The 144,179-nt window shown below is 38.8% G+C and overlaps 1 protein-coding gene across 8 annotated transcripts; it reads right to left on the bottom strand.

Annotated features, from left to right (window-relative positions):
* Nucleotides 1–52,074: 52,074 nt before the first annotated feature.
* On the bottom strand, nucleotides 52,075–112,278 carry EMB (embigin). 8 transcript variants are annotated; one of them, XM_069556393.1, is made up of 12 exons: nucleotides 111,752–112,083; nucleotides 100,641–100,878; nucleotides 98,406–98,495; nucleotides 95,973–96,158; nucleotides 75,495–75,575; nucleotides 75,197–75,383; nucleotides 74,870–74,958; nucleotides 63,090–63,217; nucleotides 57,685–57,964; nucleotides 56,624–56,657; nucleotides 53,999–54,053; nucleotides 52,075–53,434 (listed from the first exon to the last, which is right to left on the bottom strand). In XM_069556393.1, the coding sequence occupies exons 3-12, from the start codon at nucleotides 98,458–98,460 to the stop codon at nucleotides 53,417–53,419; spliced, it is 1,113 nt and encodes a 370-aa protein (XP_069412494.1). In that variant the 5' UTR covers nucleotides 98,461–98,495; nucleotides 100,641–100,878; nucleotides 111,752–112,083; the 3' UTR covers nucleotides 52,075–53,416. The 8 variants fall into 8 exon arrangements, with proteins under 8 accessions (XP_069412494.1, XP_069412493.1, XP_069412496.1 ...); XM_069556392.1 differs by having other exon boundaries at nucleotides 75,197–75,386; nucleotides 111,752–112,075; XM_069556395.1 differs by lacking the exon at nucleotides 75,495–75,575 and having other exon boundaries at nucleotides 111,752–112,227.
* Nucleotides 112,279–144,179: the final 31,901 nt, after the last annotated feature.

Below are 144,179 nucleotides of genomic sequence, written 5' to 3'. Positions count from 1 at the left end.
CACTAAAGGGTAGACAGAAGAAGCAAAAAGAACCACAATCCCTCAACAGCTAGAACCAAAACCACATCAAAGAAAGTTAACCAGGACGAAAAAACAGAAGATTTTGTCCCAAATGAAGAGACAAGATAAAACCCCAGAAAGATAACCAAATGATGTGGAGATAGGACAACTTTCCAGAAAAAAAAAATTCAGAATAATGATAGTGAAGATGATTCAAAATCTTGAAAAAGAATAGAGGCAAAGATTGAGAAGATGCAAGAAATGTTTGCCAAAGGCCTATAAGAACTAAAGAACAAAGAAACAGACTCTGCTGTGCTTAATCACTCAGTCATTTCCAATTCTTTGTAACCCCATGGGCTATAGCCCACTGGGTTCCTCTGTTCATGGAATTCTCCAGGCAAGAATACTGAAGTGGGTTCCCATGTCCTTCTCCAGGGGATCTTCCCAACCCAGGGATTGAACCCAGATCTCCCACATTGCAGCCAGATTCTTTACTGTCTAAGCTACCAGGACAGCCCAAGAATATTGGAGTGGGTAGCCTATCCCTTTTCTAGGGGATCTTCCTGAGCCAGGAATTGAACCAGGGTCTCTTGCACTGCAGGCAGGTTCTTTACCAGCTGAGCTATCAGGAAGTCCAAAATCAATAGCAGAATAACTGATGCAAATGAACAGATAAGTGACCTGGAGGACAGAATGGTGAAAATCACTGCTGCAGAACAGAATATAGAAAAAAGAAAGAAAAATGAAAATAGCATAAGAGACCTCTGGGACAACATTAAATGCATCAACAACAAAAACAACAACAACAACAAAAAGAAACCAAAAAAAATGCATCAACATTCATATTACAGTTGTCCTGGAAGGAAAAGAGAGAGGGAAAGGATGTGAAGAAATATTTGAAGAAATAGTAGCTGAAAACTTTCCTAAAGTGGGAAAGGAAATAGTCAAACAAGACCAGGAAGCACAGAGAAGCCCAGGCAGGATAAACCCAAGGAGGAACACACTGAGACACATAGTAATCATAATGATGAAAATTAAAGACAAATAAAATATTAAAAGCTACAAGGAAAAAAAATGTAAATAACATACAAGGGAACTCCCATGAGGTTATCAGGTGATTTCTCAACAGAAACTCTACAAGCCAGGAAACAATGGCATGATATATTTAAAATGATAAAAGGGAAGAACCTGCAACCAAGAATACTCTACCCAGCAAGACTTTCTCACAGGTTTGATGGAGAAATCAAAAGTTTCCAGACAAGCAAAAGTTAAGAGAATTCAGCACCACCAAACCAGCTTTACAACAAATACTAAGGAAGTTCCCTAGGCAGGGAAGCACAAGAGAAGGAAAAGACCTACACAAAATAAACCCAAAACAATTAAGAAAATGGTAATAGGATCATACATATTGATAATTACCTTAACTGTTAATGGATTAAATGCACTAAATAAAAGACAGATTGGCTGGGCAGGTGAGAACATGTGCATGTATGCACTTCCACTTATCGCATCACTCTACTTAACCCCCCAAATTGTATGTAATTATTTTATATTGTTAGGCTAATCCTGTTTCCTTTATGGCTTGCAATTGTAATTATCTTTCATTTTTCATCTTTTACTATTGTGTTATGTAACTATTATTCACTTAATACCACTGTATGATGATTTGTCAACATAAAATAATAAAATTCTATATCACTAAAACTACCATTTAATACAAAAACTTGTAATCATTTTTTCATCAGATGCATAACTGAATTATCTAGAATTTTTTGAAAAAATGCAAATGCCCAGGTCGTGCTATTTTTCTCCAAAGTTCCAGATGTATTTCTTGAGCATCCATGAGCAAACATGTTAAACAATGAGCTACTGCTACTGCTAAGTCGCTTCAGTCGTGTCCAACTCTGTGCGACCCCATAAAAGGCAGCCCGCCAGGCTCTCCTGTCCCTGGGATTCTCTAGGCAAGAACACTTGAGTGGGTTGCCATTTCCTTCTCCAATGCATGAAAGTGAAAAGTGAAAGTGAAGTCACTCAGTCATATCCAACTCTTAGCGACCCCATGGACTGCAGCCCACCAGGCTCCTCCACCCATGGGATTTTCCAGGCAAGAGTACTGGAGTGGGGTGCCATCGCCTTCTCCAAAACAATGAGCAGCCATGTTTAAAACAATTGAACTATATGATGATCTTTTACTTTTTATTTAGTTTGTTTCACTTTTTCTGTTTCATATTCAGTACTCGCATTTCATCTGGTTTATATTTTCCAGTTTCTCTGTCTCTTTTTGTTGCTGTTGTTCTTTCTTAAGCCTTTATCAACTGTAGTAAAAAAGCTTCTGTATGCACACACACACATATATAGTATGTATAATATAGTATATATATATATTTTAATATATTAATTTTTGCTTAGCTAAAAAAAAGGCATGACATTTTGGTTCCACTTGTTTGATTTTGTATGAGTAGAATGCTAGATTTCTAATTTATAGTCACTCAAAACTTTTAGTTCCATGTATTTTAGCAACTAGTATTACTGCTAAAAGTCTAGGAAATTGATTATCTTAGTGATTTAAAGGCTTCCCTAGTAGCTCAGTTGGTAAAAGAATCTGCTTGCAGTGCAGGAGACCTGGGTTCGATCCCTGGGTCAGGAAGACTCCTTGAAGAAGGAAATGGCAACCCACTCCAGTACTCTTGCCTGAAGAATTCCACGGATAGAGGAGCCTGGCGGACTGTAGCCCATAGATAGCAAAGAGTCGGACACGACTGTGTGACTAACTTTAACTGTCTTTCAGTGATTAAAAAAAAACTTCTGATTCTGTCCTGAGAATATAAAGAAATGCTACTTTGTAAAAAAAGAAAAAAAAATAGAAAATTAACAAGTGATATAGTGTTATTAACTCATTACAGATTTTTTTTCAAATTTCACAAAATTTTATACTAGTGTCCATTATTTGTTTTCTTACTTTATTCAAGACTCCACATTGTATTTAATTGCATTGAGCAGCTTCAGCTGCATGCAATAAATTCTGGTAAATTCTCTTTTCATTTTTATTCTATTACAAATATTTTCTAATTTTCCTTGTTATGGCTTCGTAGATACACCCATTATTAAAAGTGGACATTTAATTGCGAGATACATGGGATTTTGTTCGAAGTATCTTTAATATTAATATCTCACTTTGATACTAATTCCTCATTTAAATGCTTTCTTCTTTGCAATCACCCTCTGTGTTTTTTTCAGTCTGACTTTAGTGAGGCTTTTGATGGCTAAGTTGAAGATCTTGCTTTATTTTCAAATATCTTTTGATATTGATTTCTAACATAATTCCACAGTAATAAGAGAACAGACTCTGTACAATTTCAATACATTTTTAGACCATGACATTTTTTCACCTGGTTTTATGTCCTTGATACGTTCCACCATCTCCTACTTTACAGTCGATGAGAAGTTGAATAGAATTGTTTTCTACTGTTATGTAAAAATTATATAAATCTTAATCATGTTGAATTGGTTCACAGAGTTTTCAGGTCTACTATATCCTTCTACTTCTCTGTATATTCATTGTGTTAATTTTTGAGAGTTTGATATTTAAACTCCAACTAAAACTTAATTTATCTACTTAGAAAGAGTACAATATATAATGGAACTATATATAAACTTGTTCTGTATTTTCCAAATCTCCTGTAAATGTGTTGTCTTACTTTCATAATTTAAAAAAATAGGTGACATCAAAAATGAAGAAACTGAACCAGTTTGCTCAAGGGTAGTACAAATGCTAAATAAAGCACTGTGGAGAGCAGGGTAAGGGAATTCACAAATCAAATTCCAAAACCATGCCAGTCACAACTACATTTCTTCATTAAAGGTCCCCATCATGTATTGAGAAAAAGGTGCCGAGAAGTGAGACATTTAAATACAACATCGCCATTCATAAACCATCACTGTTAACAATGTGATGCCCTTTATGATATATACTTTTAAAAATTATCATTCTTTAACATATATCATAATGCCCATTTTATAACAGTACATGTGTACTTTATATTGTTTACACTATTTTTCACTTAACACCACTATAAAATCATTTTAATATTTATACATAAATGTTTACCTCACTTTTAATTCAAAAACTATGAATTTTTTATCTTGATTATGAATAAATAATACCAAATTACTTTCTAAATCTTGTCATTTTATAAGAAGTAGATATTTTTTAATCTAGAAACATGTCTTAAATGCTCTTTTCCACCAGTACAGTATTGTACATTTTCCTCCCTACATTCTAATTTCTTTTTTGAATATCTCAAAGAGTCTCAAAACTAGCTGCTTGTCTGACAGGAATTTGTTATATTTCATAAGGCAGTGTGAGTCTGACACCTGCTGGTTACCTGTGAAGTTGCACAATTACCTGTTTAAATTTAAATTGTAATTTCACTTTACAGAACAAGGAGAATCTGGTCTCAGTATTTCTTTGTGAAGTAAAGGTCATTTGTCATTTTTGGCACGTATTTTGGATTCTAATTTTCTTGATAAACTTATTACTTCATATTTTTGATTCTTGAAATAGATCGATATTTTAAGTTGAAGCTTTGAAAGACTTAAAACTTAATATTACTTAAATTTTATTTAAAAACCGTCATTTGATAATATTTTACCTTACTACCAAGTATAATATATTAGCAACTTTTTAAAATTAATATTACCAAATCAATTATGCTTTAAAACATTTTTTAAAACAAAGAAATATTACTCCACCATTCAAATAGAAAATAAAACTCCCATTCATGAATTTTTATTATTAGTTTCTAAAGCTGAAACCTATCAGCTTACCAGTATTGTAATTATAATGACAGTATATCAGTATTTTGATCTTTGCACTACTTAGAATTTTTTTCTCCCACATCATCATTAGCACCTTTACTTTTCATGGCTGCTTTGAGTACATCCTGATTAATTTAATCATCCACCTTTTTATTTAAGTGCTCACTGTTTCCAATTTTGTTTCACTCAAAATTAAACAAATTAATCATTTATCATAGATACTTCATTTTAAAAAATTAGACACTCTTACACTTCAGAGATTTAAAGTAGTGTCCAAGATGAATGTTATTTGGGCATTTAAAACTAGTATTAAATATATGTAAATTCTAAAGCCAACTAGGTATGATAGAGATTTATGTTGTGATCCAAAATATTTCTAATAGAAAACTATTCATTTGATCTGCATTTGTGTGAAAAACTGACCTAAGCATAAGAAGGAATGAGACACAGTTGTCTCATTTCTTGCACTGAAAAATACTATTTTTTGTGGAGATGAGATGCAATGACCATTTCTAATGCAAAGCATAACTGAATCACTGAATGGAAAAGGTCAAAGAAAGATGTGACTTCCAGAAAGAATATTCAAGGGAGGCTTCATCTATAGCAAAGTATGAATTCCTTATTTCTTCTTTCACCCATTCCATTTCTACATGTTGGCAAAATTATGATTTTTATGGTCTGAATCATATGAGAAACCTATGAGGTACTATTACTAGACATTGAACTGGGATTAGGTAGAATTTGCTGCATAATTTCCTATGGTTAATTATTTTTAAAAAATTGTGGCACATTGTGGTCAAAGGAATACTAGTAGGGCTGACTTTCTGCAGATACGGCTATTTTTCGCAGACTTATCTATTCCTTGCAAGATCAGATTCAATCCACACATTACACAATCACTGCCTCTGTTATGACATATTAATAAAGACGCATGACATATTAATAAAGATACAGTGTGGCTTTCAAGTAATAGAAGGAATTTTATGAAGATGCTCAACATACAAAGTAGCTTAAACTGCAGCTCCTGTGTTAAACCAAGTGGGAAGAAGCCTGTGAAAGAGCTGGTCAAACTTCTCCAGCTCTTAACTCCACTCTTGCTTCCTCTCACTGAAACTTGTCCTTCTTCGAGGAGCTATAGCAGAAAGAAAAAGCAGCCCCTGACATTAGAGAACCAACCTGACACCACAGCCACAGTGTTTTTAGAAGCTATCTGGGTGTTCATGTTCTTGTCTTGCTGGACATGAAGAATCTCACAGAACAAGAAGTCACTCTTCAACCATGAAGCTGTGTGACAAAACAAGACTGCTTAATAGTTTAGTCTAAGCAGAGAAAAAACAAGGTATCTAAGCCAACACCAAAATATCTAATAGCTTCCTCTCCAAGCTAATATGACTACATTGAGTATATTTCTTCTCTAGAATGATATAATATATAGTAATATACTTTATGCTCACTTGGACCCTTCCTCCAATCACCTAACTGAAACTCAAGTCTTGTAATAAGTTCTTTTCAACACACTCTTTTTGAGACCTCCAAGGTTTCCTATGGTGTATGTACTTCCAATGTATGTTACTGGTGGTCTTTGATGGAGAAGTACAATTAACTTTTATGTTAATCTTGTATCCTGCAAACTTAACTCATGAATTAATTTTTCTAGGTGTTATATTTGGTTGTTTTGCCAGTTCAACAATTTTCTGTTGACTCTCATTGCCCACAAACAAGGAGTTTTGCTTTTTCCTTTCCAGTCTGAGCACCTTTTATTTTTTGTATCTCACTGGCTAGCTGTTGAATAGAAGGGCTCAGAGTATGAATCTTTGTTCCTGATCTTAGAGGGAAAGTAGTTTCTCACTATTAAATACAGTGTTAATTGTAGTTTTAATCAATGTCATTTATTAAGTTAAGAAAGTTCCTTTCTAGGTTTACTTTCAAAAGAGTTTAAATTAGAAGCAACTGTTGGAATTTTTTGAAATGCTTTTTCCTGCATGTATTAAGATGCTCATATACTTTTCTCTTTTAGTTTGTTACTAAGGTAAATTGATTAATTTTTTAATATTAAACAAACTTTGCATTTTGGGGGTAATCCAGTTTGGTCTTCCCAGGTGGCGCAAATGGTAAAGAATTTGCCTGCTAATGCCGGAGACATAAGAGAAGCAGGTTCGAGCCCTGGGTTGGGAAGATCCACTGGAGTAGGGCATAACAACCCATTCCAGTATTCTTGCCTGGAAAATCCTGGTGGAGCCTGGTGGACAGAGGACAAAGGAGCCCAGTGGGTGACAGTCTATAGGGTTGCAAAGGGTCAGACATGACTGAAGCAATTTAGCACACGCATTTGATCATGATGTGTTATTCTTTTAATATATTGTTGGATTTGATTTTGGTGAAATTTTGTTAAGAATTGTTCATGCATATCATGAGAGATGTTGGTCTATAGTTTGTTCAGCTTTTTATTGTAACCTCCCTGTCTAGTTTGGATATTAGGGTGATATTTGCCTCATAAAATAGTTTAGAAGCAACCCCTCCACTCCTGTTTTCTGAAAGCATTTTTTCTTCCTTAAATATTTGATATTTTCACTCCTTTTGTTTCCTAAGACAAATATGCTGTCATCTCTATTTTTATTTCTTCAAATGTAACTTGGTCCCTAATCTGCCTGGAAGAAGGGGAGGACTTTTAATACTTATCTCTATATCATTGATTTTTCACAATTTTATTTTGTGACCTCTTCACTCTCATCTCTGTCTGCTTTTTCTGCTCACTGTTATATAGCCACACTGATTTGTTGACTGTTTTTCTGAGTATTCCAGGTATACTCCAACCTCAGAACATTATGCTGACTGTTTTCTATGCTGGGAAAGATCTTTATACGGATCTTCACCTCCTTCAAGTTTTTACTCAAATAGCACTTTTTCATTGATGCCTATATAATCATACCATTTAAATGACAAATCTCCTAGCACTTCCGTACCACCTTTCTTATCAGCAGTATAATTTTCCATGACACTCATCACTTTCTAACTTTCCATACAATTAATACATTTTTTTATTTCTCTTCTGCTTCCCCAATTGGAATGTAAGCCATAAGAGAGCAAGAAACGTTGTCTATTTTGTTTACTGTCATATACCTAGAATCTAGAACAATGACTAGAATAGTCTATTGTCAGAAAATATTGTTGAAAGAATTAATTAATTATTAAACAAATGAAGACAATTAAGTTTATGCTTCGAAAATAATATTTGAAATAATAATTATTTTGGGTTATGATCCATCTGTACTATAATATACGTGATTTTATCTTTGTCTAAAGTGAAAAAAATGGAGAAGAAATTGGAGAAGGAAATGGCAACCTACTCTAGTGTTCTTGCCTGGAGAATCCCAGAGATGAGGGAGACTGGTGGGCTGCCGTCTACGGGGTTGCAGAGTCGGACACAACTGAAGCGACTTAGCTGCAGCAGAAAAACATCTATTTCTGCTTTACCAACTATGTCAAAGCCCTTGACTGTGTGGATCACCACAAACTGTGGAAAATTTTGAAAGAGATGGAAATACCAGACCACCTGACCTGCCTCTTGAGAAATCTGTATGCAGGTCAGGAAGCAACAGTTAGAACTGGATATGGAACGACAGACTGCTTCCAAATCGGGAAAGAAGTACATCAAGGTTGTATATTGTCACCCTGCTTATTTAACTTATATGCAGAGTACATCATGAGAAATGCTGGGCTGGATGAAGCACAGGCTGGAATCAAGATTGCCAGGAGAAATATCAATAACCTCAGATATGCAGATGACACTACCCTTATGGCAGAAAGCAAAGAAGAACTTAAAGACCCTCTTGATGAAAGTGAAAGTGGAGACTGAAAAAGTTGGCTTAAAGCTTAATATTCAGAAAACTAAGATCATGGCATCCAGTTCCATCACTTCATGGCAAATAGATGGGGAAACAATGGAAAGAGTGGCTGACTTTATTTTCAGGGGCTCCAAAATCACTGCCAGTGGTGACTGCAGCCATGAATTTAAGAGACGCTTACTCCTTGGAAGAAAAGGTATGACCAACCTAAACAGCATATTAAAAAGCAGAGACATTACTTTGCCAACAAAGGTCCATCTAGTCAAGGGTATAGTTTTTCCAGTAGTCATGTACGGATATGAGAGTTGGACCATAAAGAAAGTTGAGTGCCGAAGAATTGATGTTTTGAACTGTTGTGTTGGAGAAGACTCTTGAGAGTCCCTTGGATGCAAGGAAATCCAACCAGTCCATACTAGAGGAAATCAGTCCTGAATATTCATTGAAAGTACTGATGCTGAAGCTGGAATTCCAATCCTTTGGCCACCTGATGTGAAGAACTAACTCACTTGAAATGACCCTAATTCTGGGAAAGATTGAAAGCGGGAGGAGAAGGGGACGACAGAGGATGAGATGGTTGGATGGCTTCACCGACTGAATGGATATGAGTTGGAGTAAACTCCAGCAGTTGGTGATGGACAGGGAAGCCTGGAGTGCTGCAGTCCATTGGGTTGCAGAGTTGGACACGACTGAGCGACTGAACTGAATTGATACCTCTTAGGGGCTTTCCTGGTAGCTCAGTTGTTAAAGAATCCACCTGAAATGCAAGAGACCCTGGTTAGACCCTGGCTAACCACTCCAGTATTCTTGGACTTCCCTGATGTCTGAGTTAGTAAAGAATCCACCTGCAATGCCAGAGACCTGAGTTTGATCCCTGGGTTGGGAAGATCTCCTAGAGAAGGGCATGACAACCCACTATAGTATCCTTGCCTGGAGAATCCCCATGGACAGAGGAGCCTGAGGGAGCTACTGTCCAGGGGGTTGCAAAGAGTTGCACATGACTGAGCAAATTTCAGTTATACCTCTTGCCTTCAAACAATGGATATTCTACAAAGCTCAGTTTTGGTGTTGATGAACAGATCCAATTTATGACTTTCATTAAACCTGCCACACATTTGATTTTCAAACTTATATATCCAATTCATTTTCTCTCTCTCCTTCGCCCTTCCCTCCCTCCCTCATGATTTAAACCAAAAGTGAGATCTGTTATCTAGAAAAAAGTAAGGACATCTTCAGGCAAGACTTGGTCCTGCTCAAACTTTTATCACCAATAACTTTTTTTTTTTTTTACCTTTTTCTTCTTCTTGTCTTCTGAGGTCCTCTGTTGATCCTTAGACTTAACTTACTTGTCTTTGGAATATCTGAGCCCTTCCTTTATGGGGGGAAAGTGGTTATCAAAGATGTAGACCTCACTTCCTAGAAAAGAAAGAGATATTTTCCATTTCCCATAGTCCCATAAACATCTCTCATATCTCACTGACTTTACTTTTTGTGTGTAACTGAGTATTTTTATTATACTTTTTATAAGTATATAGTCGAGTTATATACTTTATATAACTTATATATACTTTATATACATAAACATATCAGTTCAGTTCAGTCATATAAAAGGTATAATTGATGTATCATATTATATATTACAAGTAAACTATATAATGATTCAAAAATTTTAAAGGTTATTCTCCGTTTGTGGGGCAGGGGTTGGGGGGGGGGGTGCTTCCCAGGTGGTGCCAATGAAGAGAATCAGCCTGCCAATGAAGAGACACAAGTTCGATCCCTGGGTGGGGAAGATCCCCTGAAAGAGGAAATGGCAACCCACTCCAGTATTCTTGCCTGGAAAATTCCATGGACAGAGGAGCCTGGTGGGCTACAGTCCATAGGGTTGCAAAGAGTCAGACATGACTGAGCGCACATACATATACTCCATTTATACTTAGTGCAAAATATTGGCTATATTCTCTGTGTACAATATGTCTTTGTAGCTTATTTTATATGTAATAGTTTGTACCTCTTAATCCCCTGCCCCAGTATTGCCCCTCCCCTGTCTTCTCTACCTGCTGGTAACTGCTAGCTTGTTCTCTATATCTGTAAGTCTGTTTCCTGTTTGCTTTATTTTTTTAGATACCACATATAAATGACTTTAATTTACCCAATCCTGTACTAATCACTGAGGATAGAAGAGGTACAAATTTATTAGCTTAAACAATTTAATCCCGATAGCTGAACACAGGAAAGACTACTTTGAACATATCTAGGTGGGATAAATGTCAGGGAAGAAATGAACAAATGTCCACTGCATTCAGTTCCAGTTTTCTAATTTTTATTGCCCTCAACTCCAAGTAGGATATTTCTCAAAATGGCATCTCAAGTACCTTCCCTTTGTCTTTCACCCTAGTAACTCATTCTTTACTTGTTTTGGGTCTTACTCACAATTGACCTTTAACCTTTCTGAATCACATTTTCTTCCCCCTCTCAATATTCCTTTAATTTACTTTATTCTTCAATTATCTATGTTTCTTTCAATCCAACTAGATTATACATACGTTAGAAGCTCAGGATATGTTTAACATCTTTCATATCTGCCTTCAGTATCAAATAGATTATCAAGCACATAATTTGCAGTCAATAAACAATTGCAGGATAATCCTATTATCATCAAAGAGGCAACATTTTGAGGCAAAGAGCAATGAAGTTGAAAATAGACTTGTGCCTTTAGTATCAGCCCTATCTCTTACTCACTGGCCAATTTTGCACAAGTTATTTAACCTACAAGCCTCATTATTACTATTGTTACTGAGTCCAAGCTCATACTGCTCATCACATGACAGGCCAGTCAATCAAGAGATGAGGTGTTGGGGCAAGAAATAGCAACTTTATCTGGAAGGTCAGCAGACTGAGAAGATGGTGAACTAGTGTAGTGTCCTAAAGAACCATCTTACCCGAGTTAGAATTCAAACTGCTTTTATGCTAAAAGAGGAGAGGATGTGGCTGGTTATTGACAACTTTTCGGTTCTGGAATCCTTTGTTCTTGCAGCTGTCCTAGGTCTGGTTATAGTGTTCCTATAAAACTCCAGCAAGACAATTGTTATTTTGTTTTCTGAGACTGTTCATTATACCTTTAAAAGTTAAGCCTGAGAGGCAGTCCCTTGAAAATGGGCTGTCATTTATAATTCAGTCTATAGGCAACATTCTTTACAGAGGGACTAAGCCAACAGGAGTAAGCCCAGGCAATACAGCACAAAGGTTAGAGTTAGAGGAATAGATTCAATCCTCAGGTTTGTTCTTCTCTGTTACACACTCTATAAAATAAGCAAATTTCTATATGCTGTGCCTATCTCACATTCAATTGTGGAATCAATTAGAACGAAGTGTTTTCAAAAGTAAAGACATTCATATAGAAATTCAGAGAAGAATCTGGCAACAGATTCTGAAGTTTTTAGGGAACACTTGCAAGAGTAGAGAATAGCTGAGATTTTAAGTGTGACTACCCTTAGAATGAGGAGCTGGAAAAAAAAAAAGTGTTCCAGCTGGGGGAAGGGAGGAGGGCCAAAAGTTCAAGAAGTAATATAACATTTTCCTTGAACCAGAAGAAAAACAGCCTAACCTACACTCATTCCTGTCAAGTGTGATTGGAAAAAAGAAGACTTTTATCGTGACTCTTGACAGTTGGAAGTGTGGGATTTTCCAGTGCTTTAAGTGATTCTCAACTCTGACTCCATGAGATGTCAGGAGTTAAAATCACAGAAAGGGAAGGAACAGTAAGAAACTATCTGGTTCTTACCACTTTAGTTAAGAGAACATCTTAACTTTCTAAATCAGACAAGAGACCAACTTACATACGACAAGCTTTCACAATCTCCTTTAAATGTAAATTCTTACTGTATCATTACATTCATCGTAATACACATATAAATGCATTTAGTGCCAAATGCCAAAATGGCACCAATGTCTAAAAGCCTTCATTGTGAAGAGTCAGACTGTCTGCCAAACAGAAAGCTGCAGAAAGGCTGCCAGAAAGAAGTTCTTTGTGAAAACAGCTATAGTCCTGTGAGATAACAGAAAATGCTACTGAGCCAAACTTGAATCTACTAGCCCACAAGCAGTAAAGTCAATCTACCGACACTGGGTTGTGGTGAAGGAAAAGACAGAGTTTATTGCAATGTGCTAGACAGGGAGCCTGGGGCAACTAATGTTCAAAAAGCCCAAGTTCCCCAGTGGGTTTTCAGGGAGGCATTTTTAAAGGCAAGGGGATCACAGGGTTTGTGATCAAATCAGCTCAGGGATGATCCTCTGATTGGTTGATGGTGAAGTAACAGGGCAGTATGACAGAAGTTAATGTTATTAATCCTAAAGCTCCTGTAGGTCTTGGGGCTACGTACTCATGATCATCAAGTGCTTAACTTCTGTTTGATGGGCATTTTAGCATCTGTAAAGCAACTCAGGAAATGTACATGAAATACTGTTATCTAAGTAGTCAGAAAGGAACTAGATCAGAGGACATGGGGGCAGGGTCTGTTTCAGGAAGGCCGCATAGGGTCCTGCTCAGTTACAAAAGATACCCGTGCTGGTCTCTGCCACTAGTTCCTTGCATAGTGCTCCTAAAACCCTTGTAATTCCCTAAGTAATGAAAACACTGCTGCTGCTGCTGCTGCTGCTGCTGCTAAGTCACTTCAGTTATGTCCGACTGTGTGAACCCATAGACGGCAGCCCACCAGCCTCCTCTGTCCCTGGGATTCTCCAAGCAAGAATACTGGAGTAGGTTGCCATTTCCTTCTCCAAAATGAAAACACTAGGAACATCTTTTCTTCTAATGAGGTGACCTTGGGGGCACTCTTTGAATAGGGCATTGTCACCACAAAGAACAAGCCATGATGAGAAGCTTGGAATTTTCAACCTCCCCCAACCCCTACTTCTCCACAGCATGGAAAAACGCTGAAAATGTAGTTAATAACTGATCATGCCCATTCCCTGGTGGCTCAGGCAGGAAAGAATCTGCCTGAAATGCTGGAGACTTGGGTTTGATCCCTTGGGTCAGGAAGATCTCCTGGAGAAGGAATGGTTGGCAACTCACTCTAGTATCCTTGCCTGGAAAATCCCATGGCCAGAGGAGCCTGGCGGGCTACAGTCCAGGAGGTCACAAAAGAATCATGAAGTCAAGACTTAACAGCCAAACAACAATAATATATATAAGCCACTATAAAAATCCCAATAGTATGGGAGCTTCCAAGTGAGACAACATCTCCACTCGCCAGGAGGGTAACATCCCCTTCCCCAAATCCATGGGACAGAAGCTCCCACACAGCCCTCCCAGACTTCACCCTATATATCTTTTCATCTGTATCCTTTATCATTTTCTTTAATAAACTGGTAAATGTAAGTATTCCCTTGTGTTCTGTAAGCTACTCTAGCAAATTAATCAAACCTCAGGAGAGTGTCATGGAGAATCTTTGATTTGTAGAAGTTAAGGTGATGGCACCCCACTCCAGTGCTCTCACCTGGAAAATCCCATGGACAGAGGAGCCTGGAAGGCTGCAGTCCATGGGGTCCCTGAGGGTTGGACATGACTGAGCGACTTCACTTTCACTTTCATGCACTGGAGAAGGAAATGGCAACCCACTCCAGTGTTCTTGCCTGGAGAATCCCAGGGATGGGGAGCCTAGCAGGCTGCCGTCTCTGGGGTCGCACAGAGTCAGACACGACTGAAGTGACTTAGCAGCAGCATGGACACCCTAGGGACCTTCTAGTTGCTGTTAGCGTCTGAAGTGGGGTGGGCACTATCTTGTGGCACTGAGCCCTTACTCTGTGGCATCTGACACTCTCTCTAGTCTCAGAGTATTAGAAGTTAGTTAAGTTGTAGGATACCCAACTGGTGTTATAGAAAATTGCTTCGTGTAGGGGGGAAAATGTCACACATTTGGTGACCTGAAGTGTCAGAAATGAGGTGTTCTATGTGAGTAAAGGAGACACGCTGGGGAAAAACACAGGAGGAAACCTGAGTCTAACGCAAGCCTTAGCTCTACACCTGATTCTTTCCATGGCTATAGCCTCTCATTGTTGGGGTGCGGTTAATGTAAACGTGATATTCCTGAGAGAAATATAAAATACCCAACAGGATTATTACCTAACAATAAGGACAAACAGGAAAACAGATGGAGGTCATGAGTTATGTTTCAAATCCCTGGCCACTTGACTCTAGCAAACAAACATAAACAATGTAAAAATAACATCTATAGCACACCAACACACTTTCTCTAGTATTTGAGCCATCTAATTTTAGGAAGGAATTCTTAGGAATTATACTGATAAGTTTAAAACTTAATAATCACATGATATTAATTTTCCTAAATAGTCAGCTGAAATCTTTCTTAAATAATGCTACCTAAGTTTCTTGAACTCAATGATACATCTTTATGTATTTAAAATTTCTAAATATAATATAAGGAATAGATAATATCCTTATAAATAATAAATGTGTGCTTACTTAATTCATATTTATTGACTTATTCATGTCACTATCCATGTGCATTAATTCAGAAAAAATTAATTATAATAAAGCGTTATATTTCTTCAGTATTTACCTTTAAATATAAGACACTTAAAGGTGTTTCTCAAATGAAAAGATTTTTATTGCTGGTAGGAGTACAGAGAAAGAAAACCACATTCACTGTTGAGTATATAACAGCCCAATGCTTACCCCTCTATATTTATTAATGATGATTTAATTATATTTAAAATTTCAGCTAGAAATCCCAGTGTTAGGATTTTGTTTTTATAGATAGATCCACAAATTGTATCAAAGTATATGGTCAAGGATGTAATTTCAGCATCTTTGTATTTGCAAATAAACAGCAACAACAAAACACCAAGTACAAAAGAGCAAAATCTGTTTTGTCTACAGGAGATTAATGCGTTTGGGGATACTTACTTACCAAAATGGAAAACAAAAATGACTGCTAATAGTTAAAGCTCTTCAAAGTGCCTAGTCAAATGTAAAATTCAAGGTGCAAAATGTGGTGTATTATATGATCTCCTTTTTGTATGAAACAACAACAAAAAGAATATATGAGAAGACACACCTCAATTTTCTTTTTCCTTCTTTTTGAAAAAACTGGAAGAACTCAGAAAAAAAAATAAAAAGTTTAATGATAACTGCCTTTGGGAGGTGGAATGAGAGAAAACAGGGGAAGAAATTTTTATTTTCTAATCCTGTAACTTTCCATCCTGCTTAGTTATCTATCTTTGTGTGTGTACAGTTTTTACTGTTGTTTCTAATTGCTTTTAATACCGCTAATGTTATGTGTAAAGTGAGATTAGAGGCTAATTTTTTCCTTTCTAGGCTATTATGTGCTTTTTTAAAAAGAATCGTAAATCATAGGTACATGTTCTAACAAAGAAAACTGGAAATCTGGCTGCTTAGGGCCTTAATCATGGCTATGAGTGTGGGTACTTTGCAGGAGAGGAAGATGTATGCAATGTTTCAAAATTATTTAACTGCAGAACTTTTTTGAAAAAAAGAATATCCTCAGAGACCAATATTTCCCACAAGAAATGTTAGAAAATTTTGACTTCACCTATCAATAAAATATTCATTGAGTGTGTTCCTTCTTGTTGTTAATTATAGAGATGATAAAATGTAATTAACTTAAGTCTTATAAGTCCTTTTACCTTGATTCATATTTTATAGCAACTAAATTTATAATATTGTAATTTAGACCAGAAGTCAGCTTTTTTGGAAGAAACCAGATAGCAAATATTTCAGGCTTTGTGAGCCATATGTCTCTGTTGCAGCTACTCAGCTCTGAAGATACAGAAGGAAGCAACCATGGAAAATGTATAAACAATTGGACATGCCTATAGCTCAGTAACATTTTAACTATAAGACATATAATAGTCTGGATTTGGCTTATGGGTCATAGATTGCCAATTCCTGATTAACATTATTTTTCATGTACATTATTTAAAATAAGAATCGAAGAGTTCTGTAAGTAGTAAGTTGTATTTTTGGATCCGACAGTCCATAATTGGCTAGGCAGTTTCATTTAGCCAAGGGTAATTCTCCTGGATTGCTGACAGCTGAGGGCTGTCTGCCTGCAGCATTCCCAGCAATTTTTGAGAAAAATTCCTTTAGTCCAAAAAGGGGATTTGGGGACACACAGTTTTCACTATGATTCTCATTTTAACATATCCAAATCTGAATGCTATCAATATATATTTACTTACTTGTTCAATGCTAGAATATACCAAAAATATTTTCAAAACTGCCAACCTATCTCATTGAGGGTTTGAAGGAGGAAAACTAGTAACTAGAGTTCAACATTGGTTTAGCTGTTTTTCTCATCTTAAGGTATGTAATTCAATCACTGTGTTCAGAGGTTACTAGTGTTCTTTTTTTCTTCCCTTCAGTGTGCTTTCCGTATTTATTTGAAATACACTTAGATTGGATTGTTTCTGTTTGTATTTCATTTTAGGACTTTTTTTTCTTCAGTCTCTGTTAATTTTATTCATTCCTTCACTCCTTCACTCTGGTTTGAGAAACATAACACGGTTCCACAAGTCAAACCTGTACAAAACATACACTCAGATCTATCAATGCTCTCCACATCCCTTTCCCTCATTTATAACCCTTCATTCTCCCGCTGTGATCCCACCCTTTCATTGTAAGTAACCAGTCTCACAGTAACAAATAATGTTGCAATTCAGTTTAAGCAAACAAGTTTTTCTCTTTTTGGAGCTGTATCTTCAGAGTTAATTCATAAAGGTAGGATTGCTAAGTATTTTATATTATTGCATTTTAAAATATTGAACCCTTGAATTCCTGAAGTAAATTCCATTTATGTATAATGCATTATTTCATTACTGTGGTAATACATCCTGTTCACCAATATTTTATTTCATATTTTTGCAATAACATTTGTAGGTGTAATTAGACAGTAATTTTATATTGTTGTACTGACCTCATCCAGTGTTCTTGCCTGGAGAATCCCAGGAATGGGGGAGCCTGGTGGGCTGCCGTCTATGGGGTCGCACAGAGTCGGACACGATTGAAGCGACTTAGCAACAGCAGCAGCAGACCTCATCAGGTATAGGCATCATTGTTACACTTTCATCTAAAAAAGAATTAAGAAATTTCACAAAGCATTGGGAAGATTTTATTTTTAAAGGTTTTGTAGAATTTTCCTGTAAAGATATCTGACATTGGTGCTTTTCTGTAGAGTAGAGTATTTCCTAGAAATTTTTCTCTATTTCTTCTACAGAACTTGTTATGTCTTCCAGAAACAGTATCTTTCTAATCTAGGCTTTCATGTTATTTATAGGAAATGTCAGCAGTTTCATATGCTTAAAATTTATTATCAATATCTTATTTTACTCATTGTCATGTATTAAATTTTCTGTTTTCTTCCATTTTTCTTCCATTTTTGGTGTTTCTTTCCATTTTTCTTTTTTTCTTTCTTTTAAAAAAAAGCTTTATTGAAGTATAGTTGATTCACAATGTTGTGTTAATTTCTGTTGTACAGAAACATGATTCAATTATACATATATACATATTATTTTCATATTCTTTTCCATTATGGTTTACCACAGGGTATTGAATGTAGTTCCCTGTGCTATATAGTAGGTCCTTTGTTGTTTATCCATTCTAAATATACTCGTTTGCCTCTGCTCATCCCAGACTCCCAATCCTTCCCTCTCCCTTGGCAGCTACAAGTCTTTTCTCTATGTCTGTGAGTCTATTTCTGTTTCTCAAATATGTTCACTTGCGTGATATCTTAGATTCCACGTATAGGTGATATTATATGATATTTGTCTTTCTGTCTTACTTTGTTTAGTGTGATAATCTTTATATCCATACATGTTGCTGCAAATGGCACTGTTCACTTCTTTTTATGGCTGTGTAATATTCCATTCTGGAGAAGGCAATGGCAACCCACTCCAGTACTGTTGCCTGGAAAATCCCATGGATGGAGGAGCATGGTAGGCTGCAGTCCATGGGGTCACCAAGAGTCGGACATGACTGAGTGACTTCACTTTCACTTTTCACTTTCCTGCATTGGAGAAGGAAATGGCAACCCACTCCAGTATTCTTGCCTGGAGAATCCCAGGGACAGGGGAGACTAGTGGGCTGCTGTCTCTGGGGTCACACAGAGTTGGACATGACTGAAGTGATTTAGCATCAATATTCCATTCAGTTCAGTTCAGTCGTGTCCGACTCTTCGTGACCCCATGAATCGCAGCACACCAGGCCTCCCTCTCCATCACCAACTCCTGGAGTTCACTCAAGCTCATGTCCATCGAGTCGGTGATACCATCCAGCCATCTCATCCTCTGTCGTCCCCTTCTCCTGCCCCCAATCCCTCCCAGCATCAGGGTCTTTTCCAATAAGTCAACTCTTCGCATGAGGTGGCCAAAGTATTGGAGTTTCAGCTTTAGCATCATTCCTTCTTTCCATTTTTCTAATTAAATCTGTTAGTGGTTTGTTCTTTTCAAAAAAACAAGAATTTGAGTTATAAATTAGATACAATATTTTTACATTCCTACCTCGTTTAATTTCCATTTTTATATTTATTAGTTCCTTGTGTGTGTTTGATATGTATTTTTGCTTTATTTGGTGTTCTTTTATCAGATTTTTGAGTTGGGGATTATACTAATTTTCATTTTTTATTTTTATTAATACAAATGTTTAGGGTTATATATACATTTTTCATTGATTCTTCATAAATTCTGAGCTATAGTAATTATTTAACAATTTATTTTAAGATAATTGTACATTTACATGCACTTTATAAAAGTGATACAGAGATCTGGTGTATCCTTCATTCACCTTCCCCCAGTGATGACAATTTGCATATCTATCAACCTTATTCACATTTCACCAGTTTTTCATGTGTTTGTGTGTATTTAATTCTGTGCAGTTTTATCACTTGCATAGATTTGTGTAACTACCCATCACAATCAAGATACTGAGCAGTTTTATTACAAAGACCCCTTGTATTGCCAGTCTGACTCTTAGTAACAAATAAATCTGGTCCTCATTTCTATAATTTTGTAATTTCAAGAATCCTATATAAATGGAAGGAAACAGTATATAGTCTTTTCAGAGGTTTCACTGTAAGATACATCCAAGTGGTATGCATCTATAGCTCATTCCTTTTTATTATTGCAGAGTAGTATTCCATGACATGTATGTAGGACACTTTGTTTAACCATTTGCCTATGGTTCAGTTCAGTTCAGTCACTCAGTCGTGTCTGAATATTGGCAACCCCATGGACTGCAGCACACCAGGATTCCCTGTCCATCACCAACTCCCTGAGTTTACTCAAACTCATGTCCATTGAGTCGTTGATGCCATCCCACCATCTCATCCTCTGTCATCCCCTTCTCTTCCTGCCCTCAATCTTTCCCGGCATCAGGGTCTTTTTCAAAGAGTCAGCTGTTCGCATCAGGTGGCCAAAGTATTAGAGTTTCAGCTTCAGCATCAGTCCTTCCAATGAATATTCAGGACTGATTTCCTTTAGGACTGACTGGTTGGATTTCATTGCAGTCCAAGGGACTCTCAAGAGTCTTCTCCAACACCACAGTTCAAAAGCATCTATTATTTAGCACTCAGCTTTCTTTATAGTCCAACTCCTCCCACATGCATACATGACTTCTGGAAGAACCATAGCTTTGACTAGACAGACTTTTGTTGGCAAAGTAATGTCTCTGCTTTTTAATATGCTGTCTAGGTTGGTCATAGCTTTCCTTCCAAGGAGCAAGCATCTTTTAATTTCATGGCTGCAGTCACCATCTGCAGTGATTTTGGAGCCCCCAAAAATAAAGTCTCTCACTATTACCATTATTTGCCCATCTATTTGCCATAAAGGGATGGGACCAGATGCCATGCTCTTAGGATCATGATTGTAGGATGCCACCTATGGTAGGACATCTGAATTGTTGAAGGTTTAGCTGTTATGAATAAAACTTCTCACAAACATTCATGTACAGGATTTTGCATGGACATACATTTTTGTTTCCCTTGAAATCATGTCCAAGAGTTTAATTATTAGGTTGTACAGTAAACAAGTTTAGTTTTATGAAAAACCTGCCATATTTTTGTCCAGAGTGATTGTATCATTTTACATTCCCATTAGCAATATATGAGTGGTCTGGTTTCTCGACATCATCATTAGCATTTGGTGTTATAATTACTTTTTTATTTTAGCCATTCTGATGCATGTATAGGACTATCTCAATTTGGCTTGAATTTGCATTTTCCTACTGGTAAATAATGTTGTACCTCTTTTCACATGCTTATATGCCACCTCTGTATTCTCTTCAGTGAAATGTCTTCTCATGTCTTTCACCAATTTTCTAATTCGATATTTTTATTATTTTAGAGTTGAATTTGAGAGTTTTGTTTTACATATTCTGGCTACAAGTTCTTTTTCACATATTCAGTTTGCAAATATTTTCTCCCAACTGCTAGCTTGTCATTTCATCCTCTTTACAGGATAAAGCAAAGGTATTGTACAGCAAAGATTTATAACATTGATAAGGTCCATTTTATTGGTTTTTACTCCTATGGGTTATGCTTCCTGTATCAAATCTAAGAATTTTTCACCTAGTCCTTTCTCTTGAAGATTTTTCTCTATATTTTTTCTAAAATCCGACAGAGTTGCACTTTACACTTAAGTTCATAATCCATTTTGGTTAATTTTGTGAAAGGTATGAGATTTAGATTAAGGTCTATTTTTTCTGCTATGCCCAGTAGCTCCAGTATCGTTTGTTGAAAAGTCTATCCTTGCACCATTGCATTGCTATTACATCTTTGCCCAAACTATGTTTGCAAAAATGTAGCTGTTCTACCAATACCACATAGTCCTGATTCCTATAGCTATATAAAAAGTTTTAATATCAGGTAAATTCATTCCTCCCACTTTATTTTTTTTTTAAGTATTTTCACTATTCTAGGCCCAGTGCTTTTTCCATGTAAATTTTAGGATATGTTTATTTATGTCTACAAAAGAAACTTGCTGGAATTTTTTTTTAATAAACATTACATTATAACTATAGGTCAATTTGGGGAGAACTGACTTTTTTGTTATACTGAAAGTGAGAAGTGAAAGTGTTAAGTTGTTCAGTCATGTCCAACTCTTTATGGTTCCATGGACTGTAGCTCACCAGGCTCCTCTGTCCATGGAGTTCTCCAAGCAAGAATGTTGGAGTGGGTAGCCATTCCCTTCTCCAGGAGATCTTCCGAACTCAGAGAAGCAACCCAGGTCTCTTGCATTGCAGGCAGATTCTTTACCATCTGAGGCTTCAGTAAATAAACATAGTTTGCCCCTTCCTTTATTTAGATCTTTTTATATTTCTTCATCAATATTTTGTAATTTTAACCATACATGTATTTTATATTTTTGCACATTTATTACTTAAAGAATTCCATTTTCTCTGGATCAACTGTGATATTATGTTTTTTGGTTTGATTTCATTCTTAGTACATGAATTAATTTTTGTCTGTTAACCTTGTATCCTGTAACTCGAGTTCACTTTTTTAGTTTGAGAAATTTCTTTTTCTGTATGCTTTTTTTGTCATGTCTGATTCTTTGGAACCCTATGGACTGTAGCCTGCCAGGCTGCTCTGTCCATGGGTTTCTCTAATTAAGAATAATAGAGTGGGTTTTCATTTCCTTCTCCAGGGGATCTTCCCCACCCAGGGATCAAACTCACATCTCTTATATCTCCTTCATTGGCAGGCGTGTTCTTTACTACTAGCACCACCCGGGAAGCCTCCTGTAATATTTTACATAAACAATAATTGCAACAGTAAATATAAACCATTTATTTCTTTCTTTCCACCTGTAAGCATTTTTATTATTTGTCTTACTTTATTGCACTGGCTATAGTTTTTATCATTATTTTTTGAAGTTCTTAAATTGTGTTTTCTCTTTCACCAATATGTAAATTGTCTTTTATGTATTTATCATCCTTTGACATCTGGAGACTTACTGACTCAGGAAAGACTGACCTCTCAAGGCAACCTAATTCCTATAGACGGTAAACAACTTACCTGGAGCACGTCTTTCATACGAAAATCAAACAATTCAAAGCCCATACTCCCAACCACTTCCTTTATCAGGTTTTTGCAATCTGGGCCACTGTCTTCCAGTCCTAAATGCCCCAAAGCCTGGTATCAGACAACTAGGGACAGCCCCTTTACTCTAGAGTCTGCCAAAATTCTTTGCACTAGTCAATGCATAAACAACATATTAAAAAGCAGAGACATTACTTTGCCAACCAAGGTCTATTGTATCATCAAAGTTATGGTTTTTCCAGTAGTCATGTATGGATGTGAGAGTTGAAACATAAAGAAGAATGAATGCCGAAGGATCAATGCTTTTGAACTGTGGTGTTGGAGAAGATTCTTGAGAGTCCCTTGGACTGCAAGGAGATCAAACCAGTCCATCCTAAAGGAAATCACTCCTGAATATTCACTGAAAGGACTGATGCTGAAGCTGAAACTCTAATACTTTGGCCACCTGAGGCACAGAGCCAACTCATTGGAAAAGAACCTGATGCTTGGAAAGATTGAGGGCAGAAGGAGAAGGGGATGACAGAGGATGAGCTGGTTTGATAGCATCACTGACTCGATGGACATGACTTTGAGCAAGCTCCAGGAGATAGTCAAGGACAGGGAAGCCTGATGCTGCAGTCCATGGGGTCACAAAAAATTGGACATGACTGAGCAACTGAACAACAATAACAAGCCAATCCAAAACCTGTTTATCCTGGAACAGCCTTGCCTGTTCCTTCCAGCAGAAACCACAATAAAAGTTCTTGCCTACATATATATATATAATATATGTAATATATTATATATATATATTTTTTTCTTACTCTGTCTGCTTTCTGAACAACCTTGGTGCTTCTCTGTGGACCCACAAAGCAAGTTGTGCCCCTTTTTCTTGGGATCTGTGAGTATAACAAACTATGTTTTCAATGGCAATTGTCTCCCAATCTGTTGGTGTTGTTATACCTAAATAATAATAAAACCCATATTTTAAAATAATCAAAGAGTTGTTTAATAGAAGTCTTTTATTTCTGGTGGAAAGACCCTTTTGATTTTTGTGCCTTGTAACTGATTTCTAGATTTATTGCATTGCTAAAAAATCAGCCTATTCTGTTTTATCAGTGTATAGAAAACAGAATCTAACTATAAGGTCTACCCAGTTAATTTAATTATACAGATCTTTTATATACTTACTGTTTGTTCTCTTTGTGGCCCCATGGACTGTATGTAGCCCACCAGGCACCTCTGTCCATGGGAATTCTCCAGGCAAAAATAATGGAGTGGGTTGCCATGCCCTCCTCTAGGGGATCTTCCCAACCCAGGTTTCCTGCATTGCAAGCGGATTCTTTACCATCTGAGTCACCAGAGAAGATTTTAATCTTAGAAAAGTATGTAAAAAGTCTCTTATTTTTAAGAGTGTGTTTCTATCAGTGTCTTCCTGACATTGTGTGTAATGTCCACTTTATATAGTTATTTGGTACATAGATATTCATAATGATTACATTTTCAATTTAAATTTTGGCTTTGAAATAAGATGTAACTTTTTTTTCCATGTTTAATACATGTTGACTAAAGTTCTTCTTGTCTAATATCAGAATTGCAACCCATGCTTTCTAACTGTTTCCATTTGCCTGGTATACCTTTATCCATCCTTTTGTTTTTAATCTTCATAAATCTTTTGTCTGGGTGTGCTCTTGAATGCATTACAGAGTTGAATCCCACTTAGTCAGTTAAACTGAAAATCTTTTTCTTTCAATAGATGAGTTATGCCCATGTATATATTTTTTTAAGTCTAATATGTTTAGTCTCTTATCTGTCCAAGTATTTATGTTACAATTACTATGTCTATTATATTTACTTTCTCTAAGAGATATGCTTTCTTAACACGTTTATTTTTTTAAATAAATAATTGTATTCTTGTCCTAATGGTTACCCTTATACCTTTTCAAGAGTCCCTTTATTCTAGTTTTCTTATTTAATTTACCTATCTCATTAGTTTGTAATGGTACCATTTAACTACACGTATCATCTGTACAACAGTTAATGGATTTATTGTTACTCTTTTTCCCACCCCCTTCTCCCACTCTAACTATATTATTTCTATCATCATAAGATATGCTATTAAGTTATTCTTTAATGCTCCATTCCACAGTTTTTTCAGTCTTAGATCATCAGTTTAAAATATTAAATGCTCACTATTTGTTCTTTTGCTGCAGTTTCCTCTTGGTTGAATAAAGTTCCTGCTCTCTTAGATTGCTTAAAAAGTAATCCCTAATATCTTGAACGCTTCACATTTTTCATCTGTAGCCTTAACACTTGAAGGACGGTTAAATAGGTTTAAAAATGTCCTTATTCATATGTTCTTTTCTTGAGTAGTCTGAAAATATTGCTAATTGTTTTCTTTCTTTATGATTGCTTTTGAGGAAACTAATGAGAGTCTAATTTTGATTTGTTTGTCTGGTTAGGCCTGGAGGCCGTGATAATTTCTTTCTTTACTTTTAAAGTTCAGTAGTTTACTGAAATATGGCTATTCTAGATCAGTTTTCACAGATAACTGGGAAGCTCTGCAGATTTATATATATTTTATTTCTGGAAAGTGTTCTTATCTAGTAAATATAGGATATTAATATTTCCAGTGTTTTTCCTTCTTTAGTAATTTGTTATATTTATGTAGATTTTCTTTGCTTGTCTATTTCAACCACTGCCTCTCTGATGAATTTTACTCCTTACTTTATTTTAATTTTTATTCTCTTTGATGTTTTCCTAGTTTTATTTCTGAGGTATCTTGTAATTTAGTCTTATATTATTTTCCTCTCTTTTCTATTTCCTTTTTTCAGATCAATCATCATTTTATTTCTTTATAGTTTTGGTACAGTTCTGTTCTTTTTAAAATTTCTAATTCACTATTATTGGGATTTTGCTATATTAACAAATGTTTGGGAATACTTTATTTCAGAATATTGGCTAGTTTCCTTCTCTGATGTGTGTGTGTTGTGTGTATGTGTGTACATACATGTGTGTGTATTGGAAACTTTCACTAGCTATAACAGTTTAATTCTCATTTTTGGTCTTATCACTTCATGCCAAATAGATGGGGAAACACTGGACACACTGTCAGACTTTATTTTGGGGGCCTCCACAATCACTGCAGATGGTGATTACAGCAATGAAATTAAAAGACGCTTACTGCTTGGAAGGAAAGTTATGACCAACCTAGACAGCATATTGGAAAGCAAAGACATTACTTTATCAACAAAAGTCTGTCTAGTCAAGGCTATGGTTTTTCCAGTAGTCATGTATGGATGTGTGAGTTGGACTATAAAAAAAGCTGAGCATCGAAGAATTGATGCTTTTGAACTGTGGTGTTGGAGAAGACTCTTGAGAGTCCCTTGGACTGTGAGGAGATCCAACCAGCCCATCCTAAAGGAGATCAGTCCTGGGTGTTCATTAGAAGGACTAATGTTGAAGCTGAAACTCCAATACTTTGGCCACCTGATGCGAAGATCTGACTCATTTGAAAAGATCCTGATGCTGGGAAAGATTGAGGGCAGGAGAAGGGGACAGCAGAGGATGAGATGGTTGAATGGCATCACTGACTCAATGGACATGGGTTTGGATAGACTCCAGTAGTTGGTCATGGACAGGGAGGCCTGGCATGCTGCAGTTCATGGGGTCACAAGGAGTCAGACACGACTGAGCGACTGAACTGAACTGAACTGTCATCTTATAATAGCTTTGTAGAGATCAAAAAATTCATTTGCATTGCATTTTATGAACAAAGCTACTGGTTTATGGTGGTCTAGAATATTCTTAGTCAAAAAAATGACTCTACTTTGCCCATTTGTCAGCATAGGATAATGCAATATTTTTAATAGTATGGCACTTTGGGGGCAATATTTGTTGTTTGAGTTTATTGTTTTTGTTGTGTCTTTCAAAATTTCTCCATACTTGCTCCTTTTTCTCTTTCTGTGTACAATTTCCAGAGTCTGGTCCTCTCTTCCTTTCTATCCTATTTTTCACAGAAGAAATAACTTTCTAAACTGCATACTTTTGAGTCCTCTATCTATAGCCAGTGCTCTGATATACAAGGGTTTCTTGGCAGTATTTTAGCACTTAGGATAGACTTCCTTTTTTATGGTGGTGATTTTAGTTCAACATTAGGTCCTCTATTTCCTTCTCCTATCTTCCAGACAGTTTTTTCAAGATGTCTACCCTTTACTGCATGCAAACATTTGGTAGGAACTCAAGAAACAGCTCATCTTAAAGTGGTGCTTATTTTTCTTACAGGCAAGTTGAAGTTGTAATGTCCTCTGTTTTCCACATACACTGAAGGCTTGGGATTTGTGTGGTTTTCTATGTTATCCTTGTTGATTTGTACGGTTTTGAAAGATACATTGGGATATATTAATTCAGGTGGCTCCCATTACTTTGACTATCCCATATTAAGGTACATAATTTAAGGAATAGTAATTGTGTTTTGTCACTAAGCTCTTAATTAACTCCTTAAGATTTTAACATTTTCATATTATGGATCTAATTTACTTTTGTAGGTTCATTTACCAACACTTAACTCCCAGTCTCCTCTTTCTGTCCTTCCTTTTAGTAATTGGTATTACAATTTTTAGCATTCCTTGATTTTGCCTTGTATTTCTTATCTCTGTACATTTGTTTATGCTTCTTCTCCTTGACAAATGTCTCCATTAATTATTCAGTATTTAAAAATACTATTTGTGCATTGAGTTTCTACCTTTTCCTTCCTTTAGTTGTAATCAAATGCTTACTCTATGATCATATAAAAAGAACTCAAATTAGGAGTGGTTTTCCACTCTTCATATTGGTACCTCAGCATGGGATGACTAGAAGTAACATACAAGAGAGTATTTTCCTCTTTCTCTACAAAATGAGTAAATTCAAGTAAATCAATCATCTATGACTCATTAAAGTTGAATTCCCACTTAGCATTTTGATAACATATGTTGAACTTTTCCTTGATAAACATTATAATTATCAAGTTTCAGTTCCTGCAATATTTCATATTCTTCCAAAAAGATATTTTAAAGACACAGAAAAATTATATTATTAAATACCTGATTTTTATTCCTAGCATGAATATTTTTTACTGTTGTCTAACTGCTACATGAAACATAATCAGGAGCTTGAATGCCCATTTCAGTTTTTTTTTAGAAAGCCAGGCTTTTGTAAAAATAGGCCACTTTAATATTGTCTAATTTATAACTGTGAGGTAATTGACCTATACTGTCCCTGGATTCATGAACTTGAGTGTTCTTTGCATTATCTACAAACATTTACAGAAGAATAAGAAGGAAGTAAAACTTTGGGGAAGTCTAATTCTCTGACAATTCATTATGACTCTGTCAAGATTCTAAAGCAACTACTGCATTTCAGTTCCTAACCATTCTTAGACTGTGGGGGTTGTTCTTATCTACTTAAATTTACCTGGTCCTTATTGTTCCAACTTTATGGCATAAGCTTGATACTGATTTTTTGTATTTTGTTTATTGAAGAGCTTCTTGATATAATTCTGATAAACCCCAAAGTATACTAAAATGAAGTATAAAAATATTGAAACATTATTCTTCCTAGCCTATATATAGGCACACACCACATCATCTACCAAACTGCCCCTTAGAAAATTGATTTTTGGTGTCTTCTTTATATGCCTCTAACTTTCTAAATGGTGCTTTGCCAAATCAATCATTTCACTGAAGGAGTGTAGGAAATTTTTATAATTAGTGGAATTTTCCTAATACTCCTCAAATCAGACCACTGCACAGACAGCTGGCCTTGATATCAAGACCAAACACAAGCCTTTTCAGAAATCAAGTTTAATGCTCTTTAGCTGATGAAAAAATAATGACTTGTTTCCTGGCTACTTTTCTTACTTTCTATTTTTCTTTCCTTCTACCTTGCCCTCAAGAATGCACACGAACTGCATTTTTTCCAGCCAAGTTGGAAGATGTGTCTGCTCAGAAGCAGAGCATAATTTTTCTCTCCTCAGTCAAACAAAAAAAGACATATGTTATTTTAAAGATTTGGTAAGAATTTTTAATATGAAAAATAGTAGGAAAACAGTCAAAACTGTTAGTAACCTTGCCAGATTATCTTCTTTGCTGCCTTTTAGCCATGACCTTCCTTCCAGAAGGATGACTGTCATCTTTTCTTTCTTTTTCTCTCTTCCTTCCTTCCTTCTCTCTGTCTTTATCTCACTCTCAACCATTGCCTACATTCTCATGTAGCAGAATAGATTAGAATAGGAGAACAGGAAAGAGATTTGTACTAAGTAGAAATAATATTTCAAATTCTAATCCATGTAGACTGGCAGGAGAATGATGGCAAAATGCTTTGTACCAAGATTATACTCTGCAGTGTTTCAGACTGATTTCAGTGATTTCTCTAAAGACTGCTAATATCACCAAACATATATTAATTTGTTTTATCATAATTTTTGCACTAGTTTATATATTTAATATACAGGTAGAATTTCCTGTCAATGAGATTTGATGTGTACCTCATTGGAATAGGGTTTAGAAAAAGACTTCTGTATTGTCAATTGACTTTGTTTTCAAAGCAAGTATTAAGTGAATAATTAAGGAAAGATAAACTTGGGAAATTAACACCAACAACTGGTATTTGGCTTGCTCCAAAGTAAACTCTGCTACTGCTGCGTTGCTTCAGTCGTGTTCGACTCTGTGCAACCCCATAGACTGCAGCCCACCAGGCTCCCCGTCCCTGGGATTCTCCAGGCAAGAACACTGGAGTGGGTTGCCATTTCCTTCTCCAATGCATGAAAGAGAAAAGTGAAAGTGAAGTTGTTCAGTCGTGTCTGACTCTTCACCACCCCATGGACTGCAGCACACTGGGCTCCTCTGCCCATTGGATTTTCCAGGCAAGAGTACTGGGGTGGGGTGCCATCACCTTCTCCACAAAAATTGAATATATGTATCTATTAAACCATAACTAGTGAAAGTGTTAGTCTCTCAGTCGTGTCTCTTTGTGACCCCATGGACTGTATCCTGCCAGGCTCCTCAGTCCATGGAATTCTAATTCTCCAGGCAAGAGTACTGGAGTGGATTGCCATTCCCTTCTCCAGAGGATCTTCCTGACCCAGGAATCGAACCCAGGTCTCCTGCATTGCAGGCAGATTCTTTACCATCTGAGCCACCAGGGAAGTCAAACCGTAACTAAGGTGACCTTAAAGAATTTAGATAACTACTGTACACTTTCAGCTGTCTCCCTGCTTCAACATTTGCTATCCTCCATTCTCCACAGAGCAGTCAAAGCAATCCTTTAATAATGTAAATTAGGTCATGCCATGCTTCTGCTCCAGAGTCATCATCCTGTGACTCTTACATCGGAGCCTGCATGTTTCTGACATAAGAAAATACCTATTTACCAGTACCTATTTGCTATTCCTCTTTGTGGGTTTAACCCTTGGTATATTCACAAATGTCTAGAATGAATACTACATGTTCTACTTTCTCTCAGAGATAAGTGTGGCCATAAAACAAAGTTTTATTCAATGGAATGTAGTTATGCCTTGATGCCATAACACTCCTAGATGAGAACATAGGCAAAACATTCTCTGACATAAATCATAGAAATGTTTTTTACATCAGTCTCCAAGACTAAAAATAAAGGCAAACATAAACAGTTGAAACTTATCAACTGCTTTTGCACAACAAAGGAAACCATAAGCAAAGCAAAAAGACAACCTACAGACTAGGAGAAAACATTTGCAAACCATGCAGCCTACAAAGGTTTAATTTCCAAAATATACAAATAGCTCATAAAGCTCAATAGCAGAAAATACACAAACAATTGAATCAAAAATGGGCAGAAGACCTAAAGAAACGTTTCTCTTAAGAAGACATACAGATGGCCGTCACTAATTATTAGGGAAATGCAGATCAAACTACAATGAGGTACCACCACATACTAATCAGAATGGCCATCATTAAAAAATATACAAATAACAAATTCTGGAGAGAATGTGGAGAAAGCACCTTCCTACAGTGTTGATAGGAACATAAATTGTTGCAGTCACTGTGGAAAACAGTACGGAAGTTCCTTAAAACAACTAAAAATAAAGTTACCATATGATCCACCAATCCTACTCCTGGGCATATATCTGGAAAAAAAGATATATGTACCCTAGTGTTCATAGCACTATTTATAATAGCTGAGACATGGTAGCAACCTAAATGTCCTCCTACAGATGAATGGATAAAGAGGATGTGGTATAATATACAAAAAGAATACTACTACTTGGCCTTAGAAAATAATGAAATAATGCCATTTGCAGCAACACAAATGGACCTAGAGATTAGCATACTGAGTCAGAAAGAGAAAGGCAAATGCTATATGATAGCACTTGTGTGCGGAATCGGAAACATACACAGATGAACTTATTTATGACATAGAGACAGACTCACAGACGTAGAAAACAAACTTATGGTTACCAAGGGGAAAAGTGCGTGGGGCAGGGATAAATTATGAGTTTGGAATGAGCAGATACAAGGTATTATATATGAAATAGATAAACCATAGGACCTACTACGGTATAGCCCAAGAAACTGTATTCAATAGCCTGAAATAAACCATCATGGAAAAAAAAATATGTGTATGTATTTATAACTGAATGACTTTACTGTACACCAGAAACTAAAACAGCATTTAAGTCAAGTGTATTATTAATTTAAAAATATCTCGAACACTTTTTGGGATATAACTTTATAAATAGAGTAAGTCCCTTTCATAGGAATGAGTTCCATTCCAAGAGCACTTTCGTTAAGTCCAATTTGTTCATCCAACAGTTAGCCTAGGTACCCACCTAGCACAATTGGCTATTTAGTACTGTACTGTAATAGGCTTACAATATTTTTACACAAATAATACATTAAAAAGCAAACAAAAATAAAACATTTTTAATCTTACAGTACATTTCCTTGAAGAATGCAGTAGTACAGAGCAACTGCTGATGGTTCTTAGCAGTACCAGCTGCATCACTGCTGCTTTTACACTTGCTTCTGGACATCCTGGGCTTGAAATAAAGATATGGTACTACTGTACTCTATACAATAGTGTGTGTGTGTTGCTCAGTCATGTCTGACTCTTTGAAACACCATTGACCATTTCCTGCCAGGCTCCTCTGTCCATGGAATTCTCTAGGCAGGAATACTGGAGTAGGTAGCTATTCCCTTCTCCAGGGGATCTTCCCAGCCAGAGATTGAACCTAGATCTCCCACACTGCAGGCAGCTTCTTTACCATCTGTGCCACGAGGGAAGCCCCACTCTAATAAAATACTGTACAATGAAATACACAAAAGCGCAACTACTTGTAGAGGATGAATGCACGTGACAGTGTACACTAGATGTGTGAACTAACTTATTGGACATTTGAACAAATGGTCACGTCTGAATTCTGCAACATTTGTATGTAGAGGACTTAACTGTAGAAGCATTTTCTTTGTTCCCTTGTACTTTCTGATTATTGAAATGCAGGGTTGATAGCTGGAGCTCCTTCAGTCATCTCAGCACCTGAGGCTAAAAGCCATTCTGAGCATAACTGAAAAGAAAGATAGAAGGAGCTATGACCCTGCCAATGTTTTGAAATTTTTGATGTCTGTATATTGATGTCTTTATATGAAAGACAAGCAATCTTCTGTCTTTCAGAAGCTAGTCTAAATATAAATTTTTCATCATTTGCAGCTGTACCTAATTCTAACTTTCACGTGACTGAGAATAAAATTAAAATTCTCTCTGTGCCCTATGTGTTCCTTGGCTAATTTTATCCCTTATTTCCTACCCTTCATCCACATTCAGTCTGTTGAAGCTACACTGAACTTCTTGTACTGGACACATCAAGCACATTATTGTCTTTGGGTCTAGGTGCTTTTTATCCTTCAGTCTGTCATTCTGTCCTGGAGCACAGGACACCTGTGCATGTCTGGTCTCTGTTTGGACTTCCTCTAGAAAAGACTTCTAACCAGTATATCTTAAATAAAAGCACAAGTTAATCTTTCATCATCTACTTTATTTTTATAGCATGTATTAATCCCAGTTAATGTATTTTTTATTTGCCTCTTAGTTTATCTATCTTCCCCCTAGAAGCTAATTCCATGAGGTACACATTTAATTGCCCCTCTGTTGTAGGAAGGCAGACCCCTTCCAGGGCCCAAAACTGGGCTCTTGTCTAACACTCGGAAATGAATTGTCCGAGGAGATACATCTGCTGACAAAGCAAGAGATTTTATTGGGAAAGGGCACCCGGGTGGAGAGCAGTAAAGTAAGGAAACCCAGGAGAACTGCTCTGCCGCGTGGCTCGCAGTCTCGGGTTTTATGGTGACGGGATTAGTTTCTGGGTGGTCTTTGGCCAATCATTCTAATTCAGAGTTTTTCCTGGTCGCGCACACATCGCTCAGCCAAGATGGATGCTAGCGAGAGGGATTCTGGGAAGTGGACGGACCTGTGGTGTCTCCTTTAGACCTTTCCCGAACTCTTCCGGTTGGTGGTGGCTTATTAGTTCCGTATTCCTTATCAGAATCTCCTGTCATAAAACAACTCATGCAAATGGTTACTATGGTGCCTGGCCAGGGCGGGCGGTTTCAGTCGGTGTGCTTCCCCTAATACCTCTGTCTCCCAGACCAAGAACCATTCCAGGCATTTGGTCATCCCAAGACCAAGAATGCACATTCCAGTGTGAATTCTTGAATGTATGAGCATATGAATAGTTGATTATTCATGTACATACCCATTTATTCTTCTTATATTATTATCCTACCTGTTATACCCAGGATAGTTTAGGCTGGTAAACTAATATGATGCTCGTCATTTTTTGATGATGAGTTTGTTCAATTTCCCTTAGATCCTTCAAAGCTCCATTTTGTTCATTTTTGTGTTGTTGGTTTCATTTTTACACACACAGGAAACAGGAAGAATCTTGGTAAAATAAGACCCTAAATTTAGTTTTCTTTGTTTTTGATGGGAAGAGACCAAAATGGAAATGCAGTGAATTCCATGTATCCCATCCTGAATTTGACTGTTTTTGACAAGGTATTATCTCACATTATTACAATTCAGAATTCAGGAAATATACTGATCTCACACTACTATGGGATTGTTTGGCTGTATTGTTTTATGAGCAAGAGTGGAATTTTCCCTCAATGAATTATTGTACAGTCAGTCATACTGGTAAGATGTTAATTCTGGGGAAGAAAATCAACCTGCAGTGGTGTGCCACAGGCAGAAAAGTTTGAAAAGCTTTCATCTTCTCTAAACATTTTGGACATGCAGCCTGGGCTCTAAGAGAGACACTGGGAGTGCTATTGGTAGAGGCAGGCTGGATTTAAACAGGAATGAAGTTAGGAAAGAGCTCTGTAGTATAGGGCTTATCATTGAGTAACTATAAATTATTTTCTATGCGACATTTCCCTTCCACTGTGCTTAAGCCTTCAATAACATCTGGATAAATATTTTCTATGTCATGATGAATAAAGAGAAAGGAAACTATTCCACATCTTAGAATGAATCAGAAAGAAAGCAGAAGCCTCTTCCAAGATTCACGGTGCCGGGTCTGTCCCCAGAATAGTGGCAATTAACCCAGGCAGTACAGCTGAGACAGCATCATCATAGCCTAAAAAGGAAGTTGGAGGGACAAACCAGAGCCTGAACTCTGAAAAACTGTCACAAATTGTTAAAGTTGAGCATTTTTGAGAAAGTATTCATTTTTGCACTGAAGCCTTTGGGAGGGTAATTCCATTTTAATGAAGGCTACCTAGATAAGATCTCTTCTTTTCTTGTCCAGAAAGTTTTCAGCAAAGAAGAAAGCATTTTTCACATTGTACTGAAAATTGCTGCTTAATTCCTCCCCCTCCCCAAGCTCTAGCCTGTAAATTCTTTAGGACCTGCTTCTTTCATCTATGTATTCCCAGTGGCTAGCACCCTACTGAGCAAAGTAAATCCTCAATAATTGCTTGTGGAAGGCATAAACAAGGCTTTCGCAGAGCATTTACAGTCATTCCCATGATTTGAATGAAATAATGTACATAAAATATTTGTCATAACAATGTTAATTGAATCTTAAGTGGTGCTGAGGGCCTTTTATAAACACACACTGAAAAATGAGCAAAGAAAATTTCAGTAACACTTACTGCAAAAATGCTCTTGATATTGTCACAGAAGAGGATATGAAATGAAGTGAAAAGAATGCTCTGTATCACTTAAATTCAAGAATTTAATTCCCACATTCTCTCTATTCTATTCTGTTTTTCAAGACACACAAAACTAGAATTTGGAATGGGAGAGAGCCTGGGACTTCCCCAGTGGCTCAGCAGTAAAGAATTCGCCTGCAAAGCAGGAGACGATGCTGGGTTTGTTCCGTGGGTTGAGAAGATCCCCTGGAGTAGGATGTCAACCCACTCCACTACTCTTGCCAGAATAAGTCCCATGGACAGAGGACCCTGGTGGGATACAGTCCTTGGGGTCGCAGAGTCAGACAGGACTTAGAAACTAAGCACATAAGCATGGAGCCTGGGAAGAAACATGGGAATACATGGATGCCTTTCTCTCAGCCCAGCTGTGACCTAATTCTAAGAAAACAACCCAGCTTCAAATTATGATCTCTCTTAAATACCTTAATTTCCTTCCCCAAAGGTAAATCCTTGAGGTTTCTGAGGCTAACGGACTGGCTGATGCCTAGCTTTCTCCCTCACTAGATAAATAGTTTGCAACAATTTTGCTAGGTATAAATTAGTAAACTCTACCGAATTCTATGTGGTGTAAAAGGAAAGTCAGGTAGAAAATGAACGTGTTAAGTTTCTGTTTGATTCTCAGTGGTTAAAAACATATAAGTCAACTGTTTGCCAAAGATCACAGGATTTTGCAATTCAGCTGTGTCATAGACCATTCATTTGGCAACATTCTTTCTCAAGTCTCTCCAGTATAAGGGCACCTGTCTTTCAATGTCTCATTTGGGTTGAGAAGTTTCCAGCCTAAACTCAATCCTATGGATACTGATTTCTTTCCTGAAATGTATTATGTAGTTGGGGCCCATTTAGTTTAGTGCACAATGGCAGGGGCACAGATATAAAATAATTAGTACTTTGGCAAATTTCTATGATTAAAACAAAAGTAAGAATGGTAGACACATTTCACATGGTTTAAAGTCAGGTTAAGTGCCCCAAATAATACAATGTCTGCTGCCATTTAACAAAGGAGTATCATTTCTTTCTACAACTGACTTTAATGTACACATTTTGCATCATGAACTCAGACTGTCCTTTCACCATGAATGAAATCCAAACAATACCACAGAAAATAGCAAGGCACCACTTAATAGGTGTGAAACCAGAAATCTAATAGTCATAAATAAGAACCAATTTTGTAAATTGTGGTTTTCCCCATATAAATTTGTATTATTTCTGTCATTTCTTCGTATACTTTCGTAACATTTTAAAAGAGCACAAAACTTTAATTTCTCTTTAGATAAGATATACATATTTTATAGAGCTTTAACTCTTTTTTTTTTTTAATTTAACTAAAGATTTTTCTTTGTACCGGCTAAGGAACCTTTGCATCACTGAAGGCAAAATTAGACTATAATTTGATCGTTGTTTTCAGAATTTCAGGAGACGTTTTTAAAACAGAATATTTCTTAACTCAGAATTTTAATGCTTTCTGAGCTACCTGACCTAGAAGAGTGTCATCAAGAGACTGGTGTCTGTCTCACTTGCAGACTTATAGTGCTGAATACTGTCTTAGCCACAAACTATCTCCTGCCACTATAATCACTGTGAACACTGGTTGATCACCCTTATCTCATGCTCCACATGATAGCTACTAGAATGGCCCCAGAACCCTGACTCAAAGAAACAAATATATGAGTGAATGTAACTAGGATAGGTAGGTGACATGAATGGCTGTATATATATATATATATATATATATATATATATATATATATATATATACTCTGGTATTTTGTGTGTGCAGATATATTTTTATAAATGGGCAATGTTTTGATTGAACCTTGATGATGGATTTATTTCCAAATAAAACAACTTTTTTTTCTTGTCAGCAGAAAGCTAAAGTGGCTCTTGTAGCTCTGATGGGGAACAATGAGAGATTTAATAGAAATTATTTATATATAATTTATATATGCAAATTATATTATATATATTATTTATAAATAATTTCCACCTTTTGTATAACTGCTGTCAACTGAAAAAAAAAAGCACACTTAAAAGTTGTGAGTTAGAGGAAAACATAGGCAAAACACTCTCTGACATAAATCACAGCAGGATCCTCTATGACCCACACCAGAGTAATGGAAATAAACGCACAAATAAACAAATGGGACCTAATTAAACTAAAAAGCTTTTGCACAACAAAGGAGACTATAAGCAAGGTAAAAAGACAGCCTTCAGATTGGGAGAAAATAATAGCAAATGAAGCAACTGACAAAGAATTAATCTCAAAAATATACACAGAGCTCATGCAGCTCAATTCCAGGAAAATAAATGACCCAATCAAAAAATGGGCCAAAGAACTAAATAGATATTTCTCCAAAAAAGACATACAGATGGCTAACAAACACATGAAAAGATGCTCAACATCACTCATTATCAGAGAAATGCAAATCAAAACCACAATGAGGTACCATCTCACACCAGTCAGAATGGCTGCGATCCAAAAGTCTACACGCAATAAATTCTGGAGAGGATCTGGAGAAAAGGGAACCCTCTTACACTGTTGGGAATGCAAACTAGTACAGCCACTATGGAGAACAGTGTGGAGATTCCTTAAAAGACTGGAAATGGAACTGCCATATGACCCAGCAATCCCACTTCTGGGCATAAACACCTGCTGCTGCTGCTGCTGCTAAGTCGCTTCAGTCGTGTCCGACTCTGTGCGACCCCATAGATGGCAGCCCATCAGGCTCCGCCGTCCCTGGGATTCTCCAGGCAAGAACACTGGAGTGGGTTGCCATTTCCTTCTCCAGACATAAACACCTAGGAAACCAGAAATGAAAGAGACAGATGTACCCCTCAGTGTTCATTGCAGCACTGTTTACAATAGCCAGGACATGGAAGCAACCTAGATGTCCATCAGCAGACGAATGGATAAGAAAGCTGTGGTACATATACACAATTTTACTCAACCATTAAAATGCATTTGAATCAGTTCTAATGAGGTGGATGAAACTGGAGCCTATTATACAGAGTGAAGTAAGTCAGAAAGAAAAACACCAGAACAGTATATTAACGCGTATATATGGAATTTAGAAAGATGGTAACAATGACCCTATATGCGAGACAGCAAAAGAGACACAGATGTAAGAAGACTTTTGGACTCTATGGGAGAAGGCAAGGGTGAGACGATTTGAGAGAATAGCATTGAAACACGTGTATTACCACATGTGAAATAGATCGCCAGTCCAGGTTTGGTGCATGAGATAGGGTGCTCAGGGCTGGTGCATTGGGATGACCCTGAGGGAGGGATCAGTAGGGAGGTGGGAGAGGGGCTCAGGATGGAGAACACAAGTACACCCATGGCTGATTCATGTCAATGTATGCCAAAACCACTACAATATATTAAAGTAATTTTAGTTTAGTCACTCAGTCATGTCCGACTCTTCGCGGCCTCATGAACCACAGCACACCAGGCCGCCCTGTCCATCACCAACTCCCGGAGTCCACCCAAAGCCATGTATTAAGTCGGTGATACCACGCAACCATCTCATCGTCTGTTGTCCCTTTCTCCTCCTGCCCTCAATCTTTCCCAGCATCAGGGTTTTTTCAAATAAGTCAGCTCTTCGCATCAGGTGGCCAAAGTATTGGAGTTTCAGCCTCAACATCAGTCCTTCCAGTGAACACCCAGGCCTGATCTCCTTTAGGATGGACTGGTTGGATCTCCTTGCAGTCCAAGGGACTCTCAAGAGTCTTCTCCAACACCACAGTTCATCACGACAGTATGATTACTCACCTAGAGCCAGACATCCTCGAATGTGAAGTCAAGTGGACCTTAGGAAGCATCACTACGAACAAAGCTAGTGGAGGTGATGGAATTCCAGTTGAGCTATTATTTTAAATCATTGAAAAAACAAGAGAGTTCCAGAAAAACATCTATTTCTGCTTTATTGATTATGCCAAAATCTTTGACTGTGTGGATCACAATCAACTGTGGAAAATTCTTCAAGAGATGGGCATACCAGACCACCTGACCTGCTTCTTGAGAAATCTGTTCTAACTGTTGCTTCCTGACCTGCATACAGATTTCTCAAGAAGCAGGTCAGATGGTCTGGTATTCCCAATTCTTGAAGAATTTTCCAGTTTAATGTGATCCACAGAGTCAAAGGCTTTGACATAGTCAATAAAGCAGAAATAGATGTTTTTCTGGAACTCTCTTGCTTTTTTGATGATCCAGTGGATGTTGGCAATTTGATCTCTGGTTCCTCTGCCTTTTCTAAAACCAGCTTGAACATCTGGAAGTTCACCGTTCACTTACTGTTGAAGCCTGGCTTAGAGAATTTTGAGCATTACTTTACTAGCGTGTGAGATGAATGTAATTGTGCGGTCTCCCAGAGTTTGCTGTCTCCCTGAGTTTGCTACAGTCCATGGGGTAGCAGATTTGGAAAAGACTTAGGGACTGAACAACAAGGTTCATGTAAACACCGAGGTACAAAAGTAAGACATCATTACAAGTATCTTAATTCTACCTCTTTACTGTCATTGCAAATGTTAGTTTGTTTTCCATCTTTATCATCTTCTCATTTCAAGAATTTCATAGAAATGGAATCATACCTTTTGAGATGGGCTTCTTTAGTTACATAATTAACTGCAAACCTTGAAATCCATCTAAGTTGTTGCATATTTGTTCCTTTTTATCTCTAAGTGATATTCCATGGTGTGGATGTAATGCAGATTGCTTAAATATCAATAGTTACCCTAGCAAAACAATTTAGTTGTTTCCAGTTTCAGGCTACAATAATTAAAGCTGCTGTGTATAGTCATGCACTGGTTTTTAGTGTGAACCTATATTTTCATTCCTCTGAGATAAATGCCTAGGAATGTGGTTGCTATGTCATGTTTATTATTTTAAAGAGACTGCTGCACCCTCTTTCAGTGTCTGTACATTCCTACAAACAATATATTAGATCTCATTCTGTGCATCTGTGTCAGCATCTGTATTGTCAGTATTATTTTAGCTATTCTCATATGTATGTAGTGATAGCTCTCTGTGATCTTTATTTCCATAATAACTAGTGATGTTGAACACCTTTGTATGTACTTATTTACCATTTATATATACTCTTTTGTGAAATGCTTCTTCATGCCTTTTGCTCATTTTCTACTTGGATTGTTTGCTTTGTTGTTAGTATTGAGTTTTGAGAGTTCTTTATATTTTCTAAATATGAGTTCTTTGCCAGATATGTATGTGACTTGCAAATATTTTCACCCAGTGAGTAGTTTGTCTTTTCATCTTCTTAAAAACATCTTTTGCAGAGTAAAGGTTTATAATTTTGATGGATCATAATTAACCATTTTTTACAGATTGTTCTTTTGATATCATTTCTGTGTACTCTCTACCAAGCCCTAGGTTCCAAAGATTTTCTCCTAATTTTCTACTAAAGGATTCATAGGTTATTTTTTCACCTATAAGTTCTTTCACTGTGGATTTTTTAAAAAGTACATAAAATTTGCCACCTTATCCATTTTTAAGAGTACAGTTTAGTAGTATTAGGTATATTCAGATTGTTGTTAAAAAGGTCTGAACTTTTTCATCTTGCAAGGCTAAAACTCTGTACTCTCAAATAAACCTTCTTTCCCCCCTCCTCCCCAGCCCTTGGAAACCATGATTCTCCCTTATTTTTCTATGGATTTGACAATTTTAGATACCTCACAGAAGTGAAATCATACAGTGTTTGTGACTGGCTTATTTCACTCAGCATAATGTCCTCAAGGCTCATCCATGTTGTAGCAGGAAACAGGATTTCCTTCTCTTTTAAAGTTGAATAAATCGCATTGTATGGCTATGCTTTTTATACAATTCGTGTGGTTCTCACAGCTAGTATACTGGTCAAGAAGCAACAATTAGAACCCTGTATGAAACAACTGGTTCAGGATTGAGAAAGGAGTACAGCAATGCTTTTTATCATCACCCTGTTTATTTAACTTATACATAGAGCACATCATGTGAAATGAGAAACTGGATGAATTCCAAGCTGGAATCAAGATTGCCAGGAGAAATAACAATCACCTCAGATATGTAGATGATACCATTCTAATGGCAGAAAGTGAAGAAGAACTAAAGAGCCTCTTGATGAGGGTAAAGGAGGAGAGGTGAATAAGCCAGCTTAAAGCTCAATATTTAAAAAACTAAGATCATGGCATCCAGTCCCATCACTTCATGGCAAATAGAAGAGGAAAAGGTGGAAGCAGTGAGAGATTTCCTCTTCTTAGGCTCTAAAATCACTGTGGATGGTGATTGCAGCAAAACATGCATGATTTAAGATGAGGTTCATCATTTGTATAATCAATTCCTGCAGCAACATTTGTTGACTCTTTGGCAGTACTTGTATGGGGCTATTTCTGATTTCTTTATTCTGTTCCATTTTCCTGTGTATCTGTCCTCTGTCAGTACCACACAGTCTTGTGTTAACAGTTGTGTAATAAATCTTAAAATTGAATGAAGCAATTCCTCCAACTTTATCCTGATTTTTAAATATTATTTCAGCTTTTCTTTTTCCCTTTCCAAATTTTAGAATAATTTTGCTTTATTTACTTATTGTTTAGTAAATATCTTCAGGACAAAATCTCATTGGATTATAATGAGTAAATTTGTATGTCACTCTAGGGAGGAACTGGCACGCCTACTTTCGATTTACATGGCATATATTTCCATTCTTTTACTTTACTGTTTCATCATTCCGTTTTCTTTTTCTCGCATTCCTGTGGGTTACTAGAATATTGCTTTACACTCCATTTTATCTATAATGGCTTTTTATATCTTTTTTAGTTGTTGCTCTAGGTATCATATTATAATATATAATTTCCTCAGTTTTTTGATATAGACATTTCACCAGTTTGAGTGAAGTGTAGAAACTTTATCTTCTCTTATGTCCCTTTATACTCCTGTTTATAATGTAAGGATATTAAATATTTTCTTTATATTTACATTACACTGACAACCAGATCAGGAAATGTTGTGATTTTTGCTTTAATAATCAAAAACAATAGAGAAAAGTCAAAAGGAGAAGAAAGTCTACTGTATTCACTGACATTTTAACTCTTCCTATTATTCTCTGTTTATAATATTCCAGAATTTCTTCTTTTACAATTCCTGTCTCTTCAGATAATTTCTTCTTTAATCATTCTTTTAGGGTCGGTCTTCTGGTGTCAAAGTTTTGTAGTTATGCCTCATTGAGAACATGCCTCTTGATTTCTACTTCCTTATTGAAGGATCATTTCACCAGACATAGAACACGAGATTTACAGAATTTTGAGCATTTGAAAAATGCTGTGACACTTCTGTCTCTCCTTCGTGGTTTTCGATAAAAAATCTGCTGTCATTCGTTTTCTTCCTCGGCAGATCAAAGTGTTTCCATATTGCTGCTTTCAATAGTATTTTTTTATTCTTAATTTTCACAGCATTGATTACAGTGTGTCTTGGCATAGATTTCTTCAGGTTTTTGGTTTGTTATTTGCACAGCTTCTTAAATCTGTTGGTTTATGTCACTTGCCAAATTTGGGGAAAGTTTCAGCCATTATTTATTTATTGGAGTACTTTTTCAGTGCTACTAGTTCCCTTTTCCTTCTAGCACTCACATGACACGAATGTTTCTCTTTTGTTGTCATCCCGCAGGTCCCTAGGGCTCTGTCCATGTTTTTTAGTCTACATTATCTATGTGGTAGATTGGGCAATTTCTGTTGCTGTCTTCAGTATCACTGCTTTGTTCTTCGGTCACCTCCATCCTGCTGTTGAGCTTATCCACTAAGTTTCTTTATTTTTTTTACCACCATTACTTTTTTCTTATTAAAAAATTTTACTGAGGGAGAGTCGATGTACAATATTATATTAGTGTCAGGTATACAACAGTGATCCAAAATGTTTAGAAATTTTTTTATAGATTATATTCCACTTAAAGTTATAATAAAATATTAACTATATTCCCTTATTGTATCACATATCCTTGTAGCTTGTTTTATATTTAACAGTTGTTCCTGTCAATCCCCTACCCCTGTCCTGCCCCTCCTCACTTCCCTCTCCCCACTGGTAACCACTAATTTGTTCTCTATATTGTGAATTGGCTTCTTTTTTGTTATATTTATTAGTTTGCTATTTTTTTTTAGATTTCACATGTAAGTGAAATCATACCACATTTGTCTTTCTCTGAGTCATTTCACTAAGCATAATACTCTCTGAGTCCATTCATGTTGCTACAAATGGCAAATTTTCTTTTCTATGGCTGTAGAATTTTCACGTACCTGTTAGCTATCCCGTATGTCTTTTTTTTTCTATTGGAGGCTAATTTCTTTACAATATTTTATCGGTTTTGCCATACATCAATATGAATCCGCCATGGGTGTATACGTGTTCCCAATCCTGAACCCCCCTCCACCTCCCTCCCCATCCACCAAGTTTCTTTTAAAATTTCAGTTATTGCATTTTTCAGTTGTGAAATTCCTATCTGGGTTTTCTTTATATCTTCTATTTATTTTCTGTTCATTATTTTTACATTTGTTCATAAATGTTCACTGAAGTGTTTTGATGATGGCTGCTTTAAAATTATCATTATGTAATTCTATTATCATCTCAATATTAGCATCTGTTGATTGTTTTTTCTTATTCAAAGAGAGATGTTCATGATTTATATAATAAAAAGTGATGTTTTTATTGAAATTTGGATTCTTTAGGTATTGTGAGACACTTTAGTGGGGAACCACTAGACCATTCAGGTATGACCTAAATCAAACCCCTTATGATTATACAGTGGAAGTGAGAAATAGATTTAAGGGTCTAGATCTGGTAGACAGAGTGCCTGATGAACTATGGAATGAGGTCCGTGACATTGTACAGGAGATAATGATCAAGACCATCCCCATGGAAAAGAAATGCAAAAAAGCATTTTGTCTGGGGAGGCCTTACAAATAGCTGTGAAAAGAAGAGAAGTGAAAAGCCAAGGAGAAAAGGAAAGATATAAGCATTTGAATGCAGAATTCCAAAGAACAGCAAGAAGAGATAAGAAAGCCTTCTTCAGCGATCCATGCAAAGAAACAGAGGAAAACAACAGAATGGGAAAGACTAGAGATCTCTTCAAGAAAATTAGAGATACCAAGGGAACATTTGATGCAAAGATGGGCTCGATAAAGGACAGAAATGGTATGGACCTAATAGAAGCACAAGATATTAAGAGGTGGCAAGAATACACAGAAGAATTGTACAAAAAAGATCTTCACAACCCAGATAATCACGATAGTGTGATCACTCACCTAGAGCCAGACATTCTGGAATGTGAAGTCAAGTGGGCCTTAGGAAGCATTACTACGAACAAAGCTAGTGGAGGTGATGGAATTCCAGTTGAGCTGTTTCAAATCCTGAAAGATGATGCTTTGAAAGTGCTGCACTCAGTATGCCAGCAAATTTGGAAAACTCAGCAGTGGCCACAGGACTGGAAAAGGTCAGTTTTCATTCCAATCCCAAAGAAAGGCAATGCCAAAGAATGCTCAAACTACCACACATTTGCACTCATCTCATACGCTAGTAAAGTAATGCTCAAAATTATCCAAGCCAGGCTTCAGCAATACATGAACCGTGAACTTCCTGATGTTCAAGCTGGTTTTAGAAAAGGCGGAGGAACCAGAGATCAAATTGCCAACATTTGCTGGATCATCAAAAAAGCAACAGAGTTCCAGAAAAACATCTATTTCTGCTTTATTGACTATGCCAAAGCTTTTGGCTGTGTGGATCACAATCAACTGTGGAAAATTCTTAAAGAGATGGGAATACCAAACCACCTGACCTGCCTCTTGAGAAATCTGTATGCAGGTCAGGAAGCAACAGTTAGAGCTGGACATGGAACAACAGACTGGTTTCAAATAGGAAAACGAGTACGTCAAGGCTGTGTATTGTCACCCTGCTTATTTAACTTATATGCAGAGTACATCATGAGAAACGCTGGACTGGAAGAAACACAAGCTGGAATCAAGATTGCTGGGAGAAATATCAATCACCTCAGATATGCAGATGACACCACCAATAGGGCAGAAAGTGAAGAGGAACTAAAAAGCCTCTTGATGAAAGTGAAAGAGGAGAGTGAAAAAGTTGGCTTAAAGCTCAACATTCAGAAAACGAAGATCATGGCATCCAGTCCCATCACTTCATGGGAAATAGATCGGGAAACAGTGGAAACAGTGTCAGACTTTATTTTGGGGGGCTCCAAAATCACTGAAGATGGTGATTGCAGCCATAAAATTAAAAGACGCTTATTCCTTGGAAGAAAAGTTATGACCAACCTAGATAGCATATTCAAAAGCAGAGACATTACTTTGCCGACTAAGGTCCGTCTAGTCAAGGCTATGGTTTTTCCTGTGGTCATGTATGGATGTGAGAGTTGGACTGTGAAGAAGGCTGAGCACTGAAGAATTGATGCTTTTGAACTGTGGTGTTGGAGAAGACTCTTGAGAGTCCCTTGGACTGCAAGGAGATCCAACCAGTCCATTCTGAAGGAGATCAGCCCTGGGATTTCTTTGGAAGGAATGATGCTAAAGCTGAAACTCCAGTACTTTGGCCACCTCATGCGAAGAGTTGACTCATTGGAAAAGACTGTGATGCTGGGAGGGATTGGGGGCAGGAGGAGAATGGGACGACAGAGGATGAGATGGCTGGATGGCATCACTGACTCGATGGACATGAGTCTGAGTGAACTCCAGGAGTTGGTGATGGACAGGGAGGCCTGGCGTGCTGCGATTCATGGGGTCGCAAAGAGTCGGACATGACTGAGCGACTGAACTGAACTTAGTGGGGAAAGATTACTGATTAAAGATTACTCATTACTGTCAGGAAGTCGGAACTGTGATTTCTTTTGCCTTCACTGACATCTAAGGAAGGAGGGGTACCTTGTTCCTCTAGGATGGAAGTTAGACTTCAGCCTTCCACCAGGAGTGAGAAGGGGACCTTGTTACCCTTCCAGCTGTTACCCCCCAGGTGGGGTAAACATCTCCCCACTCAGCTTTTTGTGCTGGTTGTGGGGTGTGGGGCCACAGTGGCAGTATTTGGGTGGAGTAGAACAGTTACTATCTAAATGTTTTTCTGCCTTACTAATTTCTTTCATGGTTCTTTGGCTAAAGAGAGAGTTTCCTGGATCTGAACTCATTGTTATTTCCAGGCTGTTGGCTTCTATAGCACCTAGTCTGGGATATATGAGGCAACAAGAAAAATCAGGAATCTCATTGGTGTGTCATACCTTGTGTCCCAAAGTTACTAGTTGGTCTGCATTCTTCTCTTCACATTTCAGAATAGTTTACTGGTTTTTTAACAAGGCAAAATGTTATTAGCTATATTTAGGGAGCAGAATAGGGGAAAATATGTCAACTACATCTTTCCAGAAGTGGATCTTCAATCACTGTTTGTTTGTTTAATCTAGTCATTACCCAAATACAGTTACTCACCCCCTTTAACTTGACCTAAAATGCTTTACAACACAAATATTTATTAGCCATTAGTCATTTTAATATGTATATATAATTCAGTTGAGTCAAATATAAATATATAGTGAAATATGCTATTATCCTCCCTAATGAGTTTTTCTTTTTGCTTTGACTGTTAGGATCATCAAAATGCTCCATTTGGAATATTGATTTTCTTTTGCAAAAGTAGACATTTGTGTAGATTACAAATTTTGAAATATTTTGTAACCAGCTTTACTAAAATCAATTGAAAATGACACTGCAATGTTGAAAAATAAATTTTTGCAGGACAAACAAATATGTCCTATACATTAATTTCATTTAAATGTCCATTTATGTCAAGGCCACTGTTGTCTTTTTTATTTCTAATATATCTTGCTATGCTTTGAAAATTCCTTTCTAACTTCCTATTTGATGTGTCAAAATACAGATTCCCAGCTGTAGGTACACTTTTGTTGGGCTTGGGAAGGATGAATTGTTTTATGAGATTTGAATCTCCTGTGTGTATAATTTTAAAAAGTCAGTGTTTTCTATTCTAGTGCCTTTAAATTCACATTTAAATAATTAAAAATTTAAAACACATTCTATAATGCTTAAAATTTTAACTCAGAGTACATTTTATTGAATTTAATTACATATTAGGCATATCCTTTGAGTTAACACAACAAAAAAACCTTTAAACATTCTAATACAAACATTTTCTGTACTGTTTACATAATGCAGAATGGCATTAGTGAGAATTTGACATACATGTTAAAAAAAGAAAACTACAATTATTTGGAAATATGTCGTAATAAATCCACAGTGCTTTTTTTTTAAGTAAAATTTATGGGCAAATTTCTATCTTAAAAGACACAAAAGCAGTTCATGTAATCATACTGTGTGATATTTTTGTAGCATTATGTAACATTACAGTTAATTACAAACACTAAGTCTAATATTTTCATTTGTTTATCAAATAATCTTTAAAAAATAATTTGTGCTAATTATATTCTGAAGTAAATTATAAATTAAATAGAATCAATTTTTATGAATGAAAGTGCTTAAACATAATAGATAACACACCAAATAATACAAGGACTTTAACCAATACCATAAACAAATTTCACTAGCTTTCTCCCATTTGGGACATGAGAAATGAAGAAATAGATGTTATAGGTTAATCACATGATTAAAAGTAATTTTGACAATATTAGTCATGAGTGAGCTGCACTGATTTTACAAATAAATTTTATTATAAAGGCAGAATCAGGCATTCCTGACTTATTGAGAATCATACAGATATTACCATTATGACACATTAATCATGAGGATAAGCAAATGCAAAGAATTGTCCAGTTCATTTCACAGGCCATCAAATATACAACTTTGCTTCCTAGCCTCTCTTACAACTTGTGAATCACGTTTTTGAATGCTGATATATTTATAGTACTGCTGAAAAGTAATAAATCTTTAAGCTTACTAAATTGTCTCATAGGCATCTCACATGGCATTTACCAAGGATAGTTCTTTCCCTGAAGGTGAATTTCAAAGTGTTTATCATTCAGACTTAAGATGTTGCTGCTGTGCCTAGGGCTTCCCTCATACTAGATTATCCAATTCTTTGCTCCTACCTACAGGTAAAAATGCGACTTACCATCTGTTTTCCATTTGTCCTGATAAAATTATATATAGCACCTTCTTTCATTCTCATTGTTTGGATAATAAATTTTATGGTGACACTAGTTATTGAGAAGTAAAATTAGGGAAAAAAATAAAGACTCTCCAAACAAGCAAAAATATATTGATTCCTTAGTACCACTGTAGGGATAGCATAAATATGCCACAGCATAGGTTCTATAAGCCTTAAGAATAAAATTATGGAACTTATTATTTAACTAACCATCTAAAAGAGTCAAAAAAAATTTTTAAAGACAGTTTATAGATAATAGCCTGATTTTTCTAAGACTTTCCTTAGTAGAAGGCCAAAGCTGTTCACCATAGTTGTTTAACCTAGACTCTTAAGGAGAACTCCTTGGATTTCAATTCCCAGCTCTAAATACTTAATCTCTCAAGCTTGTTTCTTCATGTATAACACAGTATGTAATAGTTTCTATAGCATAAGATAATGCAGAAATTAAATGAGATAAAACATTTCAAAGTATTTAGTGCTGTACCTATCACATGCTAAGCACTCAACAAATGTGAGTCATCACTATTTAACAATATGATATACCATCAATAAAAAAATCAGTTGATAAGCTGCACATGTAACTGACCTTCCAGATATACTGCAAATACATTCCTAAATATCATGTGAAAGAAATACAAATACAGTTCCAGTTTTCTTCATTATCTCTCCTAGAGAATATAAATTCAGTTAATTAATCAAAATCAAAGTAGATAACATACATATATATAATTTGATTCCAAAATAATTCAGTCATTCATCTATTTTTCATTCATTCAATAAATATTAATTCAGAGAAAGCTCTAACAGGTCAGTGTGCCTTTTAATTAATACTAGAACACATACTTTTGAACTTGCTCCCACCTAAAAATGTTAATCGGAAGTACCTAATTCATTGCAAAACTTGTTCCATTAGAGAAGATTCATTTTCTATAAAGAAGTAGATTCAGTAAATAATTTTGCATAAATCTACCTAGATGCCTCAAAGGTGAAAATCCAGGGAGTATGTGAGCAGAACTGACATTTCTTTTTTTATGTATTTGATTATCAGATACAAACTTACAGAGACCAAAGTAAAGACAAACTTACAGGGACCAAAACTAAACAATGAAAGCTTTCTAAAAAATATATTTAAGATAATTTTTTTAAGATAAATTTTTGAATTGGATTCTGAGATATTCTAAGGTACTATGAGGTATTGGCAGGGAGGAGGAATGAGAAAGTTAGTGGAGTGGACACTAATATCTACAGTGCCATGCAGAGAACTACAATTGCTAAAATGCTTTACATATATATAAAGTCAACACGTTACCTTACTGAAATAAAGGAGAAAAATAAGGTTAACATTTGTACTGCCAATAAAAAATAAAGGACAATGGGAATTTAGATAAGTTCTAAGCAACATACCCTGTATAATAGTTTAGGAATCAGAACTCTCTTTGCTCATTAGATTATCGCACATTATTAAAATTCAACAGAAGTTTAATTATATTGCTACTGTTTTTCAAAGAAGTGGAAGCAATCACTGAAGTTATAAAGGATTGGTTTATTTCTGTTAAAATATTTTGTTTCACTTCTGATGTCACAATTTAGATTGTTCTTCTAAAAATAAGTATAAATTTATAAAATTTTATTTTCACCTATACATTTATCCATTCAGAGGTTAAAGCGTCTGCCCGCAATGCGGGAGACCTGGGTCAGGAAGATCCCCTGGAGAAGGAAATGGCAACCCACTCCAGTATTCTTGCCTGGAGAATCCCGTGGACGGAGGAGCCTGGTGGGCTACAGTTCACGGGGTCGCAAAGAGTCAGACACGACTGAGCGACTTCACTTTCACTTACTTCATGACATCTACAATGTACCTTCTCTGTGGTAGGTATGGGACAAGCAAATAAAATCAGAATCCAGGAAGGAGACATATAAAAGCATATGTATAATACAGGTAAATAAGCACAAAAAATGTGGAGTTATTTGAGCACATATGATGGTACACAGTCAACTGGGAATGAGGGATATGCCAGGAAGTAACGTGAGATTCAAGTCTTGATGGCTAAACTTGAGTTCATCAAAGGGGAGGCGTGCAGCGGGCAGCACTCTGGATAGATTCTCTCTTTGTCAAGGCTAAATCAAAGACAGCGGAGAAAGATTGCTGCTGCTGCTGCTGCTGCTAAGTCGCTTCAGTCGTGTCTGACTCTGTTCGACCCCATAGACGGCAGCCCGCCAGGCTCCCCCGTCCCTGGGATTCTCCAGGCAAGAATACTGGAGTGGGTTGCCATTTCTTTCTCCAATGCATGAGAGTGAAAAGTGAAAGTGAAGTTGCTCAGTCGTGTCAGACTCTTAGCAATTCCATGGACTGTAGCCTAGCAGGCTCCTCAGTTCATGGGACTTTCCAGACAAGAGTACTAGAGTGGGGTGCCATTGCCTTCTCCGGGAGAAAGATTAGCGATTGGAAAACTGCAACATTAAGATATGGCAAAGGGGAGCCTATACAGGTGTGTCATGGGAATTGGTACATTATGCTCCATAATGAGATTTGTGGTTTAGAAATATGGCCCAGCAGCAATGTTAAAGGGGCATCTCAGGAGGTTCAGTGGTAAAAAACCTGCCTGCCAATGCAGGAGATGTGGGTTTGATCCCTGAGGTGGAAAGATCCTCTGGAGAAGGAAATGGCAACCCACTCCAGTATTCTTGCCTGGAAAATCCCATGGACATAGGAGGAGCCTGGTGGGCTATAGTCCATGGCGTTGCAAAGAGTTGGACATGACCGAGCAACTAAGTGCACACACACACACACACACACACACAGCAAAAAATGGATTAACAGTAGATGAGGCTGATGTAGGAAAATCAGGACCTTAGCTGTTGCAGCTGGTGAGCATGGGGTAGGGGAGGCAATGAGTGGATTGATGAGCTATTAAAGAGGACAAAGGAATAGAGATTCATGACTAATAAATATTAGTTAATAGAGGAAAAGAAAATGGCACAGTGAACTTTAGGTCTTGCCCTGGGTAACTAGATGCTAAGAAAAAAAAAGAGAGAAAAAGACTACAAAGTGAAGATTTACATTAGAGCATAAACTGAATATGAAAATATCCGGGAATTTTAAGACATCATTAAATCTACTTAATATGCAGCAAAACTCTGTTAGCTGGAAAGATGAACAGAATTTCCCAAGGTGTCTAATATATTAACGTGGCATAATTTTCCTACTTCAGCTTTTCTGCTTGCTTTGTATTTTTAGTCAATTTACAATTGGTCATTTTTAGTTAATCCATTCATTTCCATGAGGTTACTTAATGGAAGCATTCCATTTTTTAACCTAACAGTGGTGAAATAATTTTCTGGAGGTTCCCCAGAGAGACTCTGAAAAGTCAAAACTCACCTTTAATTTCCTGAGTACCTTTTCTGCTTAAAGTTACTGAACTTAATTTTCTTTGCTAGGAAAAATAGCAAACACTGACACTTAAAATTTCAATTTACTACATAAATATTTCAGATTATTTTACGTTGGACAGCAATTTTTCTGCCTGAGAACCATTTTAGTCTAAATAATGGTGGCAAAATAGAAGAATACACACTGCATATGAGCTACGAATTGTATGGGGATTTGTATATATCTAGTCACAAATGCATTTGAATTGGATTTAGTCAAAAAGCGGGTCTGACTAATTTTTCATTGAATTCAAATCGTTCAGATTAACTAAGTGAACTGCTTGGTTGCAATCATATAGATACCACCCAAGATCATTTTGTCAAATTAATAATTAACTAAACCAAAACAAATGCCTGGCTCATGGCTCTGAGACAAGAATATGATGAAACCTGCCATTACTTAAATGATGTAGTCTATTCAGTAAAACTTTTGTGGATACTTCACACGTTTTATGCAAAACAGTGCTGCAACAAACAGAGAAGCTTCCAAGTCACACTTCATGTGTATTATTCATACTAGGAATATTTTAACGTTAGTTAAGATGCCATATAAAGCATAATTTTTCACCATCTCAATTTTATTATAATTTTTTCACCCAGAATATCATACAAATTTCTATAAAGTATTTTTTCAAATAACTGAACTTCTCTTTTTCAAGCATTAATCCCCTAGGTCACCAAGACTGTGGGATCTTCACCACCATCCCAAACCCTCCCTCTTTGCCTGTAATTGTTCTGATCCCTGCTGCACTGTGAGCTGGGGGACAGTGGACTCATAAGCACGAAGGATCCCCAGCAGGTTTCACATATTGTCTTCAACCTAACCTGGTATCCTGCTGTATGATACCAATATTCCATTGAAAGCCACTGACAACTTTTCATGTCTATTCAGATTTCGTTTGACTTGGTTAAAGTGAGTTTTATAAAATAATTTAGTTATACACGCAATAGAAAGCCTAAGGCACTGGCGACAACATAGAACAACTTTAATATTTCTTGATTTCAGACAAAGGCATTAGTATTATGAACCACTAATGATGCTTTTTGAGATATTTAGCCAGCCATGGATACCACCATGAAACACAGAAGCATGCCTACAGCAGTGAGACATCATGTCTATGTGAACCTTAATCCTACAACATCAACAACAGCTGTAACTTAAGAAATCCAAAACCCACAGCTTAAAATAAAAAATGCTCTCTAGGAAGTCTAAGAATCACTTTAGCTTAATGTGGGAGAACAGTGGAGATGAGTGGAACGAGACTGAGAAATTTGCTTCCGTGGAGATGGAGATGGGCAAGTGTATGGTTTTACTTCTTTGCCTTCAACCAATGTTTTCATAGGAAAAGTATGTTTTCCTTGTGGTGACTGCATAGTAACCATCATTAACAAAGGTAGAAAGTGCTAATTTCCCCTTGATGACACTTCTTTTCAATATGACTGAAGAATGAACTTTACAGGGAATTATTACAAACACTTCACCTAGTAAACATGATTGGGGAAAAAACCTTTTTAAGACAAATGGCAAAGCTTTGTATTTAATGAATTCTTTGGTAATAAACAGGACTTGAGTGACATTCACTCTGTGTACTATTTGGTTTTGCTGGTGTCTGTTCTGCGTGTCCCTTAAGGACTGGAATGAAATTAATTATCCTGGGTTATAGCTCATAGCACAAACTTAATATAATTTACCTTGCTTTAGATTAAAATATAGAATGAAAATATATCTGTAGATCTGAAATTGCATATATTATTTACAAAGCTACTACTGAGCATTTTACATAAACTTTTCATCCTTTTAAAAGTAAAAAAAGTCACACGTTCTTAACAAGCAGCAGAAATAAAGCTGAAATGCAAACTCTCTGTACGTCTTCCTGTGACTCCTGACACGATGTTTGCCACTCACTGGCCCACGGATTCCTGAGTTACATAAAGCATAATGAAACATAATTAGTACATCCTGGTTATTCTGGAACAACTTATTATCATTTTAGCAAAGCAAAAATTTCTGGAAGGAGGTGATCCAAAATTGCTAAACCAAACAGTTGCTAAATACTCAAGAGAAAAATGATGAAATATGGAAATTTTGATCCTCATCAGTAAAGAAAATAAACTAATATTGATTCATTCACAGACTAGATGTATAGGAATATATGAGAATAAAATAGGAGAATCCAGAAAAACAGAGAAAAAAATAAGACTCCATAAAAAGTTATAAAATAACTTGGCCTGTGGTGACAGAAGAAAAAATATACATCTACAGTGCAACCAAGTCACTTTTAGATTGGTTGTTACATGTTCTCTGGTGGAAAAAGGATGCCATTTAATTATTGTGTAACGAGTATATTCTCCTATAATATCCAAGCACATAGTGAATGACTAGGTCTTTCATGAAACTAAAATAAAGGAGATGGATTAACAGGCTGTGTGTGCATATTGAATTTTACGTTTTTTTTAGAAGGTAAGCATTTGGAAGCAACTTACATTTTTTCTGTGCCTAGGGCCACTGTTTTCTATACCATTGCTATCATCCAATTTCCTGTATAGAGAACAAATAAGAAAATTACTATACATTTACACTGCATCAGACTAAGTCAGTACACGATCTATATCATGGCCATCAAGTTAAAATATGAGGTCAATAGAGATAGGATTTATTCTTGCTAAAAATGGTGTTTTACTCATAATGTTGATTTTATTTGCATGCCATTGCTTGGAGAGGAACCATTGCCACAGATGAGTGACAAAGTCCTGTTTATTTTATGCAGAGAGAATTGCTTTTCCCCAAGAGTGAGTGAAGGCTTCAGTATATGGCCTAACATATGTTGCTTTGACCCATCAAGATAATAGCCAATCTGGAGGTCAGCCAGTATGTAGATAAAGGTGCTATAATCCGACATGTTTATACACTGAATTAGAGGTTAAGCATGGCTCTTTGTCTCCTCAAAGTGCATCAGAATAAGACCACAACATGGGCTCCAGATTCTTAAGACAAGAAAGACTAAACTAGGTTACAAGGGTACATAATTAATACCCTTCTAGATCTTATGGGCAAGCTTGAGCTTATTAAACTAGTCTCACCAGATAATAAATTGAACCATATAATCAGTTACATCAAAATTGGGAGAAGGAGTTATAGGTAAAATTGTGTGGATTAAATATCTTGGTGGATTAGATAAATGAATGAGCTCTTCATTGAACTGACTAGGTTGTTATACTCTTGAAATGACTAGCTTGTTATACTCTTAGTACTATTTTTTTAAGTCATTTAAAAAATCATTCATTCTGTGAATGGCTGGTATCTAAAAACATATATAAGCATCAAATATAAAATATATTGATAAACAATATTCTCTTTAAAGACAAATTTATCTCCTAAACTAAAAATTCTAAAAAAAGCATTAGTGAGAGGCTTCTCTAAATGAGTCCAAGTGCCCTTCATACTTGTATTAAATCTAAAGATACTAACAAAACCTAAAGATGAGAAATGTGACTGCAGGGGAATGGAGGGGAACACTTTGGAGGCTAAGTTGGGAGAACAAAAGAATCCAGGCAAGGGTATAACTGTTTCAAATATCTGAATAATTGTCATGTTTTTCATGATTCCAAGTGTAAGAAAGATAATCAGTACATGCAAACCAGAAACATAAAATGTTCAAATTAATGTGAACAAGTTCTCCAGAAAGAGGTTCACATCCTTTTCAATCATAAGAGTCTGATTCTAAGATTAACATTTTTTTTTCCTTATCTGGGGTTATAGAACTCCTGATATAATTATTTTATGCCCTTACTTTAGATGCTTTGTCCTGTTGATTTGAGTGAACTGAGTAAAAATAACTATTTGAATAATATCTATGAATATACGCATGACAACTATCCACTCTAGTCTTGCTATTTAACTGTGGTTATAGCGCTCACACCTCAGAGCTCGTCTTGACTGACAAAGATAAATTATAAGTGTCCATTTGGTAGTTGCTCAGGCTTCCCTTTTCCTAGGTTTCCTTTGGCTGCTTTACTCTGATCTCATTTTCCAGACCCTGACTCTATTACTTGAACTTCAAACCCAGTTTTGGGCAACTCCCTCAGCCCAGTGGAGCTGGGCACCACTCTCAGTTCCCTGGCATGGTGGAACCAACAGCTCCCACTGTCACCAAACCAAATGACATCACTGGTCATTTTCTTTCCAATTCTCCTCCAGCTCAGCTCAACTCTAAACAAAGGGGACTGTAAAAGAAATAGTGACACAATTTGTGTTCTCAGAAAAATAATAACAAATAGAATCCTAGGTCAGTGATTTTCAACATGACAGAGAATCAGAATCAGTGATGGAGACTTTAAAGAAATGCAGATACCGTAAAAAAGAATTCATTTGAATCAGTTCTGATGAGATGGATGAAACTGGAGCTGATTATACAGAGTGAAGTAAGCCAGAAAGTAAAACACCAAGACAGTATACTAACACATATATATGGAATTTAGGAAGATGGCAATGACGACCCTGTATGCAAGACAGGAAAAAAGACACAGATGTGTATAACGGACTTTTAGACTCAGAGGGAGAGGGAGAGGGTGGGATGATTTGGGAGAATGGCATTCTAACATGTATACTATCATGTAAGAATTGAATCGCCAGTCTATGTCTGACGCAGGATACAGCATGCTTGGGGCTGGTGCATGGGGATGACCCAGAGAGATGTTATGGGGAGGGAGGTGGAAGGGGGGGTTCATGTTTGGGAACGCATGTAAGAACTAAAGATTTTAAAATTCAAAAAATAAAAAAAATAAAAATAAAGAAATGCAGACACTCAGGCATAGAAGGCATTCAGTAACCGAAGCTTATGCTAAGCACTTTTACACAGAGTAAGTCTTTTAATCCCAAAACCTATGTGGTGATGTCATTAAACCCATTTTGTTGAAGAGAAAACAAAAGTACAGCGAGGTGTTGCAGACAGGTAAATGCCACTTTTCACCACAAATGGACATGTGCAGAAAAATCACACACAATATACTCTTGTACCTTTTTCTCTCTAACTGCAAACATTTTATTTAATTTCATATTTATCTGTATTTTATTCAAGGGAAAATTATTCTATAAAAAATAATACTTACAGCTGTTCACCTTGTTCAATTTCTTTCCCATCATCTGTGTAACAAAAGAAGAACTTAACTGTAAGGCTGGTTTATTATTCTTGTGGAACATGTATGCTCAATTCTACTTTCCCCTGAATTCTAATCCCTGACTGCCCACGCTGTTTTCCTGCTCTGCAATGAGAGGTGACAGCTGCACGTCTGTCATGTCCACTCCTTCCCTGCTCTCCTGACTTGCAGCTTTTATCAAGCAAAACACTGGCTTTCCAGATGGCTCGGCGCATAAGGAATCCACCTGCAGTGCAGGAGACACGGAAGACACGGGTTCAATCCCTGGGTGGGGAAGAGCCCCTGGAGAAGGAAATGGCAGTCTGCTCCAGTATTCTTGCCTGGAAAATTCCAACGACAGAGGAACCTGGCTGGTTACAGGCCATGGGGTCGCAAAGCATCAGACATAACTAAACACAAGGTACATGCTGAGGTATAACCGACAAAAATTGATCAAGCCTTGTCTAGTGCCTGGGATCGTCAAAAGCAGGACTGACTGACTTGTAATTAATAAAGTTACTAAACAGCACCAAATAGGAAAAAATACAGAATGCAAGAACAATTCTCCTAGCGGGCCAGTGGTTTCTCAGTCTGTAAACCATCAGGAACAGGCCATGAAAACAGATCCGGCAGGCAATGTCTCTTTCATGACAATTCAAAAATGTTTGATAAAACATTTTAAAAATGAGTTATCTAAGTGAAAGGATAACTGCTTATCTTTGAGATCTTTTCTATTAAGTTACCACAGAATTTTCTAATATTCTAGTACCAAAGCATGTTATCACTTCATTGGTGTGTTGGTACCAGTAACACCAAAGAAGGGGGGATAAAAGGCATATTTTAGCACTAAAGCTTCTTAGGAAGTTGAAAAAAGAAGTCCATCAATATAATCTCCTAGCTCACAGTCATCACTGATATTAACGTAAATACCACTACAAATAACAAAAGTTATGGTTTTTTTCCCCAAAACTCTAAAGCCACTGTAATGTAGTAAGTCGTAACATGAGAATGTTATCTAAAAAAAGAAATCTTACCTGAGGGCTTCTTTTTCTTTTGAGTATACATTTCAAAAAGCAGAATAATAGCCACTAAGAGAACAACCTCGGCAGCTATTGCACAAAATGCTTTAAGGGGTACCAAATAGCTGAGCACGACGAGTTCAACGTGTCCTTCACTCTCCCCTAACTCGAATATTGCATGGCACCAGTAGGTTCCCTGATCGTCCTCTGAAAGTTGCGTTATCTTCAGCTTTGTTTCATTAGCATGTTTTCCACTGATCACATACTTATCATTCACTGGAATACCAATAGGAACCTAATATAAGGAGACATTAAAATCCATTGCTGTCATAGTCCATAAAAAAAAAAAAAGTCCTGAGTGATCTAGTTTTGAGTGAAAGCTACAAGTCAGTACCAAGAAAACAGCTTAGTAGCAAAAGGGCATATTGAAATTTGTGAGAAGTTATACATAACAGCCTTGTCTAACTCAATGAAACTATGAGCCATGCTGTGTAGGACTACCCAAGATGGACGGGTCATGGTGTAGAGTTCTGACAAAACATGGTCCACTGGAGAAGGGAACGGCAAAACACTTCTGTATTCTTGCCTTGAGAACCCCATGAACAGTATGAAAAGGCAAGAAGATAGGACACTGAAAGATAAACTCCCCAGGTCGGTAGGTGCCAAATATGCTACTGGAGATCAGTGGAGAAATAACTCCAAAAAGAATGAAGGGACGGAGCCAAAGCAAAAACAACACCCAGTTGTGGATATGACTGGTAATGGAAGTAAAATCCGATGCTGTAAAGAGCAATATTACACAGGAAATTGGATGTTATCAATCAAGGCAACTGGAAGTGGCCAAACAGGAGATGGCAAGAGTGAACATCGACATTCTAGGAAATCAGTGAACTAAAATGGACTAGAATGGATGAATTTGACTCAGATGATCATTATATCTACTACTGTGGGCAAGAATCCGTTCGAAGAAATGGAGTAGCCATTATAGTATACAAAACAGTCTGGAATGCAGTACTTGGATTCAGTCAGAAAAATGACAGAATGATCTCTGCTCATTTCCAAGGCAAACCATTCAATATCACAGTAATCCAAGTCTATGCCCCAACCAGTAATGCTGACGAAACTGAAGTTGAATGGCTCTGTGAAGACCTACAAGACCTTTCAGAACTAACACCAAAAAAAGAGGTCCATTTCATTATAGGTGACTGGAATGCAATAGTAGGAAGTCAAGAAATACCTGAAGTAACAGGCAAATTTGGCCTTGGAGTACAAAATAAAGCAGGTCAAAGGTTAACAGAGTTTTGCCAAAGAACACACTGTCATAGCAAACACCCTCTTCCAACAACACAAGGGAAGACTCTACACATGGACATCGCCAGATGGTCAATACTGAAATCAGATTGACTATATTATCTGCAGCCAAAGATGGAGAAGCTCTACACAGTCAGCAAAAACAAGACCGGGAGCTGACTGTGACTCAGATCATGAACTCCTTATTGCCAAATTCAGACTTAAATGAAGAAAGCAGGGAAAACCACTAGACCATTCAGGTGTGACCTGAATCAAATCCCTTACAATTATACAGTGGAAGTTACAAATAGATTTAAGGGATTAGATCTGATAGAGAGCCTGAAGAACTACGGACGGAGGTTCATGACACTGTACAGGAGGCAGTGGTCAAGACCATCTCCAAGAATAAGAAATGCAAAAATGCAAAATGGTTGCCTAAGGAGGTATTAAAAATCGCTGTAAAAGAAGAGAAGCTAAAAGCAAAGGAGAAAAGGAAATATATACCCATTGGAATGCAGAGTTCCAAATAACAAGGGAGGATAAGAAAGCCTTTCTCAACGATCAGTGCAAAGAAACAGAGGGAAACAACAGAATGGGAAAGACAAGAGATCTCTTCAAGAAAATTAGAGATGCCAAGAGAACGTTTCTTGCAAAGATGGGCACAATAAAGGACAGAAATGGTATGGACCTAACAGAAGCAGAAGATATTAAGAAGAGGTGGAAAGAATATGCAGAAGAACTATGCAAAAAAGTTATTCATGACCCAGATAACCACGATAGTGTGATCACTCACCTAGAGCCAGAAATCCTGGAATGCAAAGTCAGGGGGCATTAGGAAGCATCACTAGAACAAAGCTAGTGGAGGTGATGGAATTCCAGTTGAGCTATTTCAAATCTTAAAAAATGATGCTGTGAAAGTGCTGCACTCAATATGCCAGCAAATTTGGAAAACTCAGCAGTGGCCACAGGACTGGAAAAGGTCAGTTTTCATGCCAATCCCAAAGAAAGGCAATGCCAAAGAATGCTCAAACTACTACACAACTGCACTCATCTCACACACAGGCAAAGTAATGCTCAAAATTCTCCAAGTCAGGCTTCAACAGTACATTAACTGTGAACTTATCGATGTTCAAGCTGGATTTAGAAAAGGCAGAGGAACCAGAGATCAAATTGCCAATATCCACTGGATCATAAAAAAAAAGCAAGGGAGTTCCAGAAAAACATCTACTTCTGCTTTATTGACTATGCCAAAGCCTTTGACTGTGTGGATCACAACCACCTGTGAAAAATTCTGAAAGAGACGAGAATACCAGACCAGCTTACCTACTCTTGAGAAACATGTATGCAGGTTAAGAAGAAAGTGTTAGAACCAGACATGGAACAACAGACTGGTTCCAAATCGGGAAAGGAGTATGTCAAGGCTGTATATTGTCACCCTGCTTATTTAACTTATATGCAGAGTACATCATGAGAAATGCTGGACTGGATGAAGCACAAGCTTGAATTAAGATTGCCAGAAGGAATATATACAACCTGAGATATGCAGGTAACACCACCCTTATGGCAGAAAGTAAAGAAGAAATAAAGAGCCTCTTGATAAAGTAAAAGAGGAGCCAAAAAGTTGGCTTAAAGCTCAACATTCAGAAAACTAAGATCACGGCATCCAGTCCCATCACTCATGGCAAATAGATGGGGAAACAATGCAAACAGTGACAGACTTTATTTTGGGGGGCTCCAAAATCACTGCCAATGTTGACTGCAGCCATGAAATTAAAAGATGCTTGCTCCTTGGAAGAAAAGCTATGACCAACCTAGACAGCATATCAAAAGCAGAGACATTACTTTGCCAACAATGGTCCATTTAGTCAAAGCTAAGGTTTTTCCAGTAGTCATGTATGGATATTAGAGTTGGACTATAAAGAAAGCTGAGCACCAAAGAATTGATGCTTTTGAACTGTGGTGTTGGAGAAGACTCTTGAGAGTCCCTTTTGGACTGCAAGGAGATTCAACCTGTCCATCCTAAAGGAGATCAGTCCTGAATATTCATTGAAAGGACTGATGCTGAAGCTGAAATTCCAGTATTTTGGCCACTTGATGCGAAGAACTGACTCAACTGAAAGACCCTGACTCTGGGAAAGATCGAAGGCAGGAGGATGGATTGAAACCATCCATCCAGGCTTCATGTTAGAATACCTGGCTAGTTGTTCAAAGTACTTCCTCCTTCACAAGTGCAGGCATACACGCATTAAATCAACTATTAAGTTGATTAAGCTATTAAACTGATCATTCCTATTAAGGAAGCTCCCTGGTTCTTGACACTGGGAGTTCCTCAGACTGAACAGACATCTTCAGGCCTTTAAAGCTGATGTAGAAGGACTAGCAGATCTTCCTGAGAGCCTGGTAAGCAAGGTGGTCTGTATACTTTCTGTCTTTTCAAAGCTGTATTTCTCTTTCAATCAAGTCAGTTTCTGAAATTCACTGGGTTTTCTTCAGTCTTTTAAGATCCATACCAAGCTATTTGGGGGTTGATTTATTTAATCTATTTAAATTAAATTTTACTCATAGGCCATTTGCTGCCTTCATTGCTCTATTATTCAACTGCAGTGATCAATAAATGCTAATCCGAATACAAGTACTCCTGGAGATTATCTGATGAAGAACTGTGAGTTTATTATTTGCCAAAAAATTATACCAACCAGGCTCTCTGCGCACAGCTTTGCCTGTGATCTTGTTACAAAGGTACTCTCTAACTCAGGGCTGATAAATCAAAGCACCTCATGTTTAGTAGGCACCCCAGGTTGAGTCTGATGCAGATGGTTCATGTACATTTTGAAAAAACACTTGACCTAAAGTTTTGACTTGTACTCTCTTCGCTGCACTTTTCTTATATCCTAATATGATCCATGCTTGGGGCTAAATTGAGAGACACTTAGTAAAATGGAAAGAAGCACAGACTGTACTCTCGAAGTTCAATATAATTAGATTTGGCTATTTTTTGTCTAGTATGACATATGTGGGCTTTCCAGGTAGCTTAGCTGGTAAAGAATCCACCTGCAATGCAGGAGACCCTGGTTCAATTCCTAGGTCCAGAAGTTCCCCTGGAGAAGGGATAGGCTACTCCAGTATTCTTGGGCTTCCCTGGTGGTTCAGATGGTAAAGAATATGCCTGGAATGCAGGAGACCTGGATTCAATTCCTGGATGGGAAGATCCCCTGGAGAGGTCATGGCAACCCACTCTAGTATTCTTGCCTGGAGAATCCCATGGACAGAGGAGTCTGGCGGGCTACAGTCTATGAGGTTGCAAAGAGTCAGACAGGACTGAGCACTTGTCAGCAGCAGCGTGTTTTTCTTAATATCAGGTCTTTGAAAAGCCATTCATTTTTTAGTAGGAATTTAAAGTATCTGGCTTCCCCTAGGTCCCTGGAGGCATAAAAGAGGTCAATGACACTAAAAGAACCCAAAACCTAAGTTTAAGTTACCTAATTTTCATTCTTTCCTTAAATGTTGCCAATATATTGCATTCTATCACAAATGTTTCTAGAGACAGAAGCAGGAAAAGATAACTTCCTTTTTTTCAAGTTACTTTCATGAAACGATAAGGAAAAAAAAGAATAATTTTTGTTGGGATTATACGTAAGCTTATCAACTAAAAATGAATTTTAACTTTCAGTGAATTTAAATAAGTTGCTAAATATAAAACAAAGTACCAGCTAATGAAACATTGGGAGTATCCATTGGAAAAGACTCTGATGCTGGGAGGGATTGGGGGCAGGAGGAGAAGGGGACGACCGAGGATGAGATGGCTGGATGGCATCACAGACTTGATGGATATGAGTCTGAGTGAACTCCGGGAGATGGTGATGGACAGAGAGGCCTGGCGTGCTGCGATTCATGGGGTCGCAAAGAGTCGGACACGACTGAGCAACTAAACTGAACTGAACTGAACTGAGATGTATAATGTAAAGTGCTAAAAACATCAAACAACTCCATTCATCACTGTTCTTTCTCCATGATCATGTATTTAAGAATAAGAGAAGAAGCAATAGTCCTAAGAACTTTGAGTATAATACAATCTTATTACTTATCAAATAAATGTGTTTATTTTATAAGTAAAAGAAACATTATCTTACCTGTACACTCCCATTGCCACTGTACCAGGTCCAATTTAAAGGAAGACAATCTTGACATTTACATATCAAAACAACTGTATCCCCCACGTAAGTGATCAGTGGTTTGTTTTTTCCATTAATTTCAGGAACTAAGGAAAATGTATAAATATACATATTACTAAAAAAGTCTGAATGGCAGGATGTATTCAAGTTTAATATAATTTATCCTTTCATTTTTTCATTTATATATGATTTTCTTTCTGTAGTTTTAGTTCTATATAAAATGAATCAATGTCCAGTAGTTACCATGGACCATTGTAGTAGGTAGGTAGTGCAATGTAATTGTCCAGTAGTACAGAAAGAGAAGAAAGGTCTTCTATTATGAGCCTAATAACAGTTATAAATATTGTAATAAACTGTTACATACTTTGGATACGAAAGAAACTTCATGTTTTTCAAGTCTATTTTTTCGTCCCACCTACTAAATTACTTTAGAACAAATATTTCTCTTAAAGTTTATCCTTAGATGGCACTTAAGTAAGGAGATAAAATTTTTAGGATTTAAAATTCTTAGTTCATACAAATTTATGAAAAGGGTTGGAGAAGTTGAGAAGATGAGAAATGAACAAAGGAAATTTAAGAGAGAAAAGGAAAATGAGATGAAAAATTCTTTCATGTGGTTTTGTTTTAAAAAAAAAAAACCCAAAAAACGAATAGTCACTGTGATAATCTATTTCATAAAGTTAGAAGCAGACGCCATTAGTAACAGACTAAAATTGAGTACTGAATTTAGAAAAATTAAGTTTTAAGGCTATGAATAACTTGGTATGTGTGTGCTAAGTCACTTCAGTCATGTCCGACTCTTTGCAACCCTATCAACTCTAGCCCTCCAGGCTCCTCTGTCCGTGGGATTCTCCAGGCAATACTGGGGTTGGTTGTCATTTCCTTCTCCAGAATAATTTGGTAAGAAAATTAAAACAGAACAATATAAGCAAAGCAATAACGATCAACCAGGAGCCTCCATGATGAAATCAATTCCTTCTGACGGACTTCAAGGGATATATTAGAGAATATACACTTATACTGGAGATAGAAACTTATCAACAAAGATGACTTTTGTTGATATCTTTTCTTTTACTAATTTTAGCAGGTTTTGTGTTTTGGTTTTCCTTTTAGTTGGTTTGCTAGCAGAGAGTGTTTGACATTATGTGTACATTTTAATAATGTTATAGATATTATTTGCTATTCATTTGTTATCCTATTTTTATATTTTATTTTGGGAGGGTCAGGGTGGAAAATGGAAAGATCAATTTTAGTTGCTAAAATTAAGTTTCCAGATTAGATACATTTTCTAAATGCTCTTGGCTTTCTACTACCCAAGGATAACTGAGCATTTTATGAATATGTGAATTATAAAGATGAGGAAGGGCAAAATAACCATAACTAGAAAAGAAATTCTGACTTCTATATCCACTTGTATGGGCCTCCCTGGTGGCTCAGATGGTAAAGAATCTGTCTGCAGTGCAGGAGACCAGGGTTCAATCCCTGAATCGGGACGATCCCCGGGAGAAAGGAATACCAAACCACTCCAGTATTCTTGCCTAGAGAACTCCATGGACAGAGAAGCCTGGAGGGCTACAGTCTATGGGGTTGCAAAGAGTCAGACACAACTGAATGACTAACACACACACACACACACACACACACACACACACTCCTCAACATAACCACTTGTATAGGGGATAAAAATAGGGTTGGATTTCTTCACAGTCTGTCTTTAGGTGATTAACATTATTGTGATGAATGTGGGAAGTCTTCCATTTTCCTTATGGTTTCACATGGGGCTAAATGCAACTGCACACATCATCCTCTCCTTCATCAGTAAACCTGCCCAGCATAGTACTGAATGACGTACTGCTAAAAATAAAGAGATGCAAATGAGAAAGACATATCACCAGTGCAAATGTTCCAGAAATCTTAAGATGGCAGAGCAATCTGTAAGTCAATGATTACTATACCTATTATTACCAAGGAAACCTGTTTTGACAAGATGGAATGATGTACAATTTTACATTAACCACGTGTGAACTGCCAATCATAATTTGTAATCACCCCCACTAACAGTTTATGAGCACCTAGTAAGGTACCACTAGGGCGCTCCTGAGGAAGGAGAGACGTGGAACCCATGTAACTGTTGTGACTGAGGTCATCCCAGTCACAAGAAACTGGTGAGCTGACCTTGCCAGAGAATATTCTGAGCACTCCTTCTGAGAGCCTCCTCGTGTCCCATATTCCCTTTTGGTAGCCATGAAGCTGAGGGACTTTAAGGGAAATGTAGTCATTACTTGTCCATTTCAAAGATCAGATCATGAGTGTTTGAATTAGTCAGCACAATGTGACGGTCACACGAGTTAGAATTACAGTTTCAATGTCACTAGTGCTGAGGACACAGGTAGATTATGCCCTCCCCTACAGTGTCACTGTAAAGAACCAAGTACAGGAGCACAATATATAACACTGCTCGGTGTAGAGCAGTTGTTTTGCTTTAGTTGCTAAGTCGTGTCCACCTCTTTCGCAACTCCATGGAATGTAGCCACCCAGGCTCCTCTGTCTATGGGATTTCTCAGGCAACAATAATTGGAATGGGTTTCCATTTCCTTCTCCAAGGCATCTTGCTGACCCAGGGATCAAATCCACGTCTCCTGCACTGGCCAGCAGATTCTTTACCGCTGAGCCACCAGGAAAGCCCTCGGTGTAGAGTGAACACCACGGAATTCAAACTTTTGCTGTGTCCAGGTGCTGGTACTGCTCTTCTTAACAGAGCTTCTTATAATTTATAACACCCATGGCCTTCCTGCATTCGCCAGCTTAGTGGCGTGGATTATTAGTGTGTGCAGGAATGATTTCTAGGCTGTGTGGAAGACAGAAGAAATAAAACACAGAATGAAAAGAGAACTGGAGATTCATCTGAATTCATTTCAGAACTTTAAGAGTGTATAAGAACACCCCTGAATGAGGAAAAGCATCCAAACTGAGTCTTTTACAGAACAACCAACTCATCTGAGAAAGGTGATTAAAAGGGATTAAAATGATGGAAAATAAAAAATGAATTCACAGGGGACAAGGCCCAGAAGAATGAAGAAACAGTAGCTTTGAGATGCTGGTGGTGGTACCAATTCATCCTTTAATATATAGATTTTAAAAGTTTGCTGTGAAGCTGTAAAACAAATTCTGCCACTTAAAAAACTCATTCAAGTCCTTGGCTAACACAGATGAATAAGAGTTTGTTTGTTTAAGAATTACAATTTAAGTATAAATTAGAACAATTTAAATCAGGGGACCTAATTACCTCTCCTTACCATGAAAAGAAATGAAATTGGTTAAAAGTTAAAAAGAAATTATTGTTTCCAGAGCTATGTTGTATATGGAGCAGAAAGAATAAATGGAATAATAACTTTACATATTATTATAAAACCTAAGAATATAAAGGAAATGGCCCATTCAACACATACTGAATTTAACAAGGCAGAATAAAGCAAGTAATACTTTGATACCATGAGCGAAATTTTTAAATACTATACACGTGTCTTTTTATAATAAAAGTAAAGAGGGTATCTCTCACGTAAGTGTTCTTACTAGATCAAGTTATTTTTTTTTATCCAGTTCAATTTCCTCAGTCTTGGGCTACCCCTTCAGGGCCATTTGTAGATCCAGACAGCACTCTAATAGAAGAACCCATACAAGAAAACCAGGAGCAACCCATACAAGAAAACCAGGAGCAAAGCTAGCACCCAAGAGAAGACTGACTATACATATTGACATGAACATGAGAATGGTATTTCAAGTTCCTGAAAAATAAGACAATAACTTTAAACGTCACAATGTTAAAAGGTTTAATTTAGCTTGAACCACAGAACATATTTTGTTTCATTTTTCTTATGGTAGAGCCCGTTTCCTCAGGAGGCACTGGAGAAGAAAACAGAAGTCTGGGGAGGGGCTGGACTGAATTCCCTGGTGACCTCAGTATTAAATTCCCTACTCTCATTCAACCCTCCAGTTTTTCAGTCCTAGAAGTGGGGTGAGTCCTGGATGGGTCATATTCCAGGGCACAGATTGGGCCTTGTTTTCTAGGGCTAGGAATCTGGAGGTATAAATAACTTAGCCTCATACTCAGCATGTTTTTTTCTGGTTTGGGAGGGTCTCTCCTCCTGTCTGAGGAAATAAGTATCAAACTGAGCTTGGACTGTGAAAGCATAGGTGACTCTGCTTTGGTTTAAGGTTAGTAAGACCTAAGTGAGAAAAAAGAAGCCACCTAAGGATTTCAGCAAGGTCTGTAGCCACGTCTGGCCGATAATGAGATGTTATTTTTCTTTGGTGTCTCTTTTCTTTTTTTTTTTTTTAAATTAATTAATTTATTTATTTGGTGTCTCTTTTCTGTGTGTATTTCCATGTTTGAGATTTTGTTGTGAAGAGGAATGACTGCACCAGGTAAGAAAGGAGTTATTCTTGGACATCCTGACAAAACACTATCAACTCAGTAGCACCTTTTAATCGGACTCCATTCCAATATTCCCAAGAGCTGACGTGGCTTTACTACTAAATGGAGTATGAGAACACAGAAGCACTTTGAGGGATAAAGCCCTACCTGGAAAGATCAACTCTACTTTTGGAGAGGCCTCAGTTAAAAGACTGGCTTCCCTGGTGGCTGAGGGTTAAAGAATCTGCCTGCCAATGCAGGAGACATAGGTTCAATCCCTGGGTCGAAAAGATTCCTTGGAGAAGAAAATGGCAACCCACTCCAGTACTGTTGCCTGGAAAATCCCATGGAGAGGAACCTGGCAGGCTACAGTCCATGGAATTGCAAAGAATCAGACACGACTGAGTGACTAAGAAACCAAATACCGGCAGATTAAGTAGTTTTGAGCTTGGCTAACATATGGATTCTTTTCTGAAGCCACAAGGTTCCTTCCAAACCTCAGATGGAACAGAGCCACCCTTCTTGAGCTCCACATGCAGAGGTACAATGTGTACATATCTGGCACCGCTTTTTCATAGTGTAGCTCTGATACAGTTGTTTCTAGAGCCAGGCTAGGCTCACCTTAAAACAAGCACTGCTTTGAAGACAGACTGTGAAACTGGTTTGGTTGAGCACCAGGTAAGGACACAGTTTCTGCTTTCCCAGCTTGTGGATCTCCCAGACACCTATCCTGCTTCTCAATTTCAGCATGCTTCTTTTTGGAAATTAATCAGGCCATGCTTCAGCATGGGAATGTGTGTTGAACTATGAGCAAAATCTTGAAATTCACTCACAAGCTAAGAATCAAAAGTGGAAGACAGGTAACATTTGAGATGGCAAAAGATACATTGGTCTGCAGTGAGCCTCTAAGAGGCACAGGCTTGGGAGGCATAACTGGTAGCTGACGGGTGCTTTTCAAGAAAATCCTGGGTATTTTATGAGGTTTGGGTGAGGAACACATGGGTATGCTATGAAAGCATCCCAGGTTAAATGTTGCTGCTGCTGCTGCTAAGTAGCTTCAGTCGTGTCCGACTGTGCGACCCCATAGACAGCAGCCCACCAGGCTCTCCCGTCCCTGGGATTCTCCAGTCAAGAGTACTGGAGTGGGTTGCCATTTCCTTCTCCAATGCATGAAAGTGAAGTCACTCAGTTGTATCTGACTCTTCGCGACCCCATGGACTGCAGCCTACCAGGCTCCTCCCTCCATGGGATTTTCCAGGCAAGAGTACTGGAGTGGGGTGCCATTGCCTTCTCCGAGGTTACATGTTAACTGCAGATAACTGACAGTGACTGAGGGATACCACAGGGAAACAAAACTCACATTCTGTATTCTTTGCATCTCTTCTGTTTCCTTGATGATACCCTAAACTAAAAGCCAAATGACATTAATCACTGCTCTGATATGCTTTCTTTGGCTGATAAGAGTGATGTGCATTGAAATTAGAAAAGGCACTATACTCAGGGAACACTGATTTGTTCAAACTTCTCCAGAGGTAACAGATGATTCTGGGTTTCTGCTTATGTTTAGAAATATTTACAAATAGAAGGGCAGTGTTAGAGCATTCTAATGTGTCCTGTTGGCTTTATGGAACTCTGGATAAAGTAGGACACACACTCTTTGGGTTGAAAGAATTCAAATTTTAAGACAGTAAATTTGCTGATTGAGACGTGTCAAGGAAGGTAAGGTCTAGGAACTACTTAGTGGAAGTGAAAGCCCCATGGAGTTGTAAGCTTAGAGATTTCTATTTGCATATTTGTGAACTATAAAACATCAGCCTGTGTCACTTTTGGCTCAAGGATGTTTAGGTGTTATTGAATTAGAAAAAGATTCTCCCATGTAGTCAAAGCCAGCTAACTAGCATTCTATTAATACACTATACACTTCTATCAATACACTTTTTGAAGCTGAAGTTCCAACTGTTTCTATTATTCTGTTCTTCCCTACTTTGACTGGTTGGATGCTCCCAGGTGAGGACAGATGGCTGGGAGAAGAGAGGTTTCTTGGTACTATCAAAATGTCACTGTGTCTTCTAAGTTCTTTGTCCCATTACTTATTCTTTACCAACAAAATTTCTGCATCTTGGTACTAAGAGATTTTAACAGATTGTTATTATAGAAACTTTCCGTATCCACTTTAGAATATTTTACCTTCTACTGAAAAACATGGTAGGCCATCATGGACATATTAGCAGTTGCAAGGTAATCACTGACATATTAGCAGTTGCAAGCTTCAGGTGTGACCTTTGCTTTCTCCCTGTACTGTCACCAACAGACAAACACACAAACTCAGCAGGTTTTTTCACAACATACTCATCAGGGATGTTCAGGTTTTTGAAAATCTTGTAGTATAGTCAAAGATGGAGAAGATCTATAGAGTTAGTAAAAACAAGACTTGGAGCTGACTGTGGCTCAGATCATGAGCTCCTTATTGAAAAATTCAGGCTTAAATTGAAGAAAGTAGGGAAAAACACTAGGGCCATTCAGGGATGAGCTAAATCAAATCCCTTTGATGCTGGGAGGGATTGGGGGCAGGAGAAGAAGGGGACGACAGAGGATGCGATGGCTGGATGGCATCACTGACTCGATGGACATGAGTCTGAGTGAACTCCGGGAGTTGGTGATGGACAGGGAGGCCTGGCGTGCTGTGATTCATGGGGTCGCAAAGAGTCGGACACGACTGAGCGACTGAACTGAACTGATGACTATACAGTGGAGGTGACAAATAGGTTCAAGGGATTAGATCTGGTAGACAGAGAGCCTGAAGAACTATGGATGGAGGTTTTAACACTCTACAGGAGGCAGTGACCAAAACCATCCCAAAGAAAAAGAAATGCAAAAAGGCAAAATGGCTGTCTGAGGAGGCCTGACAAATAACTGAGGAAAGAAGAGAAGTGAAAGGCAAAGGAATAAGGTCAAAGATATATCCATCTGAATGCAGAGTTCCAAAGAACAGCAAGGAAAAATAAGAAGGGCTTCTTAAACGAACAACGCAAAGAAACAGAGGAAAACAGTAGAATGGGAAAGATGGGAGATCTCTCTTCAAGAGCACAGAGATCTCAAGGGAATATTTCATCCAAGGATGGGCATGATAAAGGACAGAAACAGTAAGAACCTAACAAAGCAAAAAAGATTAAGAACAGGTGGCAAGAATACACAAAAGAACTATACAGATAAGGTCTTAATGACCCAGATAACCAGGAAGGTATAGTCACTCACCTACAGCCTGACATCCTGGAGTCTGAAGTCAAGTGGGACTTAGCAGAAATTACTAATTTTAATTGGAAAATACCTTGATGCTTAGAAAGACTGAAGGCAAAAGGAGAAGGAAGCAGCGGAAGGTGAGATGGTGAGATGGCATCACCAACTCAATGTACATGAATTTGACCAAACTCCAGGAGACAGTGGAGGACAAAGGAGCCTGATATCCTGCAGTCTGTGGGGTCACAAAGAGTTGGACACGATTTACTGACTGAAAAACAACAGTAATAAATCAACCAATTCCCATAAAAGGAGAAAGAGGGACTTTGCTGATAAACTGTTTGGAGGTCTCAGGCACACGCACTCCAGTTGACTCATGTAGTCAACAGCAGAATTTGGGGAGGGGTGCTCAATTAGAGGATAAAATAGGCTCAAATAGAGGATAAAATGGCCTTTTCATCTACACTCAATTGAAAAGATAATCTTTCTTAGGAAAAGTCATAAGCAATCCACATGGAAAAAAAGAAATACAGGATATTTATAAAAACATACACTAGTCTAGAAGCCTCACAAGATCTAAACAACTATAATATGAATTATTCTGCAAATGCTATTAAATTATGCTCAAATAATTCCTCCAAGTAATAGTCACCTTAAATAAACAGAATTATTTTATCAGCAAGAATCTGGAAGGGCCCAAATTATTAATTATATAAAATCTTTAAGATATAGGACACACTTAAAAGTTACACTGTTAAGTGGGCATTTAAAACTAATAAACTGAAAATAAATTGTTTCAAGAAAACTATCAAAAGCAAAAAAAGTAAGTATTCAGTGGCTCCTTGTATTCCTCAAGCACTTGATTTCAAACCGAGACCTTGTGTAGGTGCTTCTAACAAAAGCCAGCATCAACCTAATTACTCAAAATAGATATAAATTAAGAGGCCTTCTTTAAGACTGGCATTAACTTTATTAAAATGTTAGTCACTCAGTCGTGTCTAACTCTTTGCTACCCCATGGACTGTAGCCTACCAGGCTCGTCTGCGTGTGGAATTCTCCACGCAAGAATACTGGAGTGGGTAGCCATTCTCTTCTCCAGGGGATCTTCCTAACCCTGGGATCAAACCAGGGTCTTCTGTATTGCAGGCATATTCTTTACTGTCTGAGCCACCAGGGAAGTCCCCAAAACATGGTACATTGAAAATGAAAATGCTTCTTTTCACATTAGAGGCCAGAATGATCAGTTCCAAGCAGTAATGTAATTTATTATGAGTACTAATAAGAAAAAATGAATTTAATATTTAAACTTTGAACAGGTATGACAATACATACTTCTAGAAATCGGTACTATTTAGAGGAAGAGAAAAAGCAATTTTTTAAATTGAATCTCCTGGAGGCACTTTGAGCCTCAAGATTTGATAGGCATTTCCTCAAGACCTCTAGCCTTTCTTTATGCATTTAAAGGAGACACAATAAATTGTTTACTAGGGTTGTGTGTGTGTCCACATGTTAAGTATCTGTTAGCTCATTAGAATGGTTGCAGAGGGCAGAGAAAAAGACTGGGGAAAGAAAGGAAAAGAGAAGGGAAGAGAAGAAATAAGGGAAGGAAATTTATACGATGTTTCTAACATTCACTAGGTTAAATTAGGCAAATGGAGGAAAGATGGTTAAAAGAGAACATCCATGATCAAAATAATCAAAAGATGATAACAGATTCTGCCTTTGCAAAGACCAAAGTGCATAAATACAGGATTTATTCTATTTATTCAGTAGGAACATATACAAAACCACCTGAAGGAAATGAGTCTGCGTGCAGAGGGACTACAGGGAGGCATGAATGAGGGAATGATCTGAAATCATGGCAATGATGGAGCAGGCCATCCTGCTATTGATGGGACTCTGGGGACAGTACATTTTGTCAGAGCAGCTAGCCAGATTTCACAATCTTTAGGAAACGCAAGAAAAAAAAAAACAATTTCTCGTGTGCCCTGGGAAATTAACATGAAACAAAGCCCAAAACATGGCAACAGACTGCATTCCCCAATTACCATCAGGGACAGTGACATTCACTAAGCTGTTAATATCATAAAATATGATTTTTTTGTGAAGATAATTACCCAATTTGAACAACTAGTCTATATTATGAGATTAAGACCTTTAAAGTTTGGTTTCATGGTGGTAAGAGTAAAATACTTTGACTTTTTTTTTTCCCATGGAGGAGAGCTATGGATTACACTCTAGGCTTTGGCCTTATTTGATTAAAACAAAACCAGGCAACCTTTATGCATCCCCATATTATTTTTAAGTGCTGCATTCAATATGCCAACAAATTTGGAAAACTCAGCAGTGGCCACAGGACTGGAAAAGGTCAGTTTTCATTCCAATCCCAAAGAAAGGCAATGCCAAAGAATGCTCAAACTACCACACAACTGCACTACCACCCATGCTAGTAAAGTAATGCTCAAAATTCCCCAAGCCAGGCTTCAACAATATGTGAACCGTGAACTTCCTACTGTTCAAACTGGTTTTAGAAAAGGCAGAGGAACCAGAGATCAAATTGCCAACATCCGCTGGATCATGGAAAAAGCAAGAGAGTTCCAGAAAAACATCTATTTCTGCTTTATTGACTATGCCAAAGCTTTCGGTTGTGTGGATCACAATAAACTGTGGACAATTCTTCAAGAGATTGGAATATCAGACCACCAGACTTGCCTCTTGAGAAATCCGTATGCAGGTCAGGAAGCAACAGTTAGAACTGGACATGGAACAACAGACTGGTTCCAAATAGGAAAAGGAGTACGTCAAGGCTGTATATTGTCACCCTACTTATTTAACTTATATGCAGAGTACATCATGAGAAACGCTGGACTGGATGAAACACAAGCTGGAATCAAGATTGCTGGGAGAAATATCAATCACCTCAGATATGCAGATGACACCACCGTTATGGTAGAAAGTGAAGAGGAACTAAAAAGCCTCTTGATGAAAGTGAAAGAGGAGAGTGAAAAAGTTGGCTTAAAGCTCAACATTCAGAAAACGAAGATCATGGCATCCAGTCCCATCACTTCATGGGAAATAGATGGGGAAACAGTGGAAACAGTGTCAGACTTTATCTTTTTGGGCTCCAAAATCACTGCAGATGGTGACTGCAGCCATGAAATTAAAAGATGCTTACTCCTTGGAAGAAAAGTTATGACCAAGCTAGATAGCATATTCAAAAGCAGAGACATTACTTTGCCAACTAAGGATCGTCTAGTCAAGGCTATGGTTTTTCCAGTAGTCATGTATGGATGTGAGAGTTGGACTGTGAAGGCTGATCGCTGAAGAATTGATGCTTTTGAACTGTGGTGTTGGAGAAGACTCTTGAGAGTCCCTTGGACTGCAAGGAGATCCAACCAGTCCATTCTGAAGGAGATCAACCCTGGGATTTCTTTGGAAGGAATGATGCTAAAGCTGAAGCTCCAGTACTTTGGCCACCTCATGCGAAGAGTTGACTCATTGGAAAAGACTGATGCTGGGAGGGATTAGGGGCAGGAGGAGAAGGGGACGACAGAGGATGAGATGGCTGGATGGCATCACGGACTCGATGGACGTGAGTCTGAGTGAACTCCAGGAGATGGTGATGGACAGGGAGGCCTGGCGTGCTATGATTCATGGGGTCGCAAAGAGTTGGACACGACTGAGCGACTGAACTGAACTGAACTGAAAATCTCAAGTCCTAGAGCCACTGATACAGAACAACAAAAGCGTAATCTCACAGGTTAGGAATGCAGTAACTCAGACACCCAGAAGAATATTATGAAAGCTCTGAGTTTAGAGAGCTAAATAAATAAATAAATTCAAAAGAGTGCTACAAGAAATGTAGAAATAACCTGGCAGCCTAGTCTTTCAAACTAAAACCTGTTATTTTCAACTGGGAAGGCACTGGGAAACTCCATTTTCAACATCACCACTTATAACCCCACGGAAAGTATATGATGACTTTCTTAGTATTGTAATAATCATTTTAAAATGTGAGGATTCAGAATTCTCCGAGTATAATGCTAGATTACTTAAAGTTATTACTCTATAAATGATTAGTACTGACCTTTCAAATTAAATGTGCCCCTTTGTTGCTTTTTCTCTCCAAAGAAACAAGAATAGCTTCCCATCTGTTTGCTGTTAATGATGGCGACCCTAAAGATAATTTATGTTATTAATACAGGCTTAGTTCTCAAAAATGCTTCTTAATGAAAACGAAAAGACTCAGCCATTAATCAAGATTTTAAAAAAGAAACAATTCTGTAAATGTGCAAATTAGAGTATTAGCATTAACATTCACGTGACAGCAAAGGAAAGAATGCTCAGTCAGCAAAAGTATCTAGAATTTAACTGATTTCATCTAGCCACACGGGTTAAAATTTTATATACTCACCTATATTGGGTATACAGGATACTTCCCGTTGTATTGACGAGATAATTATCCTCAAGTAGTTTATCACCTTTTTTCCAAGTCACATTTACTGAATTCAAATTTCCAGATGGTGTGAATTGGCATGTGAGTTCTACATTAGAAGGTCTCTCTAAAGTGATATTTTTTTCTACTGGCATATTGGGGCGTTCTACTAGCCACAAAATAAAACAAACAAAAAAGGATGTAAAAGTTACATTTAGGGAAAATTCAACATATAAAAAATTTTAATAATCAACAATAGTGCTACAGCTACAGTTACCTAATGTAACATTCCTTTGAAGCATTATTCCTCTGTCAACACAGATTTGGTTCCCTTTATTATTTTCTTTCATAGGCATAGCTGGAAAGAAAAAGGTTTGTTGCAACAGTAATAGAATCACAAAAGCCTAATTCTAAGATCTTAATCTACTCAAACTCTTGCTAGCTGACAAGGATATAGGGGGAAAGAGTTCTATTTAAAGAAGTGCCATATGCTCTTGATGGGGTAGAAACAGTACAACTGTAAAAGCAAAAACTAGTGGGAACAGAAAGGAGTGACTGTTTCAATTCCTTTTACTGATCATGTTACTGGTAGTTACTACAAGAATGTTTTGTGAATATACTTTGTATAATATACTAATTCTCTCACTCCCAGCTTTCTTAAATCCTTAAGAACTTGTAAGAATGGGATAAAGATGCAGTTGCGAGACAGAAGAATTTAAATAAACATCCTGCAATTCTGAGTTTTCACTGCATCTGAAATACCAGTACAAAGCCATTAGGTGATATATCTATATATAAATAGGAAGATGTAAACATTTATATATATATATAAATATATATGTAACTTTTATATATATGTAAATATATATATGTTATATGTAAGTGTGCCAACTTATTTTAAATTTTGAACAGTGGTAAATTAAAAAAAATTCAAGTAGGCACACTGCTCTTTCTATACTAATTGTACCACTGGTAACCAAATAATAAAGAAGGATAACTTTCTTTTTATAGAATTCCAATGAATAAATGCAGAAATCATAGGAACAGGCATTTTGCATCAACTGCTACAATCATCTCAAAAACAGAATTGTGTGTCTGCTGAGGAAGAACATCGTACTACCTATGAATTAAGTTTGTCCAAAAAAAAAAAAGTAAAGTGGAAGGAAGCCCTAAAACTAAGTCTCTCAATCCAATTGCTAGTTTTTGGGAAATACAGAGAATAGGAAAACATTTTAAAACATGCATTTTTTAAAAAAGCAAAATAAATTATAGTATTTAGGGATGTACACCTAAGTGATAAAACAATTTTAAAAAGCAAGGAAAAGACTATACAAAAATCAGAACAGTGATGCTTACTTCTACTGGGAAGGAAAGGGCTGGGTTTGGGAGAGGACATTGCTTTATAGAAACACATTTTTCCATCTCATGTTCAATAGTATAGTATCATTAAAAGCATAATGCAGAGCCATAATGTAGAAAGAAAAAAACTGAATTTAAAACAGCAAAACACCACTCTTAATTACATTTAAAACTTTACAAAAATGCTTCCTTAAGCAAGGGCTAGGTGCAAAGTTTTTCAAACAGTGAAGTACAGCTAGTGTGAAGTGCTTTGCGAGCGAGCACATGCTTGAAATGACTACCCATGTAATTCTGAAACTGCTGAATTGAATTTTATGCCCAAAAAGCAAAACAAAACAAAACTCCTAGGTATAGAAAGATCTTAACAAAATTCAATTATACAGGAGAAAAAAATATGAGTCAGGTAAAACTGAAGGGATTTATACATTTCAGCAGATGTACATGCACAAATTATACTAGGTACTAGTAACAGGAGAAAATGTTTCTAGATCTGATGTATTTGGTCCTGAGCTTCTGTTTTCTGTAAATTTTCCTCGCTCTAGGACAGCTATAAATCTTAGTCCTGTCTGTCAAAGAAATCTACTTCTTCCTAAGAGTCTCTGTCTTCACCCACACCCTCATTTCAATACAGAATATTCTATCTTACCACATTACAGAAAGTGCTTTCTCTTGGGTTAAAAATGGCCTATTTAACCTGATGACTTCTTTTCCAAGCTCATGTTTTGTCTGATGTCTTTGAAATATTAGATGTTGCCAGAGACTACCTCTGTGTGCTTACTCTCTCAGTCATATCCAGCTCTTTGTGACCCTATGGACTGTAGCCCACCAGGCTCCTCTGTCCATGGGGATTCTTCAAGCAAGAATACTGGAGTGGACTGCCATGCCCTCCTCCAGGGGATCTTCCCAACTCAGGGATCGAAACCAAGTCTCCCACATTGCAGGTGGATTCTTTACCATCTGAATCACCAGGGAAGCCCACTTCTCAAAATTCCCTCTGTGTGCTCAGTAGCTAAGTCATGTCCAACTCTTTGGGACCTCATGGTCTGTAGCCCACCAGGCTCCTCTGTCCATGGGATTCTCCAGGCAAGAATACTGGAATGAGTTGCTATTTCCTTCTCCATGGGATCTTTCTGACCCAAGGATTGAACCAGTGTCTCCTGTATTGGCAGGAGGATACTTTACCACTGAGCCACCTGGGAAACCTGAAATTCCCTTAACTTTGCTCCTGTTTCACAATCCTAACGTTGTAAAAATGTGTACGTTAATTCTTCCAACCACCCCTAAATATTGATCTCTAGTCTTTTTACTTTTCAATTTGACCTTCCCACGTTGGACTCAACTATTATTTCTAACATCCTTTATTTGTAAAACTGTTGGCTCCATTCAAGACTTTCTTCCTGACCTCCAGGCCCACAGCTCCAGCTGTCTACTGAGCATCTAAATCTAGATATCCCGAATGTTCTTCAAACTCAAAAGGGCCAAGGGAGATGCATTAGCCTTCTCTTCTCCTGACCTCTAAGAAAATCACATCCAGCAGAATTCAGTTGATTTTTATCTCTGAAATGTCAGATTTGCCCAGTTGTCTCTAACCCCCCCTTACTTAGAGGCTTTGATGAGATTGAGAACACGCTACCCCAAAATATGGCACCTTGGTATACTAACTATCTTAAGCTGAAGGAGTTTGTGAAAACAGCAGAAGCAGGAAGGTCACTGGCATTCCCCTTGCCCACCTCTCCTGAAACAGCTCATAAAACCCCAATGCAGAGGTGCCCTCTCTGTACCTGGGGGAAAGGAGCATCTTTATCTCCAAAGACAAAGGGACACATAGAAGAATTCTAGCAACAGGATTTTCTAAATTTCTCCCAGTTTACTACATGTATCTCATACTCTCTATCATATTCTCCTACAACTATTCACTTTTCATCAAGCCTAGCATAAAAATTTGCAGATTTAACTGTTTCCTTGGGTCTTCATTTCCTTATGAAGGATGTGTGTCACATAAAACTTACATTAAATCAATTTCATGCTTTTCTACTATTAATCTATTTTTTCAGTTTAATTTTCAGACCCAGTCAGGGACCCCCTAAGAGGGTCCAGGAACACCTTCTCCTCCCCTACAGTTTCATTATCTTTCACCAGGACCAGAAAAATGACTTCCTAACTTCTCTTGACTAGAGTTCCTCTTCTTCTACTTCTTCTCTATAACAACAAAGTTGTCCTTCTAAAGCAAAACTTGGATTATTTATCTGCTCTGATTAGATACCTTTCATCTGCCAAAAAAAAAAGGGGGGGGTATTCTTTTTCTTTTAATCATAGAAGGGACACTTACCATGAGACCTACCATCTCATCTGTAGGCGCACTATTGTATAGTAGAACTGACTCATCTTGCATAACTGAAACTCAGTACATTTGACTAATACCTCCCCATTTCCCCCTCCCACGAGCCCCTGGCGACTACCACTATATTCTTTGCTTCCATGAAAGTGTCAGTCACTCACTTGTGTCTGACTCTTTGTGATCCCATGGATTGAAGCCCACCTTGTTGCTATGTCCATGGAATTCTCCAGGCAAGAATCTAGAGGTGGGTAGCCATTCTCTTCTCCAGGGGATCTTCTCAACTTAGGGCTCAAACCTGGGGCTCCTGCATTATAGGTGGATTCTTTACCATCTGAGCCACCAGGGAAGCCCTTGCTTCTTTGAATTTGACTATTTTGGATACTTCATATCACAAGAGCCAAGATATAGAAACACCCTATCCATCCACCAATGATGAACAGACAAAAACAATGGGGTATATACAAACAGTGAAACATCACTCAGCCTTAAAAAAGAAGGTAATTCATTCAGCAATATACAACAACATTGATGAACTCCAGGGATACCATGCCCACCATGTGAAATAAGGCAGCCACAGGACAAACACTACACAATTCCACACAGATGGAGAGGTCTGCATCTCTGCAGTCTCTGCTCATAGCAGTCACAGCCTTTGCTGGTACTGTATGGCTCCTCAGAAGACCAAACTGGTTTGGTCTATTCCCCTCCATTTTTGAAAGGAAAGCTTAGTTTGTAAAGAAATTCTCAGGAAGTCAAAATGTCTAGGACATGTGGCAGAGAGATGCACCATCACTCAAATCTCCAAAACACCCTTTCATATCTGACAAAACTCTGCTTTAGGGATAGTCTTTGTAGACATCTGTGAATCTCTTTCCCATGTCTGAGTTGAGTTTATTCCTGGTGAATGCTGAATGCTGCTCAGCCCAAGTGTTAACTCCTGCAGGTTCCCCTGTTCAGAGTGAGGAGAGCCAGGCCTCGCTGCAGGGCAAGAGATGCTCAAGGTCAGAGAACCCAGAAAAGGCTATTTGACTCTTGCATTATATCTGTGGCCCCTCAATAAGGGTGATGACAAACTTCCCTGGGGAGAATTGGCAGGGAGATGTAGTGCCATTATCACTCCTGGCAGGAAGCAGTGTAGAGATTTATGTTCCAGAAGGTAGTTCCAGGGCACCATGCTCTTCTTGGTGATGTGCTTAACTGGAGCCTCCCAACATAGCAGGAAGTTAGAATATGAATCATTCCCCCATTTCACAAGAGAGCGGCCTGATGTCAGGGGCTCTTGTAAGGAGTTACTTACAGGGCAAAACAAAGTATATTGGACACTTCAATTTCCACATTTATAAAATGGGACAATATATATTTTATGAGACAGGAGAAAGGATTAAATGAGCTATCATGAGAAAAGTAGTAGTCATATAATATAGTAATTACTGAATAATTACCCACTTCTTTCCTCTCACCATTTATCCCACTGGGGGATATAGCAAAGTTATCATGTATGTTGCTAAAAGTTATATATTAATTATATCATTTAATCTTCACAGCAGTTCTACAATGTTAGGTACCATTATTCTCTCACTATTTCATGGATGAGGAAGCTAAAGCAAGCAGAGTTTGACTATCTTGCCCAAAATAGCATAAATATAATATAAATATATTAAGTATAAATATAAGCATAAATATAATAATAGCAGAGAATGTCAAACTTAGGTGTGGCTGAGTCCAGATTCTCATAACCAATAAATAGTATATCCCAGCTCTCGGAGATGTGAAATGCTCACAACAATGGAAATAACTTCATCACTTTCAAACTACTTAACCAAGATTTTAAATGAAAGAAAACATTAATAGAAGATGAAACAAATTTATAACATAGCAATATATTTCTTCTGCTTGCTCCTCAGAAGAAAAGCTATGACAAACCTAGACAGTGTATTAAAAAGCAGAGACATCACTTTGCCAACAAAGGTCCATATAGTCAAAACTATGGTTTTTTCTAGTAGTCATGTACAGATACGAGAATAGGACCATAAAGAAGGCTGAGCACCGAAGAACTGATGCCTTTGAATTGTGCTGGAGAAGGCTCTTGAGAGTCCCTTGGACAGTAAGGATCAAACCAGTCAATCCTAAAAGAAATCAACCTTCAATATTCATTGAAAGGACTGATGCTGAAGCTGAAGCTCCAATACTTTGACCACCTGATGGGAAGAGCCAAGTCATTGGGAAATACACTGCTGATGAGAAAGACTTAGGGCAGGAGGAGAAGAGGGAAACAGAGGACAAGATGGTTGGATGGCATCATTGACTCAATGGACAAGAGTTTGAGCAAACTCCAGGAGATAGTGAAGGACAGGGAAGCCTGGCATGCTGCAGTCCATGGGGTAGCAAAGAGTTGGACACAACTGAGAAACAACAACAAAGCAATACAGCAGTGTGTTACTAAATGAATGATGTGATTAACATTTTTAATTAAAAATTCTTTTCTTCTCCAGTTTGAGACATAATTGCCATATAACACTATAATAAGTTTACAGCACAATGTTTCTGATTTATGTACATTATGAAATGATTACCATAGAAGTTTAAGGCATATACATCACCTCATACAGATAGAAAGTAAATTAAAAAGAAAATATATTTTACCTTGATCAACATATTTTCAACATTTATACTTTCAACTAAATGCCTCCATTAAAACTGCAGTGTAGTCTTTCTTCTTGCCAACTCACTCTCCAAGCCCTAACTGTTATCTCACTGCTTTCTATATATGCTAGTGTTTCTACAGCCTGATCTCCTTCCCATGAGGAAACACAAGCACTGAAAACATGGAAAAAGTTTTATCTCTAACATGAAAATATTTTTGGTTAGCAAAAAACTAGTCTGTCTATTTAACTCAATGGACCATGTTTCAACTTCCCCAAAACTCCACAAGTGCAATGCATTTCTGCTTTTTTACTGTTTTATAAAAGAATCCATGACATCTACATTTCTCAGACCATACTCATTTGCTCAGTTTCTGAATTATATTTTTAAAAGAATGTTCTTTAATTCATAGAGTAATTTACCTCTGTCCCAATACAGTCCTAAAATTTTAAACGTATATGAACCTTTCTCAACCTTTTCCAAAGAAGGCACACGGATGGTCAACATGCACATGAAGAGATGCTCAGCATCACTAATCATAAAGGGAGGTGCACATCAACAGCACAGCGAGATATCACACCTATCAAAACGGCTATCACCCAAAAAACAACAAACAGCAATACTGATAAGAACGTGGGGAAAAGGGAACCCTTGTGCACTACTGGCAGAAATGTGAATTGGTGCACCCATCATGGAAAACACTATGGAGGTTTCTCAAAAAGTTAAATATAGAAACACCATACCATCCAGAAACTCCATTCCTGGTTACTGATTTTTTAAAAAAAGAAGCATTAATTCTAAACGATATATGCACCCCTATAGCCACTGCAGCATTATTTACAATAGCCAAGATATGAAAGCAACCTAAGTGCTCAATAAGAGATGACTGATAAAGAAGATGTAATGTACACACACACACACACACACACACACACACACACACACAGGAGTACTGCTCAGCCATAAAAAATGAAATCTTGCCATTTTGCAACAACATGAATGACTTAGAGGGTATTATGCAAACCAAAGTAAGTTAGAACAAGATAGTTCCATTTGCAACATGAATGACCTAAAGGGTATTATGCAAACCAAAATATGTCAGAGAAAGAAAATTACTAAATGATTTCACTTCTATATGCGATATAAAAAGCAGAACAACTGAACAAACACAACCAACCAGAAACATAGTCACAGAGACAGAGAACAAACATATGGTTGCCAGAGGGGAGGTGGGTAGAGGGTTGAGAGAAATAGAGAGAGATTAGGAGGTATAAACTTTGTTACAAAATACAGAAGTCACAGACGAGAAATATACAGTGTGGGGAATATAGCCAATAATAATGTAAGATCTTTTTACAGTTACAGATGGTGTAGACTTAACGAGACTTGTAGTGTTGATCATTTTGAAATATAGAGAAATATATAATCACTGTAATATGCACTGGGAACTAAAATAGTGTTGTAGTGTTATACTTTAAAAACAAAGAAACTCTTAGAAAAAGGTATCAGACCTGTGATTACCAGAAGCGGAGGTCTGGGGAAGGGAAACAGGATGGTGGCCAAGAGGTACAAACTTCCAGTTATAAGATAGATAAGTTCAGTTCAGTTCAGTCGCTCAGTCATGTCCGACTCTTTGCGACCCCATGAATCGCAGCACGCCAGGCCTCCCTGTCCATCACCAACTCCTGGAGTTCACTCAGACTCACATCCATCGAGTCCGTGATGCCATCCAGCCATCTCATCCTCGGTCGTCCCCTTCTCCTCCTGCCCCTAATCCCTCCCAGCATCAGAGTCTTTTCCAATGAGTCAACTCTTCGCATGAGGTGGCCAAAGTACTGGAGCTTCAGCTTCAGCATCATTCCTTCCAAAGAAATCCCAGGGCTGATCTCCTTCAGAATGGACTGGTTGGATCTCCTTGCAGTTCAAGGGACTCTCAAGAGTCTTCTCCAACACCACAGTTCAAAAGTATCAATTCTTTGGCACTCAGCTTTGTTCACAGTACAACTCTCACATCTGTACATGACCACAGGAAAAACCATAGCCTTGACTAGACGGACCTTAGTCAGCAAAGTAATGTAGGGAGGTAATGTACTTCTTGCTTCTTCTGCCTGCCCTCTGTTGGATGCAGATAAGAGGCTTGTGCAAGCTTCATGATGGTAGGGACTGCCTGTGGGGAAAACTGGGTCTTGCTCAGATGGGCAGGGCCATGCTAAGTAAATCTTTAATCCAATTGTATGCCGATAGGTAGAGCAGTGCTCCCTCGCTGTTAGTTGTTAGGCCTGAGACGACCCAGTCCTGGAGTCTACAGGCTCTCCAGTAGAGCTAATGCTGACCACCAAGAGGACGTATGCCAACATGTGCCTTCTAGGATTGGTGCTACCAGTGTCCCGGCCCCCACAGCAGGCCACTGCTAACCCATGACTCCACAAGAGACCCTAAAACACACACAGGCAGGTCTAGTTCAGTCTCCCGTGGGGTCACTGCTCCTTTCCCCTGGGCCCCCTGCACAAGGTTTTGTTTGTGCCCTCAAAGAGTTTCTGCTTCCCTGAATCCCATGGAAGTTCTATAATCAAATCTAGCTGGGCTTCAGAGTCAGATTCCTTGGGGATTCCCAGTCTCTTTGCTGTATCCCCAGGTTGGGAAGTCTGATATGGACCCTAGAACCTTCATAACATTGTGAGAGATTCTTTGGCATTACTGTTCTCCCGTTTGTGGTTCGCCTACCCAGTGGGTATGGGATTTGATTTTAATGTGATTGTGCCCCCTTACTGTCCTGCAGATCAAAAAGCAACAGGTAGATATGGAACAATGAACTGGGTTCAAAATTGGGAAAGGAGCATGTCAAGGCTATATATCATCACCCAGCTTATTTAACTTAAATGCAGAGTACATCATGAGAAATGCTGGGTTGGATGAATCACAAGCTGGAATCAAGATTTCCAAGAATATTATCAACAACCTCACATAGGCAGATGATACCATTCAAATAGCAGGAAGTGAAGAAGAACTAAAGAGCCTCCTGATGAGGGTGAAAGAGGAGACTGAAAAGTCAGGTTTGAAGCTCAACATTCAAAAAACTAAGATCACAGAAACTGGTACCATCATATCACAGCAAATAGATGGAGGAAAAGTGGAAATAGTGACAGATTTCATTTTCTTGGCTCCAAAATCACTGCAAACAGTGACTGAAGCCATAAAATTAAAGACACTTGTCCTTGGAAAAAAAGCTATGGCAAACATAGACAGCATATTAAAAAGCAGAGACATTACTTTGCCAACAAAGTCCATATAGTCAAAACTATGACTTCTCCAATTCATGTACAGATGTGAGAGTTGGACCATAAAAAATACTGAGCACCAAACAATTGATGCTTTTGAATTGTGGTGCTGGAGAAGACTCTTGAAAGTCCTTGGGACAGCAAGGAGATCAAACCATTCAATCCTAAACAAAATCAACCCTGAATATTCAATGGAAGGACTGATGCTAGAGCTGAAGCTCCAATACTCTGGCCATTTGATGCGAAGAGCAGACTCTTGGAAAAGACTCTCATGCAAGGAAAGATTGAGGGCAAGAGGAGAAGGGGATGACAGAAGATGAGATGGTTGGATGGCATCACCGACTCAATGGACATGAGTTTGGGCAAACTCTGGGAGATAGTGAACAACAGGGAAGCCTGGTGTGCTGCAGTCCACAGGTGGCAAAGAGTTGGACACAACTTAGCGACTCAACAACAACAAAAAGGGATGTTATCTTGTACAATAAGATAAATATGATTAACACCTGCTATATGTTATATATGAAAGTTGTTAAGAGAGTAAAGCCTAACAGTTCTCATCATAATGAAACTTTTACTTTTTTTGCTCATACCACATGGCTTGTAGGATCTCAGTTCTCTAACCTGCAATTGAATCTGGGTCACAGAAGTGAAAGCCTGAAATTCTAACCACTAGGCTACTAGGGAACTCTCTTTTTTTATCTACATAGGATGGTGGATATTCAATAAACTTATATGGTAATAATTTCATGATGTATATAAATCATATTATGATGTACACCTTAAACTTAAACAGTGCTATATGTCAATGATATCTCAATAAAATTGGAAGGGGAAAAAAAGTATGTGGACCTTTAAGCCATTTGTAACCTTCAGAGAAATGACAACAGTTAGACCTTAATGGGTTCATTTAGGAATCATATAATGTGAAATAAAAATCTACTTTGTTCTTGCATTAAAAAAAAGAAACAAATGGAAAAAGCAAATTAAAATTTTGCACATAGGACAGTGTTTCCAAACATGCTTTAAAAATAGAAACTCTTATTAAAAAGAGGTAAGTACATTAAGAACATTATGCTAAGTGAAATAACCCAGAGAGAGAAAGAAAAATACTGTATGATTTCACTAATAGGAAAATGAAAGTAGCTCAGTCATCTCCAACTCTTTGCAACCCCATGGACTGTATAGTCCATGGAATTCTCCAGGCCAGAATATTGGAGTGGGTAGCCTTTTCCTTCTCCAAGGAATCTTCCCAACCCAAGGATCAAACCCAGGTCTCCTGCATTGCAAGCAGATTCTTTACCTGCTGAGCCACAAGGGAAGCCTAAGAATATTGGAGTGGGTAGCCTTTCCCTTCTGCAGCAGATCTTCCCAACTCAGGAATCAAACCAGGGTCTCCTGCATTGCAAGCAAATTCTTTACCAATTGAGCTATGAGGGAAGCCCCTTCACTAATACATGGAATCTAAAAAGAAAGTTAAATTCAAATAAGCAGAGAGCAGAATGTTGATGTTATTAGGGACAGAAGAGGGGTGGGGAAGGGGCGATCAAAGGGGTATGTATGAGGTTGCAGTTACATAGAATGAGTAAGACTAGAGAGTCTAAGACTTTATGCCTAATATATAGGCATAAAGACTATAATTAATAATTCTGTATAGAACACTGGAAATATGCTAAGACAGTAGATTTCAAGTGCATTCTTCACACACACAAAATGATAACTATGTGAGATGACATGTTAATTAGCTTCACTGTAGCAACATATATGTGTGTGTGTGTATGTGTGTGTGTGTATGTGTGTGTGTGTATGTGTGTGTGTATACTCACGGTGTATATCTCTGTACAAATTTTATATATATATATATATATATATATATATATATATATATAGATATATATATGGAAAATTTTAACTAAATAGATACTCCAAGTCAAATGAGATCTAAATCACAGGTGACAACAGACTATTCAGTTCAGTTCAGTTCAGTCGCTTAGTCATGTCCAACTCTTTGTGACCCCATGAATCACAGCACACCAGGCCTCCCTGTCCATCACCAACTCCCGGAGTTCACCCAACTCACATTCATCGAGTCAGTGATGCCATCCAGCCATCTCATCCTCTGTTGTCCCCTTCTCCTCCTGCCCCCAATCCCTTCCAGCATCAGAATATTTTCCAATGAGTCAACTCTTCGCATGAGGTGGCCAAATTACTGGAGTTTCAGCTTTAGCAGCATTCCTTCCAAAGAACACCCAGAACAGATCTCCTTTAGAATGGACTGGTTGGATCTCCTTGCTACAAGGGGCTCTCAAGGGTCTTCTCCAACACCACAGTTCAAAAGCATCAATTCTTTGGCGCTCAGCTTTTTTCACAGTCCAACTCTCACAGCCATACATGACTACTGGAAAAACCATAGCGGGATTATAAAAATACTAATTCTCCCCCCCAAAAAATAATCCATAATAATCCAAAATAATCGGAGAAGGCAATGGCACCCCATTCCAGTACTCTTGCCTGGAGAATCCCATGAACAGAGGAGCCTGGTGGGCTGCAGTCCATGGGGTTGCTAAGAGTCGGACATGACTGAGCGACTTCACATTCACTTTTCACTTTCATGGATTGGAGAAGGAAATGGCAACCCACTCCAGTGTTCTTCCCACTCCAGTGTTCTTGCCTGGAGAATCCCAGGAACGGGGGAGCCTGATGGGTTGTCATCTATGGGGTCATACAGAGTCAGACACGACTGAAGTGACTTAGCAAAATAATCCATAGATTCAGTTAAAAGTCAGTCAGATCCAAAAAGTATTTTTTATGAAACTTGGTTCCAAACGAAAAATCCACTTGAAAGAGTAAGAGTAAAAGGAATTAGAAAAAGCTGTATTTTTGAAACAAAGTAACAAAAGTATGTTTCAAGAAGTAATATTAATTTGTTAGTGATGCTGGAAAACACCAAGAAAATTAATGATATAAAATAAGCAGAATTTTTCAGATTGCAAGTTGGAAACAGTAGACCAGAAAATCAACTTAGTTACCATCAGATTTGTTTTTTAATGCGTTGTAAGATAGAAATCCAGAGGAGGCAATGGCACCCCACTCCGGATGGAGGAGCCTGGTAGGCTGCAGTCCATGGGGTCGCTAAGAGTCGGACACGACTGAGCAACTTCACTTTCACTTTTTAGTTTCATGCACTGGAGAAGGAAATGGCAACCCACTCCAGTGTTCTTGCCTAGAGAATCCCAGGGACGGGAAAGCCTGGTGGGCTGCCATCTATGGGGTCACACAGAGTCGGACACGACTGAAGTGACTTAGCAGCAGTAGCAGCAAGATAGAAATCATCAAAGTGTAACACATCTGTTACATGTGGGTGTTGCTTGACGTGTGCATGCATGCATGGTAGTACATCAGTTCAAAAGGTAAATCATTCCTCACTTTGTAGAGCACTATTAAAAGTGTGAAAAACATTGAAACAGTAGAGAAACAAAATAGCATAGGGGAATTTGTAATATGATCAGGGTGGTATTTCAAAATAGTAGGGGAAAAAAGAACTATTCAGGCAAGGATTTGGGGACATTTGGGGACCTACATAAAATAATATGTCTATATAAAATAATATATCTATATAGTAACATTAGTGTTCTATCACACACAATACAAAAAAAAGTTTTAAATGGTTTAAAAATGGAAGGTTAAAAAACTCCTATGAAAATATTAACAGAAATGTGTAAATAAAAATTAATACACAGTAAAAAACCACATAAAAAATTAAAGAAAGAATATTTGGAATTTTATAAAAAGTAAAAATTACTACTCAAAATTTATAGCTGTCTCATTTGTATAAATAGAAAACTATATAAGCCCAATGGCTTCCCTGGTGACTCAGACAGTAAAGAATCTTCCCACAATGCGGGAGACCTGGGTTCCATCCCTGAGTCTGGAAGATCCCCTGGAGAAGGGAATAGCTATCCACTTTAGTATTCTTGCCTGGAGAACTCCATAGACAGAGGAGCCTGGCAGGCTACCATCTCTTGGGTCGCAAAGAGTCAGACACGACTGAGCAACTAACACTTTCACTTTTTTCACAAGCCCAATAGACAAGTGAATAAATGATATTAACATATAAACGCACACATAAATATGTCTGTCTAACTCCAGAATGCAAATTAAAACAACAGGTAGACCTTTTCATGCTCATAATATAAAGAGTTTAATAGTATCAAGGCTGGTCAGGATCTAGAGAAAATTATACTCAAATATGCACACGGGGGGAAGGAGTAAATTATCATGATACTTTGGAGGGTAGTTTGCAAGCATGCGTTAAAATGTGCATAGTAAATTCAGCAATTCTATTTTGTGGTATTTATCCTAGAAGCACACAAACAACCATGCCCAGAAAGAGATATGTAGAAGTGTCTGTTGCTCTGTGGTTTACATTAGAAAAAAATTTAAGCAAACTAAGCTCTCTTAAGAGAAAAATACCCAAGCCTGTGTACCTACACAGTCCACACATGTAAAAGAACATGGTGCATGCGTAGATGACTGGCTAGAACCCCCAGAATTAATGTCGAATGATGACCCCAAGAAAAGCAATTTTCAGATGGATACATATGGGTTTATACTCTTAATATTAAAGAATAGACAAAAATACTATATAGTTTCTATAGTTACTGGAGAAGACAATGGCACCCCACTCCAGTACTCTTGCCTGGAAAATCCCATGGATGGAGGAGCCTGGTAGGCTGCAGTCCATGGGGTCGCTAAGAGTCGGGCACGACTGAGCGACTTCACTTTCGCTTTTCACTTTCATGCATTGGAGAAGGAAATGACAACCCCCTCCAGTATTCTTGCCTGGAGAATCCCAGAGACAGAGGAGCCTGATGGGCTGCTGTCTATGGGGTCGCACAGAGTCGGACACGACTGAAGCGACTTAGCAGCATGGTTACTACATACGTCGCACAGAGTCGGACACGACTGAAGCGACTTAGCAGCATGGTTACTACATACGTAAACACATACATTGAACAGAGGTTGCCGCTGGCAAAAAGAGAGAGATCTGAGAATGGAAGCAGTGAACAGTCAAGTCTGACAAGTTTTGTTTTTATCCCCAGAAGTTCTATTCAGCTATTTTTCAAAAGTGATTTTTTTTTCCCTTTCAGTTTTACTGAGATATGCTTGACATACAGCCCTGTGTAAGTTCAGTGTGTACATCATAACGACTAGACCTACGTATATTGGAAAATGATTATCCATCACCTTATAAAGATACCCCCCAACAGATTTTTTTTAATAGCATAATGTTCTTTTCTCATGTTTCAAGTATTTCTTCTTTCATGTCCTTCCCTAGTATTCTAGAGTCTGAAGTTGTGGAAGGTGTAATCCTACTGCTCCTTAGCAGATGCTCAGTGTTAGAACTGCTTCATTGCACTTCACATTTCTGTCTTGCAAGCAGGTCCAAATATGAACTGTACAGCCAAGGAGAAGGGTTCCTCCTTCCACAGATGTTTTTCATTTGCTTTCCTGCAGAAGTATCACCTGTCACCTGTCAGGGTCATTTTTTGTGTTATTTCTCAGTTTGGAAGCTCCTGTATCATGCAAGTAATGTAAACCTGAATTCCAGACTCAGGGAGAACAGGCTCTTGTCTTAGAAAACTCATGGAAGTCTTTTGTTTTGGTACAGAACAAGGCTAAAACCAAGAAGCCAGCTGAGCATCTCCTTGTGCTAATCAGCTTTTTTTACACTATGTGATTCCTTTCTCTGTGTTTATAGAATTCTGAGGGTTTTCAGCTCCAGCTTTCTGGGGCTTTTCAGTTCCAACTCCCCTCCTTGCCTAAACTCAAGGCCTTGTTCTAAGTCTGTGGCTATGAGAACTCAAGTGCCTTGGCAACAAGCACAAGGAAACCTAATATGACATCAATTCACAATTGGATCCCTGGTCTAATTATAATTCTTGACAAACAAGTTAATTTTGCAGTGTTTGCCTTTATAAACTTCATTTTATAGTCCAGGAGAACACAATTCAAGTGCTTCCTGAATCTGTCTCCTGGGCTATAGTCTTCCATTTGGCTCAAATAACACTCTTTTCCATTCCTATTATAGACTGGTGTATTGATTATATCTTTTGGCAATACTTAGCTATATACTTAAAAGATTTTATATTTAAAAGAATGAATGTTTGCTATATTTTAGATTTTCTAGATGTGTCAAGAGAACTGTTAGATTCTCCAATTTATTGTGGGCTAGAAATAACATTTTAGTATTTCTTAAAATGAATTTGTTTTTATTTATGTAATTTAAAATTAAGTAAAAGATGCTGGATACATATCAGAGAAACAGAAGCAGCACTTCTCTATTTGCGCTTTATTGGGGACATAGCTTTCAACTTAATTCTCAAAGATGGGAAGGATCTGAAATCAGCAAAAGGGCAGGGAAAAGGCTTTTAATTGATCAGGTTCCCTGTCCCACTTATGCTCAGCACCATCATCTAACATTTTGGTGAAAGTTTTGATTAAATGTTAACAACCACGTGATAAATCATCCGTCTCCCCATGCTGAGGGGACAGGGAACAGTAATACAGCTATTCTTTTTTATGTGTCAAGCAGTGGTTTACAACTGAGAATATTTTTGTCTACTAGGGGACATGTGACAATGTCTGGAGACATTTTTGGTTGTCACAATTTTGTAGGTGCTACTCAAATCTAGTGGATAGAGGCCAAGGATGATGCTAAACGTCCTACATTGCCCTCAAACATGCACCCCCTGACCCCAGCAACAGAGAATTATCCAGCCCAAAATGTTAATGTTTATGATAATGAGAAACTCTAGCATAAAACAAAAGCTGCTGACAGCTACTATCAATTGTGTTACTATGATGGATCCCTCTTCCACCTTCTCTTTCACTCTCTGTGTATATTAGGATTCACATTCCTTTTCCTCTTTATATCAACAGTCTACATAAGACTTGATAACTGGTGATCTGCTTCTGAGAAACATCCTAAACAAGTACACCTCACTGGAATCATCCTCAGATCTTCTCAGCAACAAAGTGTCTGAGCAGCCAAATGTAAGAGACGTTCATTTCTTTCAGTTAAGTTCAGTTCAGTTCAGTCGCTCAGTTGTATCCGACTCTTTGTGACCCCATGCAGCACGCCAGGCCTCCCTGATCATCAACTCCCGCAGTCCACCCAAACCCATGTCCATTAAGTCAGTGATGCCATCCAACCATCTCATCCTCTGTCATCCCCTTCTCCTCCTGCCCTCAATCTTTCCCAGCATCAGGGTCTTTTCAAATGAGTCAGCTCTTCACATCAGGTGGCCAAAGTATTGGAGTTTCAGCTTCAACATCAGTTCTTTACATTTTCTCAAACTCACTGACCAGTCACTTGAACCTGGAATCTGAATCCTAACCCTACACTTCCTGCCCAGCTGGTCTGAACAACATGGCTGCCTTTCCCTACCTGGACTAATCTTCCCAAATTTTACTCTTTGCTTTAATATACTCATCTGTACCTCCAATGCCTCCTTTGTCTACCTCCCTGTCTCATCAGGTCCTTGCCAGGACAGCTAATCACATCTTAAAATGGGGACAGTGAGGACAGCCTAGGCCAACATTACCAGGGTAGTCAAGAAAACTGCCAGCAGATGTTTTGATTGTAACCTCTTTGGTTAAACTGTAACACACTGATGGAGACACCAATCACCATAACATACACAGAGAAAGAAAAAAATAAAACAATAAAGAAACACTCTGATTGCTGTAATACAAACAATGACTTCCGAATATTGACACTGGGAAACCTAGGAGAGTGGTGTAAAAATAGTCCATTATTAAAAGATCAATTTTGAAACCCAGTGGTATCAGACAACTGGAAAAAAAAAAAGCATACCTTATTCTTAGTAAGGTAAGTTATAATTACAAATATATCCACTATCTTAGCAAGTGCAATTTCCAAAACAAACCTATTTAGCAAAGAACAATTAAAACACCCTCCTTTTCATTGTTTTTGAAACTTTTTCCATAGTCTCAAAAACAAAGCTAAGTTTCCTTAAAATAGGTATAATTATATTAGGAACACTGTTGAAAGAAATGAGTAACTGGGCATTAAGAAAGGCTGCGTACAGAGTATAATGGTTAATAACATAGCCCCTGGTGCCAGAGAGTCTGGTTTGAAAATCAAACTCCCAACTTACCACCTGTGGCTGTGGTCAGTTCACTTGGTCTCTCAGGCTTCTTTTTCCTCATGAGCAAGTTGCAGATAGTGGCAGTATCTATTGTTTAGGGTTCTTATGAGGTTTAAGCTCAGTTATGTGTAAAAATACACACCTGGTACCTAGACATTATCTTGTATCTGTTAGGTAAACTACTAGCAATATTTTTAAAACATAAAACCAGTAGACAAGTTGCTATCATGACTCAAAGGTCATGCTGTTCACTCTTCAAGGCACAGGACCTATTTCTCAGTCTCAAGCATCTTTGAGTCAGTATGCTATGAACTAGAGTCAGCTCTGCAACCAATGTCCACATTTAGATCTCTGTTTAGAAGGAATGATGCTAAAGCTGAAACTCCAGTACTTTGGCCACCTCATGCGAAGAGTTGACTCATTGGAAAAGACCCTGATGCTGGGAGGGATTGGGGGAAGGAGGAGAAGGGGATGACGGAGGATGAGATGGCTGGATGGCATCACGGACTCGATGGACATGAGTCTGAATGAACTCCGGGAGTCGGTGATGGACAGGGAGGCCTGGCGTGCTGCGACTCATGAGGTCGCAAAGAGTCGGACATGACTGAGCGACTGAACCGAACTGAACTGAAAAGAGACATTTTGTCCCCAAAGAGATGAACTTTTAAAAAGGCCACAGGAAAAGAAAAAATAATAAGCAACAAAACAGAAATGTTGTTAAGCACAATTCAAATAAACAAGGTGAAAGTATATGAAAACATTCTCTTTATGAAGTACCTTTAAAATCCTAGTGATAACAACAAGAAGAAAGCCGATGGTTCCTAACAAACTTAAGTACACCTTCAGATTTAAATTCTATATTTCAATAAAGGCAGTTCCTAAAACCAAACTTTTAGATGGAAAGGCAACCAAAACAACAGGCTACCATGAAAAGGGTCACAGCTCAGAGACGCTGTGCTTCAAAGAAAAGTAAAAGTGAAGGTCGGTCAGTCTTGTCCGACTCTTTGAGACCCCATGGACTATACAGTCCATGGAATTCTCCAGGCCAGAATACTGGAGTGGGTAGCCTTTCCCTTCTCCAGGGGATCTTCCCGACCCAGGGATCAAACCCAGGTCTTCTGCATTGCAGGTGGATTCTTTACCAGCTGAGCCACAAGGGAAGCCCAAAGTTAATGTCATTTTTTTTTTTTTAGTAAAATCAAATCCAGACTTAAATAAGGAACAACTGTATTCCAAACATCTACTGCAATAGGGGAAATGCTGCAAGCTTTGGATCTACAGGCATCTCAACGTCAAATAGAATAAAACAATTTTATAAGAAAGGATAAGAGGGCTGGAAGGAACTCTTGAGAAGAAATGAAGCTTTTACCCAGTGGTAAAAGCAGACAGCACCATTGGACTGGGGTAATGCATGTACTGTTTGCACAGACTGGGGGCAAGCCAAAGTCCAGGGGTCTGAGAGGAAGAGAAAAGTATGACTCAGGTTCGATCAGGCCAAGGCAGACAGGGTGTTGTGTTAGTTGCTCAGTCATGTCTGACTCGTTTGTGACCCCATGGACTGTAGACCACCAGGCTCCTCTGTCCATGGAAAACTCAGGCAAGAATATTGGAGTGGGATGCCATTCCTTCTCCAGGGGATCTTCCTAACCCAGAGATCGAACCTGGGTCTCCTGCATTGCAGGCAGATTCTTCACCATCTGAGCCACCAGGGAAGCCCCAAGGCAGACAGTGAGTAATGGACAGCTGTGAATACCTGCTCTCTTGGATACTGTAGGAACACTGGTTTTAATAGCAGTTATCAGAACAAAAGAGTGGCTAGGAGTGAAACCCTCCAAACAGGTTAAGTAAGTAAATAATCAGCCTGACATCAACTAAAAGTCCAATTTTTACTCTTTCTGTGGGCACCTGATCCTTTTTGCACCTGAGCTCCAGCTATACAGGATAAATGAGGGATGTGCTCCTGCCAGCGTTACCAGGTTAATGAATAGATTTGCAAACTTATGTCCTTACATAAATCTCTCTTAAAGAAACACTCCGTCCTAACAAAGGAAACCAACCATTAAAACTTGTGAAAAGTAAACCAACAGGCAGCAACACAGGAGGGTGATGATTCCTTTTTGCAAGAAGGAATATACTCCAAATACTAGAGTGGGGACCTCTGGAAAGAAACAGGAGTGGCACAAAGTCATAAAGATGTTCTTCTGTCAGAAAACTCACTGCGAACATTCCAGTGGTATCAGATTTCAGGGAGGGCACACCTTTTACTCACATTAAACAGAAACAGGGAAACCTTTCTTAAGACTAGAGGACAGTTAAAGACTGGACATAGGATTGGATAAAACTTATCAGTGACTTAATAAACAGGATTAGAATTCTAATTATACTTCTAATACAGTTACTAAAACAGATAACTACTCTGAGTCATTTAAAGGGCTCTGAGATTACTTTTAAAACACTGGAATCCAAAACTGTGAGGAGAAAGCAGGCCTGCATTTTATTTCAGGATTCTTTACTTGTTTATCCATAGCACCGTCCCTGACTTATAGGTAACATCCTAGGTTACAGTCCAAGGGGTCGCAAAGAGTCAGACATGACTGAGCGACTTCACCTTCAAAGGTCTTCCAGTAGATACATGAATTCTCCTCTCAAGGCAGAGTGACTTGAATGGCTGTACCAGCAAGGTCTGAGGACAGCAGAAGAGCATCTGCAAATTAAAATGAACCCTCCCTTCTCTTCAGCTGTCTTTCTTCTAGAGAACTTTTCTTAACCCTCCCAGCTGGACTGGCCGCCTCCTCCCTGCACTGGAGTACCTCACAGTGTTTTAGCTGTGTGAGATACTGGTGTGTTTCTCCCACCAGACTGTGAGCAGAATTTAGTACTTCATAAGGCAAAATACAGTAGCTTAATTAAAAATAAATGTTATCTGGGCATTATATTATTTGAAACATGAAACATAATACATTTACCAGTCATTGATATGCTATGACTCTCCAAGGAAAGGTTAGAGTATTTTGTCGTCATTTCTTCCTGGACAGGCAGACTTATAATAGGTACAGCCTTTGTCCTCATTTCTTCCTGGACAGGCAGACTTGTAATAGGTGCAGCCTTTGTCATCATTTCTTCCTTGACAGGTAGACTTGTAATAGGTGCAGCTGTAAGAAAAAGAACATATGATTACATATTATTATCAAGGTTAAATGACTGCATAAAAGCTATTTCACAGCAGCTAAAATACTGTATTGTGTATACACAATGTTAATGAAAAATGTTTTCAGGAATCTCTGATTCATTATGTTTAATATGCTCCATAGACATTTAGAAATACATTGGGCTAATGAATGTAACAAAATTTCCAGTCTTTCTATATTTTTTTCCTGAAAAATCCCTACTGACTTGTATCAGTTGACTTAAAAAGAAAAAAACTTTCCTTATCCTACAATTTGTCATTTCTTTCTAAAACATAAATGAAGACATTGGGAACTTAGATAAAGAGTGCCAGAGATAAAGACATCGAAAGGCAGAGAGAAGATGAGAGGACAAAAAAAGGACAGACAGGTCATAATAAAGGACATAAAAGGTGAAGACAGAGAGAGTGTACTGCGGGCTGGAGGACAGACAGCACACAATACATGCACAGGAAAGTCTGTGCTGCTGCTTTCTGGCTATGGGGACAGTACAGCCTTGTTTGTTTCTGTTTTCAGTTGTTAAGTCGTGTCCAACTCTTTGCTGACCCCATCAACTGTAGCCTACCAGGATCCTCTGTCCATGGGATTTCCCAGGCAAGAATACTAGAGTGGGTGGCCATTTCCTTCTCCAGGGGATCTTCCTGACCCAGGGATAGAACCCGCATCTCCTGCATTGGCAGGCAGGTTCTTTACCACTGAGCCACCAGGAGAGCCCAAATAAGGAGAGTCCTTATTCCAAAAATTCTACTGTAATCAGGGAAATGCTATGAGCTTTGGATCTACAGGCATCTTAGTGTCAAACAGAAAAAAAAAACACTTTTATTGTATACAGAGGGGTAAGAGGACTGGAAAGAACTTTTAAGAAGCAATGGGGCAACCTAGTGGGGAAAAAACCGTAGCACTGGACTGCGGTCATGCGTTATTGCTTGCTCAGACTGGGGGCAAGCCGAAGGTCAGGGGTCTGAGAGGAAAAGAAAAGCCTGATTCCAATTTGATCAGGCCAAGGCAGACAGTGAGTAATGGACAGCTGTGAACACCTGCTCTCTTGGATACTGTAGGAACACTGGTTTTAATAGCAGTTATCAGAACAAAAGAGTGGCTAGGAGTGAAACCCTCCAAACAGGTTAAGTAAGTAAATAATCAGCCTGACATCAACTAAAAGTCCAATTTTTACTCTTTCTGTGGGCACCTGATCCTTTTTGCACCTGAGCTCCAGCTATACAGGATAAATGAGGGATGTGCTCCTGCCAGCGTTACCAGGTTAATGAATAGATTTGCAAACTTATGTCCTTACATAAATCTCTCTTAAAGAAACACTCCGTCCTAACAAAGGAAACCAACCATTAAAACTTGTGAAAAGTAAACCAACAGGCAGCAACACAGGAGGGTGATGATTCCTTTTTGCAAGAAGGAATACACTCCAAATACTAGAGTGGGGACCTCTGGAAAGAAACAGGAGTGGCACAAAGTCATAAAGATGTTCTTCTGTCAGAAAACTCACTGCGAACATTCCAGTGGTATCAGATTTCAGGGAGGGCACACCTTTTACTCACATTAAACAGAAACAGGGAAACCTTTCTTAAGACTAGGGGACAGTTAAAGACTGGACACAGGATTGGATAAAACTTATCAGTGACTTAATAAACAGGATTAGAATTCTAATTATACTTCTAATATGGTTACTAAAACAGATAACATTTAAAAGGCTCTGAGATTGCTTTTTAAAACGCTGGAATCCAAAACTGTGAGGAGAAAGCAGGCCTGCAATTTTATTTCAGGATTCATTACTTGTTTTTCCTACCACTGTCCCTGGCTCATAGACGACATCTTTAATTTCTTTGTCTAAAGGTCTTCCAGTAGATACCTGAATTCTCCTCTCAAGGCAGAGTGACTTGAATGGCTGTACCAGCAAGGCCTGAGGACAGCAGAAGAGCATCTGCAAATTAAAATGAACCCTCCCCTCTCCTCAGCTGTCCTTTTAGACAGCCTTCCTTAACCTCCCAGCTGGACTGGCCACCTCCTCCCTGCACTGGGGCACACTGTCCTCATCACACTCGACTCCCATCTCACTATATTATAACTGTATTAGGTACTGGTGTGTTTCTTCCTCCAGACTGTGAGTAGAGATTAGTACTCCATAAGGAAAATACAGTGGCTTAATTAAATATAAAAAATTATCCGGTTATTAAATTATTAGAAACTTGATGCATTTACCAGTCACTGATAGGTTATGACTCTCCAAAGAAAGATTAGAGTACTCTGTCATCATTTCTTCCTGGACAGGTAGACTTGTAAAAGGTGCAGCTGTAAGAAAAAGAACACGTGACTACGTATTATTATCACGGTTAAATGAGTGCCTAAAAGCTACTTCACACAACAGCTAAAATGCTGTACTGTATACTATTAATGAAAAATAATGTTTTCAGGAAACTCTCATTCACTAGGTCTTCTATGTTCCACAGACATTCAGAAATACACTGAGCTACTAAATGTACCAACATTTCCCATCTTTCTATATTATTTTTTTACTGAAAAATCCCTGCTGCTTTACATCAAGCGGCTTAAAAACAAACCTTTTCTCATCCTATGATTTGTAATTTCTTTATAAAATGTAAATGATGACATTGAGGAATTAGACAAAGAGCACCGGGGTGGGGGTGGAGGCCTAGAAAGGCAGAGAGAAGGTAAGAGGACAAAGAGGGACAGAGAGACCATAATAAAGGACATTAAAAAAGGAAGAAGAGAGAGCGTGCCAGCTGCTAGAGGACAGGGAACACACAGTGGGTCCACAGGAGAGGCTGCGCTGCTCTTTGCTTTCCAGCTACGGTCACAGTCCAGTCTGCCCTCTACCAAACCGACTTCAGTCTTGCTCTATCACTCATCTCTTCTTTCGAAAACTTTCATCAAAAAAGCAAGGTTTCTGTTTCCGTCTGTTGCATTCCCCTCAAAGATTGCTTAAAAAAAAAAAAAAAAAAAACAGCTATTCTCTCCTTGTCTTTAGGACACAGACATTACCTCCCAGGAAGACTACCCCAACTCTATCAAACAAGGCAGAGAAGGAAAAAGGCTCATTACTGTAAACTTGACCGTATTCTGAAAATTTTTCATTTACTTTAAATTAAACTTGGGCCTGTTTTATACCACATTTTTTTAAATTCTCTGCTTAAAAAGTTATTCCATTTGCAAGATTAGATTTCTAGTTGTTTCTTTTTCTAACATGTATGAAAAATGTTACCAAAGCAAGTTATCCCTTTTGTTGCTTCAGCTTACACACCGCCTTTACAATATTGCCTAATTTTTTTAAAAAGTACTTTGCAGAACCTAACTCTCCAATATACCACGTTACAAAAATTTGGTCACTTCTAATACAGTCTTGGAAGGTAGGATGCAGTTTCTCATAAAATCATCCTTTAACAAATAACATACCTAAATCACACTGCTCTCCAGGGCTTCCCTGGTGGCTCAGCTGGTAAAGAACCCGCCTGCAATGACCGGGAAGATCCCCTGGAGAAGGGAGCAGCTACCCACTCCAGTATTGTGCCCTAGAGGATTCCATGGACTGTATAGCATATGTACGCTTTATATTTATGTTGGGCTTCCCCAGTGGCTCAGATGGTAAAGAATCCACCTGCAATGCAGGAGACCTGGGTTCTATCCCTGGGTTGGGAAGATCCCCTGGAGGAGGACACAGAATTCACTCCAGTATTCTTGCCTGGAGAATCCCCAAAGACAGAGGAGCCTAACTCTCCAATAAGCCATGGTCTGAAGATTTGATCACTTCTAATACAATCTTAGAAGGTGGAATGCAGTTTCTCATATCCTTTAACAAATAACATACCTAAATCACACTGCTCTCTGACAGTGATTATTTAGGAAAATATGCCCTGAGTTTCTCACTAGGCTGTCAAGAATACAAACTTCTCCTTCATCCACACTTAATATTCATTCATTCATATTCTCTGTCACTCTCTCTCTCAAACACACAGACATTGCCAAAAAGTTTATCAACATGAAAGTTCCTTTTTTTGTTGTTATTGGGCATAGCTCACTTAGAGGTTGCATTAAAGAGAAAGTATCTCAAGGAGATCAAGACAGATGCTCCACTCTGTCCTCTCTTCTGTGAAGCCTGCAGACACAAGCTTGGATATTTGTACTTCCTTTGCTCAGGAGGCCTTTCCACTTGGCCTAGCCTACTGTAGAGTGGAATACCATCATGAAGGTCTTCATCACACTCTATCCCTAAAATAAGCTCATAACCTTTTGAGATGGTCTGACATTTACTATCATTATTATTATCCACACTATCAACAACAATATGAGTGACATAAGCTGGAAGAAACACCGTCATTCTCATTTCACTTAAATAAGTGAACATATAGAGCATACATGCAGGATGTCAATATGCAATATAAAGCTACATGGATCATAATGATATTGACTGAGGCCTACCATTTGTGACAGAAGGTCATTAAAATTTCAGAGTAGCAACCATTCATAATGTTGAGCATAGCTGCCCTGTGTGCTGTATACAAGCTTGCGTGTGATCTACAGAATATGAAGCATGATCTACATCTCTGAATGAGTCTGGTGGTGGAAGAGAGCTGGAGATAACACACCAGGGAGATGAGGCCGGGTTATCTTCACATTTTGCATCATCAGGACGTGGATGGATGGGTCCACCCGGGGCCTACATTAGAGCAAGAAGAAAAAAAGAGGTCTAGGCTTGGCTTGGGCAAAAATCTGAATTTACAAAAGTTGAAGGAATAAGAGAAAAAAGAAAAAGCAAGCTTAAAGAGTAGGGGAACTGGGATAATTCCAGTTATTCTAGCTGTTGTGACTACTTCCAATTGCCAGCTCCTATATTAAAAATACAACCAGACATCCATAAACCAGCCATCACCTGTATCCTAACTTCATATTGCCTTTAAAGCACTCATGATCAGGCTCCAGATTCCACTGAAGTCCCAAGTGCAAAGGGCATATCTAACTGTTGTGAATTTTGTCTTGGGAAGAGTCTTCAATACAAGAGCAGGGCAGTTTGCACAAGGTGTCAGAATAGCAAAGTGAGAAGTTCTTTGCTTAGCCAAGATATGTTTTAATCAAACAAGTGAGAATGTAAACCGTACTGCTTTCAGTAGGACGGCAGGAGGCTAACTCAGCCAATGATGGTGTTCGAGGGAAATTGGCAGGAGAGTCAGGCAGATGTGGTTTGAATACTTCCCTGAAAGGGGCAGGCTGAGTCGCAAAAGAGAAGTACACAAAACAGAGAGGCAGAAATTTGTATCCTGATCCAAATACTGCCACCAACGTGTTCCTTGGGGCTTCGTTTCATAGAGGAAAGAAAGGAAGATCAGAAAAGCTGCATAATACTAATGGCAGAACATCACTCAGAGATCAGAACACATGTTACTCAAGTTGCCATGCTCACTGATTTCTTAGTCATTGCTGGAGGGGTTCCACTCGGTATTCTTTTACAGGTAGTGGCCAAAATGCCAACATAAGAGAGTAGCTAGCTTCTAGTAGTTGTGCCAGAGATGAAAACATTTTCTTTCTCTCCTCAAGGAACTGGGTTTCCCAGGCAGCACAATGGTAAAGGGTCCACCGGCCAATGCAGAAGGTGCAAAAAACGAGGGTTCGATCCCTGGGTGGGGAAGATCCCCTGGAGAAGGAAATGGCAATCCACTCCAGTATTCTTGCCTGGAGAATTCCATGGACAGAGGAGACTTGAGGGCTACATTCCGGGGGTAACAAAGAGTCACACATGACTGAGTGACTGAGCATGCACACCGCACTTGGCAAATGGAGCATGAAGCTGTTGTGTCAAAAAATTGAGTAACATGTAATTTTCACCTGTTATTATTGTTTCATGGAAAATCGCAAAATGGTCTCTACTTAGATATCTTCAACATGTTACCTTTTAAAATAGGCATTGCTGGAAGGGTTCATAATTTACACTATTAATATTTTTAAATGAAATAAGTATGCCATGCTTTCTACCTAATATTAATGAAACATTCTCACATATTTAAATGGGGCCCTACTCAACTGAAGTAAATTCAGGGGAAAAAAAAAAAGACATCAGTTCAGTTCAATTGCACAGTTGTGTCCGATTCTGTGACACCATGGACTGCAGCAAGCCAGGCCTCCCTGTCATCACCAACTCCCGGAGTTTACCCAAACTCATGTCCATTGAGTTGGTGATGCCATCCAGTCATCTCAACCTCTGTCATCCCCTTCTCCTCCCACCTTCAATCTTTCCCAGCAGCAGGGTCTTTTCCAATGAGTCAGCTCTTTGCACTAGATGGCCAGAGTATTGGAGTTTCAGCTTCAACACCAGTCCTTCCAATGAACACCCAGGACTAATCTCCTTTAGGATGGACTGGGTGGATCTCCTTGCAGTCCAAGGGACTCTCAAGAGTCTTCTCCAATACCACAGTTCAAAAAATTCTTCAGCGCTCACCTTTCTTTATAGTCAACTCTCACATCCATATATGACCACTGGAAAAACCATAGCCTTGACTAGACAGACCTTTGTTTACAAAGTAATGTCTCTGCTTTTTAATATGCTGTCTAGGTTGGTCATACCTTTTCTTCCAAGGAGTAAACATCTTTTAATTTCATGGCTGCAGTCACCATCTGCAGTGATTTTGGAAACCAAGAAAATAAAAGTCTTTCACTGTTTCCACTGTTTCCCCATCTATTTGCCATGAAGTGATGAGACCAGATGCCATAATCTTAGTTTTCTTAATGTTGAGCTTTAAGCCAACATTTTCACTCTCCTCTTCCACTTTCATCAAGAGGCTCTTTAGTTCTTCTTCACTTTCTGTCATAAGGGTGGTGTCATCTGCATATCTGAAGTTATTGATATTTCTCCGGTCAATCCTGATTCCAGCTTGTGATAAGTAACACTAGAAAACTGCACTGGGTTTCAAGATTTGCTTTTACTTAAGTCAGAAAATAAGTTCAACTATATCTCTGTTTAAGAATAAGCATTTTCTATAACCCCTCCTGAAAAATCTCTTAAATTTTATAACCTCAAAAGGATCTGAAATCCATTTAGGAAAAAAGTGTAAGAAAAAGCTATTAGTAGGATAAACACCATTCCTTGTCTTCCTCTCTCTTATCCATATAATGTATTGATTGCTGTGCTGTGCTCTGCTTAGTCGTGCAGTCTTGTCTGACTCTTCGTGACTCCATGGACTGTAGCCCACCAGGCTCTTCTGTCCACGGGGATTCTCCAGGCAAGAACACTGGAGTGGATTGTCATGCCCTCTCCAAGGGAACTTCCCAATCCAGGGATGGAACCCAGGTCTCCCGCATTGCAGATTCTTTACTGTCTGAGTCACCAGGGAAACCTGTATTGATTGCTATCAACTGTAAAATTAACATTTTAAGAAGTCTTAATTTTAGCATTCTGATATATAGCATTATGGACTTCCCAGGTGGTGCTAGTGGTGAAGAACCTGCCTGCCAATGCAGATGGATGTAACAGACGTGGGTTCGATCCCTGGGTTGGGAAGATCCCCTGGAGGAGGGCATGGCATCTCTAGTACTCTAGTACTAGAGTACTCTAGTACTCTTGCCTGGAGAATCCCATGGACAGAGGAGCATGGCAGGCTACAGTCCATAGGGTGGCAAAGAGTCAGACAAGACTAAAGCAACTTAGCATACATATAGCATTATAAATGAGCAACCCAGTTACAGAAACAAAATAACCTAGGAATAGATAATGTATACTATTTATGAAACAAAGGTTTGGAACTCAGAATATATTTCCCCATGGAAGGAATACTATATATAACCATGAGATCCCAGGCCAAATTCTAAAAGCCATTTAAGTCATGATAAAGCTGAACTACAGCATTAAAACATCTAATTACCAATACTGCTTGTAAGCAATGCATTTAGAGTTCTACCTCTGGGTTCTAGAAATATAGTATTTCTATATTTCTATCCTCTATCTACAGCTGCATTACAAAAAAGAAGGGGAATAAGGTTACCTTGATTCCTACAGACCCCAGAGAGAGTGTGTCAAGACGTTTGGTAAGAAAATAAATTTCTGATGTGAACATTTATAAGTCAGACTTTCTAAGTCATGGACAGATAATAATCTATATAGGGAATGCATATTTTTTTTACATAGTATGGGAACTATTAGACAAGAAGGTCATTTTTAGATTCACTTTTAAAAAATTAAGAAAACAATTTAAAAGCTTAACGACAAAAGCAACGTATACCTTTACACAGCCTTATAAACCTACTTTTAAAACTTGGTCACACAGAAATGCAAATTGAACTTCTCTTTAAACATGATGTTTGCAATACAATATATTTTGAAGGGCAGTGTGGAAACCCATATTTTAAACTTCCTTTACATGGGTCATCAAGATATTTTAACAGTGAACTTATGCCAAATAAAACTAGCATTTCTGCTCTTTCTAGAGACTTGAGTTTTTAGATGTTTCACTGACTAGGTTATTCTTTGGAGACTGAGATATTGTTCGATGGTTTTCAACTAGGGGTGATTCTGCACCCCCACCATCACCATGCCCAGGGAATACTTAGCAATGTCTGGAGACATTCGAGTTGTAACAGTTTGTAGGGTACTACTTGTATCTAGTAGGTTTTATTAGTTTCATAGGGTTGCTATACCAAATTACCACAAATACGGTGCCATAAAACAACAGAAGTGCAGGGCCTTGTTCCTTCTAAAGGTGCTCAGTAAGGATTCTTCCTTGACTCTCCTAGCTTCTGGGGTGGGTGGGTCAGGGGGTGGGTGAGAGGGTAAAAGAGAGAGAGAAAGAGAGAGAGAGAGAAAGTATGTGCGTGTTCAGTCACTACGTCGTGTCCAACTCTTTGCAACCTCAAAGGTTTTACAGTGTAAAACCCAATTAGCAGAGATGTTAGCTGAGGACACATGGTCATAGATGGCAGTAATGACCTGGTGACCATCCACAGAAAGAAAGGCCTTAACTTCCACCCACGTTTTCTTTCTTGTATTGTCTTGTATATATTTATATATCTTCACAATTTTTCCCTCTTTTCATTTCTCCCTTTATTTATATAGGGTATGGTGGTTTAGTCACTAAGTTGTATCCTGCTTTTTGCCACCCCATGGACAGTAGCTCACCAGGCTCCTCTGCCCATGGGATTTCCAGGCAAGAATACTGGAGTAGGTTGCCATTTCCTTCTCCAGGGAATCATCCCAAACCAGGGATTACACCCTCCTGCGTTTCCTGCAAGGACAGGCAGATTCTCTACCACTGAGCAACCTGGGGAGCCCCTGGCAGCGTTCTTGGGATGCCCTGCCTTGTAGCTGCATCACTCCAGTCTCTGGCTCCATCTTTATTTGGCCATCTTTCCTCTGTGTGTCTGTGTCTCTTCATCCAAATCTCCCTTTCCCTTCTTTCATAAAAACGAGTCACTGGGTTAAGGGTCCACCCTAATCTAATATGACCTCATTTTACCATGATTACATCTACAAAGACTCTATTCTCAAGTTCACTTTCACAGGTACCAATGGTCAAGGCTTGAACACTTGGGATGGGGACTCAACACACCCACTCACAGGTAGAGACCAGTGATACTGCCAAGCATTCAGAAGGACGCCCCCACCTCCACCCCTGCACCGCCCCAGCGGAGAATTTTCCAGCCCCAAAGGTCAATACGGCCAAGGTTGAGAAACCCTGATTTCAAAACAGGTACATCTTCAACCCTGATTTCTCAACGCAGTATTTAAAAATCTTCATATGGCCCTGTGGCTCTGAGTTCCTATTTTACAGGTTTAGGTGCAGCTCTTTTAAAGTGTGAACTTTTCTTGCACCCTTCCTGGCTGGGCCCTATTTTGAGAACTTGTTACAAAGAGGCACCAAGTGCTGCATGTGGTTTTAAAATACAAACCAAGAAACCAGTTACAGTCATTAGCTAGCTCCAGGCTCTTGGCTACCTCACAGAAGCACTCTAAGCTTCAAGATCAATCAGATGAGACATTCAAATTCCTTTTCAGGATCTCAGAAATGTAATTATGAGGCTGTCATAAAAAATATTCTATTTTGAGAGCAGGGATACATTAGTAATGATAAAACCACAATAACTTTACAGATAACAGAAAAATATTATTTCCAAGTAAAAGAGACACACCATTTTTAAACATAATATCTATTATTTCTACACTAGAATATATTGAGATGTGCCTGAATAGTGACGTTTTATTGGGAGTAGAGAGTTTATTTTTAGTAAAATACAGTGAGGTTTTTTTTCTTCTATGTCAATGTGTGTGTCCAAAGTTGTTTATTTCTAAGGTTCACCTAATATTGTGAAATATGTGAGGCCAGCTATACAAAAGTAACTTGAAACGATTACAGTCCAGGACAAACAGTCTCAACACTTATAATCTGTCTCTGTTTGAGGACAAATACTCCTTTGATAAACAGTACCTAGTTATATAAACCAATGACTGTTTCTCAACTATACTTGTGGTGTATCAGTCAACTCAAGAGTTCTCAGAGGTAACTTTTTTTTTTTTTTTTTTTTGCTTCTTTTCAAGTCATCTTAAACTAACAGAAAAGTTTTAAGTTCAGAATAAAGAACGTTTCCCCCACTGGAGAATAAGTTGCTGACCTAAAGACCCACTTGACCTTGGAAAAAATACAGTATATTTCCTAAAAAGGACACACCTGGCAACACCCCAATACTGCTGTGAAAATCAGAAAATTAGCATTTCATGCCCTCTGATCTCATCCCACACTTTATCGGAGTTTCAACAATAGTCTTTATAATGTACTTTTTATTCAAAGGTTTCAGCTCAGAATCACATGAGCTGCCTTGAGCCACCATGTCCCTCTATTCTCTCCACTCTCACAGCTTTGGTCTCTCCTGACATTTAAGACCTTGATGCTTATGGAAGTTCCAGGATAGTTACGTTGTAATACAATTAGATTCACAGCAGACATCTTTGGCAGGAATATCACAGAGGAGACATTGCCTTCCTCTCACGGTATCCTATCAGATGACACACAATTTTTATTTTTTTCCTTAGTGATTTACACTTTGATCATTTGACTCAAGTGACGTCAGCCGGGATTCTCCACTTTATTCTTTTCCTTTTCTCATTAATACTTTGTGGCAAGTTACTTCCCAAAACTTTGTGGGAAGTTACTTTGAAACTGAAGAAGGAAATGACAACCCACTCCAGTATTCTTACCTAGAGAATTCCATGGACAGAGAAGCCTGGCAGGCTACAGCCCATAGGGTCACAAAGAGTCGGACATGACTGCACAATTATCACTCTCTCACCCACTTTGAAACTATATAATTTGTGCCTCATCAAACTCAATTGACTCAATTAGTTAAGTGTGTACTCATGAATACCTATATAAATCAATGGACATTTTTCAGTAGCTAGGGATACTAGTCCATCAGTATCATTATTTACTTTGATGCTCTGTTTATCAAGTAGGAGCCCCTTCCCTCTGGCTTCTGTATCCTTTTCACATTACTTACCATTCTTTGAACATTTCATTGCTTTCTGGCACATAAGGGTCCAAGCTTATCATATCCTCTCCCCACTCCAGTCCTAAAATCAGCCATTTCTATATAACGTTCTAGTAATTATTAGGAAGAAATGTATTTAGAATCAAGATTTGGGTACTAAGTATGCTCATCACTATGCGAAAATCGTTGCTCCATTTCAGTGGACAGAGCTAAGAAATCATTGTGTATATTCATATACACAGATGCATAACATATTTATATACACCTATATGTAATGAGAATAATATATATACAGTTGGCCATGAACAATGAGGATTCAAACTTTAAGGATCCAAGTCTACACATATTTTTTCAGTAGGAAATAATACATTACTATGTAGTCCATGGTTGATTCAATCCTTGGATGCAAAGGAACCACACTGATACAGAAGGCTGACTATAAATTATACACAGATTAAGCTGTGTTGTAGAGTGGTCACCTGTAAATATATATGACATATATATACATTATATGGGCTTCCCAGGTGGTGTTAGCGGTAAAGAACCTGCCTGCCAAAGCAGGAGCTGCAGGTTCAGTCCTTGGGTTGGGAAGATCCCACAGAGAAGGGCATGGCAATCCAATCCAGTATTCTTGCCTGGAGAATCCCAGAGACAGAGGAGCCTGGCGGGCTACAGTCCATAGGGTCACAAAGGGTTGGACACAACTGAAGCGACTTAGCATGCACGCATGCATATGCATTATACATATATTTATACATACACATTCATATGGATGCAACCATTTATATAGATATAGAGAGAGACATAAGAGATACAGATAGATATTTAAAGTAACAACTTCACACTAATGCTGCCAGTTGCAATCTAACACCGCAAGATTCATTTTAGTCTTCCCTGTTTATTTCCTTCTCTAGAGGAAAACCTGGGTTCTATTATCCTTGCCAACTTTACTTAGATTAATCTAATCTCCCTCTGCTGCTGCCACTCATAGCTCCAAGAAGTGTCTTCCTCACCCACTCAGGCTCCAGTGGCCTGCCCGGTCTGCTCCTGCATACTTGACCTCCATCCCATGATCAGGATCAGACCCCCATGTCATGGCTGGTTAGAAGCCGTTGCTTGTAAGGCCTGAGGTCTGGTGCCACCTTTCTGCACGAACAGCCACCTCCTGTGCCTAGGGTCTAACACTTCACACAGGGCTGCTCTTCTACGTGGAGGCCATCCTGAATGGCTCAGCTTCTCATGCCCTGACCTGAAACCTCAGGTTCTCTTCACCAAGGGGGATGATTCCTGCCTTTCCCCACCTAATGGCTATTAGACCCACTTCCCAGAAGGGAGGGAAGAAGGTGGGGACAAAAGACCAGGAAGAGGAAGAGCCAGTTGAACAATGTGTATATAATGTAATCGTAAATGTAACAATTTAGGCTCAAAATTTTGATCCATCAGATACAAACCTATTAAAGACAGGTTTATAGCCAATCTGTTCCTTTAAAGTTTAAATGCTATGAAAAGTAAAAACAGCTAAGGTTTTCTTCCTAGATACAGACTAGCAATGTCAGACATATGTAGGTGCTTGAATAATATGTATTGCAATGAATATTTATTACTGGGCAGTTGCTCTGCATATCTCTTGAAAAGGGAGCATTGATCAAGGAAGCATGTAAGCAACAGCATCTAGAGATTAAAAACGATCATTTCAAATGACTCCCCTGCAAACATTTTTCAGTAGATAAGCATGGCTTATTCCTTCAATTTGTTCCCCCCAAAGAGTAATAGTGGCATTTAAATATTCCCACTTATGTAATATTTCTCCTTCGATAAAGCTATTTTACATTTATTTAATTAAGATACAGCCTAAAGGAGTTGAGTCCTTATGCCAAACTTTATTCTAGGACTCAGCCTGAGTCATCATGCCCTTCAGTCCAAATACAGTATTGCCATCTACACACTCTGCTCTCTGTCAGTGATTCCAAACTTTCATACACATACACACCCACTTCAGAGAGACAAGTGAGTATTGTGTGTAAGAGAACAGTATTTGGGGTCGGACTGAACAATGCTAAACTTCCTGCTCTACTGCTTAACTAATTATGTGTACTTGGGCAACCATTTAGCTCCTTAAATTCCAACTTCCTCATCTGAAAGTCAGAGATAATAAAAACTAACCCACAGAGCTATAAATTACATAGTGCAATGCCTGGCATGCAGTTGTTACATAGTAAATATGTAACAACTGCATTTTGATATGATAAAAAACATTTATGATACAAAAAATACGATAACGATTTTTATTATTTAAATATGGCCCCCAATCTTAGACTTATAGAACATCTCTTTTCAAGTAGTTCAAAAGCACCTAGGTTAAGAAAAAAAAAGGCAGTAAACTTCACAATGGTCTTCAGCAAAGAGGAAGCTGAATCTTATCAAGTTCGACACAGAATCTATAAAGTGAGATGAGGCTGCCCCACAATTTTTAATTCTCCCCTGAAATGAAACGCTAACCTCATGTTTTTGATATGTCACATTCTTCCATAATTTTAGCTTGAGTGGCAGTTAAAAGTTCAGGATTTACACTACATATATACACAGACATTTGACAAAACATACGTGGCGTACATCATTCTATTTAAGACTTATTTGTTAATTTATTTCACCTTCATTTGTTTCCTACTTTTTTTTTCTCTTTAGAAGTCTACTCTAAGCGTCAATTTAAACCTGACTCCCTGATATCAGTGGAATACCTATCTAACCGTGCACTCTCTAGGTCGTATCATCTTAAAGCAGTGGTTTTCAACCTACTTAGGATCATATGATAAAACTCACATGGGAGCTTTTAAACCTCCGCACATCTAGACTGAATCCCAGGACAATTGAATCAGAATTTTTAAGGCGGGATCCACCATATCAGTATTTTTAATGCTCACTAGTAAATAGAACATACAGTCAGGTTGAAAACCAAGTTCTAGGACACATCTAAGATGCACTGGTCCTCAGAAGGGCAATACTCTCAGGTGAATGACAGGTGAATGGGCGATAGCCCCAGGGTGAAAAAAAAATGTCCTTGACCATTCTTTATAAGTGATATGAATGAGAAAGTGGGGCAAGGAAATTTGGAAACTGAGGCAACCCAAAATATTTTGTCTAAGTAGTTAACAGCTAGGCCTGTTAAAGTACATTTATTTAAAAATGAATAATCTTATTATTTGATTATCTTTCCATTTTTAAATACGCAAGTCTACATGCAATAAGCTCATAAAAATAAATGCCTATGAAACGTTCAAAACCTTGTGTAGAGGAAGATCCTGACTTGAGTTACTGATGGGCAATATTTGCCAAGCTAGAGGTGATTAGCACGAAATAAATACTCTGAAATTTATAACACAGAAACTTGCATTAGAAAGTACGTGAGATGGAATACTTTCATCATAAAAATTATAAACAGGTGAAGCTACAATGGCAAATCTGGTGTTGCTTTGCACCAAAAATCCCTCTTTCAAAGTGTCTTACACAACCAAAAAAAACAAAAACAAAAATAAACGAAAAACCTACAGTCTTTGTTTTAAAAGACCAAGGTGTAAAAGAAGATACACACTCGCATTATCCTCCGGTCGTGGGGCTTTGTTTGGTTAGTTGGTTGGTTGGTTGTGTTGTGTTGTTATTTAAACTCAGCTCTAAAAACCATCCTCAAAGCCAACCCGCCTGCTAGGAAGGAGGAGGTGATATTTAAGGCTCACTATCGCGACTGAGCACACACGCATCGATTCAAGTGAAGGGAGGTGGCCTGGGAAAACGTGTCTTTTAGAAATCCTGCCACTTTAGACAGGCCGAGTCTCTGTCTTGCTCCCACCCGCAACCTCCCGCCCTCTCCTAGAAACACACAAACACTGCCCTACTACCCACGTCCCCGTCTCGCGGGGCGGCCCCGTCTCCCGGCAGGTTTCGATAACCCACGCGTGGCCAATAGGCGCAGGCGGCCGTCGCCCCCACCCGCGGCCGCCAGCATCCCGGGACTTCTGCCTCCCGATCCCCGCGCGCTCTCCGCCCGCTCCTTGGCCCTGCAACCATCACACCTGTGGAGAGGCCGTCCTCCAAGCTCCGGCGCACCGCGGCGAGGAAGCACAGGAGGAGCAGCGGCAGGGACGGCGCCCGAGGCCCCCGCAGACCCTGGAGGGCGCGCATGACGCCAACAGGTCAGCCGCGGTCCTCGTACACCCACCGCCTTCGGTGCCCCGGGTCGCCGCGCACACTCGCCCGCAGCCCGGCGCCCGCTGCCAGGCCCGGGTATGGACACTCGAGAAAAGGCGGAGTGGGAGGGGCCGGCCGCCCTGCCCTCCTACGCCGAGACACTCGCACCGCGCCCGCAGCCGACCCAGAACACCGCCCGGCTCTCCATCAATTATGCAGCGCGCTGCCGCCTGCAGGCGCGCCCGGATGTGCGGTGGTCACACCCGCGCCGCCGCCTCCCCCGCCTCCGTCCTCTCCGCCCCGGCAGGTCAGGGAGGGAGATTGCTAAAGACGCTGGCAGGCGACGCCTAGCCTATCTCCTGGGGGAGAGAGTGAAACCCTTAATATCTATAGATTCATCAGCGCACTGTATGTGCAGAGGTGCGCACACCTCTGCAGCTCACATGAACCAAGGTTCACTTATTTACTTTAGTGGGACTGAGGATGGAGAACACTCTTCCTCCCGGCCATCCTGGGTTATTAAGGAGGCTTATGTATGCGCTAGTGGAAGGCAGTGTCCCTCCGCCCTGCATCTGGGCTAATCAGTCTTTACTCTGCCCACCAATCGTACACAGCCTCGGCTCTGGTCTCTGAAGGCTTAACAGGTTCGCTCTAGATTAAGCTTTCAGAGTCTCAGGGTGTCCCAGTGTATGTTTTCCTTTCGTTTGCTTAGCCTAGCAGTTTCTGAGAAGCCACCTAGAGCTCCAGAAACAAAACTATCGAAAGTAGACACCTGTGTAAAATGCACAAGCCTGCTGACCTTTGTCAAACTCCGACACTAATGTTATCCCTTGCTTACTGTAGCTTGGAATTTTTCAGTGCTCCCAATGAAATAGAACAACTACAAGCTACTGCTTTGCCTGAGGAGGAGGGTGAAGGCTATGGATCATTGGGGGGAAAAAAATGGACTGGGGATAAGGCTAAAAATTATTAAATATATAAAGAGTAATTTTCACATTAAAGAGCAGTAAGATGTGATAATTCTCCAAGATGTTATAATACGTTAAAAAATACGTTTTAAAGTATTTTTCATGAAGTTTGTTCCCTCTCCCTTTGTCTTTCCAATGTCAAGTTTGATAGTCATGAATTGAAAATTTATCAGTGTCAAAAACAAAAACAGAAAGAAAATGTTGGATCCACATTTTGAAAATTGGAGCGCTAAACAAGAGCTATGCTCTCCTCCTACATGAATGACTAATTTTTAATTGGTATGTATTGTAAAAATATTCCTCTGTTTCCAGTTTATTACATAGACAAAACTTTGAGGGAAAAGGTAGGTTATCTAAATTTAAAGACAGAGAATACGAGTAATACAATTTGTTAAGCAGTATTAAATATCTACCAAGTACCAGGCACAGTGTTCGGTGCAAGTCCCGTATGCATATTAGGCTAGAGAGCTATTTATCTGCGATCTACAAATCTAAGGAAGCCCTCTTCTCAGTCAGGAAATTATGGCTATAATGATTAAACCTTCCTGAAGGAAACCTTTTGCGAGACCCTGAAGGACTAAACACTTTTCACCACTACCCTCTTAGGACCTTGAGCAGACTTGCTAAACCCAAACTGCCAGATCAGTTTGCTAAATCACACCCTTGTCTTGCTGCCCTGCCTTCTGTCTCGGGATTATCTACAAATGTTTCCCTAGGCCATTGGAGAGTTCTAACAGTAAACACTTCTCAAAATAAAATGTTCTCTGACCTACCTTCCCCAATTAACCCTATTGTCTCCTTAAGCTCAAATTCACCTTTTTTTGAGATAAGCTGACGACATTTAAAGAAAAATTATCTTCCCAGGCAAATCAATGTGTCTATGACCAGGAAAAAGTAACTTGCCACGTTAAAGCTAATTTCCACTTGTTAGAGCAAAATAAATTGATAAAGAAATATAATTCTTGTTTTGATAAGTATTTTGAAAGTTTTCCCCATTACTCCTGTCTTATATTTATATACTTAATATTTTTTAGCCGTATTCCCATTCCATTTTTTCAAATGATCCATATCCTTTAAAACCAGTTTATATACTCCTTCCATACACAGCTTTTTCTGATCTTTCTGGTCCAAACTAACCTTTCCCTCCATGGTGAATTAAATAAGGCCACACCTGCTTTGACATGGTCCTTATCACGAGGTATGCTGAGTGTCCTGCACTTCCTCTCCTCGGGCTAAGTGGTCTCTGTGACTCCTGTTGACATACTGAATGTTGCTCAAGTGACACTGTGTGAGTTTCCGGATCTAGACCACAGGAGCCTCCATTTCCTTCCTCCCTTCTCTTACAAGACAGCTGTCAGGCCAGAATTGTGACAACCTTGACATCACCATGCTGTGAGAAGCCCAAACTACATGGAGGACCGGAAGGATGAGATGCCATTTAGAAAGGGGGTGTGAGGGTCAGTAAGGTACTAGATTTTTGCAGGACCCTTCTTGGAACCTAGAACAAGACTCAGTGAGTGCCACATGATGCTCCTTGAAGCAGAATAATTGCTCTGTTGATCCCTGCCTGAATACCTGTCCCACACAATTGTGAGATACAAGATACACTATTGCTTCAAGCCACTAAATCAAGGGTAGCTTATTCTCCACAATAAATTATCCAAACTCTTTCCTCTAAACTCATGCTGTCCCTGGGGTTAATTTGATAATTAATAATTTACATCCTTGTCTGTGGCCTTCATTGTTGCATTCAATCTCCATTTAAATATTTGTTGTTATTCAGTTGTTAAGTCATGTCCGACTCTTTGCCACCCCATGGACTGCAGTACACCAGGCTTCCCTGTCCTTCACTATCTCCCAGAGCTCACTCAAACTCATGTCCATTGAATTGATGAAGCTATGCAACCATCTCATCCTCTGCCACCCCCTTCTTCTCCTGTATTCGATCTTTCCCAGCATCAGGATCTTTTCTAATGAGTCAGCTCATCGTATCAGGTAGCCAAAGTATTGGAGCTTCAGTTTCAGCATCAGTCCTTCCAATGAATATTCAGGGTTAATTTCTTTAGGATTGACTGGTTTGATCTCCTTGAAGTCCAAGGGACCCTCGAGAGTCTTCTCCAGCACCACAATTCAGAGATGTCAATTCTTCAGTGCACACCCTTCCTTATGGTCCAACTCTCACATCCATACATGACAAACAGGAAAAACCATAGCTTTGATTATACAGACCTCTGTTGGAAAAGTAATGTCTACGCTTTTTAATTTGCTATCTAGGTTTGTCATAACTTTTCTTCCAAGGAGCCAGCATCTGTTAATTTCGTGGCTGCAGTCACCATCCACAGTGATTTAGAAGCACCAGAAAATAAAATCTGCTACTTTTTCTATTTTTCCCCATCTATTTGCATGAAGTGATGGGATCAGATACCATGAGCTTAGTTTTCTGAATGTTGTGTTTTAAGCCAGCTTTTTCACTCTCCTCTTTCACCTTCATCAGGAGGCTCTTTAGTTTCTCTTCGCTTTCTGCCATTAGGATGTATCACTTGCATATCTAAGATTGTTAATATTTCTCCCAGAAATCTTGATTCCAGGTTGGCTGTCATCCAGCCCAGCATGTTGCATGATGTTCTCTGCATATAAGTTAAATAAGCAGGGTGACAATATACAGCCTTGATGTACACCTTTCCCAATTTTGAATCAGTTCCATGTCTGGTTCTAACTGTTGCTTCTTGACCTGCATACATGTTTCTCGGGAGACGGGTAAGGTGGTCTAGTATTTCCGTCTCTTTAAGAATTTTCCACAGTTCATTATGATTCACACAGTCAAAGGCTTTAATGTAGTCAATGAAACAGAAGTCGATTTTTTTTTCTGGAATTCTCTTGCTTTTTCAATGATCCAGTGAAAGTTGGAAATTTAATCTCTGGTACGTTTGCTGCTGCTGCTGCTGCTGCTAAGTCGCTTCAGTTGTGTCCTACTCTGTGCGACCCCATAGACGGCAGCCCACCAGGCTCCCCCATCCCTGGGATTCTCCAGGCAAGAACACTGGAGTGGGTAGCCATTTCCTTCTCCAATCATGAAAGTGAAAAGTGAAAGTGAAGTCGCTCAGTCATGTCCGACTCTTAGCAACCCCATGGACTGCAGCCCACCAGGCTCCTCCGTCCATGGGATTTTCCAGGCAAGAGTGCTGGAGTGGGGTGCCATCGCCTTCTCCCTGGTATGTCTACCTTTTCTAAATATTGTGCATCTGGAGTTTCTTGGTTTACATACTGTTGAAGGCTAACTTTAAGGATTTTAAGCATAATCTTGCTAGCATGTGAAATGAGCATTCTTTAGCATTGCTCTTCTTTGGGACTGGAATGAAAACTGACCTTTTCCAGTCATTTGGCCACTGCTAAGTTTTCCAAATTTGCTGGCATATTGAGTGCAGCCCTGTAACAGCATCATGTTTTAGGATTTTAAATAAATCTGTGGAATTCCATTACCTCCACTGGGTTCATTTGTAGTGATGCTTTCTAAGGCCCACTTGAATTCAGACTTCAGGATGTCTGGCTCTAAGTGAATGAATACAACATCATGGTTATTTGGTTCTTTAAGAACTTTTTTGTACAGTTCTTCTGTGTATTCTTCCCATCTCTTCTTAATATCTTCTGCTTCTGTTAGGTCTGTAACGTTTCTGTACTTTATTGCCCCCATCTTTGCATGAAATGTTCCCTTGGTATCTCCAGTTTTCTTGAAGAGATCTCTAGTCTTTCCCATTCTGTTGTTTTCTTCTATTTCATTGCATTGTTCACTGAGGAAGTCTTCCTCATTTCTCCTTGCTATTCTTTGGAATTCTGTATTCAACTGGGTATAGCTTTCCCTTTCCTCTTTGCCTTTTGCTTCTTTTCTTTCTTCAACTATTTGTAAGGCCTCCTCAGACAACCATTTTGCCTTCTTGCATTTCTTTTTTGGGGGGGGATTGTTTTGGTCACTGCCTCCTGTACAATGCTATGAACCTCTGTCCATAATTCTTCAGGCAGTCTGTCTACCAGATCTGAATCCTTGAATCTATTTGTCACTCCACTGTATAATCATAATGGATTTGATTTAGGTCATGCCTGAATGGCTAGTGGTTTTCCCTACGTTGTCTAGTTTATGTCTGAATTTTGCAATAAGGAGCTCATAGTCTGTGCCACAGTCAGCCTTAGGTCTAGTTTTTTCTGACTCTATACAGCTTTTCCATCTTTGGCTGCAAATAATATAGTCAGTCCGATTTTAGTGTCAACCATCTGGTGATGTCCATGTGTAGAGTCACCTCTTGTGTTGTGGGAAGTGGGTGTTTGCAATGACCAGTGTGTTCTCTTAGCAAAACTCTGGTAACCTTGCCCTGGTTCATTTTGCACTGCAAGGCCAAGCTTGCCTGTTAGTCCAGGTATCTCCTGACTTCCTACTTTTGCATTCCAGTCCCTTATGATGAAAAGGACTTTTTTGTTTGTTTGTTTTTGGTGTTATTTCTAGAAGGTCTTATAGAACCCTCCAGCTTTGGCATTAGAGGTTGGGGCATAGACTTGGATTACTGTGATATTGAATGGTTTGACTTGGAAATTAACCAAGATAATTCTGTCATTTTTGAGACTGTACACAAGTACTTCATGTCAAACTCTTTTGTTGACTTATCCCATTTCTTCTAAGGGATTCTTGCCCACAGTAGTAGCTATAATAGTCATCTAAATTAAATTCACCCGTTCCCATCCATTTTAGTTCACGGATTCCTGAAATGTCAATGTTCATTCTTGCCATCTCCTGCTTGACCACGTCCATTGTACCGTGATTCATGGACCTAAAATACCAGGTTCCTATGCAGTGGTGTTCCTTACAGCATTGGACGTTACTTTCACCACCAGACACATCCATGACTGGGTATCATTTCCTCTTTGGCCCAGACTCTTCATTTCTTCTGGAGCTGCTTATCTGCTTTTTCCCAGTAACATATTGGACACCTACTGATCTGGAGAAGTTCATCTTCCAATGTCATATATTTTTGCCTTTCATACTGCTCATGGGATTTTCAAGGCAAGAACACTAAAGTTGTTTGCCATTCCCTTCTCCAGTGGACCACGTTTAATTGTTATGTGATTATATCTTCTTTTCCAGCTACATTACAACTCTTTTCAGTACCTGAAAGTAGTTCTTTTTATGTCCTGCCATGTCTTAAAAAAATAATACTTTTAGTATACTCTGTTTTTTACTTGTTAAAGGCTCACTATAGGGAAAATATATTGTTTTCTATATTTTCCCTTTTTTTGTAGTAAAATAATGCTATAAAATCTTTAGGGTTTTTTTTTCCCCCTTAAGCCATCATTGAGTGGAAATGGTGTGACAAAATCCTCAGTTCACTCACTCAGTAGTGTCTGATGTTTTGCAACCCCATGGACTGCACCATGCCAGGCTTCCCTATCCATCACCATCTCCCGGAGTTACTCAAACTCATGTCCATAGATCCATGATGCCATCCAACCATCTCATCCTCTGTCATTGCTTTTTCTTCCCACCTTCAATCTTTGCCAGCATCAGGGTCTTTTCCAGTGAGTCAGTTCTTCACATCAGGTGGCAAAAGTATTGGAGTTTCAGCTTCAGCAACAGTCTTTCCAATGAATATTCAGGACTGATTTCCTTTAGGATGGACTGGTTTGATCTCCTTGCATTCCAAGGAACTCTCAAGAGTCTTCTCCAACACCACAGTTCAAAAGCATCAGTTATTCGGCTCTCAGCTTTCTTTATAGTCCAACTCTCACATCCATACATGACTACTGGAAAAACCATAGCTTTGATAAAATGGACCTTTGTTAACAAAGTAATGTCTCTGCTTGTTAATATGCTGTCTAGGTTCATCATAACTTTTCTTCCAAGGAGCAAGCATCTTTTAATTTCATGGTTGCAGTCACCATCTGCAATGATGGAGCCCAAGAACATAAAGTCTCTCAATGTTTCCATTGTTTCCCCATCTATTTGCCATGAAGTGATGGAACTGGATGCCATGATCTTAGTTTTCTAAATGCTGAGTTTTAAGCCAACTTTTTGACTCTCCTCTTTCACTTTCGTCAAAAGACTCTTTAGTTCTTCTTCACTTTCTGCCATAAAGATGATGCCATCTGCATATCTGACGTTATTGCTATTTCTTCCAGCAATCTTGATTCCAGCTTCTGCTTCATCCAGTCCAGCATTTCTCATGATGTACTCTGCGTATAAGTTAAATAAGCAAGGTGACAATATATAGCTTTGACCGTTCGCCTTTCCTGATTTGGAACTAGTCTGTTATTCCATATCTGCTTCTAACCGTTGCTTCCTGACCTTCATATAGGTTTCTCAAGAGGCAGGTCAGGTGATCTGGTTTTCCCATCTCTTTCAGAATTTTCCACAATTTGTTGTGATACACACAGTCAAAGACTTTGGCATAGTCAATAAAGCAGAAGTAGATGTTTTTCTGGAACTCTCTTGCTTTTTTGATGATCCAGCAGATGTTGGCAATTTGATCTCTGGTTCCTCTGCCTTTTCTAAATCCAGCTTGAACATCTGTATCTTCATGATTCACGTACAGTTGAAGCCTAGCTTGGAGAACTTTGAGCATTACTTTACTAGCATGTGAGATTACTGCAGTGTGTGGTAGTTTGAGCATTCTTTGGCATTGCCTTTCTTTGGGATTGGAATAAAAACAGACCTTTTCCAGTCCTGTGGCTGCTGCTGACTTTTCCAAATTTGCTGGCATATTGAGTGCAGCACTTTCACAGCATCATCTTTTAGGATTTGAAATAGATCCTAGGAAACTGCAAAAATGAAAATGGAAATATAGCATGGCTTAGTTTCTTATGAAAATAATATTTAATTTTAAGATTGTATTGGAGAAAAGCGTTATATCAGACATTAGTGTGTAAAGCGCTAAAAGTAAAGATGGAAATTTGCTACTTCCCATTAATAGAAAACAAACAAAAATACAAATACAAGTCATGAGACACTGTTGGCAAAATTCTGCAGTAGCCCCCAAGATTCTAGACCCATAGTCATGTGGGTAACCCTGGAATATTGACAGGTTTGTGAATATGATGTGGTAGTCGCTATTTTGATAAGGTTACATTTGATAACACTCTACTTTGGCAGGCTGGACAGAGACATTCCTAGTGAGGCAGATGCCCTTATGCTTTTGTGGAAAAACAAACAGCCACAGTGTGAACTAACTGCCCATCAATCCTCTGGAAATTGAGCATGTCAGTCCCACAACCCTGAGGAGTTCAATTCTGCGAACAGCTGGTGTACTTGGAAGAAGCCACAAGCCTCAGATGAGATCACAGCCCAGGTCAACACTTTGCAGCCTGGTGAGACCCTCAGCAGAGGGTGCAATTAACCATGCCTGTCTCTTCTGACCCTCATGGAAATTGTGAGATTGTAAATTTGTGTTAAATCATGAAGTTAGTGGTAACAAACTAATATAGGGCAGCCCATCAGTGATTCTAGTTATATTGGGGTTTTCTTAATTAAAAAAATATTCTATACTTGAACAAGGTCAAGAGTGGATATGGAAGGAAAAGGAAGCCACTTTAGTCATCTCTGGATATTAAGAAGAATTGGATGAAAATGTTCCAGAGCTACTTAGAAAGTTATACCAACTCTAAATTGAGACCTATGACCTTCTAACAATCATTTGCTCTCCTTCTCTGGGAGGAAGAAAAAGGAGACAAAGCATATATATATATATATACATACATACATATACTCGTGTCTGTATTGACATGTGTATTATAGAGAGAGACGTGTATATATATATATATATATATATATATATATATACAGACACACAAACACACAGATATATATATTTAATAAATGCTAAACTATTTAAACAATGTATGGAGATCTTTTGATCTCAAGGATGGAAGCCCTCTACTATACCCCAGGAGATAAATCATAATTGGTCTAAAACCATGAGTAAAAATCTCATTCCCCTTAGCAGTGGTGGTCTAAGGAGAGCATAACTGATGAGATACAAGAGCAAATCTACTGTGAATGACTTTCCTCATCGGAAAGAGAAAAACTTTAAACAGAAAAGGCTTTCTGCCCCATCTCTTTGACTCCTTATTCCTGCCATGAATATAGCCTTGATGCCAGCATCAGTGGTGACAACTTTGCAATGATGTGATGACCAGCCAACTTTCCCAAGAATAGCAGAAAAGAATGGAAGAAAGAAACTCGATTCCTTGGTGCATTTCTGAGCCTATTACACCAACCCTGAGATGCCTCCCTCTAGGTCTGTATCCAGTAATAGCTATTAGTTATAGCACTGTTATTTGGCATTTTGGTTCATAGTAGTTGAATGCATTCCTATCTCTTCCAGGACTTCTTAGTTTAAATTAAAAGCCTTGCACTATGCCTTAGAACTCCCATTCTGTCTCCACACAGGATTCTCCTTCCACCTCCTAACTTTAATTAGTCATCTTTTCTGTAAGGATGATACCCAATATCTAAGAACATTAAATAACTTTTTAATTTACTTTTCCACATCTTCCTCCACCCAAACTATGCTCATCCTAAAATGCTTATATTTCCCCTGAAGTTGACTATTTTATGTACCTAACTAAGTTTACCTCTGATTTTTTTTTTTGTAATGATTGAAATAGCTTTGCTTATAGCTGAACCACCTAATTATCCCTTCAATTTCTATGTGCGTTTTACTCCAGAAAATTCCCTTTGTGCATTTCGAGAGCTTCTACTCTGGCTCCCACTGCATCTGTGTACACCCTAATCACAGGCTGAGCACCGAAGAAATTATGCTCTTGAACTGAGATGTAGGAGAAGTCTTTTGGGAGTCCCTAGGAATGCAATGAGATCAAACCAGTCAATCCTAAAGGAAATCAGTCCTGAATATTCATTGGAAGGACTGATGCTGAAGCTGAAGTTCCAATACTTTGGCCACCTGATGCACAGAGCCAACTCATTGGAAAAGACAGTGATGCTAGGAAAGATTGAAGGCAGGAGGAGAAGGGGTCGACTGAGGATGCGATGGTTCAGTGGCATCCCTGACTCAATGGACATGAGTTTGAGCGTGCTCCAGGATGTGGTGAAGGACGGGGAAACCTGATGTGCTTCAGTCCATGGGGTCACAAAGAGTCAGATACAACTGAATGACTGAACAACAGCAATCACCTGTTTATGTTATTTAGTGGTTTACCTTTGCATCCCATGTGCCACAATGTGCAACAGACAGTTGCCACAGAGTTGAACTAAAGAAAAAACCTCCAGGAGCGTCGCTGGTGGTCCAGTGACTAAGACTCTGAGCTCCCAATGCAGGGGACCCAGGTTCAACCCCTGATCGGGGAACTGGATCTCGCATGCCACAACTAAGACCTGGAGTAGCCAAATAAAATAAAATACTCAAAAGTGACATATATTCTCTGAAAAGTAACCATCTCTTGGCATGTCCCTCAACCCATATTCCCTCCCAGAAATGATGGTTATTTGCGCTGCCTTCTTCAAGAATTTTCCAAATCTACGTAAAACATTTCTGAATGCCTGTTCCTTTTCATATAGATGATGACATTCCATGCCCACTGTCCCACACCTAGCTTTTCTATTTTTAACAGTATATCTGTTTCATTCTTATAGAGCTTTCTCCTTTAAACAGGTAAATATTCTATTCTGTGAACCTTCAACCATGTATTTACTAGGTCTTGCCTGACTGCATCTATTGTGTTTTAATACTTCCATTTACAAGCAGCTTAAAAATCAACATCATTGTACATTTCTTTAGTGGCTCATACAAGGGTGTATATGTAGAATATAATCATGGAAATAATATTTCTTCATCAAAAGATATTTGTGTTTTATACTTTGATAAATAATGTATCATTGTTTTTCTTCAAAATTATTAGTTTATATTCTCAGCAATAATAAAAGGGTTTGTTTCCCTATATTAATCCCAACAAATCAAATCCTTGATCTTTGCCAATCTGACAATTGAAAAACTATGCATTTACAATTGAATTTTTACTTCTTTATAAAAAGTGATAAGTCGAGTAAACATTTTTATGCATAGCATTTTTATGTTATGCATAAACATTGCAAACAACAAAATCCAGTCTGGCTAGTTTAATCAGAAAAATAACCTCTTAAAGTTTAATAGGTACTACTATGGACTGTTGAAGAAACAGACTCAAGGATACACTTCCAGGAACACCAAAAGGCGTGCAGTACGCTGGTCTGATACGAACCCCACTAATGCCTCCTCCATCAAACATGGAACACCAGAATCCAATGGCCCACATCCACCACGCCTCCATCACTAATGCTGTCTGTGCATCAGGAGCTTTCTCTTGAAATTCCTGCTGCCACCTACACCAGTCAAATGGGAGCGCTGCCCTGCAAAAACAGGAATGTCACCCTCTTTATCTCTGAATCAGTCTCACTCACCTGGGTGGCTCAAATGCAAGGGTACATACCTGAGTGCTAGCTGCAGGAGAGGTTAGTATTTGAGTTCTGACCTCAATGAGGGGAGGCAAGCAAGATTCATAGCATTAATTTTCCTAAATACAGAAGAGTTTTCAAAATACGTTAAGTCCTAAAAATGTCAAATATTCACACCAGCCCACAGGCAACTCTTCTTCATAATTATTGTTTGAAACAAAAGCAGATGCTCCTTCAACTTAATATATCTTCTGCATGTGTGTGCTCAGTCACTCATTCATTCTAACTCTTTACATCCCCAGAGACTGTAACCTGCCAGACTCCTCTGTCCATGGAATTTTCCCGGCAAGAATACCTGAGTGTGTTACCATTTCCTACTCTAAGGGATCTTTCCAACTGAGGGGTTGAACCCATATTTCTTGAGTGGCCTGCATTGGTTCTTTACCACTGAGCCACATGGGAAGCCCTAATATAATTTCTACTCATATCAGATACAGACACTCCCTCCAATCCCAGTAACAGGCAAGTCTGGTTAGAAGGGGAAGTCAGATCCCTGACTCACACAGATGCATTTTAAGACTCTGGGACTGGGATATAGTATTATGTTCATTTTCTGTATGATTCTTTTGTGAAATCTGCTAAAGTAAGTTTTTTAACTGAAACTACTTAATAGGTCCATCTATTTCTACTCTAACTTCTGATGCATCACACTTTCTCACAGATCGAATGGCATGCTGTGACTGATTCGGGGATCCTGCTAGAAGGGAGTTAAAGATACATTTGGTGTAGAGGTTAATAGTTAGCCATCTGTTGCTCTGGCTAAGCCATGAGAAACTCACCATGAGAAAAAAAATAAAAGTAAAATATAGCAATACAGCATAACCCAGATAAAAGTATGTCAGGTAGATCAGTTGCGGTTCTCACTGCTAAACTAAGGAAGAACAGTGTGGACCTTGGAATGCCAGGTCAGTGCAAGTTCAGAACGCTGCCTATACACAAACCAAAAAGTTTTCCCAAGGCATATGCAGGTCTATGACTAGGTGATACCCCTTGTACATAGGTGATACCTATGGCTAGGTGATACCCCTTGTACAAGAAAATAACAAAGATCAGTTCAGTTCATCAGTTCAGTTTCTCAGTAGTCTCCGACTCTTTGTGACCCCATGGACTGCAGCACGCCAGGCCACCCTGTGCATCACCAACTCCCAGAGTTTATGCAACTCATGTCTATTGAGCCGGTGATGCCATCCAACCATCTCATCCTCTATTGTCCCCTTTTCCTCCTGCCTTCAATCTTTCCCAGCATCAGGGTCTTTTCAAGAGAGTCAGTTCTTCACATCAGGTAGCCAAAGTATTGGAGTTTCAGTTTCAACATCAGTCCTTCAAATGAACATTCAGGACTGATCTCCTTTAGGATGGACTGGTTGGCTCTCCTTGCAGTCCAAGGGACTCTCAAGAGTCTTCTCCAACACCAAAGTTCAAAAGCATCAATTCTTTGGTGCTCAGCTCTCTTTATAGTCCAGCTCTCACATCCGTACATGACCACTGGAAAAATAAAGCCTTGACTAGACGGACCTTTGTTGGCAAAGTAATGTCTCTGCTTTTTAATATGCTGTCTAGGTTGTTTCTCCCAAGAAATCTTTTAATTTCATGGTTGTAGTCACAATCTGCAGTGATTTTGGAGCCCCCCAAAATAAAGCCTGGCACTGTTTCCACTGTTTCCCCATCTATTGCCAAAAGGTGAGGGGACTGGATGCCATGATCTTTGTTTGCTGATTGTTGAGCTTTAAGCCAACTTTTTCACTCTACTATTTCACTTTCATCAGGATCTTATCTTCTGCCATAAGGGTGGTGTTATCTGCAAATGTGAGGTTATTGATATTTCTCCTGGCAATCTTGATTCCAGCTTGTGCTTCCTCCAGCCTAGCATTTCTCATGATGTACTCTGCATAGAAGTTAAATAAACAGGGTGACAATAGACAGCCTTGATGTACTCCTTTTCCTATTTGGAACCAGTCTGTTGTTCCATGTCTGTTTCTAACTGTTGCTTCTTGACCTGCATACAGATTTCTCAAGAGGTAGGTCAGGTGGTCTGGTATTCCCATCTCTTTCAGAATTTTCCATAGTTTATTGTGATCCACAGAGTCAAAGGCTTTGGCATAGTCAATAAAGCAGAAATAGATGTTTTTCTGGAACTCTCTTGCTTTTCCAATGATCCAGCAGATGTTGGCAATTTGGTATCTGGTTCCTCTTTTTCTAAATCCAGCTTGAACATCTGGAAGTTCACAGTTCATGTATTATTGAAGCCTGGTCTGGAGAATTTTGAGCATTACATCGCTAGCATGTGAGATGAGTGCAATTGTGTGGTAGTTTGAGCATTCTTTGGCATCGCCTTTCTTTTGTATTGGAATAAAAAGTGACCTTTTCCAGTCCTGTGGCCATTGCTGAGTTTTCCAAATTTGCTGGCATATTGAGTGCAGCGCTTTCACAGCATTATCGTTTAGGATTTGAAATAGCTCAAGTGGAATTCCATCACCTCCACTAACTTTGTTCAAGTGACACTTTCTAAGGCCCTCTTTACTTCACATTCCAGGATATCTGGTTCTAAGTGAGTGATCACACCATCGTGATTATCTGGGTCATGAAGATCTTTTTTGTACAGTTCTTCTGTGTATTCTTGCCACCTCTTCTTAATATCTTCTGCTTCTGTTAGGTCCATGCCATTTCTGTCCTTTATTGTGCCCATCTTTGCGTGAAATATTCCCTTGGTATCTCTCAGTTTCTTGAAGAGATCTCTAGTCTTTCCCATTCTATCATTTTCCTCTCTTTCTTTGCACTGATCACTGAGGAAGGCTTTCTTATCTCTCCTTGCTACTCTTTGGAACTCTGCATTCAAATGAGTATATCTTTCCTTTCCTCCTTTGCTTTTCACTTCTCTTCTTTTCACAGATGTTTGTAAAGCCTCCTCAGACAGCCATTTTGCTTATTTGCATTTTTTTGATGGGGATGGTCTTGCTCCCTGTCTCCTGTACAATGTCATGAACCTCTGTCCATAGTTCATCAGGCATTCTATCAGATCTAGTCCCTTAAATCTATTTCTCACTTCCACTGTATATTAATTAGGGATTTGATTTAGGTCATACCTGAATGGTCTAGCGGTTTTCCCCACTTTCTTCAATTTAAGTCTGAATTTGGCAATAAGCAGTTCATGATTTGAGCCACAGTCCGCTCCTGGTCTTGTTTTTGCTGACTGTATAGAGCTTCTTCATCTTTGGCTGCAAAGAATATAATCAATCTGATTTCAGTGTTGACCATCTGGTGATGCCCAAGTGTAGAGTCTTCTCTTGTGTTGTTGGTGGAGGGTGTTTGCTATGATCAGTGTATTCTCTTGGCAGAAGCCTATTAGCCATTGCCCTGCTTCATTCTGTACTCCAAGGTCAAATTTGCCTGTTACTCCAGGTTAACTTTTCACTTCCATGCATTGGAGAAGGAAATGGCAACCCACTGCAGTGTTCTTGCCTGGAGAATCCCAGGGACGGGAGAGCCTGGCGGGCTGCCGTCTATGGAGTCCCACAGAGTCAGACACGACTGAAGCGACTTAGCAGCAGCAGCAGCCAGGTGTTTCTTGACTTCCTACCTTTGCATTCCAGTCCCCTGTAATGAAAAGGACATCTTTTTTGGGTGTTAGTTCTAGTAGGTCTTGTAAGTCTTCATAGAACTGTTCAGCTTCTTCAGCATTACTGATTGGGGCATAGACTTGGATTCAGTTCAGTTCAGTCACTCAGTCATGTCCAACTCTTTGCAACCCCATGAATTGCAGCACGCTAGGCCTCCCTGTCCATCAACAACTCCCAGAGTTCACTCAGACTCACGTCCATCAAGTCAGTGATGCCATCCAGCCATCTCATCCTCTGTCGTCCCCTTCTCCTCCTACCCCCAATCCCTCCCAGTATCAGAGTCTTTTCTGATGAGTCAACTCTTTGCATGAGATGGCCAAAGTATTGGAGTTTCAGCTTTAGCATCATTCCTTCCAAAGAAATCCCAGGGTTGATCTCCTTCAGAATGGACTGGTTGGATCTCCTTGCAGTCCAAGGGACTCTCAAGAGTCTTCTCCAACACCACAATTCAAAAGCATCAGTTCTTCGGCACTCACCTTTCTTCACAGTCCAACTCTCACATCCATACATGACTACTGGAAAAACCATAGCCTTGACTAGACAGACCTTTGTTGGCAAAGTAATGTCTCTCTCTGCTTTTCAATATGCTATCTAGGTTAGTCATAAGTTACCTACCAAGGAGTAAGCATCTTTTAATTTCATGGCTGCAATCACCATCTGCAGTGATTTTGGAGCCCCCCAAAATAAATTCTGATACTGGTTCCACTGTTTCCCCATCTATTTCCCATGAAGTGATGGGACCGGATGGCATGATCTTCGTTTTCTGAATGTTGAGCTTTAAGCCAACTTTTTCACTCTCCTCTTTCACTTTCATCAAAAGGCTTTTTAGTTCCTCTTCACTTTCTGCCATAAGGGTGGGTGTCAACTGCATATCTGAGGTTATTGATATTTCTCCCAGCAATCTTGATTCCAGCTTGTGCTTCTTCCAGCCCAGAGTTTCTCATGATGTACTCTACATATAAGCTAAATAAGCAGAGCGACAATATACAGCCTTGACGTACTCCTTTTCCTATTTGGAACCAGTCTGTTGTTCCATGTCCAGTCCTAACTGTTGCTTCCTGACCTGCATTCTGGTTTCTCAAGAGGCAGGTCATGTGGTCTGGTATTCCCATCTCTTTCAGAATTTTCCGCAGTTTATTGTGATCTATACAGTCAAAGGCTTTGGCATAGTCAATAAAGCAGAAATAGATATTTTCCTGGAATTTTCTTCATTTTTCCATGATCCAGCGGATGTTGGCAATTTGATCTCTGGTTCCTCTGCCTTTTCTAAAATCAGCTTGAACATCTAGAAGTTAGCGATTCACATATTGCTGAAGCCTGGCTTGGAGAACTTTGAACATTACTTTACTAGCGTGTGAGATGAGTGCAATTGTGTGGTAGTTTGAGCATTCTTTGCCATTGCCTTTCTTTGGGATTGGAATGAAAACGGACCTTTTCCAGTCCGTTTTCATTCCAATCCCAAAGACTTGGAATACTGTGATATTTTGAACTAGTCAAAGAATTTTTTTGAACTATTCAAAGATAGTTTGAAATAATCAATAATATGGGAGACAAACTGGGGACACAGGAGGCTGACTTCATCAAACCACAACAGATACTGTCTCCTTACAAAGATACTAAATAAAAGTGATTTGGCTCCGAGGAATGGGTCTCTTGATCCAAGAGGGCTTGAGTCCCCCAGTCCCATCTTTAAAATTTTAATTCTGTCTCTAGTGTGTTTTCCCCAAACTGTGTGTCTATCACTTTTGATCCCCACCTGCTGTGCTGGCTCCAGCAAGTGGTAGCCAACATGGGGCTAGAAAATGAAGGCTCGTGGAGAATGAAACTGCAGCTGAAATATCAACATCGGCTCACGATCCTGAAGAAGAGCGGGGTGAGGCCTCAGAAAATCCCTTTGCGGCAAGTAATACTCTCTCAGGTATTGAAACTGGAGTTAAGCATGGGAAATTCAGAAAGCTTGGAACAGTACTGGCCATATATATGCCTTTCGCATAGGTTCTAAAGGCAGAGGGAACAAAAATAAGTGAGGGCTGGCTACTGGAGCTTATACAGACCATTGAGAAACATTGCTCATGGTTCCCTTCTCTGAGTATTTTAGATTTAGGGCCATGGAAGAAGGTAGGCAGTGAATTAGAGAAACTTCTTTGCAAGGGTGTGCCCTTGCCTGTATCTATCTGGTCAATTTGGACACTGATAAAATCTATTTTAGAACCTCTTCAGACTCCAGAAAGCTCAGAAGGGAGTGAGGATGAATGTGAATTGCCATCAGAGGGAAGGCCTGAATATGCACAGCCAGCAGGGATAGAACAAAAAACACAGGAGGCTCTTGAAAGTACAGTTCCTTCTGTGCTTTTGCAGAGGATGAATCTCCTCTACCTCCACTTCCTCCCCCTCCTGTCTTAACCAATGGAGTGACTTAAGCTTTTCCTTCCTTGCCACGGACAACAGTTCTGTCACCCCTCCAGAAAGGTATTTGGTGGGCTCGACAGGAGGGTGACTTGGAGGCTATGGCTATGACGTTTCCAATGACAATATCTGAATGAGTAGCTCCTGGGACAGATCCTAATGGTCCTAATGGGGTGTATGGGACTGTACACAAGCAGATTCCCTTCACAATACTAAATGAATTTAAGCAAACTGTTCACAATTATGGAGTAAAGTCTCGTTTTACCTTGGAAATAGTGCAGGAACTAGCTGAGGGTTCCCATTTGATTATGGTGTCTCATGATCAAGCCAGATAGATCCCCATCTCTTTAGATCAATTGACAGGCAGTCGAAATTGGGGGAGAACTCAAGATCAAGTGCTTATGGAAGACCAGGATATAGAAAAGGTGAGGCAATACTGCATAAGAGCCTGGGAGAAAATAGAGGTTAAGGGACAGGCTTTCCTTACTTTAAGGGAAGACTTTACTTCCCCAGAGAGACAATCCCTGCTGGGACAACATCTTATTAGTCAGGCTACCCCTGTCATCAGAGCCAATTTGAACATTCTCTGGTTTAGTTTTTAACTATGAAACTATGACTACAAAAAGAGAGAGATGACATTTTTGACACTGAATGGCCATGATATTATTTAGATTCCAGAGAACACTGGTTAAAATAAAATCTTTTTTTGAAATTGCAAAACCAGTTCTCCTTGCACGTGCAATTAGAAAAAAGTTGGCTTGTTCACATACTTTGTTGGAGCTCTAGTTCTTCCTGAGAAACAAAAACAGGCCTGGGAAAAAACCTAAAGTTAACTCATATCATGTCCTTGGGATAAACAGCCCACTCTGTCTGGGACTCCGGCCATGAACAAATTGGTAGAACTCAAACCAAGAAAAAAAGAAGGCACAAAGACATTTTAAATATCAAACAGAAACTATGAGATCTCTGTCTATCAGTTCAGTTCAGTTTAGTCACTCGGTCATGTCCGACTCTTTGCGACCCCATGAATCGCAGCACGCCAGGCCTCCCTGTCCATCACCAACTCCCGGAGTTCACTCAGATTCGCGTCCATTGAGTCAGTGATGCCATCCAGACATCTCATCCTCGGTCGTCCCCTTCTCCTGCCCCCAATCCCTCCCAGCATCAGAGTCTTTTCGAATGAGTCAACTCTTTGCATGAGGTGGCCAAAGTACTGGAGTTTCAGCTTTAGCATCATTCCTTCCAAAGAAATCCCAGGGCTGACCTCCTTCAGAATGGACTGGTTGGATCTCCTTGCAGTCCAAGGGACTCCCAAGAGTCTTCTCCAACACCACAGTTCAAAAGCATCAGTTCTTCGGCACTCAGCTTTCTTTACAGTCCAACTCTCACATCCATACATGACTACTGGAAAAACCATAGCTTTGACTAGACAGACCTTAGTCGGCAAAGCAATGTCTCTGCTTTTGAATATGCTATCTAGGTTGGTCATAACTTTTCTTCCAAGGAGTAAGCGTCTTTTAATATCATGGCTGCAGTCATCATCTGCAGTGATTTTGGAGCCCAAAAAAATAAATTCTGACACTGGTTCCACTGTTTCCCCATCTACTTCCCATGGAGTGATGGGACCAGATGTCGTGATCTTCGTTTTCTGAATGTTTAGCTTTAAGCTCTGTCTGTATGTCTGTCTAAATTTATGTGTGACTCAGGGTGTGTATTTGTCCTTGGACAAAATTACTAAAGATGATTGGTCAATAAGCTCTATTTAATTGGCCTAAAGAGAAGTAAGCACTTACGAATCAAACAATTCTAAATTCAAAAAAAAAAAAAAAACTAAAATGAATTTCAGGCTTGTGTGAACTAGGAAATATTCACTATTGAATTGATACCTGGTATTAATGTTTGTTTACTGATCTAATTCACATAGACATTGTCAAGCTAATTTTGCAAATGATATAGCTTTGGGTGATTTATATTTACCAATCTACAGAATGATTTTCCAGTTATGGAAAACCAACAGCAGGTGATATAAAGTACAGTTCATGATTGCTGAAGGAAAGTAGGACATGTACTTTCAATAAAAAGGTATAAGGATGGAATTACATTCTATTAAGGAAAAAGGAAGTAAATCTGAAGTTATAGGTGGCTGTTCTCTGAATGGGCAAATGGGTGGGATGATTTGGAAGAATGGCATTAAAACATGTATAATATCATATAAGAAACTAATCGCCAGTCCAGGTTCGATGCAGGATACAGGATGCTTGGGACTGGTGCACTGGAATGACCCAGAGGGATGGTATGGGGAGGGAGGAGGGAGGGGGGTTCAGGATGGGGAACACATGTACACCCATGATGGATTCATGTTGATGTATGGCAAAACCAATACAATATTGTAAAGTAATTAGCCTCCAATTAAAATAAATATATTTAAAAAAATAAAGTGATGAATGCAGAAGTGTAAAAAAGGTCTGTGGCAAGTGGAATAGAATTTTGTGCATGATACAACTTTATTAAGACATTACACTGCCTTTGAAATCTTTTATTGTCACTTTGATCAGGTGAATGACTATTGTTTCACAATGAATATAAGCTGGTACCAATCTGGAATTTGGTTTTCTCTTCCTGTTAAAAAAAAACAAAGTCTTCTTGGAGTATAGCTGTTGATAACAGACTATGTAAATTTCCTTGTCTTTAAGTGATTCATACTTGCTTTTAAAATCTTTTGTTACTTCAATAAAATGAATGAGTATTATTTCACAATGATCTATGGAGACTATGACACACATAGACAAAGCTCATTCTGCCTCTACAAAATTAACCTCTCATCAGGAAATTTAAAATGGATAAATAATGGCTATAAAACAAACAGTCAGGGCTAGGGGAGGTCCAAGATGGCCACTTGGCTTTTCCTGGCTCCCTGATAAACCTCACTTTATAAGATAGTATAAAGCCTTTCCTGGTTGTAGGGTTAATATCTCACAATAGAAAAAAAATGGTTAAAATACATTTTCTGCAATCTCTAGTGATCAGGGAATCTCCAGTGATCCAGTGGACTTGTCCACTTTGCTGGACAAGTCATAAAGACACTGCAAAATCTTCATGAGCTTCTTGGAGACTATTAATTTCACTGACGTCCTTTGTTGCCAGACAAGGACCACAAAACAAAAGGATTGGTTACATGAGATTGAACAGACTCCAAAATATGATTAAAACTTTCATGATTTTTTTTGTCTGACGTGTTACTGGCTTCTAATCTTGGTTTTCAGGTATAAAGAAACTATTCTCCTCAAGTCACTGATGGTTTAAAACAGTTTAGTGATTTACACCTGTGAGTAAAATTAAAACATTTTTCTTTTTCTCTCTGCCTCATCCCTCCAGAAATTGGAGACATTTGGGTTCTGAACAGCCTCATCATGGTACAAAAACAACTGTCTCCAGACATATACGAAAACTTCAGTGTATACTGGACAGCTCTTTAAAAAGAAAAAATTGACCCAACTGATGTCAGGTCTATGACATCTAATATGTTTCATTGAATCTTAAGTTCTAGTTTTGTTAATTAATGTCCTTATGACTCACTTGTTAAATTTTGGTTATGTTACATTGCTGAGTCTTCATTAAATTAAATTGAGAAGGACATTCATTAAGTTAAAAATATCCTTCACTGAAAAGGACACTGTAAGTTTGTTTCTAAAGCTTATCTCAGTAACCAGTCTTTGAATAAAGATCAGATGCTGTACAACCAGAAAATTAACAACTAGGTATAGTCATTAATAAACTAAGTCAGATGACTTAAAAATGTCACTGGGCTATACCTAATAAAAGTTCTTGACTTAAGTTCTTACTTATGATTTTACTATTACTGCTAACTAAGTTGTTTTCTGTATTGCCTGTTTCAAGAATTGTTGTCCCTTACATTAGGTGCCCAATATGCTACTAAAGATCAGTGGAGAAGTAACTCCAGAGAGAATAAAAGGTTAGAGCAAAAACAGCACCCGGTTGTGGATGTGACTTGTGATAGAAGCAAGGTCTGGTGCTATAAAGAGCAATACTGCATAGGAACCTGGAATGTTAGGTCCATGAATCAAGGCAAATTGGAAGTGGTCAAACAGGAGATGGCAAGAGTGAACGTCGACATTCTAGCAATCAGCAAATTAAGATGGACTGGAATGGGTGAATTTCATGCAGGAGACCATTATATCTACTACTGTGGGCAGGAACACCTTAGAAGAAATGGAGTAGCCATCATAATCAATAACAGTCTGAAATGCAGCTCTTGGATACAATCTCAAAAACGACAGAATGATCTCTGTTCGTTTCCAAGGCAAACCGTGCAATATCATGGTAATCCAAGTCTATGCCCCAACCAGTAACACTGAAGAAGCTGAAGATGAATGGTTCTATGAAGATCTACAAGATGTACTAGAACTAACACCCAAAAAAGATGTCCTTTTCATTATAGGGGACTGGAATGCAAAGGTAGGAAATCAAGAAACACCTGGAGTAACAGGCAAATTTGGCCTTGGAGCACAAAATGAAGCAGGGCAAAGGCTAATAGAGTTTTGCCAAGAGAACGCACTGGTCATAGCAAACACACTCCATCAACGACACGAGAGAAGACTCAACACATGGATATCACCAGATGGTCAACACCAAAATCAGATCGATTATATTCTTTGCAGCCAAAGATGGAGAAGCTCTATACAGTCAGCAAAAACAAGACCAGGAGCTGACTGTGGCTCAGATCATGAACTCCTTATTGCCGAAATCAGACTTGAAGAAAATGGGGAAAATCACTAGACCATTCAGGTATGACCTAAATCAAATTCCTTATGATTATACAGTGGAAGTGAGAAATAGATTTAAGGGCCTAGATCTGATAGATAGAGTGCCTGATGAACTATGGAATGAGGTTCGTGACATTGTGCAGGAGACAGGGATCAAGACCATCCCCATGGAAAAGAAATGCAAAAAAGCAAAATGGCTGCCTGGGGAGGCCTTACAAATAGCTGTGAAAAGAAGATACATGAAAAGCAAAGGAGAAAAGGAAAGGTATAAACATCTGAATGCAGAATTCCAAAGAACAGCAAGAAGAGATAAGAAAGCCTTCCTCAGTGATCAGTGCAAAGAAACAGAGGAAAACAATAGAATGGGAAAGACTAGAGATCTCTTCAAGAAAACTGGAGATACCAAGGGAACATGTCATGCAAAGATAGGCTCGATAAAGGACAGAAATGGTCTGGACCTAACAGAAGCAGAAGATATTAAGAAGAGGTGGCAAGAATACACAGAAGAACTGTACAAAAAAGATCCTCACGACCCAGATAATCATGATGGTGTGATCTCTAATCTAGAGCCAGACATCCTGGAATGTGAAGTCAAGTGGGCCTTAGAAAGCATCACTATGAACAAAGGTAGTGGAGGTGACGGAATTCCAGTTGAGCTGTTTCAAATCCTGAAAGGTGATGCTGTGAAAGTGCTGCACTCAATATGTCAGCAAATTTGGAAAACTCAGCAGTGGCCACAGGACTGGAAAGGTCAGTTTTCATTCCAATTCCAAAGAAAGGCAAGGCCAAAGAATGCTCAAACTACAGCACAATTGCACTCATCTCACACACTGGTAAAGTAATGCTCAAAATTCTCCAAGCCAGGCTTCAGCAATACATGAACCGTGAACTTCCTGATGTTCAAGCTGGTTTTAGAAAAGGCGGAGGAACCAGAGATCAAATTGTCAACATCCACTGGACCATGGAAAAAGAAAGAGAGTTCCAGAGAAACATCTATTTCTGCTTTATTGACTATGCCAAAGCCTTTGACTGTATAGATCACAATAAACTGGAAAATTCTGAAAGAGATGGGAATACCAGACCACCTGACCTGCCTCTTGAGAAATCTGTATGCAGGTCAGGAAGCAACAGTTAGAGCTGGACATGGAACAACAGACTGGTTCCAAATGGGAAAAAGAGTACGTCAAGGCTGTGTATTGTCACCCTGCTTATTTAACTTATATGCAGAGTACATCATGAGAAACGCTGGACTGGAAGAAACACAAGCTAGAATCAAGATTGTTGGGAGAAATATCAATAACCTCAGATATGCAGATGACACTACCCTTATGGCAGAAAGTGAAGAGGAACTAAAAAGCCTCTTGATGAAAGTGAAAGAGGAGAGTGAAAAAGTTGGCTTAAAGCTCAACATTCAGAAAACGAAGATCATGGCATCCAGTCCCATCACTTCATGGGAAATAGATGGGGAAACAGTGGAAACAGTGTCAGACTTTATTTTGTGGGGCTCCAAAATCACTGCAGATGGTGACTGCAGCCATGAAATTAAAAGACGCTTATTCCTTGGAAGAAAAGTTATGACCAACCTAGATAGCATATTCAAATGCAGAGACATTACTTGGCCGACTAAGGTCCATCTAGTCAAGGCTATGGTTTTTCCTGTGGTCATGTATGAATGTGAGAGTTGGACTGTGAAGAAGGCTGAGCACTGAAGAATTGATGCTTTTGAACTGTGGTGTTGGAGAAGACTCTTGAGAGTCCCTTGGACTGCAAGGAGATCCAACCAGTCCATTCTGAAGGAGATCAACCCTGGGATTTCTTTGGAAGGAATGATGCTGAAGCTGAAACTCCAGCACTTTGGCCACCTCATGCGAAGAGTTGACTCATTGGCAAAGACTCTGATGCTGGTAGGGATTGGGGGCAGGACCAGAAGGAGACGACTGAGGATGAGATGGCTGGATGGCATCACAGACTCGATGGATGTGAGTCTGAGTGAACGGAGTTGGTGATGGACAGGGAGACCTGGCGTGCTGTGATTCATGGGGTTGCAAAGAGTCGGACATGACTGAGCGACTGAACTGTACTGAACTGAGCGACTGAACAACTGAACTGAACATTATCAAATGTATTACTGAGCCGTTGATACAATGATGGTATTCAATTCCATATGAAATCCATAGTTACAATGGATGTAACACATATATCTTCCTTTGATTAGCTCTCTTGTGTATATATGAAAATTGATACATTCTCTCATTTTATATGGACCACTACTCAATCCAGTGAGACTAAAAAACATGTGCAAAGACATTTATATGCTCGTTTTGCTGTTATAAAACTACCAAAAACTATAAAAACTGATCATGGCCCTGCTTATACCAGTAAAACATTCCAACAATTTCTTAAAATTTGGTTTATAAAACATTCTACTGGCATTCCCTATAATCCACAAGTACAGGCCATAATGAAGACAGCTAATCAGTCACTTAAACATATGATGCAAAAACAAAAAGAGGGAGATGCCATGGGACAATAAACAATATTGAATAAAGCTTTATTTACTCCTAATTTTTTGAATATTTTGACACAAATTATGGAAACTTCAGCTGAGCGACATTTTCAGGCTACATCCACAAATACAAGTAAGCCTGTGATTTGGTGGCAAGATCCACTAACAAATACTTGGTCACTGGGCAAGTTAATTCCATGGGGAAGAGGGTTTGCTATTATCTCCCCAGGAGAAAGTCTAGAACTTGTGTGGATTCCAGCTTGTAGAGTAAAACCGAGCAGAAACAACCAGTGACTCCAGGCAACCTCATCATGGTTATGCTCGTCCTGATAACCGTTGCAGTGAGTATACCCCTGGCTTCTGCAGAAGCAAAGAATTATACCTATTGGGCCTATGTACCTAATCCCCTGTTGCTAAGGCCTGTTAATTGAGGTGAAGGATCTATCCCTGTTTATGTTAGTGACTCCTCCTGGTCCAGAAGTCAAGCATTTGCCCATTCATCTAAAGGAGGAGGGGACCCCCTTTAATAGTACTTTGGGTTATGACACTTGGCCTGTTTGCCTGGGTGCTTACCAGGGCTATCTTAATCTATCAATGCAGGCTTGGCTTTCTGTAAATTCTTTGAATAGAATTCACACTAAGGCTCAACTGTATTTACTAGATTGAGCTTTGGATATCAAGAGACTGATCAAAATTATCTAATTAAGCCAGATAGACCCTTATGTGAGAACAGACACATATGGGCCAACTGACAAGATCAAATACACTGGGATAATTGTCACGGAATTGAGGGGTGATCTTACTTAATGGTTCCCATGGAATTGTCTGGGACTAGTCTCCTAAGGGGTATGCAGTCTCTAATTGCTCAAACCATAACTCATCCTGCAATCCTTATAAGAAGATGTGTTGGCATGTGTCTGTATATAAGCACACTAATATTACTGCACATTCAGAATATCCCATTATCTGAAATGGCAGTGGCATGTCTCTGCCACAGCCACAGCTCGAATTGCTGCTGCTGCTGCTAAGTCACTTCAGTTGTGTCTGACTCTGTGTGACCCCATAGATGGCAGCCCACTAGGCTCCCCCATCCCTGGGATTCTCCAGGCAAGAACACTGGAGTGGGTTGCCATTTCCTTCTCCAATGCGTGAAAGTGAAGTCACTCAGTCGTGTCCGACTCAGTGACCCCATGGACTGCAGCCTAGCAGGCTCCTCCGTCCATGGGATTTTCCAGGCAAGAGTACTGGAGTGGATTGCCATTGCCTTCTCCACAGCTTGAATTAGTAGAGCTCAAACAGAAATATGAAAATTGGTCATAAGCCTGAAAAAATATCAAATTTGGTATGGAAATTATTCTCATTCCACAAATTAAACTTTGACATTCAATACATCAGCAAATTGGACATTTTATACTCAAGCTTGTGTTGATGAAAGTGAAAGAGGAGAGTGAAAAAGTTGGCTTAAAACTCACCATTCAGAAAACTAAGATCATGGCATCTGGTCCCGTCACTTCAAGGCAAAGAGATGGGGAAACGGTGGAAACAGTGACAGACTTTATTTTGGGGGGCTCCAAAATCACTGCAGATGGTAACTGCAGCCATGAAATTAAAAGATGCTTGCTGCTTGGAAGAAAAGTTATGACCAACCTATACAGCATATTAAAAAGCAGAGACATTACATTTCCAACAAAGGTCCATATAGTCAAAGCTATGGGTTTGCAGTCATATATGAATGTGAGAGTTGGAAACTGAGCACCAAAGAACTGATGCTTTTGAACTGTGGTCTTAGAAAAGACTCTTGCGAGTCCCTTGGACTGCAAGGACATCCAACCAGTCCATCCTAAAGGAAATCAGTTCTGAATATTCACTGGAGGGACTGATACTGAAGCTGAAACTCCAGTAGTCTGGCCACCTGATGTGAAGAACTGACTCATTTGAAAAGACCCTGATGCTGGGAAAGATGGAAGGTGAGAGGAGAAGGAGACAACAAGAGGATGAGATGGTTGGATGGCATCACCAACTCAATGGACATGAGTTTGTATAAACTCCAGGAGTTGGTGATGGACAGGGGTGCCGGGAGTGCTGCAGTCCATGGGGTTGCAGAGAGTCGGGCACAACTGAGCAACTGAACTGAAGTGAACTGTGCTAGGGATCTATATGTGACTGTGATTGCCACTATAACTATTAATCAGACAGAATGGAACCTGACCTGCCAGGATTGTGAACTGTATACCCGCTTGAATAGTTCTTTATTTAACTCTAATCATTCCTATGTGTGGCGAAGGAAATGGCAACCCACTCCAGTAATCTTGCCTGGAGAATCCATGGACAGAGGAGCCTGGCAGGCTACAGTCCATGGGGTTGCAAAGAGTCAGGCATGACTGAGCAACTATCACTCACTCATTCCTATGTGATTTTGCATAGACATTTAGGAGTTTGGCTCCCATTAACTCAAAATAGGCCTTAGGATCTCTCCCCTGACATGCATACTTCACTCATAGTACTAAACACTATTTTGAAAAGATTCAAGTGTTTTCCTGGGCTCCTTATTGCCACCATAATGGGCATTATTACCATCACCACCAGAGCAGCAATGGCAGGAATAGCTCTCCATCAGTCGCTACAAACCACCACCTTGGTGCAGGAGTGGCACAAAAAAATGCCAGTTCTGCTTGAGGAGCCAAAACTCATATAGACGAGGAGATTAACAACAGCTTGGTGGATTCAGAAAATGCAGTGCTACTCATAGGAGAAGAAGTACAAAATCTTACATTACAAATACCTTTAAAGAGTGACTGGAACATTCCTACTTTTTGTGTGACCTCCCAGGAAGATAATCGTCTGAACACTCCTGGGAAAAAGTTAAATGGCACTTGCAGGGCCATACAGCTGACAACCTTACTCTAAATATTAAAAAGGTACAAGCAAAAGTCATTGGCATGCAGCATGCTTCTCTTAGACTATTATCAGGTACAGATACACTTCAAGGGCTAGCAGAGGGCCTTAACTCATTGAGTCCTCTCAAGTGGATCAAAAGCATCAGAGGTGGTCTCATTGGAACACTAGCTATGTTTTGCTGTTTCACTGTAATCTTCTTTAGTCCTCAGATGCATGTGAAAACCCTCCAAGAACTAATGAAGAAAGAAGTTGCGAGATCAACGTATCTTCTGTTAGAAAAGCAAAAAGGGGGATATGCAGGGGTTAATAGCCTCCTGGTGCTCTGACTAAGCCATGAGAAAATCACCATGGGAAAAAAATAAAAGCAAAATATAGCAATACAGCATAACCCAAATAAAAGTACATTGGGTTGATCAGTTGGGGTTGTTATGCCCTGCTAAGCTAAGGAAAAACATAGAGTGGACCTTGGAATGCCAGGTCAGAGCAAGTTCAGAATGCTGCCTGTACACATACCAAGATGTTTTCCCAAGGCAGATGCAGGTCTATGATATCCAGCTAGGTGATACCCCTTGTACGAGAAAACAACAAAGATAATTTGAAGTAATCAATAAAATGGAAGACATGACGGGGACACAGGAGGCTGACTTCATCATAGCACAGCAGATACTTTCTGCTTGCCAAGACACTGAATAAGAGTGATGTGGCTCCGAGGAACAGGACTCTTGATCCAAGAGGTCTTGAGTCCCCTGGTCCCATCTTTAAAGCTCTAATTCTGTCTCTGGTTTCTTTTTCCCAAACTGCGTGTCGACCACTTTCAACCCCTACCTGCTGCGCTGGCTGCAGCAACTTGGTAGAGATTTATTCGAATAAATTTTGTGTTTTGCAATCCCTTTAGCATAGAAACAAGTTGTTGCTAGCCACCCAGACTAGAAATGACTTAAAGGTATATAGACCTTTTACTGTGGGACTCACTCTGTATTGACTGAGGCAACTCTAGACATCCCAGCATAAAAGTGATGAGGGAGATACTGAGTCCTGATACCCCATTATCACTTGGCACCACAAGTAAGTTGAGAGGGGAAAGGATATCTTTGCCAGATCAAAGTGTTATGGACTGAACTGTGTTCCCCCCAAATTTGTATATTGAAGTTCTAACCTGCCAGCATCCTTGAGTGTGAGTGTATTTGGAGATGATTACTGACTTACTGGACATGAACCTGAGCAAACTCCGGGAGTTAGTGGAGGACAGAGGAGTCTGGTGTGCTACAGTCCATGAGGTTGCAAAGAGTCGGGCATGGCTTAGCGACTGAACAGCAAGGTTAAATGAGGTCATATGGGTGGGCTCAGAATCTAATATGTCTAATCTTGGACATAATCCAAGATTATGGAAGAGACAGTAAGGATGTACAGAGAGAGAAAAGGCCATGTGAGGACACAGAGCAAAGATGGCCATCTACAGGGTCAAGGAAAGAAACCTTAGGAGAAACCAAACCCGCCTGGGTCACTTGTCACAGTCAACTTTGTTTTGGTGATAACTTTTCCCAGTATACCTTTTGTCTTATGACTTTATCACCAACAATTATATATTATACAGTCAGATTAATTAATCTTTCAAAAAATGGCTTTTGCTTCTGTTACATATAGAAAAGCCTTCCTTATTTTAAGAAAAATATAAAAGTGTGATTTATTCTAGTATTGTTTTGCTTTCTCTCTTTATACTTGAATTTTTGAAGCCTTTATAAACTGAACAGTTATGACTCGTCTTCCTGTCATATCCAATCATCTTTTATTTTAGAATTTCATTTTGCTTCTGTGTTTGGGGCAATAAAGTTATCCATTCATTTAAATGAATTATTCATTTATTACCTGTTTAATATTCCTGTTTCTCATATTTCAAGCAAGCTCAAACAAGTGACAATGTTTAATTAAAACTATTGGGAAGAGGGCTAACCACACACATGAATGACAAAGGAAAATTAAATAACCTGAATATACTCAATAAATAATCTGATTATTTAGCCTAATGGAAGTAAAGATTTCACAGCTGGACTGATTCTCAAAGAGATCTAGTTCAAGTTCACATTTTAGAGATAAAGCAATTTACAGAAGCCAAAATCAAAGATGTCAAAGCCTGACGCAGAAAATTTCATTTCAGCCTTTGTAATAGAAGTGAGAGGTGAAGGAGGGGATGGTAAGAGAGGACATTTTCCACTACAAATGATTTAAACGTCTCAATTTTTATCCAAACATTTGATTTTATTCAGAGAGTTTTATTTCAAAATAGAGCCAATGTATTATTTCCCATGACATTTTAACAGTTTTGATAAATTAAAAAAAAAATAAGATTGGCAAGTTAAATAAAGCTGCTTGATCTGAACAATTAGATATTTGGCCATTTGTGGTGCGGTCCTCAGGCCACCGCTATGGCTCAGTGGTAAAGAATCGGCCTGCGATGCAGGAGACAGGTTGGGAAGATCTCTTGGAGGAGGAAATGACAACCCACTCCAGCCAGTATTCTTGCCTGAAAAATTCCCCTAGACAGAGAAGCCTGGCATGTTCATGAGGTCACAGAGAACCTACAGTTCATGGGGTCACAGAGTCAGACTAAGCACCCGTGTACGTTTTAAATTTAGTGTTGGCCTCACTTTTTCATTAAACTGTTGCTGAAAAAGCATACTGTCTTATTTCTTACAACCTGTTATGTGCTCTATAAATGTGTTTTTGATGACATAGCATGAGAAATAAATAAATAAATCATTACCCTGATTTTCGTTCTGATACAAAGCAGCTTTGTAGTCATTCTGGAAGATTAATGGTTGCTAAGGAAAACGTCTAGTTAATAAACTTAGGTATTATTTAAGGAGCTCTTGACAAAGAGGGAAAGACAGGAGGATTAGCTTTCCTCAATGAATAACTTAGCAAAAATGGACTTAATATTTTTAAAATATTGAAAAAGAGCAAACTCAGCCTGTGGAGACAGTCTTGCATGTTCACACTGGTTAAGAGGATGTTTGGAGGCAGCAGTTTTGAGACTGAGCATTACCAGTTAACTTTTTGTAAATCTGGATACATCACTTAACTGCTCCAAGCAGTTTATTTCCCTGTAAAATAGGGAGATAATACATGTCTGCCAGTGTCGTAAAGGTGAAAATAACAGTCTTGGCAGCACTGCAGGTGATAAAACAAAATACGTGAAAGTTTGTTGCTGTTACTATTATTATCATAGGTTTCAAAACAGTGAGGTTTTTTTTCCAGTTTTGTACTATCAGGGAGGAAAAAATTTTTTTTTCTGCCTTCCTAGGTTTTTCTGGTTGGTCTTAAGAATTAAATTAATTTGATATAGATTAACAGGAGAAAATCAAAAGCTTAATAACATGTATACATGGGAGAGACCCACAAAAGCTAAATAACTATCCAAAATGGCCAAAACCCTGCTTTGGGACTTCAAGGGGAGGAAGGCAACTGACATGGAAATGGGAAAGCAAATGTTTAGTAAATAAATATTGTCTGGACCAGACACAATAGTAAACAAAGAGGGCTCTGTTCTCCTGGCCTTGCTGAGTCTGCAACACACCTAGCCCAGATTCTTTGCAGATAGCTCTAATGATAGCTCTATTCTGAGAACAGACCCTCTATATAAAGTCTGTTAGGTAGTTAAGGGGGAGGTAAAAAGAACAACTTTTTAAGTCTTCTGTTTCTTAAAAATAGCTAGCCTATGGTCTTCCTGGCTGTCCAGTGGCTAAGATTCCAGGCTTCTACTGCAGGGTGTGTGGGTTTCATCCCTGATCAGGGAACTAAGATCCCACCTGCTGTATGGTCAAATAAATAAATAAAATTTAAAAGCAGGTAATGGTCAATAGTAGGAAATAAGAATTTAAAAAAAAGAAAACAGCCTAAGTCAATCCTTATTGCAAAGAGCCACATTTTGAGGTGGAAAATTTTGTTCCCTTACAGTATTGAATGCATCCATTTGGGGCTGTGCCTTGTTGAAGCTGCTACCAAGTCAGTCTAGTGGGTTAAGAAACAGATTTTATTGGCAAAGCACAAAGTATGTGATGAGCAGAAAGACAGGCACAGGTCTTCCAATACCTCCCCTTATCACACAGAGTGCTATTCTAGGGCCAGGGTTCTCCACTGGTCATACAATGTAGGGTTGGCAGTCAGAGGAAAGACCCTACCTCACTGTTGATAAAGAGTGCTTATCAACAGACATTCTGAATTTGGATTGCTGGCCACGTATAGGAGTGGCAGAGAAAAATCAGCTTCCGGTAGGCTGTGGCCTTGGTGCCAGTGGAAAGCTATATTTAGGCACAGCTACTTTATGAGGAAGGAGGATGGAGGCTAAAAGGCAGGGCTAGTGAATTCTGTGAAGTCCAACTTAGAAACAGTAGATCCCTAGATGCCCACTTGTATTATATGTTGTTAGGCAAATTCCCTTCTTCTACCCTCAGAGAAAACTGGAGAGGATAAAACTGAGGGTCTTTGGCCTTGGATCTACAGACTTGAGTGTGTAGATACCCAGGACTGGATACATAACTTGTGGGGTCTACGATTCAAAAATTATAAATTTCAAGATGATTATAGTAGATGATGAAATCAAGTACAAGGCTCTTCTTGGGGTTCAGTGTGACTGTACAGTTTGATT

This window comes from Ovis canadensis, chromosome 16 (genome assembly GCF_042477335.2).
Source record: "Ovis canadensis isolate MfBH-ARS-UI-01 breed Bighorn chromosome 16, ARS-UI_OviCan_v2, whole genome shotgun sequence".
In the NCBI taxonomy this organism is placed as follows: Eukaryota; Metazoa; Chordata; class Mammalia; order Artiodactyla; family Bovidae; genus Ovis; species Ovis canadensis.
This window is presented reverse-complemented; position numbering and strand designations above follow the sequence as displayed.

Bases quoted from the DNA above. Each gene is read 5' to 3' on its own strand.
- EMB (XM_069556388.1), bottom strand. From the start codon at position 111,860: ATGCGCGCCCTCCAGGGTCTGCGGGGGCCTCGGGCGCCGTCCCTGCCG. The intron at 75,387-75,494 runs GTAACTGTAGCT...TTTTGTGGCTAG, and splicing joins TCAAAGGAATGTTACATTAG to TAGAACGCCCCAATATGCCA. The intron at 54,054-56,623 runs GTAAGTATTATT...TTCTCTATACAG, and splicing joins ATTGAACAAGGTGAACAGCT to GAAATTGGATGATAGCAATG.